Consider the following 121,561-nt stretch of genomic DNA (forward strand, 5'->3'; position numbering starts at 1 on the left):
GAGTCGTGCGTTTTAACCGGATCTTGCAGGGATTCTCTGGATCTGCTGTAACTTGCCAAGAATCGACTGCTGCTGGTTTAACCCTGGAGTGATGTATCCACGGAGTCACTTCGGCTACTTTTATCGCTGTAGGGGTAGACAAAAGAACAACATAAGGACCTCTCCACTTGGGCCCTAACGGTACATTATTCCATTCTTTAATCCACACTTGATCTCCTGGGTGGTAACTATGAACTGGGGGATAAATATTCACAGGTAATCTATCTTGTACCCATTTCTGTACCTCCTCCATAGTCTTACCCAACTCTACAACCTGCTGCCGGGTAATTCCTTCTCCCAACTGACTCAAATCCCCCCTTAAGTTACCAAGTACGGGAGGTGGTCGCCCATACATGATTTCAAAAGGAGAGAGGCCCATCCTTCTGGTAGGGGTACTGCGGATTCGCAATAGAGCTATGGGTAAGAGAACGTTCCACTTAAGTTGGGTTTCCTGACACATTTTAGCCAACTGATTCTTAATAGTTCTATTCATTCTCTCTACCTTACCAGAACTATGCCGTATGAAGCCTCCACTTTATACCAAGCATATGAGTCAGTTGTTGTAGGCACTGATGAACAAAAGCTGGACCATTGTCCGATCCTATAGAGCAGGGTAGTCCATATCGGGGTATTATTTCTCGTAGCAGGAATCTCACAACTTCTCCTGCTTTCTCTGTACGAGTAGGACATGCTTCTACCCAGCCTGAATAGGTGCACACAATTACCAACAGGTAACGATGTCCACCCGATTTAGGCATCACTGTATAGTCAATTTGTAAATCGGACATGGGGAGTCCCCCCATAAACTGGACTCCTGGTGGCTTTACTGGTCCTTGTCTTGCATTATTTTTAGCACACGTTACACATCTTCGTACAATGGCCTGAGTCAAGTTGGACAATCTTGGTATGTAGAAATGTTTTCTGAGAGATTCTTCTGTGCTGTCTCTCCCGGAATGTGTCCCGTTGTGATAATTTTGGACAATTTCTACCGCTAGTGATGCTGAAATGACTATTCTTCCATCTTCTAACTGATACCATTTGTTCTCCAAGTACTTTCCAGGTTCAGTCTTTAACCACTCCTCTTCTTGAGCTGTATAAACTGGAGTCCATTGAGACAGTGGAGTTGGTATAAGAGCAGCTATATGCCCCACATATTCCTGTCTTCCCGATTCAGCGGCACGCTTAGCTGTACTGTCTGCCATCCGATTTCCCTTGGTTACATCACCATCTCCTCTCAGATGCGCTCGACAATGTATGATACCGACTTCTTTCGGCTCCCACACTGCTTCCAATAGTTGTAGGATTTCAGCTGCATACTTGATTTCTTTGCCTTCTGAATTCAATAGTCCTCTTTCTTTATACAAAGCTCCGTGGGCATGAGTGGTTAAAAACGCATACTTGGAGTCCGTGTAGATGTTCACTCTTAAACCTTCAGCCAATTGTAACGCTCGTGTCAGTGCTATCAATTCTGCCTTTTGTGCTGATGTTCCTTTCGCCAGTGGCCGAGCTTCTATCACCTTGTCTATTGTTGTTACTGCATATCCTGCATAGCGGATCCCTTCTTTCACATAACTACTGCCGTCGGTATAATATTGAACATCGGGGTTCTGGATGGGAAAATCACGAAGATCTGGTCTACTTGAAAATACTTCATCCATTACTTCCAAACAATCATGTTGACTTTCAGTAGGTTGTGGCAAAAGGGTAGCTGGATTTAAGGTGTTTACAGTCTCTAAATGCACTCTTGGGTTTTCACACAACATTGCTTGATACTTGGTCATACGGCTGTTACTAAACCAATGATTTCCTTTGTAATCCAACAACGTCTGTACTGCATGTGGGACTCGTACATAAAGTTCTTGACCCAGAGTGAGTTTATCGGCTTCAGCTACTAGCAGGGCGGCTGCAGCCACGGCTCTTAGACAAGGTGGAAGTCCGCTGGCCACTGCATCCAGTTGCTTAGACATGTAGGCAACAGGTCTTTGCCATGATCCCAAGTACTGTGTCAATACTCCCACAGCCATTCTTCTTTGCTCATGTACATACAGGTAGAATGGTCGTGTGTGATCAGGTAGACCTAATGCTGGGGCACTCATCAAAGCCTTCTTTACATCTTCAAATGCCGTTTGCTGTTCTTGAGTCCATAAGAAGGGGTCGTGCTCTGTACCTTTGATAGCTGCATACAGAGGTTTTGCCAGTATCGCGTAGCTGGGAATCCATATCCTACAGAAGCCTGCTGCCCCCAAGAATTCTCGCACTTGTCTTCTATTCTTGGGTATCGGTATTTGGCACACAGCTTCTTTTCTCTCTGGCCCCATAATTCTTTGACCTTCAGAGATATGGAATCCCAGATATTTGACAGTTGGCAAACACAACTGAGCCTTCTTTCTAGACACCTTGTATCCTGCCTTCCAGAGAATGTGTAGTAGATCGTGCGTTGCTTGCTGACATATTTCCTTTGTAACTGCTGCTACCAACAAGTCATCTACATATTGTAACAATACACACTCTCCTGGGATGGACTCGAAATCCAGTAGATCTTGACTTAGAGCTGAACCAAATAGGGTAGGTGAATTTTTAAACCCTTGGGGCAGTCTTGTCCAGGTCATTTGGCGTTTTGAGCCCGTTACAGCGTTTTCCCATTGAAAAGCGAAGATACATTGACTTTCTGCGGCAATTCGGAGGCAAAAGAAGGCATCTTTGAGATCTAAGACTGTAAAGTAAGTAGCCCCGCCCGGAATTAAAGCAAGCAGGTTATATGGATTGGGTACAACTGGATGTATACTAACAACCGCATCATTGACTGCTCTCAAGTCCTGTACAGGTCGATACTCATCTGTACCGGGCTTTTGAACAGGCAGCAATGGGGTGTTCCAGGGGGAAGTACAGAATTTTAGGATACCATACCGTATGAACTTATCCAGATAAGATTGGATGTTCTTCTTAGCCTTCTGCGGGATGTGGTATTGTCTTAGGCTCACTGGATAAACCCCAAGTTTTAGTTCGATTTTAATAGGTGGAATATTGCGGGCCAGTCCTGGTGGGTTGTTCTCTGCCCAAACTCCTGGTATGTTGAATAAGGACTCATCACTCCTAGGGTTTTGGCTAGTCAACGCTGTAGTAAGTCGCCACTCTTCTTCCTTTGGTACGGATAATGTCATAATACCTGAAGGTCCATTAAACTTTAAGGATGTTGTTCCATTTGGTAGGAACGTAATCTGCGCTTGTAACTTAGATAGCATATCACGTCCCAGCAATTGGACTGGACATTCAGGCATATAAAGGAATTGATGTTTTACTACGTGGCCTCCCAATGTACAGAGTCGACTTTTAAGAACCGGTTTTTCAGCACTTCTTCCAGTTGCTCCTATCACAGTAATAGTCCTTCCAGATGGAGGAGCAACTAGGTTAGTCACCACTGAATGTTCAGCACCAGTGTCGATCATGAACGCACTCCTTTTTCCCCCTATTGATACATCTACCATAGGCTCCGCTCGACCAAGGGGGATGGAGCCCGGTCGGTATCAATAGTCCTCCATGACCGTGTCAGCCAATCCTACAAAGTCCCTACCTTCTCTATCGCGGGACCTTTGCGCTGCTGGGAAATACCTATCTTCCCTAACACTTCCTCTGTTCCCATTGCTCCCTCTATTACCATTACTCCCTCCGGGGCCTCCTCTACCTCTCGCTCTGCCTCTATAGTTTCCATAACCTGTCCTAGGTCTGTCTCTCTCATACTGTTCTCTTCGCGGACACTCATTCCTCCAATGCCCTTCTTCCCTACAGTATGCGCACTGATTTCTACTTAAAGGTTCCTCATTCCACTTACTATCGCCTCTATCTGGGCCCCGTCTATCTACGCCTGCGATCGCTACCGCTAGCATATCTGCCTTTCTACGCATCTTGCGCTCTTCCTCTTTCTTACTTTCTGTTTCCCTGTTCATATATACTTTATTCGCTGGCATTTCGGATCTGGACTGCCCGTATGGGTGGGACCAGTCTGATATGTTTCAGAGAAGTTCTCTCTGTAATGGCACAAGATGAGCAAAAAACAGCTTGAGAACTGAGTGGTGACCGACCGAAGGGCAGGCTATTTCAGTTGCTGCCCGTTCTCAGTATTCTCTTGCGACCCATTTTTTCTCTCCACAAGTTTAAGGGATAATCCAGACGTGGACCCCTTGCTCACGGTGCCTAGGGAGATATCAGCTATGCCTCACTGATGATGCCTTACAAGGCTGAAACGATCGTCTGGGGTTGCTGTGTCTCTCGTGCAGAGGGAACTTGCTGGCATTTCGGATCTGGACTGCCCGTATGGGTGGGACCAGTCTGATATGTTTCAGAGAAGTTCTCTCTGTAATGGCACAAGATGAGCAAAAAACAGCTTGAGAACTGAGTGGTGACCGACCGAAGGGCAGGCTATTTCAGTTGCTGCCCGTTCTCAGTATTCTCTTGCGACCCATTTTTTCTCTCCACAAGTTTAAGGGATAATCCAGACGTGGACCCCTTGCTCACGGTGCCTAGGGAGATATCAGCTATGCCTCACTGATGATGCCTTACAAGGCTGAAACGATCGTCTGGGGTTGCCGTGTCTCTCGTGCAGAGGGAACTTGCTGGCATTTCGGATCTGGACTGCCCGTATGGGTGGGACCAGTCTGATATGTTTCAGAGAAGTTCTCTCTGTAATGGCACAAGATGAGCAAAAAACAGCTTGAGAACTGAGTGGTGACCGACCGAAGGGCAGGCTATTTCAGTTGCTGCCCGTTCTCAGTATTCTCTTGCGACCCATTTTTTCTCTCCACAAGTTTAAGGGATAATCCAGACGTGGACCCCTTGCTCACGGTGCCTAGGGAGATATCAGCTATGCCTCACTGATGATGCCTTACAAGGCTGAAACGATCGTCTGGGGTTGCTGTGTCTCTCGTGCAGAGGGAACTTGCTGGCATTTCGGATCTGGACTGCCCGTATGGGTGGGACCAGTCTGATATGTTTCAGAGAAGTTCTCTCTGTAATGGCACAAGATGAGCAAAAAACAGCTTGAGAACTGAGTGGTGACCGACCGAAGGGCAGGCTATTTCAGTTGCTGCCCGTTCTCAGTATTCTCTTGCGACCCATTTTTTCTCTCCACAAGTTTAAGGGATAATCCAGATGTGGACCCCTTGCTCACGGTGCCTAGGGAGATATCAGCTATGCCTCACTGATGATGCCTTACAAGGCTGAAACGATCGTCTGGGGTTGCTGTGTCTCTCGTGCAGAGGGAACTTGCTGGCATTTCGGATCTGGACTGCCCGTATGGGTGGGACCAGTCTGATATGTTTCAGAGAAGTTCTCTCTGTAATGGCACAAGATGAGCAAAAAACAGCTTGAGAACTGAGTGGTGACCGACCGAAGGGCAGGCTATTTCAGTTGCTGCCCGTTCTCAGTATTTTCTTGCGACCCATTTTTTCTCTCCACAAGTTTAAGGGATAATCCAGACGTGGACCCCTTGCTCACGGTGCCTAGGGAGATATCAGCTATGCCTCACTGATGATGCCTTACAAGGCTGAAACGATCGTCTGGGGTTGCTGTGTCTCTCGTGCAGAGGGAACTTGCTGGCATTTCGGATCTGGACTGCCCGTATGGGTGGGACCAGTCTGATATGTTTCAGAGAAGTTCTCTCTGTAATGGCACAAGATGAGCAAAAAACAGCTTGAGAACTGAGTGGTGACCGACCGAAGGGCAGGCTATTTCAGTTGCTGCCCGTTCTCAGTATTCTCTTGCGACCCATTTTTTCTCTCCACAAGTTTAAGGGATAATCCAGACGTGGACCCCTTGCTCACGGTGCCTAGGGAGATATCAGCTATGCCTCACTGATGATGCCTTACAAGGCTGAAACGATCGTCTGGGGTTGCTGTGTCTCTCGTGCAGAGGGAACTTGCTGGCATTTCGGATCTGGACTGCCCGTATGGGTGGGACCAGTCTGATATGTTTCAGAGAAGTTATCTCTGTAATGGCACAAGATGAGCAAAAAACAGCTTGAGAACTGAGTGGTGACCGACCGAAGGGCAGGCTATTTCAGTTGCTGCCCGTTCTCAGTATTCTCTTGCGACCCATTTTTTCTCTCCACAAGTTTAAGGGATAATCCAGACGTGGACCCCTTGCTCACGGTGCCTAGGGAGATATCAGCTATGCCTCACTGATGATGCCTTACAAGGCTGAAACGATCGTCTGGGGTTGCTGTGTCTCTCGTGCAGAGGGAACTTGCTGGCATTTCGGATCTGGACTGCCCGTATGGGTGGGACCAGTCTGATATGTTTCAGAGAAGTTCTCTCTGTAATGGCACAAGATGAGCAAAAACCAGCTTGAGAACTGAGTGGTGACCGACCGAAGGGCAGGCTATTTCAGTTGCTGCCCGTTCTCAGTATTCTCTTGCGACCCATTTTTTCTCTCCACAAGTTTAAGGGATAATCCAGACGTGGACCCCTTGCTCACGGTGCCTAGGGAGATATCAGCTATGCCTCACTGATGATGCCTTACAAGGCTGAAACGATCGTCTGGGGTTGCTGTGTCTCTCGTGCAGAGGGAACTTGCTGGCATTTCGGATCTGGACTGCCCGTATGGGTGGGACCAGTCTGATATGTTTCAGAGAAGTTCTCTCTGTAATGGCACAAGATGAGCAAAAAACAGCTTGAGAACTGAGTGGTGACCGACCGAAGGGCAGGCTATTTCAGTTGCTGCCCGTTCTCAGTATTCTCTTGCGACCCATTTTTTCTCTACCTCCATTAGTTGGGTGATGGACATACCTGCAAACCCTTCTAACTTTTGTAGCTTGCGCTTAATATCTCCGTAGGCTTGGCTGACAAAGGCGGAGTTCACCATTCGGGAATTATCTGCGTCTTCCGGATTAAAGGGGGTATACAAGCGGTATGCCTCCAATAATCGGTCATAAAAGACACTGGGCGCTTCATCACTTTTCTGAATCACCTCAACTGTCTTCGACATATTAATGGCTTTCTTTCCTCCGGCTTTCATGCCAGCAATTATAGCGTCTCTATAGGCTCTGAGTTGAACCATATCAGCACCGTTTACATTCCAGTCGGGATCGGTGTTAGGATAATGTGTTGCGGCCCATGCTGATGGATTGGCTTGATTCAAAGCACGGGCTTTATCCTCTAGCGCTTTAATGGCCGCTTGATTAATCCTTGTCCTTTCCTCATTGTTAAACAAAGTCATTAATAACTGCTGGCAATCAGCCCATGTCGGGTTATGTGTCTGAACTATTGAGGTGAACAGATCGGTCATAGCTTGTGGTTTCTCAGTATACGAGGAATTGTGGGTCTTCCAGTTTAAGAGATCGGTTGTCGTGAACGGGACATATACGAAGACTGGGTCAGCATGTGCCATTTGACCTGCGGCATCGATATAGGCTGACCCGGGATTCAGACGAAGAGGCATCTGATAATGTTTTAATTGTTGGGTACCGGTCAGTTGTCGGGTTTGTATGGGGCTACGTGGAGGGGCGTCAGTCATGGGTTCCAGTCGGGGAGAAATAGGGCATAAGGATGTGGGAGCTTGGTTTTGGGAAAAGGTAGTAAATAAAACACTTCGAGCCGAGCTAGAAGAAGCTTGACCGGAAGTCTGAAGTGGCGCCAAATCAGGATATTCAGATCTAATGGGGGTTGGCTCTGATTCCGGAAGGGGAGATTTAGTACGAGAGGGGGTGGATTCTGTACTGGAGGAGGAAGCGGAAGTGGTTGAGGGCAATGAGGGGAGGGGTGCAGGACTTCCTGCATTTGCGTCACTTCCTCTTAAAGGAAAGTAAGGGGGCGGCAAAGGGATCTCGGACTCAGGGGGCGTGTCCAAAATGGGCCTAACACCAGTCCTAGTGGACAAACAAGTCCTAGCCACCATGAGGCGACATTGCTCCTCGTGGCATGTCTGAATCCATTTTGGCGAGTCATTTACGGCCTGTCTCCAACAATCAATATAAGGAAACTGCCCGTAAAGTTCAGGCCTACCTGATACAGCCACGTGTAAGCGCTGTACCAGAGTTGGATCCAAACTGCCACGTGGCGGCCATGCCGCAACCAAAGTAGGCCACTCCCTAGTACACAAAGTGACTAAACGTACAGGAGACATTTTAACCCCAAAATCACAAGTTTTGAATCCCTTTTTAAAATTCTTCACCATACAACCTAAGGGATCCGGAATCGTTGACTGCGACGCGCCCATACTTATCAATGGAACGTCGTTGACAATGAATACTATACACACGTACTTTTCAACAATCACACCCGTTTCCTCTGGCAACAGCACCACGTGGTACGGTTACCAAGTGAAACGTACACAATAACACAATAAACACTCAGGGAATTCCCGTACACACACAGCTGTTACACCAGTCACTATATAATCAATATTATGCCCTTTGGCGAAACTATACAGTCACCCATGCTATAATTCTCTATATATGAATTACCCGTCTATAACACACCCCAGTAACATCGTCTTTTACAAATAGCGGTTACAGTACGGTTAGCATAGGTCAAAGCACAATTTAAGGTCACAATACAATTATTAGTGGTTATGGTGTTAAACATGCATTAGACGACAATGATTAGTACTTATATACAGTGTCAGTAAATATACAGGGTTATGGTACCGTGCACTATAATACAGCAACACACTATTAACACTCTCGCTAGACGGCTGAGCTCGCGCTATCTAACAAGATATACACTTTACTAAACAATCTTTAACACATTTACAATTCCCAACTAAACTATTGGCCAGTACCTTGAATGGACTACCTAAACTATCTACATCCGTTTTGGTTAGCCACACTGCCCAAGCACCACATATAGCGAGCTAGAGGACCGAATTTACACAGACGCCTCTTAGTCGATAACTATCAAAAATCTAGTGGGTTCCAAATTTACACGCCTTCCCACTTAGCCAAGATAGGTTGAGAGCTAGCGAACCGAATTTACACAGACGCCGCTTAGTCTCCCGGTCCCTCCGACCTAGCGAACAAAATATACACCCTAGAACGCTAGTCTAGACAAGACACCGGTGTCCGGCTAGGGCTATTTACACCAGAACCCCGCCTGACTAACAAAATCAAACGGTCTGACTAAAGAGCGTTCGATCGAGCGGTGCGCCTTCACTCCTTCCCTCCGACAGAGGGGGCAGATTCCATACACAATTCAAACCCCTTATGGGCCTACCGCACAATCGGTATACCCCTAGTGGGTCTGCCGTCTAAAACAGCAGTTGTCTTACCTCCTCGTTCCTGAACCTGAGTTCACACTCATCGACGGGGACACCCCAGCACTTCTTACGTAGAGGCCGATGATCTCCTGGACAACAGACCAGTGGCGCCGAGACGAAGGGAGGTCCACGCAGAAGATCAGGGGTGCAGCCGTAGAGAACGTGGGCAAAGATAGACCGTCTCACGCCTCTGCCTCTCAGCTACCGTTGAACGATGAGTTTCCCGGCCAATGCACCAAATGATCACGGAGAAACTGACGGAAGCGAAGCACAGAGAGATGGACACAGGTTTCTTCAGGAAGGAAGAGATTCTTTATTGGATCACCGATCGGGACTCAGAGGGACTAATGTCACCAAAAATACAGCAAGTTCTGAGCCCCGGACAATAGTGCAGGCTCCTTATATAGGCACATAACTCCTCCCATATTAAGCTCCACCCGCACATTCTCTTAACCAATCAACACAAATAAGAATTAACTTCCTGTTTGACCGCATGGCTTGTCCAGCACAATGGAGGAGGGGAATACTATATCCTGTATTCTTGCACATGCTCCGTACACTACTGATCGTATCTTGCCTCGTGCAACCAACTGATCGATACGTCAGCATATGCACGTACACATGCCACGTGGTAATCTCGGCCTACTAAATTTATTTTTACCGAGATTCCACCACAACATGTCATGATTCCCTTTTATTCCAGAAGTTTGGTCCTTAAGGGGTTAAAGAGACAAAGCTAATACCAACTGAAAAGGCAACTAGCAAATTATCAGGGAAGAAAAGCAAGTCTAATACCAAAATGTAAAAGCAATTTAGCAGATAATCAGGGTAGAGAAGGGAGAGGGTAGCAGGGGACAAATACCACACCATAAACATTCAAATATAATGATAAATGTAATATAAATGAAAACAGTTTGGAGCAAAATACTCTGACCTGTGCCTTGGCCAGTGGTGTATCTTGGTTTTGTGCTGCCCTAGGCAGGACAAAACTCAGACACCCCCCCCGCGCGCGTCACCCCCACCCAACCCTTCCCCCCTGCCCCGCCTTCTAAATACACACATTCACTGACAGATACGCATACACTAGCTAACAGACACACACACACAGTCGGAAACACACACACTAACAAACACACACAGTCGGACACACACACACTAAAAGACACACACAGTGAGACACACACACTAACAAACACACACAGTCGGACACACACACACTAACAAACACACACAGTCGGACACACACACTAACAAACACACACAGTCGGACACACACACACTAACAGACACACACAGTGAGACACACACACTAACAAACACACACAGTCGGACACACACACTAACAAACACACACAGTCGGACACACACACACTAACAAACACACACAGTCGGACACACACACTAACAAACACACACAGTCGGACACACACACACTAACAGACACACACAGTGAGACACACACACTAACAAACACACACAGTCACACTAACAGACACACACAGTCGGACACACACACACTAACAGACACACACAGTGAGACACACACACTAACAGACACACACTGTCGGACACACAGTCAGACACACACACTAATAGACACACACACACACACACACACACACTAACACACACAGTCACAGACACACACTAACAGACACACACACACACTAACACACACAGTCACAGACACACACACACACTAACAAACAGACACACACACACACTAACAGACACACACACACTATCAGACACACACAGTCAGAGACACACACACACACTCACATTAACACATTTTTTTTATTTACTCCCCCCCCCCAGCCTCCTTACCTTTGGGAATGCTGGGGGTGGGGGGGTTCTCCCATTCCCTGGTGGTCCAGTGGCTGCAGGGCGGCACTGGCGGGCAGGCTGGGCAGCCGGCGAGGGAGCTCTTCCCCTGAGCTCTCTGCTCAGCTCCCTCGCGCGCCGCCCGCAGAGTGAGGCTGGGAGGCGGAGCCGGAATATGACGTCATATTCCGGCTCCCAGTCTCACTCTGCGGGCGGCGCGCGAGGGAGCTGAGCAGAGAGCTCAGGGGAAGAGCTCCCTCGCCGGCCGCCCAGCAACCAGCAACCAGCCCAGCATGTCTGTTAGCCGCAAGGCTAACAAGACATTTGCCTTGGGCATTTGGGGGCGGCGTTTTTTGCCGCCCCCTGGAAAATGCCGCCCAAGGCAAATGCCTTGTTTGCCTCGCGGCTAATACGCCCCTGGCCTTGGCTGGTAAGCAGCAAAGAAAGAGGAAATCATGTGACTGTCAGGGCTTTATATGTGGATGTGATGCCTGTTACTGATTGGTTTAAAATTTTCTGATTGACTTGTGCTGCTGGAGGCATAAAGTAAAGAAAGTTATGCAAAATATGAAGCCTCCTGTCATGTGATAAAATGTGGCTGTTCTTTCATGTTTAGCACACACTTTCTTAGTATGCTTGGTTTCATCTGGGTTGAGGTATCACAAGGTCCTTATCAGCTACTATTTAGTCAACCTATAGCAGGGATAGGCAACCTTCGGCACTCCAGATGTTGTGGACTACATCCCCCATAAAGCTCTTACACCCATAATGCTGGCAAAGATCATGGGAGGGGTAGTCCAAAACATCTGTAGTGCCAAAGGTTGCCTATGCCTGACCTATAGCCTATATATGTTTATTCTCTATTTATTCCAGTCTCTGTACAGGCATCCCCCACTTTTAAGTACACAATGGGACCAGAGCATGTATGTAAAACGAAAATGTACTTAAAGTGAAGCAATACCTTTTTTTCACTTCCCAATGCATGTACTGCATTGCAATAGTAATTTACAGGCATAACTGATACTGAAACTGCAGATTTCCAGTAATTTTATTTCCAGTGATTTCCAGTGGGCTTTTATTCAGTAAAAACAAACAGTAAAAATAAAAATCTCATTCCAGATTGTGCCATTTATCTTTAATGTTTTACTCATGTCATGTAACAACCTTAAACTGGGAGGAAAAGTAAAATTAACCTGCCCACTGGGCCATTTTCTTCCAATACAGTACCAATTTGTATTTGTTAGCAGCTTAGATGCACATGTTATTTAGAAACACCTCTTCATCACTTTTAGCATTTATGGTTTAACTTTGAATCCTCAGAATTGTGGCTAATGCAGCTAAGCTGCTAAGTCATAGTTATAGAAAATGTCAGGGTAAACCCTTTCACTGGATGGCGCCGATTGCAGAATATGGACAATGTAGGGGGCAGAAAAGTGGAAAATGTATTCATACTTACCGTAATTTTCTTTTCCTGGATATTATTCATGGCAGCATATACACATGGGTTAGCTCCTCCCCTTACAGCCGATAGGACAGGAAAAACACCAAGGTTTTAAAAGGAGGCTCCATCCCTAAGGTCCTCAGTCAGTTTACAAGCTCTACAGTACATAAATAGAGACATTAATGGGTGGGCAGTATATGCTGCCATGAATAATAGCCAGGAAAAGAAAATTACGGTAAGTATGAATACATTAATGAATACATTTTCCACTTTCCTGGCTAATCATGGCAGCATATACACATGGGGAATACCCAAGCTTACAAAGGGAGGGACAGAATAGCCAATCAAATAATCAGAATAATTCAACATAGATAGAAGAATGAACTGAGTCAAGTACTTGAGTATCAAATTGTGTGTCATAGACTGTTTTAACGAACAGTATGAAATGACAGACAAACGTGTCCAAAGTGGTTCAAATGCTAGCTTACAAAAAGTGTCAGCAGAAACCATTGCCATGGCAACCCATGATGCTGCAACAGCATGAGAGGAGAGTGCCCTGATACCCTCCAGCACAGGTAGAGAACGGACGTGACGTCCAAATTGTGCCGCATTAATTGCTTCAATGTCCAATATGTAATGCAGGACAAACTAGTTCAAAGAGGTCCAAATGCCAACTTTACAAAGCTTCATCAGAGACCATTGCCATGGAAGCCCACGAGATGCTGCAACAGCACTAGTGGAGAATGCCCCGAAATCCTTTGGTACAGGTAGAGAATAGCATTGAAAGGCTCCCACTTTAGGCAAGATCTCTGGTGCTACATGCAAGACAACCATATCATGTTGAAGTTCAGTGAATGGGGGTACACAGGATCAAGACTGGAGTTCACACATTCACCATGCTGAGGTACCAGCCACTAGCAATAGCAACATCTGTGCTAACCTCATGGAAGCTCCTGCTAGAGGTTCAAGTGATGGTTTAGTCAGAGCCCATGAGACCAGTGGTACATCACATATTGGTTTCAACACCCTCAGTGGAGGCTTGAGTTCAATTGTCGCTTACATGAAGCAAAGCACCAGGGCCATCAACGCTCAATGGGTACCCTTCAGTACAGGTAGAGAATGACATAGATAAGCATTCACCTTAGACAGGATCTTCAGGTGCCAAATGCAAGACGACCATATTTGTTGAAAAGTAGTGAAAGGAGGATCACAGGATCAAGCCTGGAGTTCACCCATTCTACTTGCTGGGGTACCAGCCACCAGCACATTCTGTGCTACCACCATGGAAGCTCCTTCTAGAGGTTTGAATAATGGTTTAGTCAGGACCTGTGAGACCAGTGGTACGTCACATATTGGCTTCACCACACTCAGTGGAGGCATGATTTCAATCAATGCCTATATGAAGCAAAGTGCAGCTAAGTGCTCCTCTAGAGTGTTATAACACAGAACTGTAAAAACAAGAAAAAAGTATATACACTAAAGGTGAAAAAACGTATAACTGGAAGTGATCCCAGGTGTACTTCACAGCCACCTAAGAGAATATACACATATACAAAGAAGTGGAAACCACCCAGAATACGTTCGAATATATATATAAAATAGAATGACCTGTATTGAGGTAGACTCTCCAAGCATATGCTCTGTGTAAACAAATCAAATAGCTAACATAGCGTAAAATAGTATATTATAGAGATGTGAATATATGTAATATGAATGCACTCACAAACGAATGAGAGAATCAGGCCTTTCACCCACTCAGGGGTACTGTGATGAATATGAGATGTAGTATACTTAAGTAGTATAAAAACAGCGTGTCTCCAAATAATTATGGACTTCTGGGTGATGTTATTCCAAAGTATCCACAATAGGAGTCTAGGAGCAGCGATTAAGGTACAGCAGAACATAAAATAAACAATAATAAATATAAAAAAAGTCTGCAAGGAATAAATCCAACGCGTTTCGTCCGGTAAGATGCTGGACTTCTTCAGGGATGATTTTATACTACTTAAGTATACTACATCTCATATTCATCACAGTACCCCTGAGTGGGTGAAAGGCCTGATTCTCTCATTCGTTTGTGAGTGCATTCATATTACATATATTCACATCTCTATAATATACTATTTTACTATTTTACTATTTTACTATTTTCTATGTTAGCTATTTGATTTGTTTACACAGAGCATATGCTTGGAGAGTCTACCTCAATACAGGTCATTCTATTTTATATATATATTCGAACGTATTCTGGGTGGTTATAACACAGAACCTTTCAAGGCCTGAACGAGGAGTAATTCCTACAGACAAAAGCATGTCAAGCTTTGTAAAGCATGTATAGGATTGTAAGAGGATCTCAATGACCGTCTCAGGGTTGCTTATACTAATATGGACTCCCGCAACAACACCAGAACTTGAGGATCCTGGTGTGTCAAGGAGCCTTGTAATAGGTCTGTACGTACTGGAATTTCCCTTGGAGGTTCCAGAATTATCTTATTCATCATAGGAATTAGAGTCGACACGGTCTTGCACTGTCACATTTTGTATTACATTTTTAGGAAAGTCGAAAACTATAGGAAAATATGTACATCAGACAAAAATTCTAAATTTGAGTCAGTGTATCCTGAACCTGAGCATTCTGGTCCTAGCATGTAGAAAATACTTCTGGACCTGGTAGTTCCAAGAAATGGCCAACAGATCTAAGTAGGGTATCAGACAAATCTGCGTCAACCCCGGGGATACGTCGGGACATGGTTACCAATCCACCTTGTCCACAGTTATTTGGCTCAAGCAAACAGCCATTGTATTCTGAGCCCCTGGTTGTTCTTCTGTGCCCTGATCATTATGGGCTGGAATTCCATAATTGCGTATCTGTGAGACCCATCTTGATAGATATAGGATACAGTTGCATTGATATTTGAGCAAATTTGGACCCACTCGGTATTACATGCAACAGTTTTAAATCCAAATTTAAATGAAACAGTTTTAAATGCCACACAGCTTAAATGATTCCTAGTAAAAGCACAACCGCATAATCTTAAAAATAAGGTACAGCTGTATAATGCACTAGTTTAAAGATATCAAAGCTTAAATGCATCACAGCATAAAAGCACAACTGAATAATGTACTACAGTAAAAACAGGCAAATAAAGTAATGAAGATAAAAAAAAAAACATACATGTCCGTAAGTAAAGGGAGCAAATTGCTCACGTCCTAAGGGCTGTAGGACAGGAAAAAGACTGAGGACCTTAGGGATGGAGCCTCCTTTTAAAACCTTGATGTTTTTCCTGTCCTATTGGCTGTAAGGGGAGAAGCTAACCCATGTGTATATGCTGCCATGATTAGCCAGGAAAAATATATATATGTTCAGCTAGGAGTAGACATTATACATTTGAGATGATTAACCTGTGCCATGTCAGAAGGTGTGAAAAGTTCTTGCCCCAGAGACACTGAACTGAGCTGCTCCGGGCGAGAATAGAACCTTCCATTTCCTGTTCACTTGCAGACAGAAGAGACGCGGGAAAGTCTGTACTCGCGAGGCACCTTTACCTACACTCTCAGGTATGTCTGTACTCGCAAGGGTTCTTAAAGTGAGTGTATGTAAAGTGGGGTCTGCTTGTATTTACTTATTTCACTATCAATCTCTTATTCTTTCTTGTAACCTGTGTATTGGGATGTGTTAAATCATATTAATCCTACACTGCCATCTTGTGGCTAAATCAGTTAGTTACACATTATTTCCCGCAACTTTATCAGCAATACTGAATCATTCTTGTGCGTCCAGTATAGGTTTCTCTTTTATATATTATCCCCTCAATAATTTACCTACGAAGTGGATATATCAGGACTTTCCTAAATCCAGTATAATCATCTGTTTACTGCAGAGATTATCCCTACACTGATTGATGAGCATTATAGGTGTCTTATAATCTACTTTTGGATACCAGTATCCAGTTTAAATGATTACACACCCTCTTTTGCTTTTTTAATTGTATTTCACTAAATGTTATTGAGTATTCCCTTACCACATTTTGTTTTCCTTTACTATTTCTGTGGTAGTTATTCTGACGAGGAGCTCCAGATGACAATCCATAATTTATGGCTTCAGTTTTGACTTGGAGTGTTTCAGACTGTGCCTGTTCACATAAGTGTATTTTACCAAAGATGGAGATGAACTATGCTACAAGCATTCTTAAATTGACACATGTTCCTTTTTTCTACATACTTTTGGTAAAATTCTATAATAATCTTCATTACATTTTATTTCCAGGTCCGAGTCACATTGAGGTCATTGATTTCCATTTCAAGATCTCCTGTGGCCTACATTATATTCACAGATAAGGGGTTAGTTACCATGTTTATGGTCCTTTTTTTAGTGCAGAAATCTTGGAATCTCTTTTGGAACTTCTGGAGCAAAAATAGTGCAGCTACGCACTGAGGAGCAAATTCTACAAACTGCAATTCAACATACTTTCAAATTTGGTTTTGAAGCTGGCACTAATTTTATCTAAAAGATTTTCATTAAACGGGGCATGCAGCCATACACCAGTTGAGCTTTAAATTTAACTCATTCAAAAAATTTGTTTGTGGGCCTCATTGAAGGTTACAGCTGGCCACAAGTGGCCCACGGCACATGACCTACAGACTAGTAGGTCATCACAAGACATCATTGTGACTGCATAAGCATTCCAAACTCTCAAATAGCCCATTGTACCTTTGCTACAGATTTATTTCAGTCTGGAATTAAATGGACAATTTGAGCACCAGATTAATAAGGAGGATGGAAACATTGGTTATAAAGAATACATTGATTACACACCTGATTTAATGCTGTTGCAAATCTCTGAGTAAAATGTGGGAGCCTTCGAAAACATTTTAAAAATAATGGTATAGCTTTTACATATTCTACACTATTTCTAAATTAAGAACACGTGTACAAGGATGCCCAAACTGCTTTGTAAGATTCAACAGTGATTAAAACACTAATACCATTAGCAGGATTACCTTATGTGACTTCTTGACAAAAGCACAGTAGGATCAAATCTGATTAACTTTGTTCCTTTAATGTGTTGATTTACCCCATTCCCAGAATTTGAAGTATGTTTCTTCTTTAGAATTAAATTAGCTTGTTAAGCAGATGAGATGAGATTAGTTAACCTAAATGAAGACAAGTAGAAACATAAAAACATAGAATGTGACAGCAGATAAGAACCATTCGGCCCATCTAGTCTGCCCAGTTTTCTAAATACTTTAATTAGTCCCTGGCCTTATCTTATAATTAGGATAGCCTTATGCCTATCCCACGCATGCTTAAACTTCTTTACTGTGTTAACCTCTACCACTCCAGCTGGAAGTAAAAATATACTTTTCACTTTAATGTTCCCGAATTAGTGTAAAGCTGTTACATTGGCACATCTAATTTTTCAATATGTTGCTGATTACTCTAGAACAGCCCAGGTTTGGTCAGTATTTCCATAGGAATAAAAAAGGCTTAAATCCTGTATTGTAAGCGGCCCATGAGGACTGGTTTGGGAACCACCACTCTAGTGGTATACGTTAATAATATCAGGATATGCACCAGAAAGTCAGTGACTGCAGAAACTAAAGTTAAGTCACTTTTGCTTTGTTTTTAAGATGACATTTATACAAGGCACTACATTCAATTGAGAATCTAAATCTATATAGCAATAAGTGAGCACAACAAATCAGTCTGCAAGCAACCCTGTAAGCCTATACCATACCTCCCAGCATTGGGAGGTATGCAGTTGGCATGGGGAGATGGGCCGTGTGTGGGCATCACCAGTGAAGCAGACAAGACCACCCTCCAATAGCTGAGTAGCATCTCCACAGCAAAGCAGAGGGGCACATCAACACAGCTCCGACAATACTCACCGACCAATGAAATCGTGGGGGATACCGCTGGATTCCCAGATCCTGCTGGAAGATGCTATCAGGACTTCATACCCAGCCTCCCATCACTCAACACCGCTACCCCTGCTGGCCTTCATGACACTCTTGCTTTTCAGCTGAATTCGATGGAGGATCGGGAACAAGCAAGAGCGCTCACATGGTGTGCACTCACCCATCTTCTCTCAACTTACATCACGCTGGACTCACTCCTGTCTTACCACAGGCCTTGCAGGTCAGGTGTTGGCTGAGACTAAGCCATCTGGGGGAGTCTCTCATGCTTTGAGCTGCACTGGGTGAAGATAGCTTCTGTTAACCTAAAAATCAACTAAGCTAAATGTCTTACTCTTTCTACGCTATGAGCAGCCAAATTTATCTGCTGTGCTTAAGTTATGCTCATCACTTTTTCTCCTGCTTACTCCACTCTGCATTGAGTTCCTCTTGTTTAAACTTACTAAAAATGTGCTGTTTGCAACATGTACACATACTGTGAAGGCAATGTTGACCCCTCATGACAGCCTTTATATGTCTGTATTGTTATTCCTGCTATAAACATGCACATCAAAAATAAAGAATTATAATAAAAAAATTTAAAAAGATAGACGACTTGGATCAAGATAAACCTTCCACATCTAATCTTTTTCCGGAATTAAAGAAAAAGATATCCCCCTTTACGGTCCATGAAGCTCTTAAAGACCTATTTGAAGTTGAATGGGGGAAGCCCCTGAAAAAAGTTTCAATTCAAGGGAAAGTCTCTAGAATGTATCCTTTAGGGAGGAAGATGCTTCAGCATGGAATACAGCACCTAAAGTTGACGCAGCCTAATCAGACTAGGTAGAAATACAGTACTTTCATTTAGAGATCCTATGGACATAAAAACTGACAACAATTTGTGTAAGCACTACATTGCAGCTGGTGCAGCCTGTAGACGAGCAGTAGCCTTGACTACGGTAGCAAAAGTGGATTTCCCTTCTGGAAGGGGATATTGAGAAAGGAGTGTGCAGATCTTCTCTAATAGAATCCTTATCCAAGCTAAAATGTGCAGCTGAGTTTGTATCTTTTGCCTCTCTTGACCTGGTCAGAACCCTCGCTAGAAATATGGCTTTATCGGTAGCCACACGTCGAGCACTGTAGTTAAAATTCTGGAGTGCTGACTAATTTTCTAAGAACAGTCTCTGTGGCATTCCTTTTCAAGGACATTTGTTGTTCGGCAAACAGTTAGAGGAAGCCATCAAACGTGCAGCAGAGGGTAAGAAAGTGTTTCTTCCTCAGTTTCAAAGGGGCAAGAAGAGCTCTCAAGGTTGACCGGATAGTAGATCATATCTAGAGAGGCCGTCGTTTTGGGATTTCAGAAACTATAGACCAGGAAAAGAGTTTTGTAAAGCCTTAACTTGGAAAGGAGGTCAGTCACTTAGAGAAAACAACAGGTTCATGAGCAGCAAACACACACACACTGCCACCCTCACATACACACTGCACCGCTCACACACACACACTGCAGCTCTCTCACAGACACACTGCCCCACACATAAACTGCCCCCTAACACACATACTGCAACCCTGACATACACTGCCGCCCTCACGCACTCGCACACGCACTTCACCACTCACACACACACTGCACCTTTCACACACACTTCACCCCTAACACAGACCACTGCTCATATTCCCTATATCCCTGCAGACCCCAGGTAAGTTGTCAAACTGTTCTTAAACGGTTTGACTACTTACTCTGGGATGGGATCCTGGCACTACTGGCGCCATAACTACTACACTGATCTGTAGTGGTTATTGTGCCTGGATTATTTATTTAAATAATCTACAAGTGCCCCTCCCGAGATCAGGCTCTGGATCCGCCACTGAATCAAGCTGGAACATCTTCAGGTGTTTGCGATCATACCTTTCTGGCCTCGCAGACCATGCTTCCCACTCCTCAAGTTCATGTTTACAGCGCCTCCATGGGAACTTCCAAAGATTCACAATCTTTTGATTCAAGAGCCAACAATTCACCCATCTCCAAACAACCTTCACTTGACAGCATGGAAACTGAATGGGGGAATCTAGTTATGAGGGTTTTTTTCTCAATCAGTAGTTAACACTCTGTTGCAATCCAGAAGGAAATTGACCTCCTCTACATATTATCAGATGGTCATTTTTTTTCGGAATAGGCCAAGAATAACAATATTTCTTGTTTTTCTTCCACAGTTTCCAACATCTTGGATTTTCTTCAAACAGGTTTTGATAGAGGTCTCAGCCTGAGTTCTTTATGAGTACAGGGCTCAGCCTTATCTGCCATGGTAGTCCAGTTTCTTACAGTCAAAAAAGTTGAACCTATTGTTAGATCCTTTCCTCCACCATGGGACCTGCTGTGACGGACCGCTTGGCACCCTGACTGGGTACTTCCTTCAATCACTTCTTCCTAGTAATCCTTGAGTACCATAAGCACCGCACCGAACACCATAACCACCGTAAACCCCACAAACCGCCACAGGTTGGTTGGGGTCTCACTGTACTCCACCCACCCTGTGTCAGGGCTCCGCGAGTGGCTGTGAGGGGAGGCTGCAATCCTCTTGCAGCACTCACCCTTGGTCCCTCTCTGCCCGTGGTCCCCTCTCCCCTTACCTGTCAGCGAGCGGCGTCCTCTCTTCTTGACACGCCGCTCGCGTCCTCCTCCCCTCCTCCCAGCAGCAGCATGTATAACGCTGCACGCTGGGAGCCGGCACAAATATCTGAACGCCGGGGTCACTCACGTGACCCGGCGTTAAAGCTACAGCACAATAATCACAGTGGGAGGTATAGTTATCCCCCACGTGTGATTGTTAATTCTGATTGGAAGTTATCCAATCAGAATTAAGCACAGGATTTAAATACTTACCTTTCCTGTCTCTCAGTGCCCTGCTGTGGTCTTTGCTTGCTAGTATTGCTACTGAACTTGTGTTACTCTCTGGTTACGTACTCTGGCTTGTTTATCTGATTTTGTGACTTTCTCCTACCCTTTGACCTCGGCTTGTCTCTCGTTATCCTGTCTTCTGGTTCCCCTTACTCGGCTTGTCTCCTGACTATTCTTTGTACACTGCGTGCAGAATTATTAGGCAAATGAGTATTTTGACCACATCATCCTCTTTATGCATGTTGTCTTACTCCAAGCTGTATAGGCTCGAAAGCCTACTACCAATTAAGCATATTAGGTGATGTGCATCTCTGTAATGAGAAGGGGTGTGGTCTAATGACATCAACACCCTATATCAGGTGTGCATAATTATTAGGCAACCTCCTTTCCTTTGGCAAAATGGGTCAAAAGAAGGACTTGACAGGCTCAGAAAAGTTAAAAATAGTGAGATATCTTGCAGAGGGATGAAGCACTCTTAAAATTGCAAAGCTTCTGAAGCGTGATCATCGAACAATCAAGCGTTTCATTCAAAATAGTCAACAGGGTCGCAAGAAGCGTGTGGAGAAACCAAGGCGCAAAATAACTGCCCATGAACTGAGAAAAGTCAAGCGTGCAGCTGCCAAGATGCCACTTGCCACCAGTTTGGCCATATTTCAGAGCTGCAACATCACTGGAGTGCCCAAAAGCACAAGGTGTGCAATACTCAGAGACATGGCCAAGGTAAGAAAGGCTGAAAGACGACCACCACTGAACAAGACACACAAGCTGAAACGTCAAGACTGGGCCAAGAAATATCTCAAGACTGATTTTTCTAAGGTTTTATGGACTGATGAAATGAGAGTGCGTCTTGATGGGCCAGATGGATGGATTGGTAAAGGGCAGAGAGCTCCAGTCCGACTCAGACGCCAGCAAGGTGGAGGTGGAGTACTGGTTTGGGCTGGTATCATCAAAGATGAGCTTGTGGGGCCTTTTTGGGTTGAGGATGGAGTCAAGCTCAACTCCCAGTTTCTGGAAGACACCTTCTTCAAGCAGTGGTACAGGAAGAAGTCTGCATCCTTCAAGAAAAACATGATTTTCATGCAGGACAATGCTCCATCAAATGCGTCCAAGTACTCCACAGCGTGGCTGGCAAGAAAGGGTATAAACGAAGTAAATCTAATGACATGGCCTCCTTGTTCACCTGATCTGAACCCCATTGAGAACCTGTGGTCCATCATCAAATGTGAGATTTACAAGGAGGGAAAACAGTACACCTCTCTGAACAGTGTCTGGGAGGCTGTGGTTGCTGCTGCACGCAATGTTGATGGTGAACAGATCAAAACACTGACAGAATCCATGGATGGCAGGCTTTTGAGTGTCCTTGCAAAGAAAGGTGGCTATATTGGTCACTGATTTGTTTTTGTTATGTTTTTGAATGTCAGAAATGTATATTTGTGAATGTTGAGATGTTATATTGGTTTCACTGGTAAAAATAAATAATTGAAATGGGTATACATTTGTTTTTTGTTAAGTTGCCTAATAATTATGCACAGTAATAGTCACCTGCACACACAGATATCCCCCTAAAATAGCTATAACTAAAAACAAACAAAAAACTACTTCCAAAAATATTCAGCTTTGATATTAATGAGTTTTTTGGGTTCATTGAGAACATGGTTGTTGTTCAATAATAAAATTAATCCTCAAAAATACAACTTGCCTAATAATTCTGCACTCCCTGTATGCTTAGCCCGGCCACTCTAAGGTCCGGTACTGCACCTCTGTGTGTGTGTTAGCGTGTTTGGTTTCCGGAATCGTGACATTACAACAGGGCCATAATGGAACCTGCTGACATTCCACAGCTATTAGTTAATCAGGAGGCTAGAATGGGTGGTTTAGACCACCGTATGGACCAGTTTGCTCAAGCTTTACAGACCATACTGGCTCGTACTGCACACTTGCAACCTGACGTTCAGGAGTCTGCTGCTGCTGTGCCCGAACCCATTCCCACTCCCGTACCCGTTCCTGCTCACGTAGTTCATATGACGCCGCCACAGCGCTATAGCGTTGATCCAGCATTGTGTCGTGGTTTCCTCAACCAAATTGATATCCATTTGGTGATGAATCCACGTTCCTATCCACTGACAGAACCAAAATAGCTTTTTTGATAAACCACTTGTCCGGGAAAGCTTTAGCATGGGCCAACCCCATGTGGGAGAATACGTCTCCTATGTCCTTTGCAGATTTTTTGACAGCTTTCAAACGCACGTTTGATCAACCCGGTAGGGTTGCCTCTGCTGGCAAAGCTCTGCTTAGGATCTGACAGGGTAACAGATCTGTAGCGGATTATCCTATCGAATTCCGCACTCTAGCAGCTGAAGTGGTTTGGAATAATGACGCCCTCGTAACAGCCTTTCAGGAGGGTTTGGCCGCTTACATACTGGATGAAATAGCATCCAGGGAATTGCCTGTTCTTCTGGATGATGTTATAGACTATATAATTCTTATTGACAACCGTATTAGAGAGAGGCGTAGTCAAAGACGGATGAATACACAGGTGTTGCCTGCTCTACCCAGTACTGCATTACTAGCATTACCCGCTCCCAGTCAACCATTCCCCGAACCTATGCAATTGGGTGCTACGGGGTTAACTGAGGCTGAAAAAGTGTATCGTAGCATAAGAGCATAAACCCCATGGGGCACAGGATTGGTGGCCTTTCAGTAAGGTTAACCGACAATAATTATAGTCTCTGCTAGACATTGGGTTTTGGGGTCTGAAGACCCAGTTGTCTTCAGTTAGTGGAAAGGGCTTGTGAATATTAGTGTTACTATATGGAAGGTAACAGAAAATCTTTGGCTGGATATAAAACAACTACGGTATATCAACAACAAGTAAGACACCACTGTGCCTAGTGTATAATAGTGCAAATTTCAAAGTAGATCAGTAGTAACCCTCAGAAATTCTTTGGGAATTTAGAATTTCTTTGCTGTGGCAAATGGTTTTAAACAAAAGTCTGTTTTTCTTTCTGAATACAATATTAAAAGACAATAAAAACACAAAAAATGACCAAATTGTGTAATATTGTATAGCCAAAAATAGTATTGTTAAATAATTAGATATACACTCCCAAGTGTGGTGCTACCAACTAGCTCACTTTGATTAATGAGAATGATAAAGTAAGGCCAGTCTGTATAACCACATAAATCGTGGGAATGCCAGATAGGTCCTCAGGAGAGCCTAATGTAGAGCTTTGGAGCAGGGGGTAACCCAAATGTTATACAGCAGAAAAGGAGGAAACCCTTAAAACTTTGCTTTATTAAGGTTATTTAACTTTTAAGTATATATTTTTTTGCCAGGCAGGGGGAGTTGTGGTGTGGTCCTAGTAGAGTGGAGTCTTCCACAAAATGGAACCCTATAGAAATATTTGAGAAGCAGACTCACAGACAGAGATCTATCCAATCAGCTCGTCGTTAGTAGCCTGAAGCGGTACAATCCTCACTCATAGGATATAGCTGTTGGTGTTCTTATAAATCCACATTGTAGTATATGCAATAAAACAAAGTGAAAATAGTGCTCTCTGTATGCAGCAATATATATATTGGTGAAGGAAATGTGCTTACATTTGTTGGAGCACCAAATTGCTCTATAAATTCAGCTTGGGTGGTACAATCGCCACCTTGGATATATACACATGGAAAAATGCTGCAGTGCTGGCAGAAATTCTCAATGTAGATAAGATAACCAGTAAATATAAATAAAAAAAACAGTATAAAGGCAGGAATGTAAAAATACATTTATTACCAAACTTTTAAAATCACAATGAGTTTCCCCAGTTAGTCTTTATCAAGTGACAGTATAAATCAATCATGTCTATACTGTTTATACTGTCATTTGAAAAAAAACCTAACCTAAACCTAACTGGTAAATACATTATATTGCTTCAGTATGGACCATGGGGCAATTTGGAGATAAATGTGCTTGTGTTATTTATCATGATTACTAAAGGGCTAATTTTATTATACATGTGATCTATACTACTATGATACAATGTTTAACAGTAAAATGAAAACATACAAAAGCATTTGCATTTTTGTCGAACAAATCATTAATATTTTGACTTTTTTTATTCTTTTTTTTTGCCATCCATGGATAATACAAAACAGCATTCTCTGCACTGTTGTGCGGCATAAATCTTAATAAACAGGTCATGAAAGAGCAATAAAATGGGCTTAAACTGCACATTTTCTAATTAGAGTTCAAAAGAAAAGAAAAACAGTTCAAGTGATGTATGGCATGAAGTACTATGGAATTTAGGTTATCTGTACTATGACAAAATTAGTTCTAAATAACATGAAAACAACTTGCAAAGTGTATCTGGTTAATAACTAAAAGGCTCGTAGCAGAGTGGAGCAAACCTGGTAGCTGATGAAACATACAGATAGTGCCATAGGGTACCAACAGTAAAGAAGTAGGCAATTTAACATATAAAATCTGCCTATTATTAAATAGTAAGGTAAGTCACCCATAATAATCAGCCTATGTCCTGAGTAGGCCAGAATGGGGAGGCAACGTCATCACCCAGTAGGATGTTGTCGATCACCGCCTCATGGCGCTCTGGAGAGGATAGATGTATGTGGAGTCCATATAAAGCGCATCTGCTATGCTCGAACTCCTCCAGTCTTCGAGCATCAATTAATCATAGGAGATTCTTTTGGATCCCAGTTGGGATTAATGATTAGTGAAAGTCTATGTGTTCTCATGCAACTAATATAAATCCCGTAATGTCTCACTAATGGAAGCTCGTGTTCATGTAGTTACGCCATATTAATATTTGCAAACTAGCATTAAATTATGCTAGCCTAAGAGATTAAATGCTTTATTTTTATTGTCCCGTTATTTTCCTATCCCTTGTCTCACTGAACAACAAGACATAAACTTCTTTATGGTCCTCTCTTTAAATCTTATTCCATGTGCTTGTTTCAAAGTGCCCGTACTCTCATGGGCTTTCAATTTTGCATAAAAGTCAGAAAACCTGTTGTATAGTATGGAGATAGGCATTCCATTGAGGATAATGCCAAACGATATGCAGAGAAAAGCAACAATTCTTCCTAAAACACTGTCAGGAACTGTGTCGCCATATCCCACAGTAGAAATGCTGACCTAGAAAAAAGAAACAAACATTTAAGGCAATTCTCTCTCAGCTCCATGGAAGATATATTAAATAAACGTTTTTTTCTGTTACTAAAAAAAAAATAAAAAATCAGCATCAAAGTTTTTTTTATTATACGGACATTATAGGCCTTAAAACAACTTTAGCTAGGTGAAGCAATTTTAGTCTATAGATCATGCCCCTACAGTGTCACTCCTCAATTCACTGCCATTTAGGAGTTAAATCACGTTTGTTTCTGTTTATGCAGCCATAGCCACACCTACTCTGGCTGTAACTCACACAGCCTGCACAAAAACAAAATGGTTTCATTTCCAATCAGATGTTAACTTACTTTAGCCGTTTCCTTCTTCAATTCTGAATTGAACTTTAATCACACAGGATTAAAGATATTAAATTCTAAATTAAACAGAATGTGCAATAAAGGAAGTTTAAACATTACATCTTTCTTTATATGAAATGTTTAGGAAGGTTGTGTAAGTAACATTCAAGGAGGTGTGACTAGGGCTACATAAACAAAGTGATTTAACTCCTAAATGGCAGAGAATTGAGCAGTGAGACTGCAAGGGCATTGTCTATATATTAAAACTACTTAATTAAGCTAAAAATGTTTTGGTCCCCTTTAAAAGCAGGATTTATCACTAAATTCTATATTCTAGTTGGATGAAATCTTACAAAATTCCCTACAATTCAGATTTTATTGAATATCCCTGTGAAGTGTGATACAATAAATTCAAAGTGAACTGCAAATCTGGGTAACATGTTAATTATTAGAGATTTTAATTACCTGGACATAAATTGGGATAGAGGGACTAGTAGTTCAGCAAAGGGAATTACATTTTTGAACTTGTTAGATGACACCTTCATGTCAAAACTTGTACAAGCACCGACTAGAATGGATGCTTGTCTGGATCTGGTTATAACCATCAATGTTTATATTTTTCAAAAAGAAAAGGGGTAATAGGCGCTCACTATAGTAGATTGTGAACAGGCAGCAGTATACAAAACAAGGATTCCCAAAACCCTGTGAATAGATAACAGAAAACAGGAAAAAGGCGTATACCGCGCCCAGTAATTTATATATGCAAAATATACATACATATATTCTTGAATATTCCAATAAGTCAGAACCTCGGAAAAAAATTGAGATAAAAAAATAATAGTGCAATACAGTAAACTTTATCTTAAAGCAGTAAATATAGCTATGTACAGTCCACTCACATTTATATGAGCTATAACAGAGTTCAGCTGTGATGCGCTTGGACGGTACAATCCCCGTCTCAGGATATGTTGTTGTAGTTGACACGAATATTTCCAAAGTGCAGTGTGCGTGGTTAATATAAAAAAGAAATAGCAGCCAATGGTGAAGTAAGTACTAATGATAAAATAAATAATAAATGATATTGTACTTGCAATTGCTAGAGCATAAAACTTGCTCTAGTATAAACAGCTTAGGTGGTATAATCCCCACCAAGGATATTCAGGATCCAGGAAGTAAGAAATATTTATTTTACTCTTTATGCCCAAAACAAATATGGCCGCCATGCTACTGCTGCAAGCATGAAGATGGAACACATGCCCACACCCCCTGCAATTGGATACCTAAATAGGCAGCGCTCGGAACGTCACGCACGCTATTTATGAACGATGCGTGCGTTCTAAAGTAGCACAACAATAATGCACGAAACTATTAGACGATGCCGAAGTCATTTCCGGTATGACGCGTGTACCGCGTCACTTCCGGCATGACGCGCGTACCGCGCAATTTCCGGTATGACGCGTGCGTGTCAACAGTAACCAGGAACCAGGAAGAAGACACACCAGGACACCGTTTACTCATTAAGAGGCATATAAAAATGGACCCAAAAGGAGGTTATACCAGACTTCTGAAGTAGCCTAACAGGCGAAACGCGTTAAGTGGGACTTTCTTTTATATTTTATACCTTTTATTGATTTTCAATTTGTTTGTTTATATTAAAGTATACTTTTTATTAGTTACTTTTTATATTGATTAATTTCTTACTTCCTTTAAGATAAAGTTTACTGTATTGCACTATTATTTTTTATCTCAAATTTTTTCCGAGGTTCTGACTTATTGGAATATTCAAGAATATATGTATGTATATTTTGCATATATAAATTACTAGGCGTGGTATACGCCTTTTTCCTGTTTAATGTTTATATTTTGACCAACATTTAAGTAGGGGAGCACTTGGGAAATAATGATCACAATATAGTGATTTGAAATAAACTCAAAAAACAAATGCACATGGGGTGTACTAAAATAATGTGTTTTAAAATGGCCAATAAAATAAGGGAAACTTTACAATATATTGACTAGAATAGACTCTTTAGTGAAAAACAACCACTGAGGATAAATGGAATATCTTCAAACAAATATTAGAATGGTACATTTTTCAGTATGTACCATTGGGTAATAAATATAAAGAAACAAATTGAAACCAATGTGGCTTAGTGTGAAAGCAAATCAAAAGATTAAAAACAAGAAAAGGGCATTTAAAGCATTTAAATCGGACAAATCAGATGCATCCTATAAAAGATATAAGGAAGCCAATCATGAATGCAAAAAGGTGATTAGATTTGCTAAACTGCAAAATGGGAAAGTGATAACCAAAGAATTTTTTAGTGCAAAAATTTTAAAAAGTTAGTTTTTTTTTGGAGGTGAAGATACTGGATGTGGAGGTCATGGGCTGGTGTGGTTACATGTGGTCTGTGGTTGTGAGGCCAGTTGGATGTACTGTCAAATTCTCTGAAACACCTTTGGAGACGGCTTATTGTAGAGTAATGGACATTCAATTCACGGGCTACTGCTCTGGTGGACATACCTGCAGTCAGCATGCCAATTGCACGCTCCCTCAAAACTTGCTACATCTGTGGCATTGTGCTGTGTGATAAAACTGCACATTTTAGAGTGGTCTTTTATTGTGGCCAGCCAAAGGCACACCTGTGCAATAATCATGCTGTCTAATCAGCATCTTGATATGCCACACCTGTGAGGTGGATGGATTATCTCGGCAAAGGAGAAGTGCTTACTAACACAGATTTAGACAGATTTGTGAACAATATTTGAGAGAAGTGGGCCTTTTGTGTACATAGAAAAAGTCTTATATCTTTGAGTTCAGCTCATGAAAAATTTTGTTAAGTGTATGTATCTGTGTAATGTAAATTACAATTTAAGGCCAAAATACCTGACCTGAAAATATAACAGTGTCACACTTTCAATTCACTATCAGAGTTATTGACTAAACTCCAATTTTTTGCAAATTAAAACCAAATGGAAAAATCGCTCCGAATCTCGTGAGAGTGAACTCAGGCAGCGTGGTCCCCCCTCCCAGGCACAAGGTAAGAAGGGAGAGGGGGATATAAATTTAGTTTTTTTTATTAATACATATTTATTTATAAAATACATATTTAATATATTTAAAATAACTTGTCTCCCCTCACACTCACAACATCCTCACACTCACAGCAGCCGCACAGCACCCTCACACACACACACACAGCACACTCACAGCACTCTCAGACACAGCACCCTTACACACACTCACAGCACCCTCACACTCACAGCCCCCTTTACACTCACAACCCCCTCACACACACGCTGCACCCTTCACACATACAATACTTCCAAATATATATATATATATATGAATATACATACATACACACACACTACAGTACCGCTCACAAACACACAATGCACCACTACACATAGAAACATAGAAACATAGAATGTGACAGCAGATAAGAACCATTCGGCCCATTTAGTCTGCCCAATTTTCTAAATACTTTACTTAGTCCCTGGCCTTATCTTATAGTTAGGATAGCCTTATGCCTATCCCACGCATGCTTAAACTCCTTTACTGTGTTAACCTCTACCACTTCAGCTGGAAGGCTATTCCATACATCCACTACCTTCTCAGTAAAGTAATACTTCCGGATATTATTTTTAAACCTTTGCCCCTCTAATTTAAGACTATGTCCTCTTGTTGTGGTAGTTTTTCTTCTTTTAAATATGGTCTCCTCCTTTATTGTGTTGATTCCCTTTATGTATTTAAATGTTTCTATCATATCCCCCCTGTCTCGTCTTTCCTCCAAGCTATACATGTTAAGATCCTTTAACCTTTCCTGGTAAGTTTAATCCTGCAATCCATGAACCAGTTTAGTAGCACCTCTCTGAACTCTCTCTAAAGTATCAATATCATTCTGGAGATACAGTCTCCAGTACTGCATACAATACTCCAAGTGAGGTCTCACCAGTGTTCTGTACAATGACATGAACACTTCCCTCTTTCTACTGCTAATACCTCTCCCTATACAACCAAGCATTCTGCTAGCATTTCCTGCTGCTCTATTACATCGTCTGCCTACATTTAAGTCACCAGAAATAAACACCCCTAAATCCCTTTCCTTAGATGTTGCGGTTAGGACTCTGTCAAATATTATGTACTCTGTTTTTACGTCCAAGATGCACTTATCCACATTAAATGTCAGTTGCCACAACTCTGACCATTTTTCTAGTTTACCTAAATCATTTGCCATTTGGCTTATCCCTCCTGGAACATTAACCCTGTAACATATCTTAGCATCATCAGCAAAAAGACATACCTTATCATCAAGACCTTCTGCAATATCACTAATAAAAACATTAAAAAGAATGGGTCCAAGTACAGATCCCTGAGGTACCCCACTGGTGACAAGTCCATGCTTCAAAATTGACTACAACCCCTTGTTGCCTGTCACTCAGCCACTGCCTTACCCATTCAACAATATTGGAATCCAAACTTAAAGATTGCAGTTTATAGATAAGCCTTCTATGTGCAACAGTGTCAAAAGCCTTACTGAAATCTAGGTGAGCAATGTCTACTGCACCACCCTGATCTAATATTTTAGTTACCCAATCAAAAAAAAAAAAAGAAAGGATTAGTTTAGCATGATCTCCCTGAAGTAAACCCATGTTGTCTCTGATCTTGAAATCCATGTGTTTTTAGATGTTCAACAATCCTATCCTTTAACATGGTTTCCATCACTTTCCCCACTACTGAAGTAAGGCTTACTGGCCTGTAGTTGCCCAACTCCTCCCTACTACCTTTCTTGTTAATGGGCACAACATTCGCTAACTTCCAATCTTCTGGGACTACTCCTGTTAACAATGATTGGTTAAATAAATCTGTTAATGGTTTTGCTAGTACACCACTAAGTTTTTTTAATACAACACTTAGCTCTTTTAATACACACATTACATTCCAGATACACGCTAGATCCCTTACTCAACTCTTGATCATCTAATCTACACACACACAAACACACATACTAGATCCCTATAAACACTCTGAATCCTCTACACACACACACACACTAGATCACCTATGAACACTCTGGGTCCTTCACACACTAGATCCACAACACACACACACTGCACCACCAACACACACTACAGTCCTGACATACAAACTCTGAATCCCCTATGCACATACTATATTCTCTAAACACACACTCTCTTCAACCCCTACACACACTACATCACTTATACACACACACTACAGCCCATATGCACGCACTCGATACATCCCCTATACACACTATGCACCCTATATACACACATTCTACAGCCCCTAGCCACACATATTACACCACAAACACGAATGAAATTGACCTATTTACACAATACCACACCACAATCAGCTCACTCTACACACAATCACACAAGCAGTTCCAAACACATGCACCATACACTTTCCTGGCCCTTTTGTCCTCTGGTATCCCATTTATGGAGACACCAGCGACAAGTTAAAAGCAAGCACAGCGCAAGCATGTTATTAAATTTGCTTGCGCTGCGCAGAGCAAATACAGGCCTTTTTCCTATGCTAGAGCTCTTCAGCGGGACTCTGCGCATTGAACCAACATGCTCACTTTGAGAAGGGGCGTACTTGTCATTACTGATGACAAAACATACCCTATCTGGCCCTAACCCCTTCTCAGGGGGCTGCTGTGATTGAAAAATGCCCAGGACGAATTTTCTTTCCCAGCCCGGCCCTGGTTGGAGGTCATTACCACATGAGCTATATTGCCTCAGTTTTCCATTTCAATTTAATTTACTAAAATTCGAAGTTTAGTTAATAAAACTTTTAGTGTTTGTAACAAGTTACACTTTGAAGAATCACCCTGAAAAAATCAATAATATATTACAGTATCAGTGCATATGGTGGAATACATGTGTGAGACTAGACATTGTGGTGTTTATTGTGGGCTGTGCAAATTTTATCTTTAACATTTTTTTTACATTTTATTTCTGCACTGCGGTTGCTTTTTTATGTAGGCCAAAGGATTGTGAGCAACGCTGCCATCAGAATTCTTGGGTCCCCCCAAACGCACACTAGCAGAATCAAATGTACATACAGACACCCATACACACTTGCACACCCACACATATATATATATATGCACTGCCACAACATTAAAACCACCTGCCTGATAACATGTAGGATGCCCTTGTGCTGCCAAAACAGCTCTGATGCATTGAGATGGGGCCTTCATAGATTGGATTTGTTGTTCCAGCACACCCCATGGATACTCAGATGGAGTGAGATCGAGGGAATTTGGTGGCCAAGCCAACACCTTGAACTCTTTGTCATGTTCCTCAAATCATTCCTGAACAATTTTTGCAGTGTGGCATTATCCTGCTGAAAGAGGCCACTGCCATCAGGGAACACCATTGTCATGAAAGCGTATACTTGGTCTGCAACAATCTTTAGGTTGGCGGCACATGTCAAAGTAACATCCACATGAATTCCAAGACCCAAGGTTTCCCAGCAGAACATTGCTCAGACATAACACTGCCTCTGCGGGCATGCATACTTCCCATAGTGCATCCTGCGGTCATATCTATGAAAGGTAAACAATGCACACCCACCCAGCCATCCACCTGATCTAAAAGAAAACATGATTAATCAGACCAGGCAACTTTCTTCCATTGCTCCATGGTCCAGCTGAAGCCATTAAAGGCGCTTTAGGCAGTGAACAGGGATCATCATGGCTAAGCAACAAACTGCAATGCACCGTGTGTTCTGATGGTCAGCATTAAGTTAAGCTACAATAGCTCTTCTGTGTGATTGCAGCAGATGGGCTAGCTTTTGCTCCCCAGCTGCTGGTTCACGGGTTGACCTGCTATGCACCACTTTTGGTAGTTATTAACTACTGCATACCTGGAACAGCCCAAAAGACTTTCCGTTTTAGAGATACTCTGACCCAGTCGTCTAACTTTGTTGGCCACAAGCAGCTTTTTACTTTCCCCATGCAAGGGGTGGAACAAACATGAATGTCCCCTCCCAGGGTCGCACAACGTAACTGGAACCCCAGTCTCTTTGTCCCTTTTTCCCGCTACTCAGTATCCCTTCTCCGGGTCCTCCCCCTCACAGGGGCCTGTGCGTGGGACAGGAACGCCAGTCCCTCTGTCTCCAGTTCCTGCCACCCAAATACAGGGTTTCCCACTTCATGTGCCAAGGGGTCTTCTTCTCAGAACCCTCTGCACCTGGGAGTCCCAGCGCGGGAAAGATTCCCGCCTCCTGGCCTCCCAGGTCCAGAAAGCCTGCCAAACCGCCATTGTCCCCCAGAAAGTGTCCACACCAATCTCAGGTATCAGTAACTGCCTCTGTTCGTGGAATCCCTGGGTGAAACCAGGCAAGGGAAGCTTCCTCATTTGGGACACGAATGCTCCCCCTGGCCACCGTCCGTCTATACGAATGGCGGCTACCCAGGGAAACACTCATTAATTACTTCCCTTGCGGTTTCACACTTATGTTGCGAATTGCCAACGTTCTAATTGATTGGTGTGAACACTCCAAGGGGCACTGGGGAGGTCCCCATTCGGGAACCAGATGGGGTGGGAAGCAATCCGCGAATGCTCCCCCTGGATGGCGTCCATCTAACGAACGGGCCGCCACCCAGGGTCGGCATGCGCAAAGGCTTCCCTTGCGTTTTGTGGTTTTCACAAGTTGCGAACATTCTAACGAGGTGTGAACGTTCTGAACAAACATTCTAAATGGGGTATCGAGGTGGTCCCCGTGCAGGAGGTGAGCAAAACACGTTTGTATGGGGACTCCCGAACGGGGAGTAGGTAAAACATGAGAATACACACAATATAGGGGCAAACACAGGGATTGTCACGCAGCAATTCACTAGCAGGTAGCGGTCCCGCCACAATAACAAAATGGAGGCTCTGTAGTTTCATTCCAATGGCCATGTGAATATAAGCTCCCTGCCAAGTCAAGAAAGAGCCTCCATTTTGTTTAAATGTACATAGGGATTTGGGGCAGAACACAGCTAACTTTCTCTTTGTTTTTACTATGTATTTTGAGCTGTTAGATACTAAGCCACTGTTGCTGTAAGCGTGGTGCTTTATTTGTGTTTGTATATGCTTTTTGTATCACACAGCTATGTTACATTGCTGCCAGCCACCCCATGTTTGTCTTATTAAGAGTTTATAAGTATGTAGGGGCAGCACCCCTTCCTGTCTCAACAGTGAAATTTGAGCCAGGGCCGTCTTTAATTTTGATTGGACCCAGGCAAGCATTTACTTGGGCCCCCCTGACTACATATAGATACACACAAATACACTACCTGACACACATGCAGATACACACTGACCGCATATAGATACACACAAGAACATACAGATACACACAGACACTGACACACAAATAGACACACACACACACAGATACAAACACTTACATACATGCAGATACACACACAAACACAAATGGACAACATACAGATACAGAGACACATTCTGACAGACGTACTGACACAGACAGCCATACTGAAACACACATACACAAAGACATACTGAACCACACAGACACTGACGGACTCACACACACAGACATACAGATACACTGACAGACATACTGGCACATATACACACAGACAGATGGACATACTGAAACACACATACACTGACAGACATATTGACAAACACAGACATACAGAACCACACGGAAACTGACAGATTCACACATAGACATTCTGTCACACATACACACAGACAGACAGACATACTGAAACACACATACACACAGACACTGACAGACATATACACATACAGACATCTTGACACTCACAGACAGCCATACTGAAACACACATACATACTGAACCACACAGACACTGAAAGACTCACACACACACAGACATACTGACACACTGACAGACATTCTGGCACACATACACACAGACAGACAGACATACTGAAACACACATACACACAGACACTGAGAGACAAACACACATACAGACATACTGACACACTGACAGACATTCTGGCACACATACACACAGACAGACATACTGAAACACACATACACACAGACACTGAGAGACAAACACACATACAGACATTTTGACACTCACAGACAGCCAATACTGAAACACACATACACACATACATACTGAACCACACAGACACTGACAGACTCACACACACACAGACATACTGACACACTGACAGACATACTGGCACACTAACAGACATACACACATACATATATACTGACACACACACACTCAGGCACTCATGCAAAATTTGATAACCACCCTCCAGTTTCTTACCTTTTCCTGTAGGGTGACTTCCCTGGGGTCCAGTGGGCTGGCTGGGGTGGCTGGGAGTTAAGCTCTTCCGGCCTGGCCCCCTCCGGAACAGCTGGTCCTCCTTACTCCCGCTCAGCTCCTTTTTCTGTGGGAGGAAGTGACGCGCAGCTGTCACTTCCTCCCAGTGCTGCCAAAAAGCTAGGGCCCAGTCGCGCTGTTAAAGCGCCACAGCGCCTGACCGGGCCCCTGCTGACACAGGCCCACTGGGTGGCCCTAAGTGCATGGGCCACCCGATGGGCCCCCATAGTTTGCGGGCAGAGGGCAAACGGAGCAGCTGTCTTGGGCCCCCAGCAGGGAGAGCGCCCAGGGCAGCTGCCTCGTTTGCCCCGCGATAAAGACGGCCCTGCTTTTAGCTGATACCAGCAAGGTGATTTGTATGTGTTATAGCCTTATTTAGGGTTAATAAGTATGTAGTGGTTTATAAAACACCCCTTCATGTCTTATTATAGATGTTTACCTTTTTCTGATACCAGCAAAGTGTATTGTATGTGTAGAAGCCCTAAAAAGGGTTAAATGTAAAGGGTTTATAAAATACCCCTTCCTGTCTCATTGGATATTCTTGGCTGATATCAGCAAATCTAATGGCTAATGTAGGACTCACCTTTTGAGGCTTGCCTTGTTTTTACACACGACAATATGTTTGTATGTATGTGCAGCCTCTTATGTATGTATGTATGTGTAAGTGTGTCATATCATGTATTCATGCATATATTTGTATGCGGGTTTGATCAGTTATGTTTTTGTCTGCAGGACTTATGTATATTTGTATTTTTTTATGCATTTAAACATCTTTACACATGTACAGATAAAGTGTATTTGGATGGATGCATTAACTTTGGCCTAGTGCAACAAAAAATTTAATATATTACTGACCATGACATTTAGTATTTTGGTGTTTTGTTGTTTTATTTTTTGTTTTGTTTGCTTCTTTTTTTGCAAAGTGTTTGGTAGTAAAGAGGTAAACATTTTTGTAGGAGAACATGTGGTTATATTATAACAACTCAACTTTCAGCTAAACTGTCTACAGTTCATATAAATTAGGAAATAAAATATACAAATGTTTAGTTTTAAAGTCAAGTGATAAAAAAAATAACAAAACACCTACCTTAAGCCTACTGACACTCCGACTCGCCCATCGGACCATAACACCACACAAGCCCACCGTTAAAACTTAAGACACTCAAGTCATTCAAGGAGTCACAAGTACAAAAGCGTGAGCCACCCAAATGGAATGGAGCTAACCTAGACGCTCATTCATGGGGTATGGGAGGCTTAATCGCTGAGACTCGCCCAGGGGAGACAACCGAAACACCCACCACAAACCCACACAACCCCTTTCCACAACATGCAGATATCTAGCTCCGGAGACGGATTACCATATTCACTCTCCCTCACAAACCAGGGACGATTAGGGCTCAGAGGAGGGGTGGCAGGGACGCACCACGGGTGAGGCCACTTTGTGTTTACCCACACCCCTCTTACTTTCTGTACCCCACAACATCTTTCTTCGCTTCCTTAATTCAAAGAATGAAAAATAAGTGAAATAAGAAAAAAACGAAACAAAATAAAAATTGTCAAATTGAAAAAAAATAATAACAAAACACATTAAAACTTAACTTACCGCTGCCCACCACCAGGCATCAGGAATGCTAGTGAAGTTGGTACCAGGTATATCATGTTCTACAGAGTGCATAAGAGCAGAGAAGGTGAACACTCCCATAGCAATAAACAAGAAAAGACAGCAAACTTGCTGGTAGCACTGACGGATGGTGAATCCAAAAGCTCTAAGACCAGTAGAATGGCGAGCTAGTTTTAAAACTCGAAATATACGCATCAGCCTTATAATTTTCAGTACCTTCCCAAGTTGCCCCACTCTTTCCATTTTTTCGATATCATCATGATGTAAATGCAGGTCTGTCTCTTCCGAGAATCTTTCAAATATAATTTGTATGTAAAAAGGAAGGATTGCTATTAAGTCAACTATGTTTAACACAGTTTTTAGAAATCTTTTTACATCCGAAGTCGAAAACAATCTCATAACATATTCCGTGGAAAAAAATATGACACATACAATTTCCACTTGTTCCATGAAGGGTTTACCATTTATATTCATGTGTTGGAGTTCTTCCACTGTACTCAGACACATGGCCACTATAGAAATCAAAACAAAAAAACTGGACAATACAGCTAGGAATTTTGCTGGAATAGAAGAGTAAGGATTTTCCATCAAATTCCATATCTTCTTTCGCAAATCCCCCAACCATTTGCCTGCAAAATGTTTCTCATGGTCATGACGGTAAACTTCTGCTTGGAGATCCTTCTGTATTTTAATGTGCTCCTTAAGCTCGTCGTGATGTTCTTCAAAGAGTATGCGACAGCATCTTTGGGTATAGTTTAAGTGAATACCCCAGTACTCGGTTTCCTCAACAAAGTTTTTTGGACACAGTTCATCCATTATCCACAGAATGCCACTACGATAGAAATGAAATATATAGTAGAAAACAATAGGGTCTCGATCAAAGAAATATTCATTTCTTTGGACTGAAAAATCATCACATAGATCTAGCCTCTTGACTGGATCGACACAAGTTGCAATCTTCCCGATCCTAGTTATTGGATATCGTGCTGCCACCTGGTAGTCAATCTGGAATCTCTTTCCTCCAACATTGAGATTAAGAAATAAAAGATTAATTTTTAATGATTCTTGGGGACAAATGTCAGTTTTCAGATTAGCAAAGTCTTCCAAAGAGTTCCATTTTTTTATCAAATGCATCTGTGCAAAAGGAATACAATTATTACATTCGTACGAATGGATGTCTGCGTGGTCTCCAAACTTCAGGTTTGCAGATAAGCTTGTTCTTCTAACGCCTCGTTCTTTCATATCCCAACTTGACAGATATCTTTTTTTTAAATTACATTCTTGAATATTGAGTCCGTGTTTAAAATATTGTACAACCTCGATTTATCTCCAAATGAAGACATGCAAAATAAAAACAGATAAATGCAAATAAGAAACCTCCTTTTTCATGTTTAACTTTCAATCCTACTGCTATGCTTTGCAAAAGCCTGCTCTTTTTAGGATAAAAGGGGATTTATTGAATGATTTAGCAACTGCTGTCGTGGTGGCTAAATACAGCTTTTAGTTTAAGACAATAATAGGATTTACTAAGTGCCACATTAGGTCTTCAATACTAGAGCAGATGCTTAGAATCAGTTTGACTCCATATATGCCAAAGTAGTGCCCAATAAAGTAGATGAGAGGTAAGATGTCATGTCTCCTCTTCAATTTCCCCTTGATAGTTTTTCTTATATCTGCATAATTAGTCATTGACATAGAAAATAGGTTTCCACTCTAGGTAAGAGTGCTAAAGTGCTAAAGCAATGAAGCAAAATAAAATCTTTCATTTAAAAAAAATAAAAATAAAAAAAAATTACAAAATAAAATGTTGATCCCTCTTCCCATATTTAAATAAATATATATATATTTTTTAATGGAAAATAGAAATGCTCATATTTGCAGTTCCAGCTGTTTTCTTTCTTTCCTTTTTTTGTGTAAATCCTCAGGATATGCCTTTTTTTTACAGTGATCTATCATTAAATCAGAAACTGGTTCATCTAATTCAGGGGTAGTCAACCTTTTAATACCTACCGCCTACTTTTGTATATCTTTTGATGGTAAATTGTCCTTACCGCCCACCAGTGCCGCAGTAACTAATTTTATAGCGCAAGTGTGATTTTTTTTCTTTAAAGGTTTAAAAAAATGTTTTTTTTAAATATGTACTTACATTTATCTATTTTTTCATTTTTTTTCCATTTTTTTCTATTTTCTATTCTACTTTTTTTTCTATGTGTGTAAGGTGATGTGTGTGAAGGGTGCTGTGTGTGCATGAGGGGTGCTGAGTATGTGAGTGGAGTGCATAGGGTCTATGCTGTGTGTAGGTGGGTAAGACGTGTAAATTAGTTCAGCACTAATTTCATATTGCCTGGTCATTTAACTCTAGTTTACTTTGCCCCTATCTAAAGGGATTTGTATGCTTATAAGCTCACTCTATGTACCTTATATGCTTGTATCCACCTAGCCCAGCAATGTCGAACCTATGGCATACGTGGCACAGCTGGCACACCGAGCCCTCTCTGTGGGAACGCAGCCATAGGTTGCCAGTAGGGTGCCCATGTGTCCTGGATCTCCCAGGACAGTCCCGCATTTTGAGAGTCTGTCCCGAACACCCTCATTTAACTCCTTAAGGACACATGACATGTGTGACATGTCATGATTCCCTTTAATTCCAGAAGTTTGGTCGTTAAGGGGTTAAAAAATGAGGCAGTCTTACACAGGAGATGTCATTGGTAATCACTGCATCCCTGATATAACTCCTTTTCTTCTTTCAGTATTGTGATCACGATGCCTCAATAAAAGAAAGATTGACAAAAAATAAATAGAATGTGATCTCTATAGTATTCTGATCCAGTGCTGAGGGATTAATACTTCTCTCCCTGTGAAACTTTAGTTGTATCCTTTAGGTCCTGGCATATGGGACATTAAGGGGACTGGTCGAGACCTTTAACAGACCATCTCCATAAGGCCGATGAATTATATTGACCGAATGATTATCCTACCGGATGCATTGGGTTCTCAATTACTTTAAAGTTAGTGCTTTGTGTTTGGATGCTATGTGTTATATAGGATTTGCTGACAAAAGCAGTGATGTTAACGTTGACACTGAAAGCATTAAGGAGGATGGTGCAGATGCAGTTGAAACAATCTAAATTTGACTTTTCGTAAAAAAATAAAAAAATTATATAGAATTGTACATCCTGTTTTTAATACAGTCATTGTCACAGAATGTTTTCTACCGAGACAAAGCATATTCCACGGGTTAATCCAGGGCTCGACAAATCCCAGGCACCAGGTCAACTAGAAATATCGCTCTGGTCCTCGGATGTCAGCCCTTTAAGGCAGCCGCCCGCGGTGGCATGGGAGCCGGCTGTCCGTGGGAGCATTGTAGGCGGCGCACAAGAGAGCATTAATATACCTGTAGCTCCTCTCTCCGGGAGCCGAAATATGACATCACTACAGAGAGTGAGGGAGCAGAGAGGAGCTGCATGTAGATTACTGCTCCCTCGAGTGCAGGAAGAGAGAGCCGCCCCACTGGTCCCCAGGGAATGATCCACTCAGCTCTCCCAAAGGTAGGGTGGCTGGGTGGATTACAATTATAATAAAAATCTCAGTTTGTGTGTGTGAAAAAATATGTGTGTGTGTGTATCTCTGTCTGTGTCTCTGTGTCTGTCAAATGCTGTTTGTCTGACAGAGAGTGTGTCTAGCAGGGTGTTTGTCTGTCAGAGTGTGTCTGTCACAGAGTATGTCTCTCAGTGTTTGTGAGTCTGAATCAGTTTAGGTCCTGCTCCCCTCCAATCGCACGAAAAAGGTGTTTTTACTCACCTTTTTTCCCACACCATGCCCGTTCCGCCATGACTGGTCCTGTCTCCATGGCTGATATAATCAGTCTTTATAATCTCCGCTAAGGGAGGATATTGCACATACGCAGCAAAACAATGTGCCAATCAGCACCTCCTCATAGAGATGCATTGAATCAATGTATCTCTATGGAGAGCATTCAGCGCCTACATACAGAGCATGGAGACGCTGAACGTATCCACCGGACCAAAGACTCTAGTGACCATCTGAGTGACTGTTACTAGGCAGCAATGTAAACACTGCCTTTTTTCTGAAAAGGCAGTGTTTACATTGAAAGGTCTGCAGGAACAGGCTATAGACACCAGAACAACTGCATTAAGCTACAGTGGGTGTGGTGTCTATAGTGTCCCTTAAGAATTGCATTTTTTTCATAAAAAAAATTAAACTGAAAATTAGTTTTTAAAAAACTGTTTCCTAACTTTTTTAGCTGGCTCCTAGATTCTAAACAAATCTGTCAAGCCCTGGCTTAATCTTTTAAATATTGCACACATTCTATATGTGAGAGTGATTGATAGGAGCTGCATATGATAGGACACGTTAGTTACGGTCATGCAGAGTGTATGGACATTCAGCGTTAGTTAGGCCACCAAAAGACACCTTTGGCTGTCTGAATGATTATCTCTAAAGCAGTGGGATGACCCATTGGAACATTTGTTTCGATGCTGCAATCTCGCAAGTGTATAGAAAGACAGACAGACTGGACCTGCCTCTACTGGCATTTGACAAAGCACCTAGGTGAAACGCATTATGCAAAGGAGGGCATTACTGTTCTGAAGGAAGTAGAGGGAAGCAGCTACATCGGTCTGAGCCAGTAATGTTGGAGACTTTGAGCTGAACCCGCCGCTAAGCGAACAAAATGGGGGACCTTCTGTCTCACCCCCCCCCCCCCCCCCCCCCGGACCCCACTCGCTGCCACCTGCAAGCTTCAAGATTTACATGTCAGAGCCCTCTGATTGGTTGGCTTAAGCGGTCAGAGCAATACTGTCAATCCATATGACAATTATACTTTGAGTCTCATTAATATAGTAGAATACAGGCGAGGATTAACATGTTTGAAAATGCCTCAAGTCATGATGTCCCCCTCTGAACTTTGTCTTAAGTTTTAAATAAATCTTGATCAGAAGGGTTGAAAAGAAGAAGAACAGATTCTGAGAGAGGAAGAGAAGGTGAAGCAATTGGGGAAAGGTAAGTTTGGCATGGAGTGCCACTTTACAAAAACATTTTATGCTGCCCTATCCACACCTGCCCTGGCTGTCAATCACATGGTCTCCCTTCACATTTTCTAAAAAGATATGTCCATTTTGTCCCTCTTATGTTCACCTCAGCACCAGTGTTTTACGTAGGATATGGGGATGTCGGGGTCCATGTTATATCCCCTGTCAGAGCTTGCCTTATGCCAACTGTTTACAATGTGAGATAAGATAAAGTTCTCTCAGACACTAAAAAACCTCAAAGGCTGCAAACTTTGTCTGGACAGCATTAAAAAAAATGCTATTATAATTATTTCATTTTTTTCATAAATTGGTAAATACTCAATTATTTGTGTGTTTGTGGTGTATTTTCTAAACTGTTATCTTAGTAAGTGTTCATAGTAAGTTATATTATGCCCCTGTGTCTACGAGTATTTGATTGGCGACCTCCCAATCAATGCATAGATTTTGTAACTATTGTATAAATGCCATAAAATGCATTTGGCAACCTACATATTCTCATTAAGGTATCTGTGTGTGCCCAGGAAAAGAGACCTCCAAATTTCGCAAACAGATTAAATAGAATAGTCAATCACTGTACATAATAGAGCAGAAGCACAAAAGCACAATATGGTTTCATATGTTTATTGTCATTTTTTTTTCAAGTACAGCCCAGATTGAATAAATAAAAAAAAAAAAAAATCCATCTTAATCACGGAAGGTTATTCTAGGGTAGCCACCTCCCAGTGCCATATTTATATAAGCAACAAATGATGCAAATGTTTGTGACAAAAACCTCGGTATTGCAAAACGTAAGGGGCAACTGTCACCTAAAAAATATGTTTTAATACAATAATCCAATACATCAAGTATTGAAAGGAAATAGATTTATTTTTTAAATTAAAAGGATTCTATAGTGCTAAGAATAAAAAATATGTGTTCCTAGCACTGCGGTTCCTTCTAGCTCCCTCCTCCCTCGCGGCACCCTGCTCCAATAGATAAAAGGGTTAAAAAAAATATATATATAAACTTTTCTTACCAATTGCCCCACAGTGCTGGGTCTGCACTCCGTCAGTCAATAAGTGGGACAGGGACACTGCACCTAGATAACTTCTATAAACTGAAGTGGCGTCGATGCCTATAGTGTCCCTTTAAGTATATGTAAGAAATAAAAACTCATCTTTACATTTAGTGTAAGATGGATCTTTTAGCCATGTATGTGCACCTACAATCAGACCATCTATGTGGTCTACCCTGCTTTTCTCCCTGTGCAATCTACTAAGAAGAGCCTTGCAGATACCCCAAAAAATATAACGAAGAAAGCCTACTATGTTCCAACAAATCTATTTGCTGACCGCACTTAAGCTAATTTTTATCAAACAGTTAAAATGATCATATCACTGCACTGTGCAGGGAGTGAAGTAAGGGAAGACCCTAGCTGTCATATTCAAACACTGTGCTTGAGATGGCTGATGGATCCTGTCATATGTTAAATGTAGGGAGGAGTTTTTCTAATTATTAACATATCCTTAATTTAAAAAAAAAAATCTATTTCCTTTCAATACTTGATAAAAGGAATATTACCGTATTTTTCGCTCTATTCGACACACTTTTTTCCCTCTCAAAAATAAGGGGAAATGTCTGTGCGTCTTATAGAGTGAATGTGTACGTTTCCTTACCTGTATTGTAGCGTGGGCTGGCAGAACAGCGCGCACCACGATACAGGAACTTAAATTTTAGTTTCCTGTACCCGGCCGGAATGACTCAGTGTGCGCACTTTCTTTCAGTCCGGCCGGGTACAGGAAACTGAAATTTAAGTTCCTGTCCCGTGGTGCGCGCTGTTCCGGTCAGTCACGCTACAATACAGGTAAGGAGACTTACTGGGGAGAGAGGGGCACTAAGGGACACTATGGGAGGGATGGGGGGGAAGATCACTATGGGACAAGGGTATGGGGAAGAACACTTTGGGACAAAGGTGGGAAAGAACACTATGGGACAAGGGGAGGGGGGGAAAAGAACACTATGGGACAAGGGGAAAGAGGGAAAAGATCACTATGGGACAGGGGGGTTAAGATCACTATGGGACGGGGGGTTAAGATCAATATTGGACAGGGGGGTTAAAGATCACTATGGGACGGGGGGGTTAAAGATCACTATGAGACAGGAGAGGGGAATGGGTAGTAAGGAAAACTATGGGACAGGGGAGGATGGGGTGTTAAGAAACACTATGGGACAGTTTGTTCAAAATATTTTTTTCTGGGTTTCCTCCTCTAAAAATTAGGTGCGTCTTATGGTGTGGTGCGTCTTATGGAGCGAAAAATACGGTATATTAAAAAAAAATTCAGGGGAAAGTTGTCATTTAACAAGTTTGGAGGGGGGGGGGGGGGGCAAAAAAAAAACATGCCACCATCATGTAATTAAACAAGAAAAAAAAATCTATTTTGAAAGCATTTCTAATCTATAGATAAATTGTTATTTAAATAATTTAACAAAGGCTAGCACAGATCTCCATTATAAAGTACATTTTATGGTTTCTAACATTTAATCCAACATATTATTCTAAATAACAAAAAAAAGAAAAATCAGCTGGAATTTACAAATCATTCTTATAAAAAATATAGTATTTACACTAGAGACACTCCTCACTCACCGACCGGGTTCCGTTCCTACGACCCGGTCATAGAACGAATTGGTTAGTAAGTGAGGGGTTAAGGGATTCCCTGTGCTGGTGTGCTTGTCTATGTTCAGGGAAACTTCCCCGAACATAGACATGCGCACCAGAGCAGGGAATCCCCACGACGATTTGCACTTACGCCTGGTCTTAAGTGCGAGTCGTTGTAAAACAGGTAGGTCGCTAAATGAGGACCACCTGTATTTATCTTGTGTGACCATATCCCACAAACAAATAAATACAATTATAAATAAAATGCATTTTTTGTATGTTTTATATGCACCAAAACACAAACCCTCCATCCAGTATGACCAAATGTATACACTTTAAACATAGCCTGCTACATAGAAAGAATGACATTTGTATGAACAGTTGAACTGTTTGCTTACTGAATGTACTGAATATTCACATATATACATATACACACACACACTGTTTTCTTTAAACAAATACAAACATGGAAAACTAAAACATTCAGCAATGCAAACAATGTAGCGTTAATAAGGCTGGTCTCCTATTCATACATTAATAGTTACAGATTCTTATATCTACTGGAAAGTGAAAGCTCTCTCAACGTTTGTTCTTTGTAGCTTTACAACCCCCCCAAAAAATATAAAGAGGTTGTTTTTTGTTTTTCTTAAATAAGTGCTTAAAAAAAAAAAAAAGAAAGAAAGAAACTGACAAGTGATTGGGTCAATAAGACAGGCATGCTTATAGCAAACATAAGAAGATGTTGAATTAGATATTAAAAAATAAAAAAATAAATATCCTGCTTTTTTAAATGTAAAGTATTCAACTGAACGTTTCTCATTTGTGATTGTCTTGATGTGAACCAGAATACAGAGACTCCAGACTTGAAATAGCCTCACAAAAAAAACAAAACCTTTAAAATACGGATATTACTCTGAATTTCCATTGATCTCCACAAAAATGCTGCTTACAAAGAGACCAGGAAGCGTCTGAGCTTTTTCAGCCAATCATGTCCTGTCCAATGTTTTCAGTGGGAGTGGTGTACATATTCTCAGCACATTTGCTTATAAGGCATTCATACATAGTATTGACATATTGGTCTGGTTAATGGTTTAAAGTTGTACCTCAGATTACAAGATGTGTCATGTAGAACAGATGTAGCTTGAAATGGTAGAGAGTAATGTCTGTGAGTACACAGTATTCATATGCTACCAGAGACAAGTTAGCAGTGTATGACTCTTTCTGCAGAATACATATTAAAATGCAGAGACAAATTTATAAGAATTTTAGGACCATGGAAAACCAGGCAGTATTGTACAACATGTCATTAAGATCAGTAAAGAGTAATCTGTTATAGAAGAGCACAGGAAAAGCGAGACAACTATGTCCGCGTTATACAAAACGTAGTATTAAGGCTTGCATTCTAACATTCAAAAGTCCTCAAATTAAATACACTGGTTACACAGAGTGGATTGAGGACACTCTTACATCAAATACTAAGAATCACATGGAAATATCATACTGCAATTACATAACAAACAAAAATGCTGTCAACCGCAGACTAAACAAATAGTAAATGCTTCGAAATTACAGTACATGAAGAGCAAAAATGAATAGAAAACAAAAAATACTAACTGCCATAGGAGTGATTCAAGTCTGACATGTCACTGAAACCTGAGGTCCAACTTCCCGTTTGTAGGTTAGCTGGGAAATGTTTTAGATTAGAAAAATTGACAATGCGTTGAAAGTTCATACCACATACTATAAATAACAGCAACCCATTGAAATGTTATTCTGTGCTTAAAGATAAGCGATAAAAGAGCTGATATACGCCACTGACAAAGTAGTACTTAAACTGTCAATTTAAAGAAATTATATTGTGTTCAATGCAAATGTTGTTCAAGTCTAAAGTAGAAATTAAGACGTCTGCCCTCCGCATCTCCACAGGAGGCTATGGCTTCATGGCTCGTAGATTATCGAAGAGTCATCTTCATTTTTCAGATCAGATAACTGCAAGAAGTCAAAAACAAATGCAATGTAAAAACGTTATACAAATCTGTACACTTCTTACGGTGTAGTACTCTAAATAAGGGAAATGGAGAAAATAAAAATATAACATGAAATGAATATGAGCCACAGATGGAGAATGAAATACAAGTCTTTACAAAACTTCTAAATAGTTCCTGTAGAACATTCTAATCAAAAAATGTGAGAACTGGCCATAATTGTCCGCCCTGCCCCTATTTAATCCTCGGTGACAAACAGTATACATCATCTGTCATTCAAAATAGCTTTTTAGGGGGGTGGGGCCTAACTGTGACGGTGGCCAGACGCCTTTTCAAAGAGCTCCGAGTGAATCTTATAATTTGAGCTGTTTACCTGTGACCCCCAACTTGCTTTTTGGGTCTGGCTGCGCAGCTTGTGTGTTCAGCGCTGACTGACCGACCTAGGGGTGTCCCCGGCAGTCATTTGCAGTCACCCGGACGGAGTCCTTTGTTGACTGGAGTAAGGCCTATCAGGCGACCGATCTCCCGAACCAGCTCAAGCTGATTTCCAGCAAAATCTAGATGGTGCCCTGCTAACCCCCTCTTTGGACCGGTGGGGGTGATCCCGGTCCCCACCCTGGAGGCTCCCTCACTCCACCTGGGAACTGTGGTACCGCCGAAAGCAGAGACAACTCATCACATGGCACACTTAAAATGGCAGATGCCGCATAACCCCAGCTCTACTTTTACAAAGTGATGTCCAAGCTGGATAAAATCCTCCATGACTTCTGGAGGAAGCTGTCCTCCCAGCTACATGTCCCCAAACCCCACACGACCTGAGAGTAGACCTGAGAGTCTTCCCCGACGACTTCGGATCTGATCTGTAGAGCTGGGCGCTGGAAGAGTGCGCAGGCGGCGGAAGATACAGCACCGGCTGCTCAAGAGGGGCGTGGGGTACAAGCTTGCATCGGAGATGGGCACATTCAGAGCCAGCGAAAGACTCAAGCTCGAAGCGGCACAGAGGGGGGAGCAGAAGGAGCAGGGGGAGGGACCCTACTACATGGGAACTGCTACAGCCCTGCAACTAAGCCAGCCAAATCACCACATTCTATGGGCTTGCATCATGCCCTTAGGCATAGGCTGAATACCTAGAGATGAACATTCTACACATCCTATCATCACACTCAGCCAGGGGGCATCATAGTGGGGTTAGGATGCTTTAGCTTCGTAGCTTGATGCTCCGTGGTGGCATGTCCCTCTCCCCCCTCCCTTATGAATGTGTTATTGTTTAGTTGATAACACACTCTATATCCCATTGTATCTTGGACATTTACCTCTGGAGCCGTCTGGCGTGGCACCACACTCACACCTTTAGCTTTGCATAATTTACTATATTCCTGTTTGCAGTTTACTTATGCATCTGTTTACTCTCCTTGCTTTCTTAATTATAAAATGTGATGATTACTCTTACCAGCTAGGCCTTTACCGTACACTATTTCTAACTAGCTTGGCTGAATTGTCCTATGCTGGTTTTACTTATCTTGTACTATTTGTCACCATCACAATCAAATTTGGTTTTAAAAGACAGTCTTGCAGCATCTGGCGAGAAGGATAGACATCTAGTGATCAGATGTCTATGACTGGCAATCATTGCAGGTACCTCCTGCTGAATCGTACAAAACTTTACAAAAATCTAGGATGTTTGAAAACCAGAAGGTGGTACTAAGGAGATTTATAAAAATGTAGATTTCTCGTTTTCATTAGCTCCCCATTCATTAAACTTAGTAAAAAGAGTACTTTTTTTCATTTCGTTTTATGAATGGTGAGTTAGTGATGTGTACCTTTTATAACTCAGTTTTTGGTGTCCAATTCAAAGCTTCCTGACTGAAGTCCTGCTTGAAGTCTAAGACATCTGAAAGAAGCAGCAGGGCTGATCGTATCGTCGAACTTTGGGGTTAAACCATTTGTTTATGGTTCAACCTCTTCGGTAAGAACAGGCCCGGAACTTTCTAGCATTAAAGTGGTCCTTTAATTAAGCTGATGTTAACACAGCAGATACAATGATCAAATGTCTGACGCAGGAGAATAACAATCTCATTGTCAGAATCTGTATTTTCATTTCTTTCCAAAATGCACTAACTTGTGAGAAGGAGAATATATTTAATATTTCTTTTAGGAAAACCAATAAGAAAAAAAAAAAAAAAAAATCTGACAAATTGACTGCCACAGTTTTTACATTATACACAAGTACAATCACCAACCATGTAAGTAGATGATGTCGTTCTGTCCAGATCTGGTTTCAGATACTTTTTGGAAGTTTCGAAGAGTCGACGGTTCAGTAAATGGCAGCTAGCTTTAGTCCAGTAGCAGGCAATCATGCAGGAAATCAGAGACACACTGAAAACAACTAACAAGACAAGTAATATTTAGCACTTCATCACTAAATTGTGCACGTACGCAAAGTGCAAGCTATGGCTGAGAGAATTAATATACATATTCTATATACACGCACAACCTGCCCACTGATGATATAATGATTTCATGAATAATTAAATAACAGAAAGATCATGCAACATAAATAAATGCGCGCGCACACACACACACACACTTCCAGTAAAATTAAAGTGTCTCTGTGTCCCCATGTCTCTGTATGCCCCCATGTCTCTGTATGCCCCCATGTCTCTGTATGCCCCCATGTCTCTGTATGCCCCCATGTCTCTGTATGCCCTCTGCTCCCCCTCCTTTATAAAGCACTTAAAATGGAATGCTGGGATAACCTGCTAATAGTACAGAACAAAATGCTCACTTATTTCTAAGTAGTTACACCTTAGTTGACCCCTCCCCCCCATTCTACCCGAAAGAAATGGTACCTATGGATCCTACAAAACAGTCCATATACCAGGCAGCAATGCATCACCAGCACTGGGTCCTGTATACCAGGTGCACTCCCTCAAAAACGGATTAAAACGGTCCTTTATTCAAAAATGAAATCACATTTGGACACAATGTGCAGGGGTAGGGGGCACAAAGAACCTCCGCCTACATATTGGGGGGAAAAAACAAAACAAAAAAACAAGAACATTTCACATACCTGACAAAACACTCACTAGACTTCTGACGTAAGAATCCCCTTTAGAGAAAAGAAAAATAATTTAATTAATGCAGGTTGCGTGTATTTCTGAAGTTCATATGATTTTCATTAATTGGTCACTATATAATGTTTAAAGTCCTACAAGCCACATCATACCTCAATACTTACCAGAAATAATCCCAAAATACTATTTGATTCTATAAATGTCAAAGTTGGATATTGGGTACCAGGTGGTAATTGAGTGTGAGACAGATATTTTACACCATCCTACTGACAAATAATGCTCAGAAATGATTTTTATTTTTTTTTAGCAGGAAGGCTACAGAGTACAAAACCGAGTAATGTCTTTTTACATCACTATGGATTCTACTCTAAGGGAAAGGTTCCTACTTGTGTCTCCCATCATCCTCCCATTGTGTTTCTCATCGTCCTGTCTCTCACAAGTCTGTCCCCATCTGCCCCCAAAATGTGCCTGTCCCCATTTCCATCTCCAAATGTGTTTATTACCACCTCCATTCCAAATAAGTCATGCCATAACTCCATCCATGTGTCTACGGCCATCTCCCTTCCAAAAATAAAGCTTTTGTGATACTATGAATTGCTTTGCTTCTACATTAACAAAAAACAAAAAAACAAGTCCAAGCCAGTCCCAAATTTTAAAAATTGACTGTACACTTGCTTTTGCATATATTATACTCATTCCTTCTGCATTCAAAAATATAGATCTGTTTTTTTTTAGCCTGTAGCTTTTAAATGAGACAGTTGTCTCAAAGTCATGTCCCTTTAACTCACATTTAAAGGTATGCTACAGTCACCAGAACAACTACAGCTTAATGTAGTTGTTTTGGTGTCTAAAGCATGTCCCTGCAGGTTTTTTAATGTAAACACAAACACTGCCTTTTCAGAGAAAAATAGAGCAACAATAGTGCTCACTGTATAAAAACAAAGAAAGGAGCAAATGTATAAAATGTACTCACATTTTATTGAGCAGACAACCTGCTCCATTTAATCAGCATGGGTGGTATAATCCCCACCTAGGATTTTTGGTGAGATCCTCACTGAAGAAGTAAAAGCAGGAAGTCAGGTAGTAAAAATAATAATAATAACAACAACTAATAAAAACAAATAAAAAGGTGTATGGCACAGTAACAGTATAAAATAGCCAATAGACCTTTATTAAAACAAGTAAAAACAATCCACAACGCGTTTCACCCAAGTAAGGCTTTATCAAGAGGTTATCAAACATATACCTGGCATTCCCACACTTATATGGGTCTATTGGCTACTTTGTACTGTGATTGTGTCACACACTTTTTTTGTTTTTATTATTATTTTTACTACCTGGCTTCCTGCAAACATATCAAGTTTGAAATGTATGTGTGTATATATGTCAGAGTGTGTGTGTGTGTGTCAGTGTGTATGTGTTGTATGTGCCAGTGCATCTGTATGTCAGTGTGTGTTTCTGAGTGTATGTGCCAGTGTGTGTATATGTTTGTCAGTGCGTATCTGTGCATGTGTGTATCGGAGTCTCAGTGTTAGTGGGTATCTGAATGTGTGTGTATGTGCCAGTGTGTGGGATTATATATGTGTGTCAGTGTGTATAATATATATATATATATATATATATATATATATATATTTCACAAATGATGGCACTCACCCTTCCTAATATAATAAATAGTAGAGGTGAGGTGCCCTGGTGCAATCTCATGCTAATAAATAATTGTATTGAAAAAAGATGCACTCTTCGGTCTTTTTGAAAGTATAAACGGTCTTTAATCCATAGAAGGTTTACAGGTTGCTTGATCAACGTTTCGACCCGTTCGGGTCTTCATCAGGATCAAAGGAAGACCTGAGGAAGACCCGAACGGGCTCTCTCCAGGCTTCCAGCTTTCTTCTTTTTGTTCGCTTAAAGACCGTTGATACTTTCAAAAAGACCTAAGAGTTCCTCTTTTTTCAATACAATTATATATATATATATATATATATATATATATATATATATATATATATATATATATATATATATATATATAAATACCAAAAAATCCTGCACTCCACCCAAAACAAAGTGGTATACTGCCCGGTGCTAAATCCAAAACATAGAAATATAAAGTAAAGTGAAGATGGAAGATGGGAGTGCTTTCCATCTTCACTTTACTTTATATATATATATATATATATATATATATATATATATGTCTGTGTCAGTGTGTGTATTTCTGTGTATGTGCCAGTGTGTGTATATCTGCGTGTCAATGTGCATCTGAGTGCGCGTATGTGCCGGTGTGTGTAGCCGAGTAGGTTTGTCAGTGTGTGAATCTGGATGTGTGTGTGTGCGCGTGTGTCTGTAAGGGAGCGAGTTTGTGTGTTTCAAGGTGTTTACACATCTTTGGTGGCTGTGGGTGGATGTTTGTGTTTTTTTTTAATATAGCAAGTTATATATTTATAGATAGCTTACCAGATGTGCATGCTTTACAATATCTTACGCACTATTTACTTACTACATTGATAAAATATACTATATGTTCTGACAGGAACACCATTTAACTGAATAACCAAGGTTGCTTTATTAATCTTATTTCAAACATATGCAGTCTACTATACGTATATAGTTATTGAGGATATTCCTATTATTATTTTTTTGGATATGCCTCTGCAGGTTACTATATGTTACTTACTAATATCCTACATCACAGATATTGGTAAAGTAACACTGCATGACTGCATGTGGATTGTCTACTTTCACAAATGGTAGGCCTTGTGGGGTAATCTGAACAACCAAAGCGCTATAATGCCCCAATATGAGACATGGGCCAATCAGATCCATCTATCTAAATTATAACTGTAAGAAATGGAATGGTCAGGTATCTTATATTGCACTGTAGCTTCACAGGATAGTGACAAAGACAGTGGTGGCTGGTGACATTCCACGTCGCTGGAGGGGAAGACACAGCATGTATTTGACTCTGCTTTTAAATGTTTTTGCATCTATATGGCATTACTACCTCCAAAATAGGTAGACAATCCCATAGGGAACAAGTCAGATATACATATTTCTATTAATAAGTCAAATAAAATGTCAATTTTGAAGCTAAATTCTAATTATAAATGTAATTCAGAAATTAGCTACTAGATGTCGCCAAAGGATTACGGTTAAAAAAAATTGACATTAAAACACTATATAAGAATTTATAAAGCAAAAAAAAAAAAAAAAAAAATCTACAGTAATGCTCAAAGGATTGCATACCCTGGCAGAAATTGTGAAATGTTGGCATTGATTTTGAAAATATGACTGCTGATGCAAAAAAAAAAAAAAAAATTATAGTGATCATATGAAGCCATTTTTTTTTTTTTTTTTTTTTTTTTTTTTTAACAGAAATCACCCAAATGGCCCTGATTAAAAGTTTAAATACCCTTGAATGTTGGCCTTGTTACAGACACACAAGGTTAATTTCCCACACTTGTGGCTTTTTAAATTGCAATTAGTGCCTGTGTATAAATAGTCAATAAGTTTGTTAGCTCTCACGTGGATGCACTGAGCAGGCTAAATACTGGGCCATGGGGAGCACAAAAAAAACTGTCAAAATAAATGTCAAAAGACCTGCGTAACAAGGTAATGGAACTTTATAAAGATGGAAAATGATATAAAAAGCTATTCAAAGTCTTGAAAATTACAGTCATTACTGTTCAATCACTTATTAAGATCTCTCGATACCAAGCCAAGGTCAGGTAGATCAAAAAAGATTTCAGCCACAACTGCCAGAAGAATTGTTCAGGATACAAAGAAAAACCCACAGGTAACCTCACGAGAAATACAGGCTGATCTGGAAAAAGAGGGGGTGGTTGTTTCAAGAAGCACAACACGACGATACTTGAACAAAAATGAGCTGCATGGTCGAGTTGCCAGAAAGAAGCTTTTACTGCACCAAAAAAAGCCAGGTTACAATATGCCAACAGTTTGACACGCGTCACAGCTTCTGGCATACTGTAATTTGGAGTGACGAGACCAAAACAGAGCCTTATGGTCACAACCATAAGTGCTATGTTTGGAGAGGGGTCAACAAGGCTTATAGTGAAAAGAATACCATCCCCATTGTGAAGCATGGTGGTGGCTTACTGATATTTGGGGGTGGCGCGAGCTCTAAAGGCACTGAAATCTTGTGAAAATTGATGGCAAGATGAATGCAGCATGTTACCAGAAAATACTTTCAGACAATTTGCATTCTTCTGCACGAAGGTTGCCCATGGGACGCTTTTGCACTTTCCAGCATGACAATGACCCCAAGCACAAGGCCAAGTTGACCCTCCAGTGGTTACAGCAGAAAACGGTGAAGGTTCTGGAGTGGCCATCACAGTCTACTGACCTTAATGTCATCAAGCCACTCTGGGGAGATCTCAAACACGCGGTTCATGCAAGACGACCAAAGACTTTGCATGACTTGGAAGCATTTTGCCAAGACGAATGGGCAGCTATACAACCTGCAAGAATTAGGGGGCTTGTAAATAACTATTACAAAAGACTGCACGCTGTCATTGATGCTAAAGGGGGCATCAATGACAGCGTGTATTAAGAACCAAGGGGAGGCTGACTTTTAAACAGTGGTCTTTTCATTTTTTTCTTTGTTTCCATGTTTTGTTTGAGGATTGTGCCATTCTGTTATAACCTACGGTTGAATATGAATCCCATAAGAATTAAAGGAGTCCCAGTTGTGATAGGAGAACTCGGGGCTGTTACTCCAAAGTTGGGGAAATGGCTTCAGCAGATTTCAGGTGGGACACCTGAGATCGCTAACTAGAAGAGTGTAGTTCTAGGAACAGCTAAGCTGCGCAGGACCCTCAAACTTCCAGGCCTCTGATAGAGGATCCAAAAATGAGGAATAAACATACCACCTAGGAAGAGTGAGAAAATCAAATATATATACATATACACAGAGGGCTGCTCTCACCTAAACATGCACAAAACACCTACTCTAGGCAAAAAAAATGAAGATTTAGTTACAGTACATGATCATACATTGCATAAGCCTGCCACAACGTCAATGTACCAAAATGAGGTACATTGATAGATAGATTCTAATAATATTTATTAAAATATTTTAGTTAAGATTTAAAATGTTATAACTAAAATGCAAAATGAGAAAAAATAAATAAATAAATAAGCAGCCTGTCAAGTGACCAGGAAGCTTTAGTGACAGGGACCTGCTGTGCTGCCTGTCACTACCTGGCTGCAGTGGTGGACCCAGGCTCTGAGGAGCCTCTTATTAACACTGAGGTAATGCAGGCACCTCTTCAAACACTGGGTGCCTGCCTTAATTTGGTAAACAAGATGGAACTGGGGAACCAAGTGACTGACTGTGCGCTGCCTTGCCTGTGTATCGGCCTAACTCATAGCTAGAACCTTGCTCCTACCTCTCTAGGTTTTAGATAGGGCCACACATGGCTATATAAATGCCAATTAATAATAATAATAAAAGAGAGAGAGAGAGAGAGAGAGAGAGAGAGAGAGAGAGAGAGAGAGAGAGAGAGAGAGAGAGAGAGAGAGAGAGAGAGAGAGAGAGAGAGAGAGAGAGAGAGAGAGAGAGAGAGAGAGAGAGAGAGAGAGAGAGAGAGAGAGAGAGAAAGAAAGAAAGAAAGAAAGAAAGAAAGAAAGAAAGAAAGAAAGATAAGGGTGTTCCTCTCTCTAATGCTTAGATTTGTGAATGTACAACACTATTAGCGCTCTACTATAAAAAAAAAAAAAAACTAAAGCCTACCACTAAACGTGGCTTACCAGGAAAACTATTTTAGGCAAGTTGTGGGAAAATGTTCCAAAGTAACCACGTGCATGTCATATACAGAAAATGGGAGAACACTGCTTTGCACATAGGGTAAATGTTGACTGCTCCAGAACTGGAGCAGTTTGTTTACACACCATGCATGTGATCACTCTAAGTACAGAAAACATGTGAGTATATGACCATCTGACATAACCAGCACGAGTTAATGCCTCTCACTCACAGTGATCATGAGAGAAAAGCAGGGACACAGCAGATGCCATCTATAAGCCATGAGGACATCTTATGTCACTAGGCACTAATCTGTCAAAAATATGTGATAAAACATGAACAATCCCCACGAAAAAGCCCAAATCATCTGACTTGAGATATTCTACTTGTAATATGAATCAATTGCCTGCTATACCCTGGGAATACATTTATTAATTAACTGTAGTTCACATATTAGAATTCTAAACTTCAAAAGTGCAAATGTGTTATGGTGGGTGGACAACAAAATAAAAAATAGTGATTACCAACAATTGGTGAAAGGAAAATTGCCTGAAAAGTGTAAGAATGTCAACAACAATCTAAATACCTAGGGGTGCCAGTTTTTAATAAAAAATCATATTTAAATTGGCAGATAGAGATATAAAGATTAAAAAGAATAAAAATTACAGCCCTGGTATCCCGAATGTTAGATATTGACTACATTATAGTCATCATTCTGCAAGATGGCAAAGAAAGACATTACAACAACATTTTGGAAACAGTAAAAATAGTCAAACTCACCACAGTTTTTTTCATCACTCTCATCTTCACAATCCGTATGTCCATCACATCTAAATGCTAACGGAACACAACTCTCGTCACAAAGAAATCCATCTGTATCACAATGAGACTTTGATTTTCTCTTGCACATCTTGTCTGATTCATCAAGTCCCCCAGGACAATCAATCTGCCCATTGCACAAGACATTTACAGATCGACAGTCCAAACCACAAAGAAACTCATCGGAGGAACACGGCATGAATGGGCATCCTTCCTCATCACTGCCATCTGTGCAATCACTGGCTCCATTGCAGAGCAACTTAGACGGAATGCACTGGCCACTGTGACACTGGAATTGGTCGTGAGGGCAAGTTATGTTACCTAAAAGACATCAGAAGTAAAAAAAATTGTACTAAAATCATAATAGAAACATAGAATGTGACGGCAGATGAGAACCATTCGGCCCATCTAGTCTGCCCAATTTTCTAAATACTTTCATTAGTCGCTGGCCTTACCTTATAGTTAGGATAGCCTTATGCCTATCCCACGCATGCTTAAACTCCTTTACTGTGTTAACCTCTACCACTTCAGCTGGAAGGCTATTCCATGCATCCACTACCCTCTCAGTAAAGTAATACTTCTGGATATTATTTTTAAACCTTTGTCCCTCTAATTTAAGACTATGTCCTCTTGTTGTGGTAGTTTTTCTTCTTTTAAATATAGTTTCCTCCATTACTGTGTTGATTCCCTTTATGTATTTAAATGTTTCTATCATATCCCCCCTGTCTCGTCTTTCCTCCAAGCTATACATGTTAAGATCCTTTAACCTTTCCTGGTAAGTTTTATCCTGCAATCCATGAACCAGTTTAGTAGCCCTTCTCTGAACTCTCTCTAAGGTATCAATATCCTTATGAAGATACGGTCTCCAGTACTGCGTACAATACTCCAAGTGAGGTCTCACCAGTGTTCTGTACAATGGCATGAGCACTTCCCTCTTTCTACTGCTAATACCTCTCCCTAATAATCTGTGTTTATATAAGTTATGCGCATTCTTGTAATATCTATGATTAATTTTACAGTGCCTATTAACTTATATTTAAATCAATCTGTGTGTAAAATAAGCAAAATAATGTAGAAGACAGTACAATTAAATCCTGCTTTCAGAGGAAAATCAAGCAACTTAACAGTTCTTCAGAAAATTACTTATCCTCAAAAATGTATCTGTATAATACCACACCTGTTATAATTTATTGTATTAAATGGAAGAAAATAAATATCCAAGCACACCTGAGGTTTCTTCTAAAATGAGGCAGTCTTTTTTTATGTGAAATAAGGAAGTGGAGACAACGTTTCGTCTCCTCTCTGCGCCTTTATCAAGTCAGTTTTGTTTTAATATTATGATTTGTGTTTTTTCCCTTTTTTGGTTTCTTTTTAATGTAAGAGCGTTACTTTTTTTGTATAAAAGTTTAACCAACACGGACATTATTTTTTTGTTTTTCGCTATGAATACCATTAGGATTGATTCATGAAGCATGGAAGTCTCTTCTGACTGACGACCCAGTCCAGAATCTAACAATACCATATTGATGAGTGGAGATACCAAAAGGCTTGGTTCTAGAAGCAAACGTCAACCTTATCTATTGGCGTCCACCTAATCCTAATATTACATTGCTTTTCAAACCTGCAACAAGCGATATGCAAATAAAATCATTCTTTGCAAACTTGCAATAAATGATTAACATGAAATACACCAATTGCATTGTCTTTTGTCTTTGATTAGACTGCGTTATAGATTATGGAATGCATAATCTCATGTCTGAAACTTGGCAGTTATATTTGTGTTTCATATCCTTTAACCCTTTACTGATGTTACAAAAAAAATTAAAGAATGTTTGCCTATACTATAGTATGTTAACACATCCTCATTTTTCACAGGTGTGCATATTTTTTTTTTAAATCAGTGATTGTTAAAAAAATATTAACGCAATACTAAAAAAATAATTTAGGTCATTCTGGTACAAAATAAAAAAACAACATATTTCGGTACTTTAAAAAAAAAAAAAATGGTTTCTACATTCAAAAAGTGGAACAAAGGGGGCGGGTCCAGAGTATCATGGTGAATAGAGGCATTCTGTGAGAGCTCCTCACACAGCTTCTGATTAAATCAGAATACTTTAACTCCTAAAGAACTGAACCGGCGATAATTGTGTATTACCGACCTGTGGAGCAGCAAGGATGCATTGGAGTGCTTTGCAATAACCTTACCGTCACATCTAACAGAGATTTCAGTGAGGTACGGTCGGGTGAGGTGGCAGATCTTCCGTATCAAGAAGCGTTAAATCCTCACAGCTTGCTGCTGCCAACACTTGGAATACAATGGCTCTTCACAAGATGGCTGTCGCGCCTCTCTCTCAGACTGAAGGAGATTTTCCTATACTTCTGGGACACATTGGAGAAGCTAACTGCAAACCTGTTGCCTCAAGAGCAACAGTCGGGAGGTGAGCAAAGCTCCTTTGGGCCTACCCATTTCTCACACGCCTGTCTCCCTTAGTGCTCGTCCGCCTAAGCCAAAGACCATCAGGGAATTAACCCCCTGAAGCATCACCCACCCGGAGGGAAGGCGGTCAGCCATCAGTGGCGCCATATCACCATGGTCTTCTGTTTCTTCCACTACAGGATGGGCTTGAACTCTCTGAGGCCCAGAGTCAGTAGTTTAAAGATGTTGGTCTCCTTACAGGCCTTTAGTTACTAACCTTTAGTCACTTACCTGATTCCAGCGGCAATGTCTCTCGGTGCTGGGTCGGTGCACCACCTCCTTCGATGTTATCCGGTGAAGGGCTAAAGCGCACGCACATGGGCTAAAGTAAATGCTTTTCTATGGCAATTTTACTGACGCTCAATGTCCTCATGCAGAGCGTGAATACGTCCAACGTCAGTTAGGCCCAAGTCGGTTTGACACCAAGAAGTGCCTCTAGTTGCGGTCTGATTGATAGTCACTAGTGGCAGTCTTAGTCCTGCAATGTAATTATTGCAGTTTCTAAAAAATTGCAATGTTTTGTATTGCAGGACTAAGTGGGGCTGTGACATTGCACCCAGACCACTTCAATGAGATGAAATAGTCTGGGTGTCTATAGTGTCCGTTTAATAATATGGGAACAATGTTAGGGCCACGTGGCTAACAACAACATATTCCTTTATCAGATAACCATCACAGGGAACACAGGACTAGGGTCAGAGAGCTTGAGAACTCATTATTAACTCTTTCCCTTCATATGGTATATGGGAGGCCACTGGTCAGGCCCCACATTGTTTTGTCATAGAAATGAGGTGTATACCCATGAAAGCATATTTCAGAAGGTACTAATGCATCAACATAACTGATAAAGATGACATTTTGTTCCACGAATGCTTACCACATGACACTGGATCTTCATCAGAGCCATCTGTGCAGTCAGAATTGCCATCACATTTCTGCGCCAACTTCAGGCAGCGTTCATCTTTACATAGGAAACCAGAGCACGATACCTTTCGGGCTAAATAAAGAGTTTTATTCCAGGTCAGAGAACTCATATTGCACTGAAGAAACAGACATAAATTTACCAATATAAAAAAAAAACAGGAAACAAGAATATGGCAAATTAAATATTTAAAGGGACACTATAGTCACCCAGACCACTTCAGCTCAATGAAGTGGTCTGGGTGCCAGGTCCCTCAGGTTTTAACCCTTCACATGTAAACATAGCAGTTTCAGAGAAAATGCTATGTTTACATTTGGGGTTAATTCAGCCTCTAGTGGCTTTCTTCCGGACAGCCACTAGAGGCGCATCTGCGACGCTGGAGGCATATTTCGCCTCCATCATGCAGAGCGTCCATAGGAAAGCATTGAGAAATGCTTTCTTATGGACACTTTGAATGCGCGCGCAGTACTTGGCGCGCATGCGGCTCCAGTGACGTCGGACGGGGGAGTTGACGTCAGACGGGAAGGAGAGGTCACCAGTGCCCAGGAAGCCCGGCGCTCGTTTAATGTTTTAACCCCTTCAGCGCCACGTGAGGGGGACCCTGAGGATGGGTGCACCCTCAGGGCACTATAGTGTCAGGAAAACCGCTTTGTTTTCCTGACACTATAGTGATCCTATAATAAACTGCATCATAATCCAGGGCAAACGAAGAGGAGAAATAAATACACTTCTTCTCTGCGTGCTTTCTCTATGCTGACTGCGAGGTGCAAATGAAAGAGCTTATAGCATTGACTGAGATGGAGTCAAGGTGGAGATGCCCCATTAGAGGATAAAAATTTATTGATTTCTACATTTCATTTTATATTTCATACCTCACAATTTCTTTTCTGTTTCTCTTTACCACTCTCCCCCCATTCTTGCATGCCCCCTTTTTTTCCCTCCATATTTTAAATTGCAAAAAAAATTTAAATAAATTACCCCCACCATCCAATGTATGTACATGAATAGTTCACCTTTATTAATCTTTTGTTATTATTAAAAAAACGTAAACTTTTTTCCATGCAAAGAAATAGTTTCAGTGTTCATTGACTAATATAAGGCTCGTCCTTCACGAAGCATGAACTAGAACTAATGGGATTCCCTATACTTTTTTCTTTTTAATGATTCATAACTATCCAACCCCAACTCAAAAAATATAAAGGAAAACACAAAGAAATCTACTTACGACAAGCCACTTCATCTTCGCCAAAGGGGCAATCCTTGTCCCCATCACAGTGCCACGACTTTGAAATGCATTCCCCATCTTGACATTGGAACTGATTTGCACTGCATGTTTTTGGTAAACCTAAGAAATTACATCTGAGGTTAGGTTTTAGATCCGATTCCATACTAGTTATGGACTTCCAGTCCATGGGTACCTCTCAGCGCTGGACTGGCCATTGTACATTTTGGTATTGTATACACCCAGAGCTGGACTTAAGGTTATGTGACCTCTGTGACAGCACAGGGCAAGCACCACCTAATGCAGATACAGGCTGTCCCCCTCCATCCCTTCCGGCAGCCCACCAAATTTCTGCTATGTTGCCAAACTGTCATTGTTTAATGAAGTACTCTGCATTCCTTCTAAGCTAAACTGCCTGGTGACTGGTGATGACTGGTGGCTGTATAGCGAACAAGATACTGGTATTTGATGTTAGCTCATGGTCCCATTCACTCTATTCACATCACTCCAACCAGTAGTGGGTGGTTTGCGTCGAGAGGAAAGAACAGTGCTGCACTATTCAATGACAGCTCAGCCACACTATAAGCACTATGGTAGGAGATACCAAGGGTAGCATAAGTGTAGGGAGGAGAGGAAGATATAGCTGTGGGGTAGATAAAGATAATTGGGGGTGAGCTAGGGAGAGTTATCTTGCTAGGAGAGTATTTATGAAAAAAGGCTTGTGATATACAATCCTCCATCATGCTCATCCATACCCATAGACCTGGTTAGGAATTATGGGCATTGACGTTAACAAAAACATGGAGATTTGGCTGGCTGGACATTATGTGAATTGCACTTTACATTATTTATGGGACCTTATAATCCAATATATTGCACATTCAAAAACACTGACAAACACATGTAATGACATTACACACACACACACACACAGGAACTCCAACAAATACACAAACTAATACTGTTAATATACTGGAATATGTCATATTGAATGCACAAACATACACTCATAGTGACGGGGAAAGGAGACCCAGCCCTGTATACACCAGAAGCGCTACAGACCCTTGAAGCACTTTAGCTTGCTTGAAGACTGTGTCCTCTTTTTTTATATTTTACAAAAAGTACAGATTTCAATAGAAATTGACACTTTTCTAAAATAAAATAACTTGGTTACCCCTCCCCCCACCCCTACCCTCCAAGCTGGCAGACAACAGGTCCTGTTACTTCCTGGTTTGTTTAGCTGGGTGAAGCTAAGCTCAAGAGGCAGGTTATTCCCCAGAGTCCCTGACTTACAAAGACTTCTCATTGAGCTGTATTGGGAAATCTGTGGTTGGACAGCCACAGAAAGTCTATGTGGGGTTGGAAGGGGAGGACTTGCAAAGGCTGCAGAAAAGAGATCTGCGGGTTTTGCGAGCTGTTTTTAGATATATCCCCAATTTTAAAAATACATAATTAAATGCATGCATGTTTTCAATTGGGGTATATGTACTAAATAGTATTTTTTTTTATTGTTTTTATTTGGGAAGTGGAGTGTCCCTTTGAGAATAGTGAGAATAGATTACAACATCCTCTGATGGTAATAACCGTAAACCAACCAAGAATTGATATGTCTTTATTTATTAAAGCCATAAGTCTGATGACTAACTGAGTGTGGTAATGTTGGGTAAGGGATGAAAATATAGCATCAATAATGCTTTTCTCAAGCATTGTAGAAATGTATTTGGCAATCACTGTATAATCCATGGCAAAATATGCATGGAGTACTTTGTTGTACTAATCCAGTGATGGCTAACCTTGACACCATAAATTGTTTCTGGACTACATTTCCCATGATGCTCAGCAAGCTTTTAGACTCTAAAAGCTAGCTGAGCATCATGGGAAATGTAGTCCAGAAACAATTTATGGTGTCAAGGTTAGCCATCACTGCACTAACCCATGTACTGCTCTGCAGTTTCTACAGAATACAGGCCGTACTGCCTTCCCATAATGTCCCATTTTACTACAGAGGCAATTTATACTTTTTTCATTTTATGGATCATGTAAATTCTGGTCTGTTAAAGACTTTATTCTGAGAAACTGCTATGTTTATATATGGGTTAATCCAGCCTCTAGTGGCTGTCTCATTGATTTTCACAGTGAGAAGACGCCAGCTTCCATAGGAAAGCATTGAGAATTGTTTCCTATGGACTGGCTGAATGCGCGCGCTGCTCTTGCCGCGCATGCGCATTCAGCGGATGACGTCGGAAGAGGGAGGAGAGTCCCCAGCTCCGTGGGAGCCCGACGCTGGAGAAAGGTAAGTGATTTAACCCCTTCCTCCCACTTCAGGTCGGCGAGAGGGGGACCCTGAGGGTGGGGGGACCTATAAACACTATAGTGCCAGGAAAACAAGTTTGTTTTCCTGGCACTATAGTGGTCCTTTAAGTGGTGTGTATAGATGACCTATGTGTCCTATATAGTTTACTGCAAACATAATCTGTAAATTGTGAAAACATGAGAAACAATGAATGGAATATTTGGGTAACTTGATATACAGGTTAGTGTAAAATTGAAACAACTTGGGTTTTGTACAACAAGCAGGAATGAGAGCAGCTGACTAAATTTACCTATAAGTCACTTCACTTACGAGGACACCATTGTATGTTGCATGTTTAAAATGTACTCTATAGGGCTCTGTCACAATCCATACCTCCCATCTGTCCCTTTTTAGAAGGGACAGTCCCTATTCTGAGCTCAAATTCCTCTGTACCTCTTTTCCCTAAATAAAGAGGGATGAAGTTAGCTGAGCTCAAAATAGGGACTGTCCCTATTATTTTTCAGCTTGAATTACTGGAACGTAATGATGGGCATTGTTGTTCAGACCAACCAACACTATATTGGTTAGGCAATGCTTAAAACTTGTAGTCTACTAGCGAGGCCTTAAAAGATACTCGCCAGTGCAAGCCATAGTATACCCTCCCCTAGTGGTGAATTCCTACATGCCAGTGTTAAAGGACTACTATAGTGCCAGGAAAACATACTCGTTTTCCTGGCACTATAGTGCCCTGAGCGTGCCCCCACCCTCAGGGACCCCCTCCCGCCGTGCTCTAGGATGTGGACCTCTTTTTCCAGCGCCGGGTGGGGAACTCTCCTCCTCCTCTCCTCCTCCTTCTCGTCGTCATCGGCTGAATGCAAGAGCCGCTTTCCTATGGACGCTGGCGTCTTCTCACGGTGATAATCACAGTGTCTCATTGACAGCCGCTAGAGGCTGGATTAACCCTATTATAATCATAGCAGTTTCTCTGAAACTTCTATGTTTATAGAAGAAAGGGTTAATCCTAGATGGACCTGGCACCCAGACCACTTCATTAAGCTGAAGTGGTCTGGGTGACTATAGTGGTCCTTTAAATTTTCACTCACCAATGGCTAGTGGAAATTTTGAGCCCTGGGATAGGTTGTGAAACGTTTGGCAGTGTTTGGCTTTCTTAAGGTCGCAGGTTACTATAATAGAACCATACATGTTGTTTTGTATTTCAACTTCTGTAGCACCAAATAAATAAAAATAGAAGCAATACATTTGTCTTTAGATGAAATGTGCAAGCTTAAAAGAACACCAAAGTGTTAGGAATACATGTTAGTGCTGGACTACCAATTTAGGTGCAACCTTTCTGCTTTAAACACGGCACATTATTATTATTTTATTATTTATATAGCGCCATCAGATTCCGTAGCGCTGTACAATGGGTGGATCTAGAGTTATTTTTAATTGTGTGCTGAGGGCTAGTTGCACCCCAAACACACTTGACATAGGCAAACTAGAACTCTGTTCAGGCCTACCTAATGTCAATTCTGTGCATATTTTACATTTGTTGTCAGCGTGCACTGCACGCTGCTGACATACAAGACGCCTGCAAAAGGAAGATTGCTTCCCCCTCTCTCCCTCCCGCTGTTACTTGTATTTGTTTAGTTTTTTTTATTTGCTTGTTTGTGTTTTGATTAAATATCACTCCCCCTCCCCTGCTCAGATTGCCCACATATGCACTGAGCCAGTGAAGCGGTCCAATCACAGGCTTCTCTATGAAAACAGGACAGGAGCTTTGTGAATTAAGGTCAATTTTAAAGCTTTTTACAGTGGGGGATCTATTAGTTATGCCACGTAGCACATTGTAAAAATATATTTTTTTAAATTATATATATAATATATATATTTTTAGGGTTGAATTAACCCTTTAAATTTGAAATTCACTTAGAATTTCCTGCAATGATCACTTTCGTGAATAACCCAGTAAGATTGTGTTATAACCTTATTTTGTACTTTTGACTTTGTTGTCACTTTATATTTATATTTAGACTCGTTGCACACCGAAAGAATGTGTATTTATAATGAAGGATAAAATGCTTTGAAGGATCAAATAAAACTTTACAGTAGGTATTTTATCACATGATTACACCGAATGGGATTATAAAATCATTTGACTGGACATAAGTCAAAGCCAGATTTCTTAGTAAAGGTTTTAAAAGAAAAAAAGAAATCTAGGTTAGAGGGCAGTGTTATTTGTGTACCTGAAACAAAATACAATAATCAGCTTTATCAAAAACATTACATATATTTATTTTATAATTTTTTTTTTATTTTTTTTTCCTAAATGATAACCATCTAAATGAGCTTGCGTGTTTTTTTGTTTTTCTTTTTTCTTACTATAGACATTACAGAGTAAAACCTACAAAACTACAATTCAGATGACTGGAGTTACACAAACTAAACTGATAATAATCAAATGTGTGTTCATGTAAATAAAATGCACACATAGCCCTTTCTGTTGAACAAAGGTGCAAGATATACACTGTATATACATTATATATTATTATTAATTAATACAGGATTCACGAAACTCTGACCCTCCAGATGTTGCTGAACTACAACTCCCATGATTCTCTGGCTGCCTATTTCACTCAAAGCATCATGGGGGCTGTAGTTCAGCAACATATGGAGGGCAAAAGTTTGAAAACCCTGCATTGGTAATATGTACTCTCTCGTTGATTCACATTAGCAGCACATGACACCCACATTTCAGCCCGCTGGACCGCTAAAGTCACCTCTGCCGACTGTCAGATAGGGGGCGTTGCTTTGACTGACAGACACTCCAGCAAATCAGAGTTGTTTTCCTCCCACCAGACAGTGGAAAGTTGTCAACATAAGCCAATAGCAGCGCATGGAGGGCGTCGATTTAAGCCTCATGGCCTCTTGTAATGAATGAGCTGTGCATGGTGGGACCCTGTTAGAGCCCCCATTACTCACCAGGTACCGCGGTGTTCTCTACGGTCTGCCAGGCCAACAACAGCAGCACTGGGAACGCAGTCAAAAAGCGTCGCGACCTCATCACACGCCGCAACTTTCTGTAGGACTGAAGGCACAGGGAGGCGTGGGGGGCGGTGAGCTCGGCTTGCCAGCGTCAATAGGCACGACAAGCAGCCAATTGGTGCGCTACTGTACTTGACCTTCCCGAAGATGTGAACTGCGCATGCGCGGCCGGGACATATGTCTGAGTTTGGCCCTGAGTAGTAATTGGGAGGATATAGTAGTTTGTGTTCGAAATTCTATTCCTCGCTAATTCTGCAGAATGTCTGTATGGACAGGATTCTACACTTTCTGAATAGTGAATCCATACATAACATTTCTTTAATAAACTAATGTAGAGTGTGTGTGTATTTGCACACTAATGGACTTTTTAGTGACAAAATGTAGAGGTAATATTTGCAAGTGCCTGTGTTATTGAGCATTTTCACACATAATCTAGAGCTGATCTGTGCTCTCACATAATGTATTCTGACTCATTTACACACTTTATAAACATCTCTCCATACATCTCCCCCCTCCCCCCCCCCCCCCCCCTTTAAAAATGTGTATTTCGTAAAGATAGAATCTATATTAAATACTCATTATGACTTTGTTGGAATTTCACTGAATGATAATTGCGTGAGGAAAAACCTATAATTCAATTATTTCTCAGGTACAAAAAATATATAAAAAAATATACAGTACCCCAAAAGTTTCCCCCACCATAACTAGTAACCCCACAAAAGTTATATCCCCGGATAGCCCTGATCTAAGTTCATATTCAAATATCACTCAGATCGGTTTAATGAAACTAGAATGCCACCAAGGTAAAGTTTTGACCGGCCGGATACGAGGCGATAGCCCAAAACAGTTCAAGGGAATTAGGTGTCCCGGCCAGTAGAATCATTACCTTCAGGCTTTTTGCTGTAAACACTGTCTTTTCAGAGAAAATGCAGTGATAACTTCACTGGCCACTCCTTAGATCAGTTATGGCGAACCTTTTTGAGCCCAAGTACCCAAACTGCAATAAGTGCCAACACTGACTGTGTGGGTATTCAGCAGACTGTGTGTGTATTCAGCAGACTGTGTGTGTGTGTTCAGTAGTCTGCTGAATACACATACAGTCTGCTGAATACATACAAACTGCTGAATACACATACATACAGACTGCTGAGTACATACACACAGACTGCTGAGTACACACACATAGTCTGCTGAATGCATACAGACTGCATGTATTCAGCGGACTGTGTGTGTGTACTCAGCGGTCTGTGTATTCAGCAGTCTGTGTGTATTTAGCAAACTGCTGAATACACACAAAGACACTGCTGAATACACACACACAGACTGCTGAGTACACACAGACAGAATGCTGAGTACACACACAGTCTGCTGAATACACACACACAGACCGCTGAGTGTACACACACAGACTGCTGAATACACACACACAGTCCGCTGAATACATACAGCCTGATGAATACACACACATATACTGGGTGCTGTGTGTGAGGGGGGAGGAATGCTGTGTGTGGGGGAGGGGGGTGCTGCAGGTATTAATTTTTTATTTTCATAGTCATTAAACATTTTATCCTCCCCTCCCTTCTTCTTACCTTTGGTGAAGGAGGGGGGGACACAGTCGGTGGTGGTAAGTAGCTGTATGTCTCCTCTCCTGTCCTCCCGCACAATGCTGAGTGGAGCATTGCCATGGGAACGCGCGGCAACGCTCCCCTCAGCCTACTCGCAGGAGGATTGATCTGCTTGTCAGATCCCTCCCCCTGCCTCCATGTCCTCCGACACGAAAGCAGAGAAGGCGCTTACCGTTTTGAGCAGGCAGGTGCCTACTCTGCATTGATGCGACCCGAGCCAGCCGTCTCCCCCCTCCCGGCGACCTATGGCCGTGTGCCCACAGAAAGGGCCCGGCGTGCCACCTGTGGCACGCATGCCCTAGGTTCACATCACTGCCTTAGATGGCTGTAAGAGATCCTTCCTGGGTCATGACTGCCTAAAATGCATCCAAACATTGTGTCTCCACCCTCTGCATGGAGACTTTTGAACTTTCCTCATAAGGATGCATTGATTCAATTAATCTCTATGAGGATATGCTGATTGGCCAGGGCTGTGTTTGAATTGTGCTGGCTCTGCCCCTGATCTGCCTCTTTGTCAGTCTCAGCCAATCCTATGGGGAAGCATTGTGATTGGATCAGGCTACCACTTCTGCTGATGTAGTGGGCAGGTCTAAAGGAAACAGGGACAAAGTAAGCAGCTGCAGACTTGAATACCAGTAAGATGTTACTATATTTAGGAAGGCATGAGGGGAACAGAGGGGGAAGATGGTGGTTTTAACTCTATAGGGTCAGGAATACATGTTTGTGTTCCTGACCCTGTAGTGCTCCTTTAATTTCACGGTACGATTGCTCCCCCTGTTCGGTAGTTCCCGTCTCCAGAGCTTCGTTCGCATAGTTGGTCGGGAAGTAAAACGGGCAGCGATCTAATCTTTACCGGGGTTTGTGCGAGTGCCTAGCCGAAAAGAGTTCCAGGCACTCGATGACCAAGTGCCACTGCCCCGTTCGGGAGACAAAATGGCCGCCACGTGCATTCGGTTATACGAAATGGCGCCCACCCAGGGGAAGCATTCATTAATTACTTCCCTTGCAGTTTCGCACTTTAGTTGCTGGTGTGAATGTTCTAATAGGGTACAGGGGTGGTCCTCGTTTGGGAGATGAATGGATGGTGTTCGTATACCATAACTCCCAAACGGAAAAAGGCAAAACAGTTGAAATTGGGCAAAACAGACTACATTGGCGGTAGGTTCCACCACAGCATATAGCAAATCATGTAAAACTCATCTAGGAGTCATTACTAGGTGGGATCTTCTTAGGATAGGAGAGTATCTTGGGTATACGATTGCAGTGGAGAACTCCTGATATTCCTCTTCCCTGTTCTGGTTTCACTTCATAAATTGGGCCATTTTCTCTGATTTGACATACTACAGTATGTATACCATCTTCCCAGTGTTTACAAAGCTTTATTATTCTGTTACGTTTCGCACAAGAACTCGGTCTCCTGGATGCAACACGGAGCTCCTTACTCTTTGATTCTAGTTTTTTTTTTTATTCTTCTCTGCTGTCTTTTTAGCGTTCACGCTGATGTCTTCATACACTTCCTGCATTTCTTGCCTCCATCTCTTTACATACTCCGTGTGATCAATGGTTCATGTCCCTGAAGTCATACCAAACAGCAGGTCAACAGGTAAACTTGGTGATGTTCCAAACAAAAGATAGAAAGGTGAAAATCCAGTCAGAAAGGTGAAAACCCTGCGACTCTTTCCAATTAGTTTTCTGTTGCTCAGTCAAGGTCTTTGACATATGGAGTAAAGTGCAGTTGAAACGTTCAACTTGTCCATTTCCTTGGGGATGGTACTTGTGTGTTTCTTGATCCAGCAATTCCAATTTTAAACTCTGCTCCTTGTTCGTGATGTTCTTTGGGGGAATCCAAATCTCAGTGCAAAGGCATTGAAAATACTAATTAGCAACTGTTTGGGCAGATTTTGATGGTGGCATAAGCCCGTGCAAATCTAGTGAAGTGACCATGCCCAAAATATATTTGTACCCTCCTTTAAATTTATCCAGATGCAAGAAGTCAATGGAAGTAAGTTCAAATGGGTAAGTGGTGACAATGTTTGTGAGTGATGCTCTGGTTTCATGTACCTGTTGTGCAGCAAGCATTTGTGCACTGAATGTTTTCAAGTGGTGCCCGATAAGTTTTTTCTGTCGGCTTACTTTGTACTACTTGTCCAATATGAGGATTATTTCTATGTGCTTCTCATATATCTTCCCTGGTAATTGACTTGCATGGATTTATACACTCCATTGAGCAATCAAGATAATTCATTGCTGTCTATGACACATTCGAGTCCTGGATGGTCGCTTCAACGCAATCAGACACCAGTTCTTCTGTATACTGCTTCATTATTGTTTCAAAGCCTATAGACATCCTGGATAGACTACATTTTCTTTTAAGGGCAATATTTGATGGTGAAAAGAAACTCTGCAAGTTCCGCTACCAATCTACATCCAGTCGCATTGAGCTTTTTACTCGTTAAAACATAGGTGAGAGGGTAGTTGTTGCAATACACCGTAATAGTGGGTGCTTACTACAGATAATCATGACATTTCTCAGTGACCACTCAATTCAAAGTTAAAGGGATATGATTATTCTTTTCAGAAGAATGTCGTCTCCTTCCAACCTTCTTTGTCTATCTATAATGTATTGTCGGTAGTAACTTAAACAGACTATATTAGCAGTATCCATCTAAGTTCCTTTAGCAAAAATAATCCTTCCCAGGTAACGAACTTCATGTTTAAACACCTCACAATTACTGGGTTTTAGTTTGATTCCATACGTTCTATGTTGCAGCACCATTCATACATCATTGACGTGGTCTTCAAAGGTCTTACTGAACACTAATGTCTCATGGAGTTATGGGATGCAAATAGGCACTCTTCCGTGCAATGTTGAAAGGCTGCAAGTGCATTAATTAACCCAAAGGGAACGCAAATCCATTTGTATAACCCCCAAGCATTACTAAGACTGAAGATTTACTTTCTTTAGCCATGAAACCCTGATGGAGTAAAGAGAACCAAGAATTTCATACAAGACTGTTCATAATATCTTGTACATGAGGAATGGGCTGCCGATCAGGATTTATTTTCTGTTCAGTTCTCTAGTCGATGCACAGACGTAGGCATTGTAATATTTTTATTTATTTTTTTATTGTTTATTTTGTTCGTGCAGATATTAAACATGTAATTTGCACTGCCACAACAGCTGGTGCAAACATGGCATCAAAGACATTGCACTTTTTTTTTATATATAGAGAAATAAACAGGATTATATCGTAAGCTTCATAATAATATAACGGAAACAGTAACTTGGCTCACAGATTGGTATCACAGTTTTAGTTAAAGTAGGGATAAAGGTTATGCTAGAACATTGCTTTTTAAAATTGAACCGAGCACATTTAGTACTTAGTACCTAACTGTACGTACTTTAGTGATTAATATAGTAAAAGAAGGAAAACAAAAACCAACTCAGACTCATCCTGCATGTTGAAACTAAACAGAAGAAAGTTGGGACACATTAAAGACATAGCAGTGAGATTCTTAACCGGCTGTACTGACCTGTCTAAACATATAACAGCTAAGCTTGTACTGTGATATGTTTGGTTATACTTGTATGTTCACAAATCTTATTTATACCTAAACTGTGTCTTCCCACCTAAAAACAGAAATGTTCCTTAACTGGGCATCATAATACACTTCAGCTGAATACAAAGGTGAAGCTGCTCTATTCCGAATTTCCAGTGTATTATGTCATTGCACATATGTGGGTGATGTCATCGCTTCCTCACTGGCCGTATTTATAAGTCCCAGGAGCGGCGCAAACACTGCCCCCCCTGCCCCCCTCTCCCCGACTCCCCTAATTGCCCGCAACACTTGGCCCCAACTACAGATTCCAGGAGCGGCCAAAATACCACTCGAATTGGATGTCCATCACATGACGTAATCGTGCACACACGCACTACGTCTGATGTCATCGCGCAATCCCGGGTCATAGTTATCGATCGCTGAAGATGCCAAAATAGTACTAACAGCATATAAAATGCAGTAACAGCTGAACTATGTGAAAAGATATGGTCCAAAAATAGTATAAGGACCAGAAGGAAAACAAAGTATCTTATCATCCTATCAAAAACAAAAAGGTTATTGTAACGGATCGACGGGCACCCCGACTGGGTACCTCAGTTAAAGGATGCTCCTAGCGTTTCCTGAGGACTCCAAACACTCTGGCAGACACCACAATCACCGAACCGGAGAAGCATGTGAGTACTTTTAAGCATATGAATGCTGTATACAGCCAAATAGGACAAACCATGCGAATAGGTTTACACTCCTAGCAGTCAAACTGGAACAGCATACAATAAATCCTCCCCCAATAATGAGACAACACTTCACTTTGAGGGTTAAGCAGAAACTCCTCTGTAATGGCCACACACTGGCTTTTATGCAAGTCCCCATGCAAGGGGACATCCCACAGGGTGGGACACAGTACAACCAATCATTTACAGGAGAACCGTAAAACACACCCAGCACAAACATACATCCCTCCCCTCTACCTGTGATATAATTACTGAACACAATGGGTTAATGTAATTTATCACAGGCAGGAAAAATACACTTTTTATACATACACTGTAACTTTAAAAATATGCATCACATAAAACATACATATTCAGAATCAGCATACTTGAAATATAAACATAACCAAAATTCAGCCAATTCCATACAGGGGTTAAAAAGTTAAGGGAGGGGGCGGAGCTTAACCACGTAACGGAGCGGTCGCATGTTCAGCGAGCTCCGGCAACAACGCGACTAAATATCAACAAAACATACCTTTTACAGCCCTTACAACCCTACCGACCGACAGCCAGGGCAGAGGGGCAAAGCGCTCACCTGATCGATGCCCGTTTTATACCGCCAGACGGGACGGAAAGCACGACGCACATCCAAGGCCTACCCAGACTACAGGGTCTTCTCCACAGCCATACCGCCCACGGAGCACACAGCCACCGACCCGGCAAACATGGGACGAAAATCCCAGCGGATAGCAACAGGTGCATGCAAAGACACACAGGACATTAGCACCATGCTCCAGCGCACCGCGGCCCCGAAAATGGCGATCACACCCGACCCAGACACAAGCTCCACGTGCTCGGAGCTCGCCAGGGGGGACACCTTAGACCATCAGCCATCCCAAGGTGCACAAGCTGACCCTGATGCACTCACACCAGCCACAATATTAGACATTAAAAACCTCCTAATGGAGCTAAAACAAATGTCCGCAGCAGACATGGCTTTAATGAAAACGGAGGTCCAGGCGGTCACAGACCACTGAAGAGGACATCATAGACGTCCAAAACGAAGTGAGGAGCCTAAAAGAAACAGTGTACCACTTAAAAGCCTCACACACAAACCTGACCAACAAGCTGGATGCAGCAGAAGAGAGAAGCCGTAAGAACAACGTGAAAATTAGGGGTATCCCTGATGAAGTAAGTCAGGCGGAGCTGCTACACTACTTTAGACGCCTGGTCGCCACCATATTGCCACACGCACAGGCCAAAAAATGAACTATAGCAGGGATATTACGTATCCGGAAATCACCATAGGCACCCCCCCAAGCAACCAAAGACGTGATCGTACTGTGCCATACCCAAACAGACAGAAATGCCATCTTCGCTGCCCCAAAAGGCAAAACACCATTGGACTTTGAAACCACGAATATTACCTTTTATCAGGACCTGACACGATCCACACTCCAATGGAGAAGAACCCTGCACCCTATGACCCGCCGCCTCCAAGACGCCAAGCTGATATACCGCTGGACAGCACCAAAAACACTATCGGTGGACCACAACGGCACCACTCTACACCTCAACTCCACTCAGGAGGGGGACTCTTTCCTCAGGGCACTGGGACTCCCACAAGGATCTGACCACACAGAAGAGCCCGCCAGCTCCCATATGTGGGACCCCACCAGGACTGTCCCTTTTGTACCGAGGGGAAGAGGAGCCCCTGAGGCAGCCACCTGGTTTCGAATGTGTTTTTCCTTTTAATTGTTTATTGCTTTGCACCTAGGCACCACTGTAAGGCACACTATTTCTCCCAGGATTAAAGGCCAACGTACTGGCAAAAATCCCGCACACCGCTATAGCCACACACGAGTAGCACACTACACGGTAAACCACTCTCATGTTCGGGCCAACAATAGGCCACAGGAATATTCCGCCCCCCCGCGGCCTCCCTGGTTAGGGGCCACTAACCACTTGGCACCGCACGAGTATCAATTAAACACATAGTGCAACCCAGGAATAGAGTTACTTACGCCCACACCAAGCAAGCTAGAACCTGGGGCCCTAAACAGAGCCACACTAACAAGGAGTGGGGCAAAATTCTTTATCACTTTAGCTACCATTTGGAACCACTCACACGGGACGAGGGATTGATATTTAGAACCCTACACACACAATGGACGTACAGAGTATACTACACATGTACAACTTCTTCCTCCAAACAGGAGACTATGGCGATCTAGCGATAATTCTAAATAGAATGTTGTAACGTAAGAACTTAATTTCCTAATTTAAAATTGTGCATAGTATTTCAATGCCAAATGTTTTTTCATGTTTTATGGTTTAAAGCCTGAGACAGCTGTTGTGGCATCTCAAGCGACTATGTTAAGCAAATGCGCAACAAAAATAAAGAATAAAAAAAAAAAAAAAAGTTAAGGGAAAGTCCTATTTGACCAAATGAAGCATGGCTTTTCTGCCCAAAACCAGTTCCACAGAGTCTTCTATCCTGGAGATAATTGGGAAGTAATCCAATTATCTCCAAAGACAGAGGCAAAACTCCATTAGCCACATGGCAGACAAAGGACAATAAAATACATAAAAATACATACTGTTACATTTATCACATAGAACATACACATTCTACCTATCCCCAGATAGCTTAGATCTGAGCGCACATTATTACCGGATGGTGCTCAGATCACATACATACAGTTCAATCGCCATGGAGCCAAAGTCTTTCATACAGTCTTTCAGTATACGGCTGGGCTCCATGGCATAGCTATCTGGGGTAGCATGGCTTTAACAGTCCGCAGAAAGGCATGAATAAACCTTTCTGCAGGTAAAATAAAAGTTTAAAATGCAGGACCATAGTCTAAAGGGAGCAGGCGAGCAACCAGGCCTTTCCAGTGGACAGTGGCGAGGTTGGTTCCGCCACAGTTATGTATAAGTCTATAGTGCTTATTCAAATGATCCCATAATGACTCTGGATAACCCACAATTTATAGAAGGTAACTTGGTATATCATACCAAGTGTTTTACTGCAGAGCTTTGCATGCTCTACAATGTTCAGAAATTTACACAATTTAACAAGATTTTCTTTTGACAATGCTCCTTTTACCTCAAGTTTCAAAACTTCTAACTGATATTTTTTTTTTGCTCAGACTAGGGGTGTGTGCAGTGTGATGCAGAAAATGTCCTTAGCTGATTGAGATGTTGCAGCCTACCGGTGACCTACGATTGCAAGCACTTTCCTCCCTGGCTCAACACGGACACTGACAGTACTCACTCTGCTGCTCTCCTTAACTGAGTTGTGAGCTTAATAAAACTGGTGGTAGACTGTCGTCACTGGGAGCCGACCCTTCCAATCACTGGGAGGATCAAGCCATACAGGAATCAAGGTGACTGGAAGATATTTTTGGACTATATTTTATTATTTGTTTGTCTACCTTTTTTATTTGGCGTTACCTGCTTCAGTATGTTGTTTCTGTTTTGTGGGGTATAGAGGGTTCCCCGTACTCAGTGTTTGCTGCCTAAGGTGATCTACTTTTGAATTTTTAGCATTTATATGCCCTGTGTATATTTCCTGTTTTTCTTTTGTATCCCCTTAAAGGGAAACTCTACTCACCGAAAATACAGCTTATTTTCCTCCCAAACTAAATTCTACCCATCCCCTGCACCTCTGTAACCCCCCTTGCAAGACATATAAACTTCAATAAATATTATAATTCTTACCTTATTTCCAGCGCCGCGTCACACATCCATCCTCCGTCGTCTACACCCCCTTCCGCGTCATCCGATCAGCTGACCCACTCTCCTTCCCTCCGCCAATGAGCTCATACTCATTGGGAATCATTGGGAAGCAAGAGTGCATGCGCATCTAACGCAGCGCCCCACCCCTCGCACGCTTCACGCAGAGATTCATTGAATCCCCTTGTGAAGCTGCATTAGACCCACGTGATGTGCGACGTCCTCATACAGTGCGTGGGGGCGTCGCACGTCGTAACTCACCTTTCCTCTCCTATGGATGCGGAAGCACCATCTAGCGGCTAGGTAAGAGAAGGCAGCTGGAGGTGGGATTTTCAATTTAACCAAAACACTGCGGTTTAGCAAAAACCACAGTGTTTTGACAAACTTGGTTAAGGGTAGAGGGCCAAGGCACCCAGACCACTCAAATGAGATGAAGTGGTCTGGGTGCCTAGTGTCCCTTTAAGATATAGCTGCTTGTTCTCTTGCCTCGTTACCATGTCTATCTTTGAATATAGAAATAATCACACTAACAATATCAGTAATGTGTTTGACACTGAAAAGGCTAACCCTGTATAAAAGGTACTGATAGGGAAAGTCAATATGACCTATTACACCAGGAGGCCTGAGAATCGTTAAAATATCTCTGATCAGGCTGACGAGGAATTTATGGCAAATTTGAATAACAAATTGGAAACATGTACATTCGGGTAAATGGACACACTAATAATAAAGAAAATACAAACATTGTCATTACTTGATAAAGATGTTAACCAACTAAGGGATAAACTATTCCCATTTACTGACACTCAAGAAAACAAGCAACACTCCGTACTTATTCAAAGTAAAAGATCGAAATTGACACCAAACATTTGAAAATAAAAAGTATGTAAGGGACACACAAGACTATGCAAATAATCAAATTAGAACATGCCACCAAAACAACAGGTACATCTGTGAAAGACAAACACAAATCAATATCAGAGGAATAAGATGAGATGTATTTTTAATATGGATACTCTGCTACCTCACAGTTTAAATGACGATTTTAAAATTAATTATTTTATATAATTTATGTATTCTAACTTCCATTTCCATTTCTTCTTTTCCATGACCGCTGTCATTTTGGCGCGAACAGCGGCCATCTTAGGTCTCGTACCAGCGAGACCCACGACGGCCATTTGTGCCCCTAGCGGTTATGACTCACACGATCCCTTCAACACACGTTGGATATGTTAGGTATTTCCATTAATCAATCATTTACTGTGGAACATTGCTGATTACAAACTGCTCTGTACACTAACCATTACACTGCTGCAGAGTGTCTATACAGAGGTGACCCCTCTCAGTTGGGGGTGAACCCCACTCACGCTCCTGCCAATACCATAACAGACAGAATACTCCACTACTTCATGAAGAGTGACTCACCACAATCACCACCATCTGACTTCCAGTCAATGATAAATTCAGCGGTGGCCAGTGGAGAAGGCTATTGCCGAATTACTGGTGTAGATCCCGAAAACGGACACTGACACCGCAACGACCACTAAAACGGAAGAACTACAGAAAAGTATATATGCGTTTAAATATCACCACTTAATGAATAATGTGTACAAGTGAAAAAATATACTTATCTTAGCATTCAAGTAAGACAGCCTCCCAGGTCATCACCCAGACTGGATGACCTTTACACAGCAAAATACAAAACAACCAGAAATATTTGGGATGCGGCTGAGAAGTCTAAAATTAAAAGACAAAAATATACATAGTGTAAATCTATATTAGATATTAGCTAAGTGTTCATGAAATGCACTCACGAGATGTAGATGAAAGATAGCGCTCTAGGGTGCCTCCCCCGATAATAATGGGGGGCTGGTGTCTTCCTCCACTTGCTCCAAAGGGATAGATGAAAAGACAGGAGAGATGTAGATGAAAGATAGCGCTCTACGGTGCCTCCCCCGATAATAATGGGGGGCTGGTGTCTTCCTCCACTTGCTCCAAAGGGATAGATGAAATGACAAGACTTCCAGGATGGTGGAAAAAATAAAACGATTTTATTAAGGATAAATCATACACCCAGCGATAAAAGTTGGAATACAGGCTTAAAATGAGGACCTCATTTTAAGCCTGTATTCCAACTTTTATTGCTGGGTGATGTTTCATCCTTAATAAAATCGTTTTATTTTATAACAGTTTTAGATTTACAAATCTTAATTTTTCTTCAAAATTAACACTAGCACATTTTTTTAAAAGGTACATACCAATACCATTATAGATCAGTAAAGTTCCCATTACAGACCGTGACTTAATAGTATCCACAAAAGCCAATTCTCATGCCTCAGGAGAAATTGTTCCCTAATTGAAAATTTTAATAATCAAGCTACTATTTAAGAACGTTAAAAGTATTATCAAGGGGAGGCGGAGCCTAACCGCTGAGACGAACGGACGCACACTGCTGAAGCTCCGAGCGAAAATCGAGTAAAAACCCCTTTAAAAACTGAGTTTATCGCTTCTACGGACAGCCACACAACCAGGGGAACACTCCTAACCTCATGGGACGGAAAAATAAAAAGCTAGGGGCGGACAAACCGGCTCCAGGACTGACAATAGGAGACATGTGGCGGCAAGCACGCAGCACGGGAGAATCCAACATGGCGGCCCTCCACGGAGGCTGCTCGGACTTCTACTCGGATGATTACTCTGAAGGCGCAGAGGAGGATTACCTTCCAACACCAGCCCCTAAACAGCCGGCGAAACTTAATAACCCCAAAGCTGACAAAGATGCAGAACTGGTGACCACCGGGGTACTGAAGGCATTGTTAGCCGACCTACAGAAGAATATCCTCACGGACGTCACTGCACTGAGGGGAGAGCTGCAGGGCCTGACAGGCCGCATATCAACACTGGAGGCCTCCTCCCAAGACCACCAGCAGCACATGTCCTCCCTTCAAACGGCCATACAAGACTTACAACGCCAGAACCTACTACACGAAAGGCGTTTTGCGGCCCAAGAGGATAACAGAAGGAGATGTAACCTAAAAGTCAGAGGGATCCCAGATGGACTACCAGAGACGGAATTACCACAAATTATAAAAAAACTGCTGACGGCTATACAACCGGCCGGCCAAGCTAAACCCATCACTCCCACAGACATTTTCAGGGTCCCCAAACCTCCCGGGGCCCCGGCCACAGCCACTAAGGATACCATACTTACATTTAAAAACGGGAAAGACAAATCGGCAATTCTCGCCGCACTACGAGGCAAGACCCCTATACAGTTTGAAGGCATGAGCCTGACATTCTACGCCGACCTATCCGGAGCAACATTGGCATGGCGCAGGTCACTCCGTCCCTTCCTAACCGTGCTCCAGAGACATGACATAAGATACCGCTGGCGACCCTCCCAAACACTCCTCATTCAACAAGGAGACAATACACACCAAATCCATGACGCTCAGGATGCAGCTACCCTCCTACAAACCCTGGGCCTTCCACAGATCCCACAGAACCAAGTGAGAACCCAAGAGCCTACCTCCCCAAATCGTAACTGGGACCCGGCACGAATTCCCGCATTCGTCCCGAGAAATAATACACCGGACGCCTACGCCTCGATCACCACTTGAATGGAGAGGCACAGGTGATCTCACTCACCTGCACAGCGCAGTGAACCACCCCTCGGAGCTCAATGCTCTCGGACACATAGTTTGATTGTTACCCAATTACAGAAACACGATCCTCTATCCACTGGACTATAAGCTACACCCCGTACTGGGGGCATCGGCCTCCACGGAACAACGTGACATGCCCGAAGACCTGTGAGCTCCAACCCCACGGGCATTTCTCATTTGTCCCCCGACAGCAATAACTCTGAAGCGCTCTATGAATGCAGATCGAATACTCCAGCACCCGACAACGACCATCTGCAACAACATCTCAACACCAGGTTGGCATACGGGACCTCCGAGGTAGGCACGGGTTGACGGCGGAATACACCCACAGAGACTTACGCTACCCACCGTTGTTCTAACTGCAATACCAGAACACGCGAATTTGGGACATCGCCCCTGAGTTGGACTTTTATTGGGACTGCTAAGGTTAGGGTCATGTCTACTTGTACCCTCAGTTCTTACTTTTCAAGCAATAACCAGGCTGGTACCCCAAAGCGCTGCCATGCTTGAGCGCTGATCAGCTGCAAAAGTTAAGTTTTGTTGTGTGTTTTTTTTGTCTGTTCCAAGCCACTACTGTGGCATTAACATGCATAAGGGGCAATCGTCCATTCCTGCACCTAAGTAGATACAATGGTGTAGTTCACCACGTAGCGCACAGCAGGCTTCTTTCAGAACCTCCCATTAGAGTTACCCTACACGCAGTAAGTCGCGCTTACCGTTTGAATTTCAGACTAACCCATGATAAGCCACCTATAGGCTAATACACTACACTTAATATCAAAATTGACTGCCCTGGCGACTCGCCTCAGCACTACCTTATTTTTATTTTTATTTTATTTTAGTCAATCAGAAACTAACACGACACGCTTCTATACACCTTAGACATGCAAACCACGAATTTCAGGTGTGTCAGTCCACTGGCCCACCCAGCAAGATACCTAGCCAAATTTAAGCTAGCCAAAGCCACCTGCTACCAATGGTGGACAGCACTAGGATTTCTCAGCTGATTCTGGTCTCTCTTGTTTTAAATTGTATACTTTTATAATGAATCCAGTAGGGGCGAGGCATTGCCAACATGACTAGTGCTGGGCCCGGAACCTATCTACACTCACTTTACACTCAGATAACTAGCTGAAAGTATTATTGTTTATTAATTGTTCATTTCCTTGCTCATACCTTTAACAGTAGAACCAGCCTATCTTATGTGTAAAAACTAGTACAGACCAGCACACCGTTGCCCCGGTGGTTCTGAGGCGACAGAATACCCTAGATAATTTATGTGAATAGATTTTAAATATACAAGGCGCTTAGTTAAAAGGAGAAGGAATGCCACAGTTACAATTAACCGCCCCACACTACCTGTCCCCAAAAACTGCATCTAACTACGCTTATTACGCTTTATATAATAGACTATCCCACCTGCCCTAGTGTAATATTTAGGCCGTCACAAGGCTTTGAGCCATGCAGTTACGGAGAAAAGAAATTACTTTGATTTGGCTGTCTGATCGCTCCATTTAGCAACATGACACGAGAGGGCACCGCAGTACACTGCTCCACGTGGCGCCTCAAGCATAGTTCAAGCCCATAAGTTTGAATGTTATGTTAAAGCTTTAAACGTTTACATTTTGGAAGCTGTCTATATTATATAACTACTGGTGAATTAACATTGCAACTATAGCAATAGGAGTTACTGCTTTATACCCTTTCGCACTTGATTTTGTTTTGCATCTTTATTGCATATGCTTTGTATTTCTCAGGAATCACTTAAAACAAAAAAATGTGCATTGTATCTCTATGGCATGTCACACAGCAATGATGATTACTGTTATAAAGCGGGTGCCTGCTGTTGGGGCATGGCACACGTATATGTGAATGTTACCCTTCTATATGCACTCAAAAATAAAGAATTAAAAAAAAAAAAAAAAAAAAGTATTATCAAAGAAGTTCAGAAACAAGACGGACAAAAAACCTATAAAGATACAACAAACACTCCAACTCTTCCAATCATCTTTCAAGTGTGTGTCTGCCTGCCTGCAACTGTGTGTGTGTGTGTAACTGTCTGCCTGTGACTGTATGTGACTGCCTGTAACTTTGTGTGTGAGTATGTGCGACTGTCTGCTTGTAACTGTGTGTGGCAGCCTGTAGCTGTGTGTGTGACTGTCTGCTTGTAACTGTGTGTGTATGAGTGGGGAGAAGGGTGACTGTCTGAGTGTGAGTGTATGTGTGTGTGACTGTCAGCTTGTAACTGTGTGTCCGTGACTATCTGCCTGTAGCTGTGTGTGTGACTGTCTGCTTGTAACTGTGTGTGTGACTGTCTACCTGCAACTTTGTGTGTGTGTAACTGTCTGTAACTGTATGATGCTGCCTGTAACTTTGTGTGCGAGTATGTGTGACTGTCTCCTTGTAACTGTGTGTGGCAGCCTGTAGCTGTGTGTGTGTGACTTTCTGCCTGTAACTGTGTGTGACTGTCTGTGTGTGAATTTCTGACTGTAACTGTGTGTGTGACTGTGCGCTAGTGACTATGTGCCTGGATCTTTGTGCATGTGGCTGTATTTGACAGTATGTGTGTATGACAGTGTGCACCTGACTGTGTGTCTGAATATGGGACTGTGTACACGTGACACTGCAAATATACACACCAGCATTCACACATGGATTAATTTTTTAAATCTGAATTAAATATCCATCACAAATATCACACACAGTCACATACACCTATAACAAATATAACACATGGAGACAGAGGTGCAGACCATATTCCCTGCACACTGCACCACCAGAGATCAGCATGCCCTTCCCTGCAAGTCCCCATATAAACACTACAGCTTTATGCACACATTATACATGGATGACCGGGTGTGACCAGGGAGGGGCACTGTGAACATTTTTCATACAGGGTGCCTAAAGGCCTGAGGCCGGCGCTGAGTGTGCAAGTAACTTCTTATTTTCTTAGGTTTTTATTATACATATTGTGGCTGATATGTACTATACTCATTGCAGCCGCCCAGGCGTAGTTGACAGTTGTTTTTTTTTTTTTTTTATCAATTGTATTTTATTGAAGTTTTACAGTTACATATTCCGTACATAGTTACAACTCAGAATAACTCACTTCTGTGATACAGAATGTAGCCCCCCGATAACATCCGAGGGTACACACTATGCATGCATCATAGCAGTATAAAACATAACAAAGGTATATACAAAAAACAACAGGTGTTCAGACATGGTCTAGTAAAATTTAGTTGACAATACTCTTGACTCTCATTCTCTGTCGGATCGACATATTTCCCTTCACCTAACTCTGGGTTATAGCGAATCTCCCTATGCTGTCAGTTATCCATAACACCTCCTTTTTCCTGCCAATTCTCCCAATTTTTCCAGGTGTCCCTAAATTTTGCAGTATCAGTGGAAGTGTCTATGGACATTTTCTCGTATATGTAAAATTGCTGAATTTTGTCTTTCAGTTGTTGTGTGGATGGACAGCTGTGCCTTTTCCAGTTGAGCGCAATTAGGTGCAGCCATAATTATCAGCAGGAGCAGTTGTTTATGACTCTCGTGAGTCTCTTTGGGGAACAAGAGGAGGAGGCAGGTCTGGATGTTCAGGGGGAAGCCTCTGATTCCCAAGGCTTCTAGTATGTGTTTAATGTTGTAACGGACCGTTTCAGCAGACAGGGGGTTAAAATCCGTTTAGGCGATATGCCCCTTTCTGAGAGACAGGCACAGCTACTGCAGAACACCAAACTCCCAAACTGGATACAAAATAGCACTCCGAACTGGAACCTCACGAATAGCTGCTAGCAGACGAACAGGAAAAGCAGACAATCAGCTTACACTCCTGGCAATCAGTCTCTATCAGCATACAGTGAAGCCCCCAAGAACGAGACAAGGCTCCGTGTTGAGGGTCAAGCAGAGGTCTGAGGTGCTGGCACACCCAGCCTGGTTTTTATTACAAGTGAACACATACAGGCCACACCCAGGAGGAGGCATAAAATAACCAATAGTATCACGGGTGCAACCCACACATCCCCTCCCCTTAGTGTGACACATAATCCCATTATACATACAGTTAAAACATACTTTTTACCCAACTTTCATAACTCTAAAACCATACATCACATTCACATAAAAATACATATCCACAATCAATCAATTCAGGGGAACAACATATTACAAATTGGCATGAATCAGACCAGGGGTTCAAAAGTTAGTAAAGTATCTTTTAAAACCCCTGGCAGCATGGCAAAATCTGGCTCACACAGGTTTCACAGAGGCCTCTATCCTGGAGACAATGGGGGGAAGTAATCCAATTATCCAGGGATAGAGGCAGACTCCATTGAGCACATGGTTACACAAAGACAGTAAAACACTTTAAAATACATAAAGTTACTTTTTATACATTAAACACAGACATGTAACATATCCCCAGATAGCTCAGGTCTGCGTGCACATTATTAGGTGAATGGCACGCAGATCACACAAATACAGTTTAATTGCCATGGAGCCAAAGTCTATCCCATAGTCTTTCATTATATGAATAGGCTCCATGGCATAGCTATCTGGGGGTATCACTGCTCACACAGGGCAAGTACCGAATGGCCCCGCTGTATTTAAAGGGCCAGAATGAGTGACATGCACTCTGTTAGGGCCGAATACTGTTTTTAAAGGGCCCAATCTCCCAGGGACCATAATCACATGGCAAGAGGCTGGCAAGCAGTCCTCTCCAGGCCCAAGTGGTGAAGGGCACTTCGTCACAAATGTCTCCCCACAACGGCTGTATGCCACTGCAGTGCCACCAGATGTGCGATAGCGTGCCTACTTCGGTTGCACACCTCCAGCATGTGGCCGGCACCGCCTTAGTGACAGGCGTTTGCATACTGCTTGTGGTGAGGGTAAGCTCACCTGCGTCAGCACATGAGGCTGGAGACTCCGGCCTGTCGGCGCCATCTTGGATTTCTGCTCCGGTGTTCGGCGTCGATGTTAGCTGCATCTGGAGCGTTTTCTGCTTGTATTTCTTAACCGGCTTGGTGGACATCGCTGCTCTGCTTTTGAGTGTCGCTGCAGCCGGGCTTGAGGGTAGGAAAATCGCTGAAAATCACGCTGTGTGCACTTGCTGGCGGGAGAGCTCCGGGTTCAGGCGACCTCTCTCAACTGTCGCTCGGCCACGCCCCCGACAGTTTTTTTTTTTAAATGTAAAACATTTATTGCTTGTAAGTCTACTGACCCCACAACAAATATAGTCTACAAGTTTATGCCTAACAAAACTAAAAAAATATATAGAATTAAATACTTCAACACGTGCAACACCAAAAATTCCATATATCTCCTAGAATGCCCACATGGACTTCAGTATGTATGTATGACATGAAGGTGCCTAAAAACATGTACAGCAGAACATTGTGAAAATATAACTAAGGGTTTCCAAAAATGATTTGTCAAAACAGTTTAGTATACATAATAAGAATCCTAAACTTTTAGAAGTTATTGGGATCCAGACACCTCCTGGAGAGGTGGAAACATAAAAAATCTACTCAGATGTGAGATAAACTGGATTTTTAATTTGAAAACTCTGGAACTGGAGGGTCTTTTTATATACGTATTTCTTATTTTTATATTTATTTAGTTTTATTATATTTTTCATGTATTTTTTATTTATATATATATATATATATATATATTTTTTTTTTTCTTCAGTCTTAAAAGGACACTACAGGCACCCAGACCACTTCCCATTGAAGTGGTTTGGGTGCACTGTGCCAGGTCCCTTAACTCTGCAAAGGTAATAATTGCAGTTTTTAATAAACTGCAGCAATTACCTTTAAAGTTTACTACTCCTCTAGTGGCTATCAGACTGCCACTAGATGGACTTCCGAGCTGTTATGCGACTTTTGGACGCCTGGCGCTGGACGTCCTCACGCTATGCATGGCGGTGGCGGAGGAGGGAAGGCGGACCCAGTTAAGTGACAGGTAACCCCTTCTGCGCCACGGGGTGGGCCGCAATGAAGGGGTAAGCTGTAGTGCCAGTAAAACATAGTTTCCCTTTAAGCACTGTATTTCCCCCATGGTGTTACCCTGGGGTACCCAGTGATTGGTCTTTTCTCGTTTTTTCTTTTTGACACAGCCTCCATTCCTTCCTAGTCTGGTCACATGATGTGTCTTTTTGATATGCGTCATGAGACCATAACCAGTATCCTTTTTATGCTCGCTCCATTTTCTCTTCGATGCTAAATGTTATTCTATCATTGATTCCTTCCATGGAATATCTTTATTGCAAACTTGCTATATTATGTGTATATGTTTCTGTGTACAAGACCACGGCATCATTACGGTCGTGTTCATGACATCATCATACCACCATTCTCAAACTAGGCTTTCCCTATATAAGTCTTTTAGCAAGGTAGTTCCTTATCCCACTTGAAAAAAATATCCATTATAGGTGAAACATGTTGTGGATTGTTAATATCATTTTGTTTTTAGCGGGTTTACAATAAAATTATTTGGTTCACTTCAATACTGAACCTGACAATTTTTTTTTTAATATCGATTTTGTTCCTGGCACATTTTGTAAAGCAGACTACCTTGGAATTGAGACATCAGCTCCTTGGTGGAGATTGTACCACCTACACTGGCAGAACTGAGTAATTTTATCGCTCTAGGAAATGAGAGTATGTTTTTTTTTTAGCTTTTATTGCCATATACGTCATCACAGAGCGCACTATATACTGTATTTTTCTCTTCCATATACATCTATGCTGCTAGGGAAATTGTAAATGTTCTTATGTGGGGATTGTACAGCCTTAGGACTGAAATGTTGAGCTTTAGGTGAAATATTTTTGCTTGTAAGCATATTTCCTATTATTAATTTGCAAAATATTCACTTTATACTTGCAATACTGCACTATTGGGAGTTTTTTTTTGTCATTCCATATTCCTTACTGAGAATCACTGGAGTCACATAGACAACACCTATAATCTCTAGTGGAGATTATACCAGTATATGCTGCTATTACCAGAGCCTGTATGAAAGCTCTAGACCAGGGGTAAGCAACCTTTGGCACTCCAGATGTTGTGGACTACATCTCCCATAATGCTGACAAAGCATCATGGAATGTGTAGTCCAAAACATCTGGAGTGCCAAAGGTTGCCTATGCCTACTCTAGACCATGTGAGTGGGCACTCATGCACTTTATCTACCCTTTGTGATAACTACTACACTACTGGTTCCCTCTTTTTATTTATTTATTTTTTTACATGTACCGACCGACGAAGAATCAAGCCATGTAGGAATCAAAGCCACTAGTAGAGACTTTTGGACTGTTTTTTTTATTATTTCTTTATCTGCCCTTTTTATTTGGTGGAACCTGTGTTCTGTATGTTACTAACCACTGCATACCAGGAGCACCCCACAAGACTTTCCGTTTTGGAGGTTATCTGATCCAGTCGTCTAGCCATCATTAATTTGGCCCTTGTCAAAGTCACTCATATCTTTTAGCTTGCACATACTGCTCCAGCTTTGTTGAAGACAGTGCACCACAGATAGATGAGAGAGAGGCTCTGTGATTGCTATACCGTGCAAGGGGAGAAAGGAGCATGTGTTGTTCATGCAATGAATATAAAAATAAACACATTGTTTGCAAGTATTTTTGGTGGTGAGTAACATTTAGTCCTGATTAATAGTAGAAATATTGAGAATTGAACATACCATATTAAAAACCAAAATAAAAAGACTTAATTACATGTCCGAAACAATGTTTCTTTTGGTTTTGTGCATTCACACCACGTAAGCACTGTGACGGAGCTCCAGTACTACAACCGAGTACCTCCGCCAAGTCTGCTTCCTTGTAGCTATCAGGGGCCCTGAAGGACTTCAGACCCAGTTGCCAAGGCTTAACTGGGATCACTGAGGGCTTTTTCCACCTTGGACTAAACACCAGACGACACTTGGTGAAGGTAAAAACAACAACTAACTCTAATAGACATAGCACACACATTTAAGCCCTCAACAGCCTTATTTACATACACTAGGGTACATAGAGCACTATAGTAAAAGCAAGTGTGTGGTCAGACAGTAGCAAGGGCTGATGGGAGATTGGGGAGGGACAGAGCAGCTAGTTTAAACTGGTCTGGCAGTGTCCCTGGGACAACGCCCTGATGGGGAAAAAAAAATAGGACAGGAGAAAGGGGGAGGGGAGAAGCACAGATAAGAAATACATTCAACATACCAATATGCACCAATAATGGGCACAGGGTGACCAAAACACAAAAGGAATAGTGTCGGTCTTTTATCCCAGAGACGGTTACTACCGTCACAAGCACAATGTAGCTAAACATTGTAAACTTATTGAAGACACTCCCAAAGTCTCAAAAGGAAATAATAGGCAGACTGCCAACTCTGTGATATAATTTTAATAAGTTTAGTTACCTCTGTAGGAAAGAAAACAAGCAAGGAAACAAAAAGGTTTCATCCACTGGAGAATATTTACACAAATTGTTTAGTAATGAGGCCATTGTTCTTGGAATACACAGTCACAGTAAATATCTCCCATACATTTTCACAGATAAGGCTCATCTGTAGATAATTCCAATTTTGGAGCTGGAGGTCCAGGAGTCACTGGCTTTTTTGTGGGTACTGCAACTGCTGTGTCAGAACTGTGAAGACACAAAATGCAGTGATTTAGTCAAATGTGTGTTACATCAAATATTACTATCAAGTCAAATATTAGTTTATTATTTCTGGTTATTTCTAAGCAATTACTAAAATCAAGAAATTTAACACAGGTGTATGTGTCCCACTAGAGGGACTTCCGGATCGTTAGGCGCCTTTTAGTCAGCTAATTACGTGTTCTTGAATGCCCTGGATTTTCAGGTTGTTTCTGCATCTTGAGTCCTCCATTGCTGCAAAGCGCCGTTCGTTCAGCTCATTTTATTGTTGTAGCACTTCAACCTCTGTCTGCAATGGAACAATTTGAAGCATGTGGTTGGAAGATGTCTCCAGAGCCCCCGTTCTGCCCGTTAGGCCTTGTATGTCAGTGCAGAGTGTCGCCATGTCTGTTAGAATATTTTTCTGGAGATCTGCAAGAAGTGCCTTCTGAACCACGGTAGTCACCTAGGAAGCATCCGCATTCGGAGGTGTGTGACCAGAGGAGTTACCATGTCTTCATCTGGCATAGAATGCCATCTTGGGCCCTGCCGCGCCATGTGCCTGCCACGGTAAGTCTCATATGTAAGCCCATACGTGGCTTCTCTGCCTTCTGTTTTTTGGTCTTGCGACCCATGCTGTATCTCCTGCTGATTTGGAGCATTCGTTCATGTAAAGGGGTTTTTAGATGCCCCACAGTGATGTTTACGTTTGCCAGCTGCTCTGAGCTCTCTTGTAGTTGGCAGGTTGGCTCGGCTCCATCCCCTTTACTTGTTCTATATTGTTCCATACCTACTACCCATTATGGGAAAATAATGATGGCATATAGATGTACTTTTTGAAATATGTTGATTTGGCTCTGGGCTTGTGAGTAATATTGCTCTATTTTGACAATATATATTTCAACTAAACAGTATTATACTATGTCATTCTGTTTTATTTTCTAGAATCATCAGATGTGTGTTCCACCAATTGTATGTATTTTTAATATTTCTGTGTAAGTGGTATAAGGGGTTTCCACTTGGTGGTCTGTAGCTAATTATTTGCTACCACACATATTTTACTACTGTATATTCACCTGTTTACTCTCTCATATAGATGTACTTGCCTACTGTTTTTATAAACTAGTAGCCGATGTGAAAATCATGTGAATCTCCCAAAATGTACTGCACCTGATTATAACAGTACATAAGGTACTCCTTTTTTTGTGAATTACAAAAATAAGTAATATGACAAACAGTAATACTATAATTTAAAATCGCTAATATTGAAGTGTATATATATATATATATATATATATATATATATATATAAATAATAGCACAAATTATTTTAAAAAGTAAATACTAACCTGGCTGCATGAACCCCAGGAGTTAGGGCCTTGTATGGTGACATTATGACAGCAGGGGGCATAGTTTCTCTGCGGCCATCTCTTGTACAGTAATAGTTGGCTGCTAATTTGTGACTGGGTCCTACTGGCAAACTTGGAGGTGGCTGTGTCCTGAAAGGCAAGAATAAAAAAAAATGCATTTTAAGAATTGTAGAACTGTACCATGTGCAAATTTCTTTTACAGCAACTTGAACATATTCTCATGGGTTTTTTTTAAGCATAATGTCTTTATTTTGGCATCATTATTGCTCTAACCAAATTTTTTTTTTTTTTAAATATCCTAATACAGATGATCATTGACGCCTTACCCTGATGAATCTGGACTACCTAAACCAAAAGTACAAAGTGTACTGCTACCCCAGCAATACTTCTAATAATAGGTTAAATATAAATGGTGAGGAAGGGAGGGGAAGGGGAAGAAGGGAAAACCCCTCCTCTAGTTATTCAGGAGTGTGAAAGAGAGACCCCCCCATCCTTTCCTGAGTTGTGGTTCAAAGCTACAAAGCAAACAAACTCCAAGGAATCCAGGTTCAGGACCGTCATCAGAAACATCCCCTTGAGGATCAATGACAGTCCTGAACCATCATAATGGTAATATTTACTTACCCGATCGCCACCTGTCAGGGTACCTGAGGCCTCTACCTCTAAGGGAGGTAGAGACTTGGTGGTGTATCCGTCCAGGCGAGCTGTTCCCTCCGTTCCTCGCGGTTCATCCAGTCACTTAAACACCGGCCGCGAGGAATCCACGTCCTTTTCTAGCAGGACGCTCAATACGTGACGTCATGACGCTATCACGAGCAATCTGTCACTCAAGTGTCCGATATCCAATCGGTACTTGTCAGAGGCGTGATTTCCATCCAGAGCCAGGGTATTTAAGCTTACTCCTTACTTCAGCTCATTGCCCTGTCGTGGTTCTAGCTTGTCTAGTCACTCAGTGCTCTGGTATTCTAGTTTGCTCTATTGGTTTTGACTCGGCTCGTTGTACTACCCTGCTTCTCTGTTATCCCTTGACCCGGCTTGTCTCTCGCTTATCTGTCTTCTCGTTCCCTCGACCTCGGCTTGTCTCTGACTATTCTTTACTCTCGGTACGTTAGTCCGGCCATTCTAAGGCCCGGTATACGTACCTTTCCACTCTTTGTACTCTGCGTGTTGGATCCCTGTCCCGATCCTGACATTACGACAGGGCCAATGGATCCTGCAGGTACAAACAGTCAGCTTGGTTCTTCGGATCCCAGGTTTGACGCCATGGAACATAGGATGGATCAGATGGCTTTGGCACTACAGGCACTTTTGTCTCGTGCTAGTAATCCACCTGAGGAGACACGTACTCCTTCTATCTCTCCTGCAGTCTCAGGTCTAGAGGTAGCCACTGTAGGTGCTTCTTCCCGTATTACCCCACCAGTACGTTATGGCGGGTCACCGGAGAAGTGTCGTGGCTTTCTAAACCAGATTAGCATCCATTTCGAATTACAACCCCGCTCTTATCCTACAGATAGAGCAAAGGTTGGATTTATTATTACTCTGCTCATTGAAAAAGCTTTGAGATGGGCCAATCCTTTATGGGAGAATGATAATCCACTCGTCTATAATTATAATGCCTTTGTAGCTGCGTTTAGAAGAACTTTTGACCCTCCTGGCAGAAAGGTCAATGCAGCTAGATTAATGTTGCGCCTTAAACAGGACAATCGAACACTTGTGGATTATGCACTAGAGTTCAGATCCTTGGCGGCAGAAGTTAAGTGGAACGAACAGGCTTATATAGATGTGTTTCTGAATGGGTTATCAGATGTAATTCTTGACGAGGTCGCTACTAGAGAACTCCCTGAAAATTTGGAGGATTTAATTTCTTTTATATCTCGTATTGATGAACGCTTAAGAGAGAGGCAGAACACTCGAGATAGGACCCGTAGACCCTCCTTTAAACTAGCGCCTACCTTTCAAATCTCTGAGTTCGAAGACTTACGTATTCCTGAACCTATGCAGATAGGCAGTACTCATCTCACTGAAAGGGAGAGACAGTACAGGAGAAGGGAGGGTTTATGTATGTATTGTGGAGTCAGGGGTCATTTACGCCTAAATTGTCCCAATCGTTCGGGAAACGCTCGCACCTAAGTTCCTCTAGAGGACAGGCCTTGGGTGTTTCTACTTTGTCCTCTATTCACAACTACAAGGAGCTCAGGCTTGTGTTACCCGTTTCTTTAAAGTGGGAGAAGGGAGTAGTTAAGACTATGGCACTAATCGATTCTGGAGCTGCTGAGAGCTTTATAGATCAGGGTTTTGCTGCCAAGCATGCTATTCCATCCCAGTTAAAAGAGACACCTCTGGCTGTCGAGGCCATCGATGGTAGACCGTTACTTGAGCCTGTTATTTTCCATGAGACCATACCGATTAACTTGACTGTTGGCATCCTGCATAAAGAGGATATATCCTTGATGCTCATTTCTTCTCCGTCTATTCCCATAGTTCTGGGGTACTCCTGGCTGAGGAGACACAACCCTATTATTAATTGGGAATCAGGGGAGATAGTTTCGTGGGGAGAGAATTGTCAAGAAAAATGCTTGCGGAAGGTCTTACCTCTTGGATTAACTAATACATCGAATACCTCTGACAATCCTACAGAGACACAAATTCCGCCTCAGTATCTAGATTTAAAGGCAGTATTTGACAAAAAGAAAGCCGATACCTTACCCCCACACAGGTCCTTTGATTGCAAAATTAACCTACTCCCTGGTACCATGCCTCCCAGAGGTCATGTATACCCATTATCTATAAAGGAGAACTCAGTCCTAGAGGAATATATTCACGAGAATTTAGACAAAGGATTCATCAGGAGGTCCTCCTCCCCTGCCGGGGCTGGATTTTTTTTTGTTAAAAAGAAAGATGGTTCTTTGAGACCTTGTATTGATTATCGAGGCTTGAATAAGATAACCATTAAAAATGCCTACCCGATTCCCTTGATCACCGAACTCTTCGATCGTTTGAAGGGCTCTACAATTTTCACCAAGTTAGACCTCAGAGGGGCATATAACTTGGTGAGAATCCAGCAGGGACATGAGTGGATGACGGCATTCAATACTCGATATGGTCACTATGAATATACTGTCATGCCTTTTGGGTTATGCAATGCGCCAGCAGTATTCCAAGATCTGATTAATGAGGTTCTTAGGGAATTTCAGCAAGAGTGCGTCATTGTATACCTAGATGATATACTCATTCATTCTAGTGACATTGAGATTCATCACAAGCAAGTCAGGAGGGTTTTGCACAAGCTTCTCCAGCATGGCTTGTACTGCAAGTTGGAGAAATGTAGCTTTGATCAAACCCAGGTAACCTTTCTCGGCTATGTGATCTCTGGGGAGGGATTTAAGATGGATCCGGATAAGCTCCAATCCATTCTAGAGTGGCCTTTACCCACAGGTCTTAAAGCCATACAGAGATTTATTGGTTTTTCCAATTATTATAGGCGCTTTATTAAGGGCTATTCTTCCATTATTGCACCTATCACTAACATGACCAAACAGGGGGCTGACACTAAGAATTGGACTACTGAAGCTCTCCTTGCGTTCAAGACTCTCAAGGAGCTTTTCGCTTCCGCTCCAATTTTAGTTCACCCTGACACTTCTCTGCCTTTTTTGCTCGAGGTAGACGCATCAGAGACTGGTTTAGGTGCTGTTCTATCTCAAAGGTTGGGTGTTGATAAACCATTACATCCATGTGGATTTTTCTCTAAAAAATTGACCGGTACTGAAAGCAGGTATGACATTGGTGACAGAGAATTACTAGCGGTTATCAAGGCTTTGAAAGAATGGAGACATTTATTGGAAGGTACATTACATCCTGTTACCATCCTGACAGACCACAAAAACTTGTCCTATATCGGAGAGGCCAAGCGTCTGTCCTCCAGGCAGGCTCGTTGGTCGTTGTTTCTTACCCATTTCAATTACGTTCTGACTTACAGACCTGGGTCAAAGAATTCTAAAGCCGATGCGCTATCTCGCCAATATGAACCCTCTGCTTCAGTTGAACCACTTTTGTCCTCCATTGTACCCAAATGCAATATTATTGCTAATACCAGTCTCAAAATTCATTCTCCGCTACTTGACCAGATCTTGAAGTCACAACATCTAGCTCCCGGCAACACTCCTGAGGGAAGAAACTTTGTTCCTCCTGAACTTCAACTGGAGCTCTTAAAATGCTTTCACGAAAGTAAAATAGCTGGTCATCCTGGTATTCGCAAGACATACTCTCTGATATCCAAGGATTTCTGGTGGCCTTCACTTCGAAAAGATATTGAGGAGTTCGTCGCAGCTTGTGAGACTTGTGCCAAAACTAAACTACCTCATGCATCTCCATGTGGCCTGTTACACCCCTTGGACATTCCTGAGAAACCTTGGTCCTGTTTGTCCATAGACTTTATCGTTGATTTGCCTGCTTCCAAGAGACAGACTGTTATTCTCACGGTGGTGGATAGATTTACTAAGATGGCCCATTTCGTGCCATTACCTAAACTTCCGACTTCTCCTGAATTGGCGGAGATTTTTGCGAGAGAGGTTTTTCGCCTACATGGGATTCCTTCAGAGATTGTTTCTGATAGAGGTTCTCAATTTGTCTCACGTTTCTGGAGATCCTTTTGTTCTCAAATGGGCATCAAATTGAACTTCTCCTCTGCCTATCACCCTCAGTCTAACGGAGCTGCTGAACGTACTAATCAAAAGATCGAACAGTATCTGCGTTGCTTTGTTTCCGAACACCAGGACGATTGGGTCGGTCTGATTCCTTGGGCGGAGTTCGCACACAATAACCTTGTTTGCGATTCAACTCGCTCTAGCCCTTTCTTCATGAACTATGGCTTTCATCCTTCGATTTTTCCTTCGGTTTCCTCTTCTCAGGGGATACCGTCGGTTGATGATCATGTCGCCAACCTGAAGAAATTATGGGATCAGACTCGGCAAATTCTATTACATAGTTCCTCGCTGTTCAAGAAACACGCTGACAAACATAGAAGAGCGGCTCCTGTTTTTGTTCCTGGGGATAGGGTATGGTTGAGTACCAAGAATATTCGCCTAAAAGTTCCATCCATGAAATTTGCTCCTCGCTACATAGGCCCTTACAGGGTTCTCACTCGTATCAATCCGGTTGCGTATCGCCTTGCTCTGCCACCTGCCTTACGCATTCCTAACTCTTTTCATGTCTCCTTGTTGAAACCCCTCATTTGCAACAAATTCTCCTCTAAGGTCTCCTCACCTCGCTCTGTTCAGGTGGAGGGTCGGGAGGAGTACGAGGTCAGCTCCATCATTGACTCCAGAATTTCAAGGGGAAAACTGCAATATCTGGTCAACTGGAGGGGATATGGTCCTGAGGAGAGGAGTTGGGTACCTCAGGAGGACGTCCATGCTTCTCGCCTTCGCAGAGCATTTCACCTCCGCTTCCCATCTCGCCCCGGTTCATTCCGCCCGGTGGGCGTATCTGAGAGGGGGGGTACTGTCAGGGTACCTGAGGCCTCTACCTCTAAGGGAGGTAGAGACTTGGTGGTGTATCCGTCCAGGCGAGCTGTTCCCTCCGTTCCTCGCGGTTCATCCAGTCACTTAAACACCGGCCGCGAGGAATCCACGTCCTTTTCTAGCAGGACGCTCAATACGTGACGTCATGACGCTATCACGAGCAATCTGTCACTCAAGTGTCCGATATCCAATCGGTACTTGTCAGAGGCGTGATTTCCATCCAGAGCCAGGGTATTTAAGCTTACTCCTTACTTCAGCTCATTGCCCTGTCGTGGTTCTAGCTTGTCTAGTCACTCAGTGCTCTGGTATTCTAGTTTGCTCTATTGGTTTTGACTCGGCTCGTTGTACTACCCTGCTTCTCTGTTATCCCTTGACCCGGCTTGTCTCTCGCTTATCTGTCTTCTCGTTCCCTCGACCTCGGCTTGTCTCTGACTATTCTTTACTCTCGGTACGTTAGTCCGGCCATTCTAAGGCCCGGTATACGTACCTTTCCACTCTTTGTACTCTGCGTGTTGGATCCCTGTCCCGATCCTGACACCACCGTTCCCCCGCCGGCGATCGGCGTTGCTCCCGGTCTGGGGGGGACTGCCTGACAGCACAAACAGTCCCCCCTCAGCGAATTAGGTCCCCGCAGCCATGTGATCGTTCAACAGAGCGGTAACATAGCCGCAATAGTCTGTGAATCTGCCTGCAGGGGTACTGCCGGTTAGTTCAGGCAGTCGCCCTGCAGGCAGATTCCTGCATCTGTAAAATAAAAAATCTTGTTAATAAATAACAATTTCATTACATGTTTGTGTGTGTGTGTGTATATATTATATATATACACACACACACACACAATACACTCAGAATTAAATTACACACGTATAATATATATATATAATAAAGTAAATAAAAAAATTATATTTTTTAATTACTACAGCGTAAGTACAAGGACATTATATATATATATATATATATATATATAAATAAAAAAATAGTCTTGGCACTCACCCTTTTCTAGCAGAGAGAGGTATATTCTTGCCTGGGTGAAGACCGCAGCGTTGTATATAAATCCAAAATTGTATACAAGGTGCACTCACAGGTCTTAATAAGCAGTATTATTTATTCACTGGTGCAAATTACATGTGCAGGAAAAAAATCTGTGATCACAGATTTTTTTTCCTGCACATGTAATTTGCACCAGTGAATAAATAATACTGCTTATTAAGACCTGTGAGTGCACCTTGTATACTATTTTGGAGATATATATATATATATCCGCACTCCTGGGACATCAGTAGATAATAAATTTTAACTTTTATTTAATCCATGTAAAATATCAATAGACGTTTCAGCTTTCATCAGGAAGCTATACAAAGGTGTATTCCTGACCCTATAGTGTTACAAACACTATTTAGGTCTCCGCCCCTCCTTATATAGAGTAAAACCTCACCCATGTCCCAGCGCCGGCTCCGCCTCTTGGCTGATTTCATAAAAATTGATGATCTCAGCCAAGCCAATGCTTTCCCATAGGCTAAATGTTGTGCTGCACTGCACCAATCAGCATCTCCTCATAGAGATGCGTTGAACCAATGCATCTCTATGGAGAAAGTTCAGTGCCTCCCTGCAGAGCATGCAGAGACGCTAAACGTCAGCACTGACCCTGGAAGCAACTCTTGTGGCAGTGTTTACATGAAAATGCGTGCAGGGACTGACTATACTCACCGAAACAACTACATTAAAAAGCTGCAGTTGTTCTGGTGACTACAGTGTACCTTTAAGGTTACCTAACAGACAATTCTGCTAATAATTTTACTTTTTTTCTGCTCCCAAAAGATTTGCAACGCCTCCCTCTTATTTGTAATAGGCAAGCATATATACTTACATGCTAGATTCTGAGTTTACAGACAGGGCCATATATACATTTTGTGATCAATATATGCTCAAACTTGTATTGTACATGTATTATCCTCCATATTCACAAAATGCATTTCTGATCATTAAAGCAGAACTATTATTTCTGTGCAGGTGACACTGTATAGTTCTTTTTCTCTAGTAAAACACTATTAAAGCAGTTACTGAGATGACAGATGCAACAGCAGTAATAAAACACAGGCTCCTCTTCAACACTTCCACGTGTAGCGTGAGGTTACTGCCACATAGCACACCTGCCAAGTAATGCCATGCATTTTTTTAACTAACATTAAGATAGTTAATAGGTTCTGCAAAAATTTTCCATGAGATGGTTTTGTTTTAAATATAATAATAATAACAACAACAACCACCTTAGTTTTCTGATAAGCCTTTACCTTTTTGCGATTTCAGTATAACGCAGTTGTAGTTTACCCTGAAGATTTTGCTACAAGAAAAACAAAAAGCACATTATTTGAGGTGAAAAAAAAAAAAAAAAAAAGCATCTGGAAATCAATGATAAACTTCAACAGCATTGTCGCATTGTCACCTCACCACCCTCAAAAAAAACAAAGTGTTTAATAAAGGCAGAATCTATATGAAATATTAATTTTGACTGTTTTGGAATTTCATAGACTCAGGGCGGAGTCTAAGAATCAATCTCAACAGCTGTCACCAGTGAAGACTGCAGGGAATTGGCTGTTTCTATGAGGCATCCTGTGGGATTTTCTATAGATTTTAATGTTGTACCCATGCGCAAGAGTACAGCAGTGACATCGGCTCTGAAGGGGATCCACTGGATCAAGATGGCTGCACCTGTGAGGGACAGGTTCAGGTAAATAAACTTTTACCTGACCCCATGCACCAGACCCCCAGCGGCAATGTCACCATTGGGGGACTTTGCAAATTCAGCAAAATCCCCAAACAGTGACAGTGGCACTTCAATGTTACATAAAGTTTAGATAACAGTTTGGTTTTTAAATAGCATATTATATACAAATTACTTACTATGTACTCCCTAGTTTAAAGAAGTAAACAAACTTATTATGCCAGTAACAAATTGGAGGTGGTGTACCGGTTACCCGTGTCTGAAGTGGGTTGCCAGGGGACACGCTTCCCACACTGTCCCTACTGCAGTGACAGCATAGGGAATTTCTTGTTGTTAGCGGTGGTGGGGGAGAAGGTTACCTTGGTTTGTTCAGCTGGAGTAGGTCTAACACATAAGTTCCTAATAAGGGACTCATATTATTCACATGGTATTATATGTACTAGGTGATTATTACAAAATACATAAACTTTATGTTGCAAAACACGTTCATTAGACCTTTCCAAGTGTCAGAGGGATTTCCACTGCACTGTGGAAGGTAGTGCAATATGTTGTGTTCAATTGCCTGGGGTCTGATGAATTAGATTTTTCAATGTGCTGTACTGTGAAAAGCTGCGTGATGTTCTAACAGTGAGCAGTCACCATGGAAACCAATGGAATCACCAACAACATTGTACTGATAACTACCCCTCAGCCTTGCAACATTGGGGACTAGACTTGCGTAAACATGCATTTCAGATGGGTTGAACAAATTAAATTCCTTTTAATCTATGCCCGAACAAATCATTCCATTCAGGATTAACCTGTGGAATCTTATTCAATCCAGATCAGTTGTTCGAGCATAGAATAAACGTGCCTGATTCGTTCAACCCACCTGAAAATGCTTTTGTGCGCAAGTCTAAGGGCAATCATCTCTCTCTATTAAATAGGGTCCCAAAACAGGTGTTGAGATTCAGATTCCAGAGGGATTCCAATACAGATCACTGTAATATTGTAATATACAATACTTTCACTACCTCTTGTCAAGAACAGGGTTACATTTCAGAACTAGGTAGTGTTTGGTTTAAATTAGGGAAAAATGACAGTCACAAAATACTTTGCAGGGTTGTCTTTTGTCATTCTATATGTTACTAAGTAATGAAATCAAATAATAATTAGCACAATGTCTGAGGTTGTTTAATGAACATTAAAATAGTAACAATATTTAACCATACAGATGATTAATTATATATTAATGTATAAAATGTAATAGAATGTTACCCCAGACGCCCAATTCCTTAACCTCTGGATGAATTTAGTTGCAGTCGCCATCTTTCTGGTCAAGGACAGGGGAGGTGCTACCTAGTATTGTGGGAGGAGGAAAGTGTCACTTTATACATGCAAAAAAATACAACAAGATAATATTTAGGAAGCATAGGTGTGAATATCAGTAAAGTCAAGCGACACATCACAAGCGACATTATAAGCTTCAAACAATTAATCTGTGTAAAAAAAAAAAATCGCAATAAAGTTACAATGATTTATTAAAAAAAAAAAAAAAAAAAAAAAAAGCTCTCAGGACATCAATTGCCAGTTTTCAATATGGCTCGGTGCACTTCCGGGCGTCTTACGTTCCAGCTTTCAACATGGAGCAGAAGGAAGGAAGCGGTCGCATTCTAAAATGGCGACGGACCGGTTCCTATTGGTCGATTCACTTCTCGATGGCGAAACCCCGCCCTGAAGCTATAAAAGGTGGCGACTGAACCACGTGACCCCTCTTCTGACTCCAGCAGCCATAATGGAAGCTAGCCGCGTGCAGCCCATCAAGCTCGCCCGGGTAATTGCCGCATGTTCCATAGTTACTGTGTGTCGGGGGTCAAGGGGCCCGGGTAGCGGTGGCGGGATGGGATGGGGTCCGGAGGGGACAGGGATCTCTTATTGTGACCCTAGGGGCAGATCTGGGTTTAAATGTGCGCAGTAGACCAGATGCCTGGACCCTGGGCCTTGGCTCTGTCTCTCCCATCATATTATAGTCACTATGTTTCAGGGTGTAACCTGTTTCAGCCCGGGGTGGGGGGGGGGGGCTCTCACCGTGATCCCCTGACTGTACACCACCCTAGCACTATATATATCAAACTGAACAATAAAGATTCACTGCTATACAGGCTATCAGCATCTCACCCCAGGCCTCCTGTATAGGAACTAGGATAAACCAGGCAGGCTGTATATACATGATTAATGAATATAGACCTGGACTATCAGGGTTATTCACTTAATGAGGATTCAAAGTGGATTTTAAGGTAAAAAGAGCCGAACTGGGAACATTCCCTAAGCCAACTATGCGTTCTGTTTAGCTACTTTGGCCTTTAATCTAAAATTCACTTTGAATTCTCACTTCAGTGGTCAGCCTCTAAGTAATCACACATTCTTTAGATAAGTTTTAAACTGTTAATGTTGGCTGTTGTTAATTGGTTTTATTACTTTTGGGAAAACCTTTTTTTTTTTTTTACCCCTGCTAAGCTGAAATTCTCCCAGACACAACATACACTAACTAGGCTTCACTCCAAAATGAGCTTGCCATCTTCCATGCAACTTGTAACATTAAAATCAATAGCACAAAGTACTACCCTGCATGGTACATTTTTTCTACTCCATGAGTGGAGTAGTATTGATACACGGTAGTTACATACATCTTCACGTTTTATTAATCCAAGGCGATACGAAATTTTATAGTACTTAAAGGGACACTCCAGGCACCAGAACCACTTAATCTAAATTAAGTTGTTATAGTGCCCGGAGGCTCCCAGAGACACTCATACCTCAAGGAGGTAAACTGTTCTCGAACAGTTTCTCCAATGATTTTCAGAAGCCAAAAGCCGCCTCTGGTGGAGTGGACGTTGCCGCTGGAGGCAATTACCTTGAGTTAAGCGTGCCACTGAGCAACTTTAGATTACGTTGTTTTGTTACCTGGGATGACCAGTTAACTGTTATTTCTATTTATATATGCTGTAAGCTCCTGTTACTCAAATCATATGTCAGAATACATTATTCCTACTAACTGTTCTAGCACATGCATGGCATGTCTCTTCAGTTTCTCAGAATGCAGTTCAGTTGCGGCTTTCTAAACTCAAATGCAGCTCTGGCTTAGTTGCCGACTACTTGAGCTGCACTTTCATTCTTATTGTAGGAGGAATGGAACTACCTGGTGCCGAACTGCACATCCCGTAACCTCAGTTCCTAGTTCAGACAGATCTCGCGGCAAATCCATTGACAACTTCATACCTAACCAAATTTCTGTTATTGGTCAGCAAGTGTTGTGCATGAACAGTTCTACAAACATATAACCATGAATATTTATCTTTTCAGGTTACCAAAGTCCTGGGAAGAACAGGATCTCAAGGACAGTGTACCCAGGTGATGATCCATTTTAACTTATTAATCAATCATAGAGGAGTAATTACAGTACTTAAGGACTCTTCATAGTAACTTTAAAATCCTTAAGTGACTTCTTTTTTTTTCTTTTACCCAATGCTAAAACTTAAATAAAAGCTTAATTTTCATTCCCTTGCATTATTACGGAAATACCAGAGGTTTCAAGACTTGCGTAACTTAAAGTAGGGAATTGTCAGATTAACTTGACAAAGTTAGAGCTCTCCCTCAAGGTGCAGCCATCAGCAAATTAATCATGTCCGGAGTTGCACAAAATCGATCTTGCTAATGCCGAAGTATGAGCTTCTGCTATATCATATCTGTGCAGACCAGGACAACTGGCTCCCGACATGCTAGTAAGGGACACAGTAAATGGTTTGACAGTTTACTATGGAATGGTACGAAGAATAATCCCCAAAACATGCTCCATAGTTTTCTTTTAAGCAACACTAAAGGGACATTCTACTGTGTAACTAACAAAAAAAAAGGAAGACTGCCAGTGTCTTGTATATTTAGTCAAGTAAGCTAGAGCTTCAGTTCCACACATACAGCATATATAAGTACCCACCTTTTATCCATAATACAATTGTTTTAGAACTTGAAACTTGTCTAAAATAAACCCTGTGTTTGTAATTTGATATATATGAATATAAAAAATAGCGAGGTGCAAAATCAAATTATACAATTGTGTGTATCATCTAATAAAAGATCAATGCTGTGCTGATACACTGTTGTATTGTTTGTTTTTTACTTTTGTGCTGTAGTGGAAATTACAACTTACTTTAGACTTAAGCATACTTGATTTATGCATTTCTATTGCACCCACTTTGTTCTCTTATAAGTCAAACATAAATATCTGATCTCCGGGTAATCTGTGTGAATTTTATCCCCAGGTTCGTGTAGAATTCATGGATGACAGCAACCGCTCAATCATTAGAAATGTAAAGGGGCCTGTCCGAGAGGGAGATGTACTCACACTTTTGGAATCTGAGCGTGAAGCTAGGAGATTACGCTAACGTGACTGGTAATGAAAATCTTGGTTTGTTGGTTTAATTTACAAATTGAGTTATGTGGCTTTAGCACGCATTCAGAATTAAAGACTCCTCTTTTTGAGACTGTCATATAAAGAAAATGAACAAACATGTCATACTAAGCTGATCAGACTAGCTGCATGTCTTGTGTAATTCTAACAGCCAAGACCTAGCCGAATGAGTTCTGTTAGTCTCTTAAAACAGATGTTCTAAGATCCCAAACCACTGCATTATATATATAACTCCTTAAGCTTAAGGACTAATGCAGTTGTACAAAGTCTAAACCAAAACAATACCTAGAATGTGTGCTATGTTCCACTATAATTTAAGGGCTTTCTTTATATGCACTCCTACATATTTTCTATTTTTGTAAAGGACTGAAATGGCTTTTCTTGGATGTCCTATATGTATACCCAACACATTAACAAAAATCTGTTTTTGTGCAACAAAGGAATTTTAAACCTATATCTTTACAATAAATGGGTATGGGGGCTGTATATGTCACATGCTGGGGATGCATAAATAGATTTAACACATATGATAGCTGATTTAGCAGTTGGACTGAAGGGGCATTCTCTATACACCAAAACAACTCCATTAAGCTAAAGCTGTATTCATGCTTATAGTTTCACTTTAAAGGTTTTTTTCACCTATCTGTCTCTTCAGATGTTAGTCTGTTTTTCCTAAAATATAGAGCTCAATCTGCATGCAAAGTTTAAATTGATAATCTTATTTCTGCATGTGTATTTTATTTTATATATATATATATATATATATATATATATATATACACACACACACATTTTTTTTGTGTGTGTGTGTGTTGATCACTCCTCAAATCTTTGTGAAATAATCCATTAAAGCAGGCATCTCAAACTCTGGGGCAGTCAAATATTAATGGCCTACATTTCCCGTAATTCTTTGAATGCAATAAATTGCCAGATAATCATGGGAGTTGTAGTTCAGTAAAGTCTGTGGGGGCAGTCTTTGAAATGCGTGCATTAAAAGGACTCTCTAAGTACCACAATAACTACAGTGCAATGTGCCACTCAATAATCTTGTCATCTTTAGCCGACATTGATATTACTAAATTAGCATAAAAACATCAGCTTTCATGATATCCAGTGACTGCCCGTACCCTGGGAAACAGTAAGTGCGAGACTGTTTTCTCAAAAATGACCTAACGTGGAATGGTGCAGTGCGCTGTAGAGGCTGTGGTTCATAATGTCCCTTTATTGTCTTTCAAGATGTGAAAAATAGATTATATTTTAAAGTTGATTTTTAATTTATTTTCTGCTTCAGATTTTGCTGTGCTTACAAAGGATGGGTTTTGGACAGACTGGAGATACCCAAGGGACAACATCGTGATTCTCTGACTGTAAAATAAAAACTTAAAAATGTTTCCTCTTGGTTATGTATTTTTGAAAAGATACATTGAGCTGTTATACCTGTTCTGTGGTATAGGCACAAACACATGGCACTCAGAACATTAACATTATTTTGAGGAAGATCTACAAATTGACAAGCTGTTTATCTGGGTAAGACTTTGATTAGTGCACATTTTAATTAAAGGGATGCTAAAAGCACCCGGGCCACTTCTCCTTAATGAAGTGATCTGGGTGCAGTGCCTTTTTTGAAGTCTGCAATGTAAAAACATTGCTAACCTGTATGAACGGAGATGTTAACATTGCATGGTTAACAAGCCTCTAGTTGCTGTCAGGTAGATGACCACTAGAGGGACTTCTTCTGCTGTAGTAGAATTTTAAATCTAAATGTTGCTTATTTGCTGTGCATGCGCACTAACCTCCCAATGCTTTGGACTACACCTCCCATGATGCTTTGCCAGCATTATGGTTGTAAGACGTTATGGGGGATGTAGTCCACAAGTTGCCTATACCTGACCTAGGGTATGGCTCAATTTTATTTTTTAAAAAAAGAATAGAAATTCACCACTGTTGTGCCCTAGAATACAAGTTGAAATAAATCCTGACCTAGGGGAATCTGGTCTTAGAAACTGTTAAATCAGAAGAAACAAATAAGTGATCTGGTAGTAAAGAATTTTGATTTGGGTGCACCTGATAAATGGGCCGTGTTGTGTCAGTTGAGAATAGTTTGGTTTTTTGAGAGAGAAAATCAAATACAGATGAGTACTTCATTTTTAAAGCTAGTTTAAAAAAAAAAAAGCATATTACAATGTTATTTTGCCAGAGGCTAAATTATTTTATTTATCTAGCACCATCAGATTCCGTAGCGCTGTACAATGGGTGGACTAACAGACATGTAATTGTAACAAGACAACTAGACGTACAGGAACAGAGGGGTGGAGGGTCCTGCTACATGAGCTGACAATCTAGATCTCAACATATACTGTTTGCAAATAAGCATAATAAAACTGTTGGTTAGAGGATCAGTCAATAAATTAGATCAAAATGAGCAAAAATTTAATGTAGAAATACCGACACTTGCAAAAGGACAGGTGAATTAAAGTAGAGCAGTGTTTCACAATTTGTGTCCGGCGGAGCTGCTGCAATTTGCCAATCTTGTGGCCCAAGCACTTAAGCCAGAAAAAAAGGTAAGCTGACAGGTGGGAATGTTAAGTAGTCAGATACAGGTTTCCTGTGTCACAGGCCAAGGTGGTAAGTCTGTGTTCAACTGATGCCTTGTTTACATGGTAGAGGGAGGCATGTATGAGGTGAGATGACGCAGAAGCTGAGTGCAAAGCCCTCCCAGGCCGAAGTGAAGGCCTGCATCCTAGACCCACTTACTGTGGTCCTCGGCAGTGAGTCGAAGTCTTTACCTGTAGAGGGACGGCTGAAGCGCCTGGTGGACTTAAGCTGCCTGCAGCAATCGATCTTCCGCCCCTGTCGTCGGTGCAGTGGGAGCTTTACCCTGCTGGCCTTCAGGTGGGCTAAACTTAGTAGATTTAGCGGCTTGTGGGAAAGCTGCACTGGGGGGGGGCGGAGACCATCTCACCCTTCAGCTGTGCGAGTGTTGCTGTGTGTGCCAAAGAGCTGGGAGAGCTCGGTCTCGTGTAGGCTGCAGGCTTCTGTGTAACTGGTCAGGTAATGTAGGCGCATACATAAGGACTCGTTCGGTTCATCAGAGCATCCAGATCAAGCTTGCGGTCCTATGTCATGAGCTCAGGATTAATCCTAGTTTATCAGTGCTCATCGGGGGAGCTCTCGAAAGCACGTTAGCTCTCCCTCCCCCCCCCCCATTATGACCTGTTTGTGTCAGTGTGTATCTGTAAATATTAGGGATGTGCATGGGCAGAAAAATTTGGTTCGGTTCAGCACCAGACCACCAGGGGCGGCGGGAGAGGAGAGACTACTAAGGGACAGGGGGGAAATGAGAAACCACTAAGGGACAGGGGAGAGCACTCAGGAGGAACAGGGAAGCAGGGGAGAGCACTAAGGGACAGGAGGGGAGGGAAGTTTACTAAGGGACACACAGGGGCTCAGGAGGGAGACACACATTGGGACCTGTGGGTGGGAGGGGAAAGACAGAGAGAGGCCACAAACGCTCTCTTTCACACTACACACATACACAATGCATCCTTACACACACATAAACATACAATGCATCCCTACTCACACACCGAAACATACAGTGAATCCTACACACATAAAACACACCATGCTTCCCTTACACACAGCCTTACACACAATACATCCCTCACAATGCAGGCCTTGCACACACAATGCATCCCTTATATACAAAAACACAAAATGCATCCCTTACGCACAAACACACACTGCTTCTCTTACACACACAGAAACACAAAACATCTTACACACACTCAACGCACCCCTTACATACACAGAAAAAGACCTTGCATCCCTTACACACACACAGAAACACACAATGCATTCCTTATACACAGACACACACTGCTTTCTATCCCTTACACACAAACACACTGCATTCCCTATACACACACACACTACATTCCGTACACAAACTGATATTTCTATACACTACATTCCATAAGAACACACACATATTACATCCTCTACAACAGTGGTTCCCAAACTAGTCCTCATGGCCCACCAACAGTCCAGGATTTATGTATGTCCCTGTTTTATTCCAATGGAGATACTAACAAAACCTGGACTGTTGGTGAGTCTTGAGGACTGGTTTCGGGAAACGCTGCTCTACAATAACACATTACATATCCCCTACACACATACACTCCACTCCCTGTGAGCGAACTCAGGTGTGGGCCATGTAGGTGGACTTATGGACAGGCCTTGTAGGTATACTCACGGTCAAGACCTTGAGCTGTGTAAGGGGCCACAAAAAATGGAACGGCTTCCTGTTCGTTCATTTTTTGTGAGCAGAGTTACAAACAGCCTCCAGAGAGCCTCTTCTACACCTGACCTGAGCCCATCATCAGCCTCTTGTCCTCATCTGGTGGTACGTAGTCTCACTAATCTTTAATTTACATTAAAGGGACACTATAGTCACCAGAACCACTACAGCTTGATGTAGTGGTTCTGGTGTCTATAGCCTGTTGCTGCAGGCTTTGTAATGTAAACACACTGCCTTTTCAAAGAAAGGACACTGTGTATAGCAATGGCGTTAACTCATATGGCAGATCATATGGGTGGGCCATTGTGATGTCAAATGATGGGCAGAGTGTATGAGGGGGCAGCAAATTTTTGTTTTCCTAGGGTGGCAAAAATCCTTGCACCATCCCTGATGGGAGTTATGATTTACGAGTTACATTAGTTAAAAAAACAAAACAAACAACACATTATTAAGGGGGTTGGGGTGACACCGTGAGTTACCGCACTGAGTGACACCAACCCCAGTGACGCCACTGGCCCTTTCCCCCTCTCTCTTGTGTCCCTTTAAGATGGTTCTGCTGTACAATTGGTACAAGTAAAAAGATACAGTGCAATACAACTAAGAGACAATAAAAAAAATGACAAATACAGGAGGCGATAAGGGTAATTTTTCCAGTGGAAACGAACAATCTAGATGCATTCGGGCGCAATAGCCCACGGGGCGCAGTGTGTAATGCTGTGCTTTCTTCCTGTTTGATTGGATGGCTCTGGGATTCCGACAGGTATGATGTCATCAGCTGGGCGGAGTTTGCAGTCCATTTATAAAGGGCAGTTGACGGTTATTTTCTGAAAAGTTGGAGTCCGTTAATAAACAGTGACATACAGACATGGTCTGGCAATTTATTACATTTAATGAGGACATAACAGTTGGTGACGATGATGGGATCCACAAATTCACACTATAATGGCTTTATTGGGATAATTGAATGAATTTTACCCTGAAACAGATAGCTGGGCTTCCTGGACTGAAAGGTTGGAGCAGTATTTATTTACTAATGATATTGGAGATAGTAAGTCTATTGCTGTTTGTCTAACACATGCAGATACACAGACGCACAGATACACAGACGCACAGACACACAGATACACTGACACACATGCAGATACACTGACACACATGCATATTCACAGACGAACAGATACACACTGACACACATGCAGACACACAGATATAGATACACACATTAAAACACATTTTTAGCCACCATCCTATTCCTTATTACTATACTATTCACTGGATGATATAGTCAGTAGATATAGGAAGTACTAGCTGCAGCTATATTAGATTGTCAGGACATGTGCTGTGAGCTCTGCATGCTGACTCTCCATGGGGTGTTATAAACTGCTAGTAATAGAGATCTGTTTTACTTGATAATAAATGTCTGAATGTAAGGTGAGTGACAGAGCACAGCTAGCACAGCTCAGATATGAAGAAAGGTTGGTAATATGGATTTTGTATACAAAGACAAATAACTAAAAGGTGTATTTTTTTGGGGGGGGGGGGGGTTTAACCCTAAGAAAACCAGGGATATGCATTTACAATCCATACAGGGCAATGAGGAAATGTATATATAGTGTTTTGCTGTCAGTTTGGAATTTGTAAATAATGTAACACCCTGCATTACCTTCCTCTCTGACAGGCTGTTCTACATGACATAACTCAGGGAAGAGGGTTTCATAGACAAGTATTGTACATACTTATTAACAATCAAATAAATACATAACTAGTGATCAAACAATAAGTGAAGTAATCCGTATTCCGGTTATATGAGTACAATTGGATATGGCCTGTGCATAGATCCCTTCGATAGCTCAGCTGGTAGAGCGGAGGACTGTAGTTGGAATTCAGTAATCCTTAGGTCGCTGGTTCGATTCCGGCTCGAAGGAGGATCAATTTTTTCTTTTTTTTTTGTCTTTCAGCATTTTGGTTTGGACTACACTAAATTATTTCCTATTAGTGAGAATCATGCAGAAATATCTAACAATAATGAATATGTATGATGTCTTATTTTATTAAAAAGTTATTTTCTTAGTGCCAAAAATGGTATACACTGCGCCACCTATGGGCAATGCCTGGTAACTGCTTACTGATGTTTGTACAATTTCTGGGGTTTGTCATTCAGAACCATGACCCCTGATTTACTGTGATTTAAATCCACAGCAGAGGCACACTATCTGCTACACACACAGACGACCTCAAGTGGGGTCTCTTTCTTTCAGCCTAAAATCTAGATCACAGAGAGGAGGCAGGAATATTAAATACAATTTTAGAGTTAGAAAAGAGAGGCAACAAGAAAGTTATTACTAAACTACAAACTAAAAAACTAACAAACTAACAAATTAAAATCCGAATGGTAACGTATAGAGCAAAAATATCTGATCTTCCAACTTTGCTATAGTCAGATCTTGGCTATTTTTTTGCCAGTTTAGATTTTAGTTTGCTACAATTCAGAATGTTATATTTCCCCCACTTACTGCAGCCCCTATCCCCCACATGCTATAGCAAGCATGTCAAACTCGTTTGCTGTCGCATGTGGGGGACATGCTTGAGACAGTTTGAGACATGCTTACTAAGGCAGAGTAGGCACCTGCTCTCCCCCCATTACAGGTGCCTACTCTGCTAAAAATGTACCCGGCCGAGGAGAGGTCACTGGCGGCAGCGAGGGAGCTTAGTCTTCCAGCTCCTCAATGCTCCCTCGCGCTCGCCCTCTGTAGTGATGCCGGGTGCCGGAATATGACGTCATTCCCCGGCACCCGGCATCACTAAACTGCGCGCCTGAGGGAGAAGATCCCCACTGGACCCCAGGGAGAGGCCCCACACCAGCTCCCAGGTAGGGAACAATAAATAAAATGTTAGTGTGTGCAAGAATGTGGAAATGTGTGTGTGTGTGTGTGTGTATGCGTGTCTGTCAGTCAGTGTGTGTGTGTGTGTGTCTCTGTCTGTCAGAGAGTGAGTGTGTGTGTGTCTGTCTGTCAGTGAATGTGTGTCTGTCAATATGTGTGTGTCTGTCTGTCAGTCAGTCAGTGAGTGTGTCTGTCAGTGTGTGTTGGTCATTGTTGAGATGGCAGCGGCTGGACAGTGGAGGGCCTGGAGGTGCATGGAGGCACGCAACAACACGTCACATTCCGATATGACATCAACGTACTCCACCTTCACAGGTTTTCAAGGAGTAGCGGGAAGATCCGCTTTTGCACAGGGTCCGGATGGCACCATTGGGGGTATACCAGAGGCTGGACTCCAGAGTCGCATACTGGCAGCGGCAATGTGAGTGGAGTCTGCTTGTTGGCTTATATTGTTTTGTTTTTTTAAATAAGGGCTGGGATTTAGTAGAGGGGGGTGCTGGGAGTTAGTAGAGGGGGTACTGGGATTTAGTACAGGAGGGGGGGCTGGGGTTTAGTAGAGGAGCGCTGGGGTTTAGTAGAGGGGGGTGCTGCGATTTAGTTGAGGGGGAGACTAGGATTTATTATAGAGGTGGGGACTGGGAATTAGTATAGAGGGGGGACTGGGGTTTAGTAGAGGGGGCTGGGGTTTAGTAGAGGGGGTGCTGGGATTTAGTAGAAGGGGAGACTAGGATTTATTATAGAGGTGGGGACTGGGAATTAGTATAGGGGGGACTGAGGTTTAGTAGAGGGGGCTGGGATTTAGTAGAGGGGGATGCTGGGATTTAGTAGAAGGGGAGACTAGGATTTATTATAGAGGTGGGGACTGGGAATTAGTATAGGGGGGACTGAGGTTTAGTAGAGGGGGCTGGGATTTAGTAGAGGGGGATGCTGGGATTTAGTAGAAGGGGAGACTAGGATTTATTATAGAGGTGGGGACTGGGAATTAGTATAGGGGGGACTGAGGTTTAGTAGAGGGGGCTGGGATTTAGTAGAGGGGGATGCTGGGATTTAGTAGAAGGGGAGACTAGGATTTATTATAGAGGTGGGGACTGGGAATTAGTAATGGGGGGACTGAGGTTTAGTAGAGGGGGCTGGGATTTAGTAGAGGGGGATGCTGGGATTTAGTAGAAGGGGAGACTAGGATTTATTATAGAGGTGGGGACTGGGAATTAGTATAGAGGGGGACTGGGAATTAGTATAGAGGGGGACTGGGGTTTAGTAGAGGGGGCTGGGATTTAGTAGAGGGGGTGCTGGGATTTAGTAGAAGGGGAGACTAGGATTTATTATAGAGGTGGGGACTGGGAATTAGTATAGGGGGGACTGAGGTTTAGTAGAGGGGGCTGGGATTTAGTAGAGGGGGATGCTGGGATTTAGTAGAAGGGGAGACTAGGATTTATTATAGAGGTGGGGACTGGGAATTAGTATAGAGGGGGGACTGGGGTTTAGTAGAGGGGGCTGGGATTTAGTAGAGGGGGTGCTGGGATTTAGTAGAAGGGGAGACTAGGATTTATTATAGAGGTGGGGACTGGGAATTAGTATAGAGGGGGGACTGTGGTTTAGTAGAGGGGGCTGGGGTTTGGTAGAGGGGGTGCTGGGATTTAGTAGAAGGGGAGACTAGGATTTATTATAGAGGTGGGGACTGGGAATTAGTATAGGGGGGACTGAGGTTTAGTAGAGGGGGCTGGGATTTAGTAGAGGGGGATGCTGGGATTTAGTAGAAGGGGAGACTAGGATTTATTATAGAGGTGGGGACTGGGAATTAGTATAGGGGGGACTGAGGTTTAGTAGAGGGGGCTGGGATTTAGTAGAGGGGGATGCTGGGATTTAGTAGAAGGGGAGACTAGGATTTATTATAGAGGTGGGGACTGGGAATTAGTATAGGGGGGACTGAGGTTTAGTAGAGGGGGCTGGGATTTAGTAGAGGGGGATGCTGGGATTTAGTAGAAGGGGAGACTAGGATTTATTATAGAGGTGGGGACTGGGAATTAGTATAGAGGGGGACTGGGGTTTAGTAGAGGGGGCTGGGATTTAGTAGAGGGGGTGCTGGGATTTAGTAGAAGGGGAGACTAGGATTTATTATAGAGGTGGGGACTGGGAATTAGTATAGGGGGGACTGAGGTTTAGTAGAGTGGGCTGGGATTTAGTAGAGGGGGATGCTGGGATTTAGTAGAAGGGGAGACTAGGATTTATTATAGAGGTGGGGACTGGGAATTAGTATAGAGGGGGGACTGGGGTTTAGTAGAGGGGGCTGGGATTTAGTAGAGGGGGTGCTGGGATTTAGTAGAAGGGGAGACTAGGATTTATTATAGAGGTGGGGACTGGGAATTAGTATAGGGGGGACTGAGGTTTAGTAGAGGGGGCTGGGATTTAGTAGATGGGGTGCTGGGATTTAGTAGAAGGGGAGACTAGGATTTATTATAGAGGTGGGGACTGGGAATTAGTATAGAGGGAGGACTGGGGTTTACTAGAGGGGGCTGGGGTTTAGTAGAGAGGGATGCTGGTTTTTTTTTTTATACTGTACTTTTCAAAACCAACCTACATTTCTATGAAAATGTAAGGTTTGGTTTTGTTTTTTTGCGGCCCACATAAACATAAAACCTTGTTTATGTGGCCCGTGCTAGCCTTTGAGTGTGACATGCTTGTGCTACAGCCTCTATTACCCTTTTATACTACAGTCTCTATCCCACATCACACATGCTACAGCCATACACTCCTCCACCAACACTACAGCGTCAAACTCCCAAGACAAATACACTCTACAACCTCTCTCTACTCACTACACCACTAACAGAGATCTCCACACACACTACACTGCAAACAGCCCCCTTCACAGACATACAACCACACACAGCCTCTCCCCCACACACAACGTCTCAAGCAGCTCCCCAAACGCATGCAAACCGAGACTCTAAAGCTACTCCAAAAGCACATGCAGCTGCCTTTCCACACACACACAATCTCACAAACAGCCTCCATATGTGCAGGCATACACACCGCCACAGCTAGTCTGTAGAAATAATATATTCTATTTAAACACTCACAGACAAATGCATATTGTATATGTCAATATCCAGTTATTTAATTGCAGATTCCGATTCCATAGTATATATGTTACACACTAGAAAATATCGATAAAGGCATTTTATTATACAATGATGTTCACAGGAAATACATTTACACAGTAAACATCCATGGGGATGAATTACTCATCAAAATTGGAGATTCTCACCTTGCCCAGACCAGTTATACCTGGGACAAAGTCTACTTCGGTAGCAGTTTAGTTTAAAAGGGGGGGTATTTGATGGGAGATCTTCATCCAGTACACACAATCCAGCTGGCAAACAAAGTCTTTCCATCCAACGTTCTGGGGCATTTGAAAAATTGACATTGCAGGACATCTTTTTAGTTACCATTGTCATCATCCTCTTGTTTGTTCCTGACTAAAGAAAAATAATTAAAATAGTTAGTGGCAAACACTAATCTTGTTCCTAATTTAAAACTTAGATCCCCATACACACATTCTGCCTTAAAATATGGACCACAGTAAAAGTCACAACCTCAAATAGAAAGGAACTTCAAGCCTTTATTTATAATCTCACACTATCCACAGCACTGCTCCTGTTAAATACAGTAGTGCTCATTTCTTTCTTTCTTTATTTAATTTTATTTGTCAGACCTCACAAGCACATATGTGTTAAAGGAATTCTCTAGAAAAACAAATCTGTTTTCCTGGCACTACAGAATCCTGCAGTGCCCCCATGCTAAAGCCCCTTCAGACACTTACCTGAATCCAGCGCCGATGTCCTTTGGCACTGGGTCAGGCTCCGCCCATGCTCCTCCCCCGCCGATGTCCACCGGCGGGGAAGACCTAATGCGCATGTGCACATTAGACCTCCCCATAGGAAAGCATTATTCAGTTCTTTCCTATGGGGATTCCGGCAACGTTGGAAGTTCTCATGCATAGCGTCTACAAAAAAAAGTTGTCTACAAAGCCGGAAGTCTACTGGACAGCCACTAGAGGAGGACTTAATCCTGCAAGGTAATTATTGCAGTTTATAAAAACCTCAATAATTACACTTGCAGAGTTAAGTGGGATTGGAGTTGGCACCCAGACCACTTCAATGGGCTTAAGAGGTCTGGGTTCCTACAGTGTCCCTTTAAGTATATGAAATAAGTAAACATAATAGTAAATGCCTGGGAGGTGACGGTTCCACTTTAGGTGTTCAGGTCAGGGTCAGCACTAGTTGAGATCTCTCTGTCTCTGTAACTGAACGGTAGAAATGCTACTGCTAGAGCCTTACCTGGCTTTCCTGGTAAAGATGCCCAGACACATTTGATAGAGGCACAGTTTCTGGACCAAGAAGCTCCAGAAGATACTTTTCTAGATTCTCTTGTTCTAGTCCCTCCAATCAGGTTATCCTAAGGTTATAAATAATAAAATAAAGAAAACATGGTAAACCCATGCCACATGAATTACATTTTACAAGCAACATTTTAGGTATCCATGGAGAATTCTGCGTATTCGATATGGAATATAAATATTTTATAGATAAATATAAGATTGGCTTTTACAACAGTTGAAAGAAATGTCTAACAGATATTAACAATTTGTCTTAATCTATGCTTTTGGGTTTCTTTGCCTTTTTGTCTTACAAACAACTCTACTCCGACATATCACTGTAATATTGTACCTGTTTGTAAGTATGTGTCCGCAATGTGGTGAAACACAGTAAGCAGGTTAGCACTTTCCTTGTGCTCCTTGAAGGGAAACAAGAAAGGCATTAGTGCAGGGTAAAGATATTTAAACAAAAAAGTCAACATAAAAAGACAACACGTGAAAATAAAACAGAAATTAAACTAAAACAAATAAATCAAGAAGCTTGAAATTCACATAGAATGTGCTGCCCCTGGAAAGACTTGTAAAACTCGAGATTAAGAAGGGCAGCACGATTCATGTAAAGTGCAACAGCGCGTATATTAAATAAAGGAAATATGTAAAAAGCCTGGGAGGTGACGGTTCTACTTTAAACACTCAGGTCCAGGTCAGCACACGTTGACATCTCTCTGTCTCTGGGTATCTGAACGGTAGAAATGCTACTGCTAGAGCCAAGGCCGGCACTAACATGAGGCAAATAAGGCATTTGTCTGGGACGCCGGCCCCAGGGGGTGCCCTCCGGGAGGTTTCCTGGGGCTGGTGTGCTGGGCGAGCAGATCTTTAACCACTGCCCAGCGCAGTTATGCAGCTGCTGGGCTCCCTTTTCCTCCGATTACCTGCTCGGGGAGCGGAGTATGCTGTAACCCCAGCACCCAAGCAGAGCACTCTGCTTCCTGCAAGCAGGGGAAGCCTGGACATGAACTGGTATCCCGGCTGCCCCCTGCCTGGAAACATCAGAAACGCTCACAGTGCACGGCTCTCCTGCTCCCCCCACCAGGAACAACGGCAGCTACCTGCAGGCTGGATCCCTCTACTCCATTCACAGCACTTATGTATGGTCCATCTGAAGGTAAGGGGAACTAATTATGAGTATGAGTGTATGATTGTAAATTGGTCTGTGTGTATTGAATTGCTGCATTGTGTAAATAAAGTGTGACTATATGTAAAGTGGTGTGAGTTTGTGCTTGAGTGACAGTGAGAGTGTGTGTGTTTGTCAGAGTTTAATTGGCACTGTGAATGTCACCGAGAGTTTGTGTGTGTGTGTGTAACTGACACTGTGTGTGTGTTAGTGACTCTGTGTAAATTACATTATGTATGTTAGTGACACTTTGTATGTCAGTGAGAGTGTGTGTACTAGTGAAAGTGTGTAAGTGACACTGTATGTTAGTGAGAGTGTGTAAGTGACACTGTATGTCAGTGAGAGTGTGTGTGTTAGTGAAAGTGTGTAACTGACACTACATGTCAGTGACACTGTGTATGTCAGTGAGAGTGTGTGTGTTAATGAGAATGTGTAACTGACACTGTATTTCAGTGAAAGTGTGTTAGTGGAAATGTGTAAGTGACACTTTGTATGTATGTCAGTGAGAGTGTGTAAGTAACAGTGTGTGTATGTCTGTGAGAGTGTGTGTGACCATGTAAATAGATATTTATATAATAAATTATATTTATAATTTATATTAATATAATTGTACATTAAACCGATTTTTTTTTTACTTAAAGTTCACTGTAACATACATTAAATGCCAACATTATTATAAATTATGTGTATTATATGTATACACACCCCTGCATTAAAAAAACAACACTACACATAAATACATGCTTACATTCAAACGCCAACACCACATAAAAACATATCATACAAAAACCTGTTTACATTGAAACACACAAAAACTGCTTAGTGCTAAATGCAAACCTGCAAACATGGGTAAATAGAAGAGCCCAGCTGTCAAGGCATTGCTGGAGTTGCACGACAGATGGGGATCTACCTTTTAAACATCCTTGCAATAGGGAGGCCCAAAAAATTATTCTTGCACCTCTCTACTTTAGGTTGTCACTGAGTTAAGGGTGATAACGTGATTGCACGCCTGTGGAAGGTGTACAGGGTCCAGGTGCCCCAAGCAAATGCTTTGCCCAGGGTCCAATCAATATTAAAAATGGCCCTGAGTACATTAATGTGTAATCAAGAACATTGCACTTTTTTTTAAAAAAAAAACAAAGGGATGGCATATAGGTGTGAGGGTTTCAGGTGTAAAAGCTGAATTGTGGTATTCTATGTTTTGGTGGGCTAATGAATGTGCTTATAAGTGTGAAACCGTTACTGCATTTGTTGTTCCAGGTAGATAAACAATGCCCTATTTTAAATGTTACAATCAATGTTGTTATAAGCTGGTGCGTAAGGGGGGAAATATTGGTGAACGATATGTAAAGTGTAACAACGTGTTTTGCTTTCATGCATTGCTATGTGGTCGTGTTGTTGTGTGTTGGGGTACTAAAGGTGTTGGAACTCTGTTTCCCTGAGCTAAGGGGAGGAGGTGAAGGTTGGTGCAGATGGTATGTTGGACAGCTGGACATATTTAGCTTAGCTGGGTGCTGACATTACTTCAAGGAGGGTTGCAACTTAAGCAATCATAGTGGGCACTTCAGGAGGGTAATAAAACTTTACTGAAGGAACCTTATTGTTGACAGGGTATGCCCAATACAGTGGCGGATCCGGGGGGGGGGGCAACGGGGCAATTGCTCCCCCGCCCCGGGATTCTCCCCTGCCGGCTAATGCAGGGCTGGCATTGTCCAAGTGCCAGCCCTGCAATGTGCCTACGGAACGGGGAGGGAGATCAGAGGTTTCCCCCCTCCTCCCAGTAAAGGTAAGAAGGGAGGAGGGACATAATGAATATTTATTTTTATATAAAAAAATATATATATATGAAAAAGCTCCCCTACCCTCCTTCCCCCCATACACACACTGCACCCCCCCACACACACACTGCCACCCATGTATACACTGCCTCACACACAAACACACACACACACACTGCACACCCATACACACACTGCCCCACACACACACTGCCCCCCATACACACACTGCCCCCCAGAGGTGGCTCTCTAATTAGGCGGTTTAGGTGGCCGCCTAAGGCCTCGCACTGGTTGGGGCCTTGCGGCTGCCTAAACCGCCTGAGGGCAGACTGTGTCGGGTCCTCAGTCAGTGACCGCCGGGTGCGAGGCCCCTCCTGGTTGTCCAGCCAGCCATGACACCGGACTGCAGCTCCCCAGTGAGCAGAGCTGCAGACCATGTGTCTCACCGAGAACTGGCCAATCAGAGCGTTGCCGCGGGTTACCACGGCAACGCTCTGATTGATCTCGCGAGATTCATGGTCTGCAGCTCTGTGGAAATGATGGTCACCGGACCACCAGGGAGCCAACCGGACCACCAGGGAGCCAATCAAGGTATGTCTCCCCCCTCTCCCTCTCACACCCCTCCTCAGCATCACCCCCTCTCACCATCAACCCCCCTCCCTCAGCATAACCCCCCCTCACCATCAACCCCCTCCCTCAGCATCACCCCCCACCATCAACCTCCCTCCCTCAGGATCACCCCCCACACCATCAACCTCCCTCCCTCAGCATCACCCCCCACCATCAACCTCCCTCCCTCAGCATCACCACCCACACCATAAACCTCCCTTCCTCAGCATCACCCCCCCCACCATCAACCCCTCCCTCAGCATCACCCCCCCACCATCAACCCCCTCCCTCAGCATCACCCCCTTCACCATCAACCCTCCCCCTTAGCATCACCCCTTCACCATCAACCCCCCTTTAGCATCACCCCACCACCCTCAGCATAACCCCCCTCCCTCACATCACCCTCACCATCAACCCCCCTCCCTCAGCATCATCCCCCCTTACCATCATCACCCCCTCACCATCAAACCTCCCCCTTAGCATCACCCCCTCACTATCCCCCCTCACCATCAACCCCCCTTAGCATCACCCCACCTCACCACCACCACCCCTCACCATCAACCCCAATCCCTCAGCATCACCCCCTCATCATCAACCCTCCCCCTTAGCATCACCCCCTCACCATCACTCCCCTCACCATCAACTCTCCCCCTTAGCATCACCCTCCCTCACATCAACCCCCCTCACCATTAACCCCCCTTAGCATCACCCCCTCACGTCAACCCCCCTCCCTCAGCATCACCTCACCATCACACACCCTCACCATCAACCACCCCCTTAGCATCACCCCCCTCATCATCAACCCCCCTCACTGAGAATCAACCCCCCTCCCTCAGCATCAACCCCCCTCAATCACTATCACCCCCCTTCCATACCATTACCCCCCTCCCTCACCTTCAACCCCCCTCCCTCACCTTCAATCCCCTCCCTCACCTTCAATGCCCCTCCCTCAACATCAACCCCCTCTCACCATCAACCCCCCATCACACCATCACCTCCTCCCTCACACCATGATCCCCCTACCGCACACCATGATCCCCCTCACACCATCACTCCCCTCCCTCACACCATTGCGCGAGTAGGGGCATGTCTAGTAAACAGTGAGCAGCCAGTGGCTGCTCACTGTAAAACAAAAACACAAAACCTATTAACCCCCACCATGGGGGTAGTCACTTCCTCCCAGCACACTCCGCGCGGGAGGAGCGCGCGCGCGCAAGTGAAGGAGTCATGCCGACTCCCATCATCCCCAGCCACCCTCCTGCAAAGGTAAGAGACAGGAGGGTGGCTAGAAAATGAGCACTGTGTATGTCTGTATGTATGTCTATGTATGTGTCTGTATGTATGTCTGTATACATGTATGTGTATGTATGTGTCTGTCTGTGTATGTATGTATGTATGTATGTGTCTGTATGTCTGTATGTATATCTATGTATGTATGTGTGTATGTGTATGTCTGTATGTGTATGTCTGTGGATGTATGTCTATATATGTATGTATGTATGTATGTATGTATGTCTGTGGATGTATGTATACATGTGTCTGTATGTATATGTATGTATGTGTATGTGTATGTCTATGTATGTGTCTGTATGTATGTCTGTCTGTGTATGTATATGTATGTATGTCTGTGTATGTATTCATGTCTGTCTGTATGCATGTATGTATGTCTGTATGTGTCTGTATGTCTGTATGTATGTATGTATGTGTCTGTATGTCCGTATGCATGTATGTCTATGTATGTCTGTATGTCCGTATGTCTATGTCTGTATGCATGTGTGTATGCCTGTATGCATGTATGCATGTATGTATGTGTATGTATGTCTGTATGTATGTGTATGCCTGACTGTCTGTATGTATGTATGTCTATGTATGTCTGTCTGGATGCATGCATGCATGTATGTATGTCTATGTCTGTCTGACTGCATGCATGTATGCCTATGTATGTATGTATGTCTGTCTGTGTGTGTATGTATATGTGTGTGTATGTATGTCTGTATGTCAGTATGAATGTATGTCTGCATATCATTATGAACGTATGTCTGTATGCATGTATGTCAGTCTGTATGTGTGAATTTATGTCTGTATGTCATTATGAATGTATGTGTGTATGGGTGTCTGTATGTCTGTATGTATGAATGTGTGTATGTATGTATGTATGTATGTCGGTGTCTGTATGTATGTATGTGTCTTTATGTCTTCATGCATGTGTGTCTGTATGTATGTTAGTATGTGTCTGTCTTTTACTATGTATGCCGGTGTGTATGTCTCAGTATGTGTGTGTCAGTATGTATGCCTGTATGCGTGTATGTCTGTTTCCGTATGTGTGTCTGTTAGTATGTATCTGTGTCCTTTTGTATCAGTGTGTGTGTTTGTGTCTGTGTATGTATTCCTGTGGGCGGTATTTGGAGGTGGACCCAGTGGGCGGTATTTGGAGGCGGGCCCCTGGGGGCCCAGACCCTGAGCTGAGTTAGGGGCCCCAAAATTTCTGGTGGCGGCCCTGGGGGGCCATAATGGACAATGAGGGGGGGGGACCTACTCTCCTCACCCCGGCCCCCACCCCTGCGTGGTGGGTGGGGGCCATAAATTAAAATGGGGGGGGGATCTACTGTCCTCCCCTCGGCCCCCACCCATGCGTGGTGGGTGGGGGCCATAAATTACAATGGGGGGACCTATTGTCCTCCCCCCGGCCCCCACCCCTGCGCGGTGGGTGGGGGCCATAAATTACAATGGGGGGAACCTACTGTCCTCCCCCCCGGCCCCCACCCTTGACCGGTGGGTGGGGTCCATAAAGATAATGAGGGGGGGACCTACCCGCGATACATTACAATGGGGGGTGGGGGCCCTAAGACAAATCCCCCCCACCAAAGGTGACTACGGGTCCCCACCCAAAAAAAAAGTTACCCCCTACCTACCCCCCTCACCCTAAAAAATAGTGAGGGGGAATAAAATAACTAACCTGTAAAGAAAAATTAAACTTACCATTTGACGTCTTCTTTTTTCTAAACTCTTCATTTTTCAGCCCAAAAAAAGGCCAAATTAAAAACCATCATAACCGAACTTAAAATAAAATAAAAAACCTGAGCACAGGAGGCGGAGCCAGCTGCCGACCGACAAAGACGCACTTGACATAGCTCCGTGCCATTACGAGCAAAATACCCGATTTAAAGGCGGAGATCGGGCACCTACTTCTCCCAAAACTAACCCACGGGTGGGGGAAACACAGATGGGCAAGAAAAATAAAAATCCGAGGCCGGACAAACCTCCCTTCAGCCAGGATATCGGCGAACTCCTGCGGAACTCGCAGAAGGCCGCATGGGAGAAAATGGCGCTGGGGGAAGCCGAGTACTCTGACTCCTCAG

The 121,561-nt window shown here is 42.4% G+C and overlaps 4 protein-coding genes and 1 non-coding gene across 6 annotated transcripts; 2 read left to right on the forward strand and 3 right to left on the reverse strand.

Moving 5' to 3' along the window:
* Window positions 1–25,850: 25,850 nt before the first annotated feature.
* On the reverse strand, window positions 25,851–39,208 carry LOC134612925 (potassium voltage-gated channel subfamily V member 2-like). Its single transcript, XM_063457387.1, has 2 exons — window positions 37,781–39,208; window positions 25,851–26,484 (listed from the first exon to the last, which is right to left on the reverse strand). Exons 1-2 carry the CDS (start codon window positions 39,038–39,040, stop codon window positions 26,218–26,220), a joined length of 1,527 nt encoding a protein of 508 aa, XP_063313457.1. The 5' UTR covers window positions 39,041–39,208; the 3' UTR covers window positions 25,851–26,217.
* A 6,892-nt stretch (window positions 39,209–46,100) lies between these two features.
* LOC134612926 (very low-density lipoprotein receptor-like) lies at window positions 46,101–67,216 on the reverse strand. 2 transcript variants are annotated; one of them, XM_063457389.1, is made up of 7 exons: window positions 67,025–67,216; window positions 61,753–61,872; window positions 60,483–60,602; window positions 57,091–57,450; window positions 50,543–50,581; window positions 49,713–49,858; window positions 46,101–47,476 (listed from the first exon to the last, which is right to left on the reverse strand). In XM_063457389.1, the coding sequence occupies exons 1-7, from the start codon at window positions 67,104–67,106 to the stop codon at window positions 47,426–47,428; spliced, it is 918 nt and encodes a 305-aa protein (XP_063313459.1). In that variant the 5' UTR covers window positions 67,107–67,216; the 3' UTR covers window positions 46,101–47,425. The 2 variants fall into 2 exon arrangements, with proteins under 2 accessions (XP_063313459.1, XP_063313460.1); XM_063457390.1 differs by lacking the exon at window positions 49,713–49,858 and having other exon boundaries at window positions 50,559–50,581.
* A 21,558-nt stretch (window positions 67,217–88,774) lies between these two features.
* Window positions 88,775–100,055, reverse strand: NDUFA7 (NADH:ubiquinone oxidoreductase subunit A7). Its single transcript, XM_063453234.1, has 4 exons — window positions 99,892–100,055; window positions 98,204–98,253; window positions 90,373–90,522; window positions 88,775–89,032 (listed from the first exon to the last, which is right to left on the reverse strand). The coding sequence occupies exons 1-4, from the start codon at window positions 99,940–99,942 to the stop codon at window positions 88,936–88,938; spliced, it is 348 nt and encodes a 115-aa protein (XP_063309304.1). The 5' UTR covers window positions 99,943–100,055; the 3' UTR covers window positions 88,775–88,935.
* A 315-nt stretch (window positions 100,056–100,370) lies between these two features.
* On the forward strand, window positions 100,371–104,472 carry RPS28 (ribosomal protein S28). Its single transcript, XM_063453235.1, has 4 exons — window positions 100,371–100,447; window positions 101,977–102,024; window positions 102,933–103,063; window positions 104,373–104,472. The coding sequence occupies exons 1-3, from the start codon at window positions 100,409–100,411 to the stop codon at window positions 103,053–103,055; spliced, it is 210 nt and encodes a 69-aa protein (XP_063309305.1). The 5' UTR covers window positions 100,371–100,408; the 3' UTR covers window positions 103,056–103,063; window positions 104,373–104,472.
* Window positions 104,473–109,220: 4,748 nt separating this feature from the next.
* TRNAY-GUA (transfer RNA tyrosine (anticodon GUA)) lies at window positions 109,221–109,306 on the forward strand. The gene is given in 2 exon segments: window positions 109,221–109,257; window positions 109,271–109,306. It is a non-coding gene; the product is annotated as a tRNA-Tyr (tRNA).
* The last annotated feature ends 12,255 nt before the right edge of the window (window positions 109,307–121,561 follow it).

This window comes from Pelobates fuscus, chromosome 5 (assembly GCF_036172605.1).
Source record: "Pelobates fuscus isolate aPelFus1 chromosome 5, aPelFus1.pri, whole genome shotgun sequence".
Classification (NCBI taxonomy): Eukaryota; Metazoa; Chordata; class Amphibia; order Anura; family Pelobatidae; genus Pelobates; species Pelobates fuscus.

Bases quoted from the DNA above. Each gene is read 5' to 3' on its own strand.
- RPS28 (XM_063453235.1), top strand. From the start codon at position 100,409: ATGGAAGCTAGCCGCGTGCAGCCCATCAAGCTCGCCCGG. The intron at 100,448-101,976 runs GTAATTGCCGCA...TTATCTTTTCAG, and splicing joins AGCCCATCAAGCTCGCCCGG to GTTACCAAAGTCCTGGGAAG. The intron at 102,025-102,932 runs GTGATGATCCAT...TTTTATCCCCAG, and splicing joins CTCAAGGACAGTGTACCCAG to GTTCGTGTAGAATTCATGGA.
- LOC134612925 (XM_063457387.1), bottom strand. From the start codon at position 39,040: ATGAAAGAACGAGGCGTTAGAAGAACAAGCTTATCTGCAAACCTGAAG. The intron at 26,485-37,780 runs GTAAGTTAAGTT...TCTTTTTTCTAG, and splicing joins ATGCCTGGTGGTGGGCAGCG to GTCAGCATTTCTACTGTGGG.
- LOC134612926 (XM_063457389.1), bottom strand. From the start codon at position 67,106: ATGAGGTCGCGACGCTTTTTGACTGCGTTCCCAGTGCTGCTGTTGTTG. The intron at 61,873-67,024 runs GTGAGTAATGGG...GTAATTTCTTAG, and splicing joins AGAGAACACCGCGGTACCTG to GTTTACCAAAAACATGCAGT. The intron at 57,451-60,482 runs GTAAGCATTCGT...GATGTCTTTTAG, and splicing joins TGAAGATCCAGTGTCATGTG to GTAACATAACTTGCCCTCAC.
- NDUFA7 (XM_063453234.1), bottom strand. From the start codon at position 99,942: ATGGCGACTGCAACTAAATTCATCCAGAGGTTAAGGAATTGGGCGTCT. The intron at 98,254-99,891 runs GTAACATTCTAT...TTTTTCTTGTAG, and splicing joins TAAGGAATTGGGCGTCTGGG to CAAAATCTTCAGGGTAAACT. The intron at 90,523-98,203 runs GTAAAGGCTTAT...CTTGCCTTTCAG, and splicing joins TATACTGAAATCGCAAAAAG to GACACAGCCACCTCCAAGTT.